This window comes from Plecotus auritus (assembly GCF_963455305.1).
Source record: "Plecotus auritus genome assembly, chromosome: 8".
Classification (NCBI taxonomy): domain Eukaryota; kingdom Metazoa; phylum Chordata; class Mammalia; order Chiroptera; family Vespertilionidae; genus Plecotus; species Plecotus auritus.
In genome coordinates, this window is record NC_137782.1 from 162,344,971 (window position 1) to 162,488,351 (window position 143,381).

A 143,381-nucleotide genomic window follows, 5' to 3' on the forward strand; every position below is an offset into this window, starting at 1 on the left:
TGGGGTGTCTTTTTCTTAACAATGCTGCCCTTTGTTTCCAAGTTTGTGGTGAGGGTCAAATGAGAATATACTGAAATGCTTTGTAAACTGTAAGGTGCCAAAGACAGTTTCATTATTTTTTTAAATTTCTTTATTGATTAAGGTATCACATATTTGTCCTCATCCCCCCATTCCCATCCCAAACCCCTCCCCATGCATGCCCCCACCCCCCTGTTGTCCGTGACCATTGGTTAGGCTTATATGCATGCATACAAGTCCTTCGGTTGATCTCTCCCCCTTACCCCCACCCTCCCCTGCCTTCCCTCTGAGGTTTGACAGTCTGATCGATGCTTCCCTGTCTCCGGGTCTGTTTTTGTTCATCAGTTTATGTTGTTCATTATTTCCCCCAGATGAGTGAGATCATGTAATACTAGAAATACGCTTATAAGAAGCGAAAATGAGACAAGCAATAATGGTTATGCTGGGAGGCAAATGAATCAGTCTGTAGTGAGTTTCTTTCTGGGCCAACAGTTCTTTAGAGTCCCAATTTCAATGTCAAACAGTTCCTTATGTGTACATGTCAGCGATTATGGTTGTTTTACAAAGCCCCTTGAATAACCACTGATGTGGGAAGGAAGTATTGAATGCCCATCCTTTAAACTGTTGTTTTTATCTCAGTTCTTACAAAAAGACTGAAAAGACACAGAATCTGCTTTAGTTGTCCTGTCTGTAAGACTGAGCTAATAGTAGGGTGTACCTCCCTGGGCTTTGTGGGAATCGATGAGTAATACAGACTTACTGCTAAAAACAATGCCTGGTATACAGTAAATACACAGGAAATACTGCTTCACTAAATACTTACTCTGTTATCTCTCCCAAAGTTCAATTTTCTTTAACACCAATGTATTTGATTTCTGGAAGTTCTATTTGATTCTTAGTTCTTTCATAAATCTGCTTTTTTTGGGGGGGGGGGAAATAATGCCTTATTCTTGTCTCATGTTTTAAATTCCTCATCTTTAATCTTTCTAAGCAAATGTATAGTCTGTCTTCAATCCTGTTATAAGAAAGACTGTTACGTAACATGTGGGTCTAATATTGCCATTTGGTTTGTCTACTGATTCTCATAGGGATTGTATCTTCATTTCTTTTTCTAATTAAAAAATTTGCCTGCTATTGAAACTCCACATATATTCTAGTAAAATAAATCATAGTCCCTTCCATTAATTTTTAAAATAATAGCTTATGAACTAGAGATGACTGAGTTCTTTAATTGAAACAGAGGAACTCATGGTGCCATCCTAGCCTTGTGAAGACAATGTCCTCTTTTTTCAGACTTTTATTTTGTATCATGGTTATCTGCAATTTGGCCCAGTTCACTGCTAGAATCATCTGCTTTATGCTTTGGAATTTCCCCTTCCCTGGACACTAGTTTTCATTTTGATGAATGTCCCATTATGCAATGAAAGTATAACTTGGGGCCAGTTACCTCTCCTCTGAGTCTTGGTTTTCTTCTCTGTAAAAAGGGGATGACAGCCCTGACCTCAGTGGATAGAGCATCGGCCTGTGGACTCAAGAGTCCCAGGTTCGATTCTGATCAAGGGCATGTACCTTGGTTGCAGGCACATCCCCAGTAGGGAGTGTGCAGGAGGCAGCTGATCGATGTTTCTAACTCTCTATCCCTCTCCCTTCCTCTCTGTGAAAAAGCAATAAAGTATATTTAAAAAAAGGGGGGGAATGACAATAGGAATGTAGAAATTTTAATTATTGTGCCCTATGATGCCTATCATAGTATAAGCCCTCTGTCAACTCTTATTGGTATTATTTTTCTTTGTACCAACTTTTTTTTTTTTAAAAATATGCTCTTTCTATATTTTTATATGTTTTTGTTGATCTCAGAGAGGAAGGGAGAGGGAGAAAGGGATAGAAACATTGATGAGAGTGAAACATCTATTGGCTGCCTTCTGCACATCCCATACTGGGAATCGAGCCCACAACCCTGGGCATGTGCCCTGACCGGGAATTGAACTGTGACCTCCTGGTTCATAGGTCAACACTCAATTGCTGAGCCATGCCAACCGGGCTGTACCAACCTTATCCCAATTGCATTTATAGTCCCAAATCAAATGCAGCCTGATATTACAACCTTTGTAACAACATAATCACTATTAACTCCTCACCCCTTCCATAGTGCCTCACTAATCCAACTCTCCCTGGCTTATCCATCCTCATTTTCTTTGGCTTTCTTGTGGTCTCCTAATCACACCACGCTCATTCATCTTTCCACTTAATGGAGTTTTCTCAGTCTCCACGAGCCCTTTCTTTTTGGCCTCTAACTAAATCATCTCTCCATCCTAAAGAGCACAAAGTTCCATGTCCTTTATGAAGGTTTCGGACCAAATTTAATCCATACAAATCTCTTTTGCATTGAAAAAAAGCCGCTATGGAGAGGAACATGGACTGTAGCTTTCTCAGGATTTGTTGGCTTTGTTTGTGGTGTGGCTGTGGGTGTCATCCAAATGAGACAGAACATTTTCCTACGGGGAAGGGACATGGCATAGGGTCAATGTGTGTATACTACCACTGGGTTCAAGTAGGTGCTCTCCTGTGTTTTTAAATTTTGGCTTTTCAGCATATATTTGGTGGGAATTTGGGGCCTGGTTTGTGTTCCTCCAGAGAGGTCTCTTTGTTTCTGTCAAGTGCTCCTTGGTCACCAGCCTGGGACCACTGTTTGTTGTTAATTTTTCAGCCCAGGGGCTCCTGGATTACTCAGGTAGTGTAAATTCCAACCCCAACCCAAGTGAGGGGGCTTGAGGTTAGGAATTCCGTGATTTCTTGAAATGGGAACTATCGGAGGAATGGAGACTTGAGGGCAAACCGGGGGGTGGGGGGTGGGGGGATGAACTCTTGGATTTAATGGTTCTCTTTGTGGCTACACTGTGGTAAGCCAGGAGCACAAGGTATGATGAGGCAGTTCTTTAGGATGTGTGTGACTTTGCCACTACGTTTTCCTTAGGAAGAAGTGGAACAGGTATGCTATCCCCATTGAACAAACAGAAATTGAAGCTAGGAGAACACTGGGACGGGACCTAGGTCCTCCGGGGACTCTACCCTGTTTTGCAAAAGTGATAAGATGATGGCCCTTCACGAGAGGAAGGCAGGCATTCTTCACCCATCCATTACTGCCTTGTTCCCACACCTGTCTCCAGACCTCTCCACTTCCCCTGCAGTCTGAACACTATCTCAACTCCCCACAGCAGAGAAAATAACTCATTTCCAGGTGTGCAGTATTTTAGAGCATTTTTACATGCATTTCTTGTTTTCCAGCAGTGCTGCGAGGCAGGCAAAATGGGTTCTCTGCGTCCACTTTTATAGACAAGGAATCTGAGAGACTGGGGCTCAGGCTGCTGATGGGGTTTGCTCTGTAGGCCATACATTCAAATGGTATCACTGGGGTTCTAACTCACATTCTTTGTCATCCCACACTATGTGATCGGAGATATACGGAGATATACTTAGAATGCAGATGATAATGGATTCATTTTGCTTGCTTTTTATTGAGGTGAAATTCACAGGACTTACAATTAACCGTTTTAAAGGGATTAAGTCAGTAGCATTTAGTGCATTCACAATGCTGCCCAACCACCACTCCTAGTTTCAAAACTCATCCCCTCCCTGAGTTTTTGTGCAAAATCAAAGGAATGATCTGGGAAAGACATCCAGCTCAGGGCCTTGCCTGGTAGGGGCCTGTGCTGTCAGACTCTCCAGCCCTCTCTCAGCAACCTGGTAATGTAGAAAGAGGAAATCATTCCGAAATGTAGTCCCTGGAGTAAACCAGGTTAAGGATATGTAAGGTGTTCATGTCCCAATCATTTAATTTTTTAAAATGGTATTTCAACATTGTCCTCTTTCAGGAAACTTTTGCCAAGGAACTCTTCCTAGTCTTGAGAGGAATCAGATGCGTTTACCCCTCATTGCCATAGCGCTGAATTGCACTGTCACAGAGCTTCTTGTCTCTTGAAGGAGTTTGTCTTCTTGGCCAAGAACCTCACAGCCTTGGAGGTACCACAATGCTCTATGTTGTCCTGGTACAAAACAGGTGCGTGGCAGCTATGTGTTGGACTGTAATGGATGGTGGCCAGCCAGCTCCCGAATTCTAGCCAGCACCTGGTGACCAAGGTGCTCCCCACACTCTAAGTAGTAGGTTTGGGGACTGAGGATCTGCTCCTCCAGTGCTGGCTGGAGCCCGATAGGGGTTGGTCTGGCTCGGGTCGGCCATCCCTTGGGCAGCACTGGCTGAGATGACATGAAAGGCTCTAGCTCCCACACCTGCATCACATGACAGATGGAAGACAAGAGCTTCAAGCAGGTTAACCCAAGAACAGAATGGCTTTGGCCTTCATTTAAATTTGCCAATTCCAGGACCATTGGTCCCAGGCCTCAGTAAGTCAGGACGGTCCTTTTGGCTTCTTACGTCACCAGGTGTGGAAGCAAGTGCGCTCTGTGGTGGCTGAGGTAGAGGGCTGGGGAGGAGTGTGTGGCTGGGGCTTCTAGGATGAGCATCCATGTGGCTGGTGGGCCTACAATCTCACAGTGTTCAGGCTTATTGGAGGATTTTCCTTCTGGCGGCTTCTCCTGGCTCTCCATGCCATCACCACGCCAACGCCAACTGCAAGGCCACCTCCTGCCGCCACTGGCACAGCCCAGGAGAGCACGTTGGGGCCTTCTTCAGCCTGGTTTTGGAGCAGCTGACTATTCCTCAGGGTGTGGAGGTAAGGGCTCTCCTGCGGAGGAGGAGAGGGTCAGGGTCTGGGGCCTCTGAAAACCATCCTGCTTCCCACCTTGGGCTCTTTGGGTCCCGTGCTGGAGATGCTACCACAGCCTTGCACATGTCCTCAGCTCATGGTCTGCAAAGTTCCTTCATCCCACTGTGCCCAAATCTTCCGGAGGAGGGTGTCCAAAGTGGTCAACACCCAGCTACAACCTCCTGTGTGTCTCACCAGCATCTCCTTCCTGTCAACCTCATTGTGAAAGATTGGGAACTGACAGGTGACCAATGAAAGTCTTGGGGGAGACCCCAACTCTTTCTTTTAGGCCACTATTGGACAACTATTCCCATCCTCCCATCCAGGGGTGCTGGGGGAGCAGAGAAGGTCAGTGTGGAAGGACAGCTGGTTCTGCAGTCGATTGAAGAACCAAAATGAGAGGGGCCGGGAGAGAAGGCGCTTGGGCCTGCCTCCCTGGGTCCCTTCCTCCCTTTCAGCGAACACTGAGTGCCTGTTGGGGGAGCCATGGCCGGGGGAGCTGTGCGAGTGCCTGAGGGCTAAGATATGACATCTCTCATTGCCCAGGTAGGAGATAAGACATGTTGAGAAGCGGTCACATCACAAAGGAGCCTTTCGGTGTCTTAGGAGCAGTGTAAACAGAAGAGAGGCCGAGGCAGGTGTGCAGGGACAGTAGCCCAGACAGGGCCTGGAGGAGGTGAAGATTTCCCATGGGCTGAGATGGGGGATGCGTCGCCACGGGAGCAGGTGGCAGGAGTGAAAGCACAGACGGCAATCGTGGGGCTCGTCTGGGAACTGCTCCATTTTCAGGAGCAGAGAGTGTCTAAGGCGACAGAACAGACAATGTCTAAGGTGCCTTTCTTCCATGGAAGGTTTCATGGAGGGAAGGGTTTCAAGTCGTCTTGACAATACTGGCAGACTGGTGTCTGGCAGTGATCATGGGATGGATGGAGTGGGGAGAGAGGAGAGCTGGGGAGCAAGTTCGGGACTTTGCCAGTGGTCCAGTAAAGGCAGTAAGGGCCTGGGAAAGGCAGACGTGGAAAGGGAGGAGGTGGAGTGCAGGCTCCCAGGACAGACTCGGTGTCTTATTTCTCTTTGCCTCCCAACCCCCCAGCCCTAGTGGCATGCCTGGCTTGGGAGAGCTCCTCCACCTTAAGACAGAGCATGACTCACACCCCTCAGGGTAGAGGGTGACTCAAGCTTCTGCCAGTCCTGCCTGCCTCCCCTGAGTGCCTCTTCCCACTTCAGTCAGGACCTCTTGCTTTCTCCTGCCCCTCACCCATGGCTGCCCCCACTCTGAGGAGCTGAAAGGTGTCTGGGGCAATGAGGAAAGGTGAGATGTGAGAATGGTGGCAGTGAATGAAGTGCAAGATGCCAAAGCCTCCCAGGGGATTTGTGTGTCTCCCGGTGGCTATATCACCCCCACCCCCACCCCAGACACCTGTCCCATGCTGGACAGGTGGGACCTTTACTCACAGGAGAGGGACACTTGAGTTTGGTTCGGCTGTAGGTGAAGTTGTTGGAGGTCGTCTTATGGCCCACTGGTTCCAGCTGATGAGAGAAAGGAAATCCTGATTCCTCTGAAGCTGGGAGACCACTCTGTCAGGAGGGGTCTCTCACACCAGACTCCTTCTCTTTCCCAAACTGAAACCAGCTATGAAGCAAGACCCACAGCAGATACCAGCAGCCCTGGGACCAGAGCTGGACCTGACTCTCACTCACAGAGTGACAGGCCCACCAGAGCAGGGTGGGCCCCTGAGTCTGTGTCCTGGGTTTACTGAGGCCCAAGAGAGACTGGCCGGTCTAGAGGCCACATTGAGTGGAAGTCAGGGCCCAGCACCTCCATTTCCTGTTTTGCTTGTGGGTGGCTATGATCGCAGACATTCTGCATTTTCAATTTATAAAATGGTCATCATCGTATTACCAACTTCTTTAAGTGTGTGGGGCTAGTCAACTTCAGGAAAACTTGGAAAACACATTGGTTACCATGACACCATTACTATACTTGGCTTGTCAACCTTAAGAAATTGGGTTTTCTCACTTGAGCATCTTTGTATGTTTTCTTCATAGACAAAAAGGTTTACTCACAACATTTCTGGGAGCAACTGTGGTTCAGAGAGGTTCTGCCGAATACTTTTGGCCCGGGACCCTCTGAGGATGAGCTGCAAGCTGTTGGACCTCTTCCTCCCAGCACCTTCGGTCAGCGGCCTGCCCCCTGACATGTAGCCAGTCCCAAGGATGAACACCTATTCAAACTGTCCTGAACTTCTGGCCTCCACCATCTGATAATCTGTCCCTGCCTATTCCTGACCTCAGCAGCTCCTGACTCCAGGTATTGCCTGTGAGGTAAGTGGAAGTACTCTGTGCCAGCTAATGACCACACCTGGCTCATGGTCTTGTTTTTGTTGTTGACTTAAAGCCTTTATACCTGTTCCTTAGCAACACAGAGGAGGAAGGGCTGCTCTGGTGCCCGCATGGTGACTGGACAGAGCACAGCAGAGTCATCCGCTGGGGTCCTGGCTCTGCTGATAATGGCCTGTATGATGCTAGGCTGGCTCCTGAACTGTCCCAAGGTTAGGGACAGGGCATTAAACCCTGTCCTGACAACTCCACATTCGGTTGTGAGCATCAAATGAGAAGATGAAATGAAAGCATGTGTGAGCAGGTGGTGACTTACACATGTAAGAGTATTATTTCTACTTAGCACTATTGTAACAGAACCACCTGGTGAGAGACGAATGCTGAAGGCCAGTTTGAATGATTCCCAATGATGTCCCAGGGACCCAGGAACCAAGTGGTGCAGAGGAAGGTAGTGATCATTTGGATTTGATGATTGTATGAGTTTCTCCCTTTTTACTGGTTCCCTGTTATCAGAGCACAAACTATTCTGTCTCCCATCATTTAACTGCCCTCCCCTCGATCCCACATCCCCTCCAGCGACCTTTGCCATTATTTCTCATATCCCTAGGGAGAGTTGTTTGTAATCACTGACTGTACTTCCTGGTCTCCCCTTTTCTCTGACACCCATTCCAATGGGTGTCCAGTCTCCTCTATTGGCTGAAGCTCTGTCAGAGTCACCAATGGCCTCTGCATTGCCAGGTCCAATGGTCACTTTTTTATTTGACTTTTCAGCATTTGTCAAAGTTGATGCCTCCCTTTCAAGCCACTCACTTCTCTGGCTCCCTGGAGATCACGCTCTCCTTGTTTCCTTCCTCCCTCCCTCTCTCTATCTTCCTCTGCTGCTGGTATCAAAGGTTGGAATGAATGTCCTAGGGCTTGGCAGTTGGTCCTATACTCTTTTCCACCCATTCTTTCTCTAGGGCTCTCAGTTAAACCAGTGGTTTTGAATACCACCTCTATGCTAATGACACCCACATTTCCGCCCCCTAAATCTCCATCCCTGACCAACTCTCTGAGCTCCAGACTCAGATATTTAACAGCTTACCTGATAACACCAGGTGAGTATCTGGAAGGCATCTCTAACTTACCACATCCAACAAAGAACTTGGAGTTTTCCCTCCCAAGCCTTCTTCCCTCTACCACCTCAACCATCCACTCAATTTCCTTAACCTCAAACTAAGATGTCATCCTTTATTCCTCTTTTTCCTCATCCATCAGTCAGTCTAAAACACTCTCTCCTCCTCCATGCTACCACCCTGGTTCCAGCCAGCTTCATCTCCACCTGGACTCCACCAGCCTCTTAACGGTCTTTCCAATTGCACTCTTGCTTCCTTCTAGTCCATCGCTACTCAACAGCCAGAGGGTAAATCGGTTCATATGGCTGGAGAGCCATCCAAGGACAAGGCCCTGCTCACCTCTCTGACCCTGCTCCCTCCCTCCAGTCACAGTGGCCTTTATGTTCCTCAGAAGCTTCAAGCTCATCCCTGACTCCAGGCCCGCACGGGTCCTACCTCCTCTGCCTGGAGCAGTCTGGCCCAGCCCTCTGCATGGATGGCAGCCTCTCTCAGTTCACAGGCCACTTCTTCAGTGAGGCCTTCTTCTCACCCACCATTACTCTCTGTCATAGTTCCCTGCTTTACTTTTTTTAAAGCCCTGAATGTGGTCAGAAATTACCTTGTTCATTTGTTTGTTATTTGTCTCTTTCCAACTAGACTGTAGGCTCCATGAGAACAGGGCCATTCTTTCTTTTTGATTGCTGCATCCCCAGCACGGGGAACAGTGCCCACCACATAGGGGTGCTCCAGAACTAGTGGTTGAGCGAGTGGGTGGGTGGAGTGGAGACTGCAGTGGAGAAGTGCAGGGGCAGGAGGCATGGGGCTGGCCACAGAAACGGGGCTGTTTTTCTAGAATCCATTTTTCTGAAGCCATATGCACGGATGAAGAGCCAAATGACAGGTCTGGGCCAGGGTACAGTGGGGTCGGGTGGGCCTCTAGACTGCTCTGGGGATTCAGAGAAGGCTTCCTGTGGGAGCTGGCACCTGAGTTGAGTGGTGAGGTGGGTAAGAAGCAGGTTGGAAGGGCAGTCCGGAGTAAGGGGTGAGTGACAGCAGACACACAGAGGCAGAGACAGCATGGGCGGCGCAGGAAATTTCACTCCTTATTAGGCTGCCAAGTGCAAATCAGAGGGTGGCGGAGCGGCTGCCAGATAGGTTGACTGGGGTCAGGTCCCAGGAGGCCTGGTGTTTGGTGCTAAGGGGCCAGGCCTCTTCTTTGGGGAGGGTGAGCCTTGGAAATTTGAAAGCAGGGTCAGATGTTCATTTCTGCAGACTACTGTGGTGAATAAATCTCAGGCAGTGGTTTGCAAACCCTGTATAATAATGCCACCTGGGGAGCTTTTAAAATATACTAAACCCAGGTGCCACCCAGACTAAGTCAGAATTTCTGGGGATGAGGCCCAGAAATTTTTCTTTTATTTTAAGCAAATTTTTCAATGAGGCTAACACACATGTAGAAACAAGTACAAATCATAAGCGAGCAGGAATTATTACCAGAACCCTGGGCCCCTCTGCCACCCTCTTCCAGTATAATTCACCCCCAATAAGACCATATATTAATTTGCTTGTTTTTGAAATATATGTATGTTGTTGAAGTTGGTTTCTCCTTAGTGTAAGGTATGCCATTGTATGAACGTGTCACAGTTTGTCCATTCTCTTGGTGGTGGACATGGGAACTATGAATAGCACTGCTGGGAAAAGTCTGCATGCAGCTGTGGTGGACCCATGCGTTCCTGTCTGATGGGCACATACCCAGGAGTGGAATTGTTGGGTCACAGGGAATCCATATGTTCCAAGTGGTTGCAGGCATATATTGTGTTTAAAGTTTCCAGATGATTCTACTCTACAGCCAGAGCTGAGAATTGCTGTTTTAAGAGCTTGTAAGCCTGGAGACAGTGATGCCATCATGAGGCTAGGTTATCACCCAACGCCTGGGGAGATGCACATAGTAGGTGAGGGGAGATTTCAACACTGCTGGCTAGGCATCAGAAAAAAATAAGGAAAAGCTTTATAAGAAGACAAAAGAATAAAAAGGAGGAGAAAAACATTCCCTGGTATTGCTAATATTTCTGGCTTTGCAAACGTTCCGAACGAAGCCTAAACTGTTAAGAGAGAAGGGGCAGGAGATGATGAGTCTAAAGTGTGTTTGCTGCACAGTAGGGTACCCTGAGATCACCGGCCAAAGCCTGCAGACACTATGTCATAGGACTCTAATTATGAGACATGAATTCACCGGGTACATATGAGCTTATCTGGTTGGGAGTGGAAAGGCCAGGTGGTGCTGTATCTAGAACACTAGACAACTAGACCTTTCTGATGGGCATATACCCAGGAGTGGAATTGTTGGGTCACCAGTAGGGTACCCTGGGATCACCGGCCAACCCCTGCTCTGCCACTAACTGGCTGTGTGATCCTGGGCAAATTGCTTCATGTCTCTGTGTTTTAGTTACAGAGCATTCTGGCCAGACCTCTAAGAGTCTGTTATTTATTTATGTCACTCTAGGGGTGAAATTCCAGTAAGAAAATAGTCTGAATAGTTGGTGTGATGCAATAGCTTTATATCTGAGATGGCTTTGGATGAAAACACTGGACTATATAATTATTTCCCAAAATTATATAGCAAAGGATAAGATATTCTTAGATGATTTTAGTCCAGTTTTACTTTGTTGTTTTTTTAATTTGAAGTATGGCTGGGACAATGATGGGAGGGGAGCCAAGGGCAGTCTTGTATCGTTATCTATATGGCTCCATGGCAGTGTGTACCTTTTGTTTTCAGATCTAAACCCCTCCCAGTTGCCTTTATGTATAAAAACTTCTCACCTGGGTGAATGGGGAGAACTACTGAGCTGCTTTGGAAGAGGCCAGAACTATATCCTTAATTCATGCAGAAAGAGACCAATGAGCCCTGTCATTTTTGAGTCATCAAGCCCCAGGAGACTCCTGGCATTAGGCAGGCTCAGAATGCCACCAGGAAATGCTGGGAAGGAAAGGCTAAGGGCTTAGAATTCTGGGCCCTTCTTGGAATCCCCTGAGATCTCAGGAGGATAAATGCATAGAAACCCATTTCGCGGGGGTGGGGGCGGGGGCGGGGGGTTAAAAGGAATGAAGTTGCATGACTCAGCTACTGAAAGACAACAGGACTTTTGATTCATTTCTTTCATAGATTTTTGTTTTAGACTGTACAAACTTGGATTAAAACAATTACCCTGTGGAGGTTGGGTGGGAAGGAACTAAAAGATGTTTTGGCTGAAATTCAGAGTCCTGGGCTGAGAGTATGATGAAAGATTTAGGAGTGGGTAGAATGTGATGTCAACAGAAGGAAAACAAAAGTGGAGGAAGGCTGAGTCTGCAATGAAGTAGGCCAAGGATAAAACCGGCTTACTTGCTGTTCCGAGGAGAAGAGATGGTGTAGCTAAGGGAAAAGTCAATATTGTGAGTCAGCCGAGTGAGATACTGGACCTATTGGGTGAGTTGACAGGTGTGGGAATATTTGCACAGTGGTGGTTGGCAGGGACACGGCGGGCCTAAACGGCAGTAAAAGGAGCAGGAGTGCAGTCTGTTTAGTCACCATGGGAGAAATGAGGGAACATGCACGTGGGGGTGGAGATTGGGTTACCCACTGAGATGAAAGCAAAAGAAGCCAGAGGACTGGCAAGGCGTTTCATTGCTCTGTGCAAATGGAGCTGGTTGTCCAGTGGTGAGTAGCCAGCTATACAGGGCAGAGGCAAGGCCAGGGGTTCCTGTGGCCCCTGGGCTGTATGTTCATTGTGTAAGGTCCCCTTTGCCACCTTAAGAAAGTATGGGAATAGGTGACAACCTGCGAAAACAGACCGGTGGCTCTTTTCTTTTTGCTGTTTAAAGAAATAAGAGTTGGGAATGTGTTGAGACTGGAGTGATGGGGCTGACATTTGTTGAATGTTAATTATCGTGCTGAGTGCTGTTTTCACATTACCTTCAATTTCTGAGATCTGTGTCATTTTCATTGTTTTTACAGATGATGATACAGATGGCCAGAGAGAGATCATTTGCCCAAGGTCACATGGTAAGGGGTTGAAACTGTGGTTTTTATCTAGTCTACCTGATTACAAAATCATCCCCCCACAGTACTAGGGCATTACTGATAGAATCATCTGATCTGTCAGGACAAATACGTGCGCTACCCTCCTGAGCTTTGGGGAGAAAGGTGCTCTGGCAGCCAGTAGGCTTTTGTTGTCGACATCCTGGGGTGGCCCTCATTGACAGGAGCACACTAGGACCCAGGCACTCACCATGTTGTTCCAGAGCGCAATGGCCATCTCGGCATGACCGCGTTCTGAGAAGTGGAAACAGTCTTCGGAGAAGAAGGTGAGGTCAGCTCCTCCTCTCTGTGACCAAAGGCAAGGGCATTATCTTCCTGGGACAAGGGCACTGCTACCCGCCCCCGCCCACCTAGCAGGCGACCTGGGTATTTCTCCTTTCAATATTCTTTCAACTCTGCTGATACATGGCTCAGATATTGATGAAGAAATTGCCCAATTTTTGAATTTTTATTTTTTAAACAGACATGAATTATAGCCACCCACAGTCCATCCTTTTCCTTGAGCATCCCTGCCCTAATGGTTGAAAAAGAATAACATATCTAGGAAGATTTCCATTCTATCCCAGTCCAGCAAATAGCAGGGCCAGGACTCAGGAGCTTGGTCAGTGTTGAGTTTCTCCTTTTCTTTCCAAATGAATCTAGGTTTTAATCATACTCAAAATAAAATAAAATAAAAATATAAAATTTAAAAAAGGGTAAAGGAGAAGCAGACAGAAAAGCCTACACAGATGAGAAAATACACCATCTAAGATATGGCCCCACACATGTGCCTCCTGGAAATGCCTGCAGCTTACCTCGTTCAGGGGGACGAGGGTGTTTTGGAAGAAAGGCTGCACGACCACCGTGAAGTCCTCACGCTGCAGGTACTGGTGCCAGTAGGAGAGCCTGGAGACACCGCTCTGAGGAAGAGGAGAGAGGCTGCTCAAGCCTCCGCCAGGACAGACAGGTTCTAGCCTTGGGCTGGTCATGATGGAGGCCAACCCACCCTAGGCAAAGGGGACTTAAAGGGGCTGCTCTAGGGTGCAGGCAGGAGTACCACCCAATTCTACTCTGAAGTTCCTGCAAGGCTGGGTCTGAGCTGCTGGCCAGACTACTTGGGCCAAAGGTCTCCCCTGTTCACACTGCATGAAGAAGTGAATTATCACATGGGCTCCAGTCCAATGCCAGCTCCCCCAAATGCTTGTGAACTTAGGGATGAGTGTCCATAGTTTTTTGGATTTAAAAACTATGGACTCTAAAAGAGATATATTGGATATGCTTATTCTTAAGGAGCTTATAATCCAACTGGGAAAATGAGACAAGATGTACAAAAAACATGAGCAGCAGGCAGGGTCAGTGAAGTGCAGGTTGCAGTTGATGTGGGGAGATATCTGAGGGTGAAGTTGCTCATGGGAAGCAGCTTAGAAGCGGTAAGACGACATGCCCTGTGCATGAGATGGGTAAGTTGCAGAAAAGCTCAGAGTGGCCATGTCAATGGAGGGGACAGTAAATTGGTTGGGGCTAAGCCTTATGTTCTTAAGAAGGGAGAAAGACCAACAGGCAGTAAATGCTCTCCTCCTCCTCAGGGTGGGGGGTGGCAGCCATCACATGACATCTACTCTGGGAGCCCAGTGCTGCTCAACTCTCAGGGCTGACCCGGGGCTGGGAGGTGGCACTTCTCTCAGCTTCCCTTCTGAGATTTCTCACTCATCCCCTCCCCACCGCCACCCCGCCCCAGCCTTGGTGTTCGATCCACCTGGATAAATATTTCAGGGACTGTGACCTGCCCTTAGGGAGCACTTGCTTTCAGGAAAGCCCAGCTGAACACACGACTTTGGATCCTTGCTCTGGAGTAAAGGTGCCTCTCACCTGGGGCAGGAAGAGAAGGGGTGCAGATCTACCTGAAAGTTCCAGTTCACCTTCTTCAGTTCTTGCATCTCTGGGGAGTTCTCCTGGAAGCGTCTGAAGCAAGTGCAGTTGCTCCTATAAGGCAAGGAGTCCTATGGAGAAGCTCCCTGGGGGCAGCCTGGCTCTGGGCCCCTGGGAGGATGATCCCCCACCCAGAGGAAGCTGCTGGCCACAGAGGCCTGGACCCTGTGCTGCCTCACATGGGAAGGTGATGACATCCAGGTGCCTCCACAACACAGCCTTGCTGACTCATGGACCCAGGTCACAGAACTGAACCTCAAGGTCCAGCAGGTACTTGTTGAGAGAGAAGGTGGAAGAGTTGGCACCTGATGCCTGGGTCTCCATGTAGAGAGGCTGCCCATTCCCCATGCCACCTGGTGCTCCATCCCAAGCTTGTGGCTTCTGTGGTTTGTCCAGAGAATGACCAGGTAGGGAGCGGGATGGAGTTGGGTGAAGACTGCCATGATGGCCCAGTCCCTCTCCTTTATGTTCCTGAGGCCTCCTGTCTCTATCTCCAGCTGCTTGGGACTCTCTCTCAGAGCTCCAGAGTGGGGAGTCTCTTGAGAAGCTAGGGTGGGTCAATCAGCTTGAGATGCCTTGACAAGGTGGAATGTAAGACCACCTTGCTGGAGGAGCCCGCCATACCCCCAGCTATTGACCACTTCACCTGGGGGGGCTAGGTTCCTATCAATAATGGGAACTAGCTTGTCATTTTCCCACCAAATCCATTTGACCCCAGATAGAACCCTTCAACCCTCTACAGAATCTCCTCCTCATAGCAAAACTCTGGGAGACCCTCTAGCCTCAGAAGATGGCAACTTCCTGCCAGGGTAACAGCTGAGCTTTAAATAAATTCTAGCCCTCAACAGAAATTCTCATCTTGCAGTGGCTTTCAAGGACAGTCATATGAAGGACATTATAAAACCTACTATTTCCTGAGAGCCTGCCACACTGGGGCCAAGTACTTGACATGCATTTCCTCTAGACTTCCCATCTACTTAGCAAGGAATTTTACAGGTGAGAAGTAGAAAACACAGAGAGGGTTAGGTGGTTTGGGCAAGCTCCCACAGGTCCTAAATGGCAGAGCCAGGATCTGAGGCCAGGTATAGCTCAGTGCCCGCTGCTGTCCTTCAAACACAGAGCAACTCGCTGGAGCTGGAGTTTGGAATCGTTGACAATTCAGGAGGCTTTACGGATCATTTGGTCTGTCTGTCTCCCTTTATAGAAAAGCAAACTGAGGTCCTGAGAAAGGAAGGGACATGTATATAGTAGGCATTCAATAATGTAGAAGCCTGTCCAAGTGATTTTGCAAGTCCCTGGCTAGTTGCCCGTTAGATAGGACTGTCTGCTCTGTGCAGTGGTCTCACTGTTGGCATGTGTGAGCCCTGCTCCCCAGGGTGCCCTCACCCTGGGACCGGGACCGTGTACTTACTGAGCTGCCAGTGGCATGTCACATTTCCCGCCTTGGCCCTGGTGTAGGCTGGTCAGCTCCATGACCTCCACCACATTGACAAAAGCCCTTGGAAGCTGTGGGATCAGAGGGGCGGGCTTCCTTAGTCCCCAAGCAGTTGGGGGCGGCGGGAATGGGGGAGGCAGGGCACTGATGACTACTGGAATGAGCCTAAGGGATCATCTACAAGCCAACTTCCCCCACCCCACTTTTACCAATAAAGAAACTGAGCCTCAGAGAGGAAATAAGATTTGTATTAATCTCACTGAATCTTCTCTATCGGCCCCACTTTCTACATTGAGAAACTGAGATCCAGAGAATTCCCATTGCTGGTAAGCCACACCATCTGCCTTCAAACAAGGCCAATGGGCTTCAGAGGCAAACTCTGTGCCACCAGCAATGCAGTCTGATCCAGTCAGAATGTCCCCGCAGAGGAGCCGGCGGCCGCCTCTCCCATGGCACCCGGTGTCCCGGTGCCTGCTCGCAGCGGGGCTCTGCTCAGCGTGCAGCTCCCCGAACAAACTTGCCTAGATGCACCCTGGGAGCAGCCCCAGGGAGTGAGCGGCAGGCAGGTTACCAGCAGGAAAGGGGACCCAGGACGTGCTGCTCTGTCCTACCTCATAGAGGATGTCCAGGGCCTGTTGGATGTGCTGAACGTATTCCCTGGCTGAGTGGGCCTCCTGTGAAGAAAGAAGGGGCTCTCCTCAGCCCCGGGCTCTCCTCAGAGGAGGAGAGTGGTCTGCTCCCAGCCGAGGGGGCCCAGGGCGCCCGGGATGGTGGCAGAGTGAGTGCAGAGGGGCTTTGATGGCACTGGACCGGCTAGAAGCCCAGCCCTCATTGCTTGCACAGGGTCTCTATTAGACACCATGAATCATCCCCACCTCACCCCGCTCCGTGGCATCTCAAACCCACAGGCAGCCCCTGGCAGTGCTGGGCCCGCCACTCCTCCACTCCCTTCCGTCACCGGCCTCATTCTTCTCCAACCATATGGCCATGCTGGCCCCAGGGGCTCCCCCTAACTCCTACGGTCCTTTTAGGGCTCCTCTGACCCATCTTCCGACTGGAGGCTGGTTAAGCCCCTCCCTAGTTAATCCTGTGGGCTGGCAGGCAGGTCCTTTTCACAAAAATACTCTCAGTATAAACCTGCTTACACAAGGGACAGGCATTCTGGGGCTAGTGGAGGCATTTTCCTGTCCTAAGTGCCCACAGGCGGCTCCGAGGTCACTTCTGGCTTCCGGGACCCCACTGAGTTTAAGATGCAATGACGTTTCAATGCCCCGGGGGCGGTGTCACTGCCTCCAGGGTCTGCGCAGCCGGGCAGTGATCAGAGGGGGGCCTGGAAGAGTGAGCCCTGTGTGTGGGGGGAGGAATTCTCATGCAGCCTCCGGTGGTGTCTCTCTGAGCCACAAGGAATGATGAATGCCTTCTCCCCCCGCCTGTGCCTGTCAAACATCCTACCATGACCTCTGAGTAATGGCAGCTGTCTTTTTCTGGCCAAATAAAATACAGGATGTCCTCAACTTAGAACAAGATGTATTCCAAAAGTTACAACTTCCCAAGGTTTGTAAGTCTGGACCCGTTTCCCCACAGAAACAATGTTAGGCACAGGGGTGGGTTCCCAGGCTGGCAGGCTGGGGTTGGTTAACTCATGATGTCCCTGAAGTGCAGCAAGCCTTCCTATCGGGACGGGCTCAGTTTCATCCAGCCCAGGTATAACATGGTTTCAGCTCCCCTGCACCCCTCCACCCCCACGAAAAACACCAACAAACAGGGCAGAGACTACAAGAAGGTGGGGGGTGGGTCTCGCAAGTTACCCACTGGCTCCCAGAAATCAGAGCGTGTGCATTACAGAGGCCACCCCATTAGCAGTACCCAGCATGGGTGCTTCTAGACTCTTCTGGAATCAGACCAATGAAGCTGGTCTCCGAGGGGCCTCCCGCAGTGGGAAATGCCAGGCCTCATGGGGCATGTATGAGCCAGGGCTGCCTGGGCGGACTCGTTGCCTGGAGAACAGGCAAGGTGACTCCCACGAGGGAGCTCAGGGCTCCGGGCACGATAACGCCACTGGTCAGCATCTCCCTCCCCTGGTCCCCGAGGGGCGGGTCAGGGGCCTACTGGATTCTCGCAGTAATGACACAAGTCGTTGCTCCCAATGAAGAGAGTGATCAGCTTCCAGTCTTTCTCCAGGTTGATTTCCTGAGGGGACAGAGATCCTAGGTTTAGCACTTGGTGGGGGGCACATTCAGGAGGTGCTTCCCTGGCCAGACAGCCTCCCAAGTGTCCCTCACTCTCTCTGTCTCACACTAGAGAGATGATGCCTCACCCTCACTATGATGCTGGAACAGGGGAGAGAGAGAGAGAGAGAGAGAGAGAGAGAGAGAGAGAGAGAGAGAGAGAGAGAGAGAGGTACACATGTATCTGCTCACACACTGCAGGAGACTATTTCCCTTTGAAATCCTCTTTAGAAAGCTGCAGTCCCATGTGCAGTGAAGCGCATTAAGGCCTTCTGAGGAGCCTGGGCAAAAGATGCAGCTGGAAGCAAAAACCCAGAGCTGCCCCTTGGGAGAGCTCTTCAAGTGTGGGAGCAGGGGGGTAGACCAGGTGTGGGAGCAGGGGGTAGACCAGGTGTGGGAGCAGGGGGTAGACCAGGTGTGGGAGCAGGGGGTAGATCAGGTGTGGGAGCAGTGGGTAGACCAGGTGTGGGAGCAAGGGGTGGATCAGCTGTGGGAGCAGGGGTTAAACCAGCTGTGGGAGCAGGGGGTAGACCAGGTGTGGGAGCAGGGGGTAGACCAGGTGTGGGAGCAGGGGGTAGACCAGGTGTGGGAGCAGGAGGTAGACCAGGTATGGGAGCAGGGGGTAGACCAGGTGTGGGAGCAGGGGGTAGACCAGCTGTGGGAGCAGGGGGTAGACCAGGTATGGGAGCAGGGGGTAGACCAGCTGTGGGAGCAGGGGGTAGACCAGGTATGGGAGCAGGGGGTAGACCAGCTGTGGGAGCAGGGGGTAGACCAGGTGTGGGAGCAGGGGGTAGACCAGGTGTGGGAGCAGGGGGGTAGACCAGGTGTGGGAGCAGGCGGTAGACCAGCTGAGGGAGCAGGGGGTAGACCAGGTGTGGGAGCAGGGGGTAGACCAGGTGTGGGAGCAGGGGGTAGACCAGCTGTGGGAGCAGGGGGTAGACCAGGTGTGGGAGCAGCGGGTAGACCAAGGTGGGGTCTGGAGAGGAGCCATATGGGGACTCAGAGGTTGGGTGGGGGCTGAGAGGCCCTCCAAGGAGCCGCTTTCCACTCAGACACCACCATAATAGGAGTCCCGCCAGGAGCTGGATTCCAAGGCATAAACACAGAGCATTAAAAAAGAAATTACTAGTGAGAAGGTTGCAAGGGGCTGGGATCGGGAAGGAGGAAGGACTGGAATGAGAAGCCTATTTTTAGAACCAGCATTTACATAATAGGGCTCTGCAGAGCCAGCTCCCTAAAGGGGGAAGCTGATGTTGGCCAACACCACAATCTCCAACTCTCCGCTCCATCTCTCCCTTCCGCTGCCCACCCTAGGGGTAGGGGGCAGGGCCTGCTTCTTGTGGCTCCTTTGGCCCCTCTTATGGACATGCCTGGAGCAGGAGCTGCAGTGGGACGTATGTAGGGGTCTCTTAGAGCCACTGACCCACCCCAGCTGGAGACCCGGGTTCTGTACTCACAGGGCTGTTTTTCATTCGCGCCACCAGGTCCCGGGCCTGGGCTGGCATGTCCCTAGGCAGGAGAAGAGAGGGATGGTTAGAGCGGGCCCAGGAGCAAGGGCTCAAGCTGCAGGAGTTTGGCCTAGCAAGGATGTGTTTCTGAAAGACTCACATGATGTTAAGTTTATTCCTTCAGAATGTATTGAAAGGCTTGATTCTTAAGAAATCTCAGCCGAGTAATAATCAAAGGTCTGCCATGACCTCGGAGCCACATGGACCCAGACCCTGCTGGAGGCTTGTCTGATCCCACCACCTCTTCCTGTCGGCCCGTCCTCCTGGCCACGTGAGGTGGCATCTGCTCAACCTCCCCAGCAGGGAAGCGCCCTTACAGTTCATCCAGTGCTTTCACTGCAAGCTGAGCCTGTTCACTTCTTAATCGGCTGCCCATTTTAAAAATAACCTTTTGTGTATTTGAAAAAAAGTCACAGCCCTAAATTATCCCTCAGCTTTCCCCTTCCAGGCTTCCCGACTCCTTTAGCCTTCACTTCTAAGCCCCACTCTCTGCCCTTTAATCCTTTTGTTTTTCTTCTCTTTCTACACCATTCTCCTTCTCCTCACTTTTCCCCTCCCAGCAAGACAGGCTGAGGAGACAAAAAAGGATAGGGTTCGTTCTCCCTTCACCCCCCAATGTCCACTATGAATAAGGCAATGAATACTCCAGATAAGAGACCTGCGTGTCAATAAAACGCTACTCAGCAATCAAGAGGAACGGACTACCGATACAAACAACAAGGATGTATCTCAAAATAATTTTGCTGGCTGAAAGGTTAGACAAGAAGGCATCCATAGTCTATGATTTCAGTTACATACAATTCTAGAAAATTGAGACTCATCTACAGCGACAGAAAGCAGGTCAGTGGTTGCCTGGAGTGTGGTAGGGACAGGAAGGGGCAAGAGGAAGAGATTACAAAGGGGCACAGGGAAACTTTTGGGGGTGATGGATGTGTTTACCATCTTGATTGCAGTGATGGTTTCACAGGCATATGCATATACAAAACATCAAACTGCAGACTTTTAATGACAGTGTACTGTATGTCAGTTAAACCTTTTTTATTTTTTTTTTTGAAGTATGTATATGAGAAATTATGTCAGCAAAGAGATACAGCCCATAGAGGCTTCCTTGGAAGAAGTCTTAGAAACAGTTGCTGGTACAGGATGGCCATTTAAAATCTCTGCATGCCCACAATGAGCTGGGCATGTGGCCGAGCAATCATGACACCTGCCCTGCCCTTGTGTCTCATTTACACATCCAGGGCCACACCCATGCAGTCCTGCTATTGGTGGGTACATCAGAAAGCTATAAAGGAAGCCTGACCTGGTTAAAGGTGACCACAGAAGTACCCATAACCTTTTATTTATTTATTTTTCTCCCCCAACTGCCCTCCCCTGCCAGCCTGATTGCCCCCAACTGCCCTCCCCTGCCGGCCATCTTGTGCTGACCATCTTGTCGGGGTGGCCATCTTGTGGCAGCCATCTTGTGATGACGTGGTACCCATAACCTTTTAATAGGTTCAAGATGTGATGAGGGGAACTCATGGGCGATAAGCTCACATGAGCCCTAGGGGAAGTCAGGAATGCCTACTTCCTCCTCTCCTCCCAGCCATGTTCTTCAGGCTCAGAGCAAGTCCCACCTTCCCTGTGAGCCTTCTCTCCGCTGAGCTCATTCATCCACACCTCCTCCATTTCCTTCTCCATCTCGGCACAAAGAGCCCTGCTCTCGGAGTTACAGGACCGGCATTCTCCTTTCAGCTCTGCTACCAACTTGTTGCATGAGCTCACTCAAGCTAGCCAACCCTGCCAGGGCTGAATTTTCCTCACCTTTTACAGGAAGAGGTTGGATGCATGATTTCTCGGGTCCCTTCTGCATCTGCACTGAGACTGCCTAGTCCTCACGCTACACTTTTCTATCCTCTTGGTTGTACTCCAAAGTATGAAATCATTTCAGTCTGCAATGTTGCCATATGCAACATTTCCCCCCAAAAGTTATGTGTTTGTTTCACTAGACAGTAAGCCCTTTGTAGGGAGGGAGTTCACCTTTTGACTTTTCTGTATCGTTTCGTAACCACCTTGGAGCAGAAGTAAAATAGAAAAGGCAGTGAGAAGTGAAGCAAGAAAGGGGTTAAAATGTCAACAGACTGAAGAATCACCTCCTGGTTAATGAAGCCTGGGCTGTAAATAATAATGAAACGACAATGATGATGACGGCAATGGTAATAATAATAATAGTCATAACAGCAGTTAGATGTCGACCCCACGAAGCCCAGATTTTTTTTGCAGAAAAATTAGTTCCTCCTGCTTATGACGTTGAGGAACTGACATGGCTTCCTGTGTCTCAGGGCCGAGCAGAGCCGAGCGTGGGGCCCTCCCGACTAGACTGAAAGGAAGGCTCCTGTAAACACAGTGAGTCAGGGCAGCGTCGTTTCCTTGGTGATCGGAGCGCAGCAATCCTGCTAAAAGCAAACACCCAGCACGTTCGGTGCAGAAAATCAATGAACTCTGCCAGGCATTTCAGCTTTAATTATCTGAATTATTGTCGACAACAGGAACCTGAGTGAAAACAAACAACTACCATGCTGTTCCCGGGCCGCACACCTCACTCCCTAATGTCAAAATAACAGCCTTTTCAGAATCCACCTGGAGGATCCGAGGCGAGGGGGAGAGAGGAAGGGGGCTGCCCATGGGGTCACGCACTGAGTCCCCGAGTCCCTGAGAAGTTCTCTGAACCCCTGCCGGGCAGGGAGCTGAAGGCCCGAGTCAGCCAGGTCTGATCCTGGGTCCTCTGATAACGTTCGCTGCTAAGCTTGGACCATTCGGGAAACTTTCTAAGCCTCAGTGTCCTCATGCTAGTGCCCATCTTGAAGGGTGTGAGATCACAGGAGATCACCCACGTGAGGGCCAGCTCAGGGCCAGGCACACAGAAGTGCTCCGTGCCTGGCAGCGATTACTACTCACCTGGGGCCAGGCTCCCAGGTCCTTGGCCTCCTCGCCTCCTCCACTTCCCCCCCTGACTTCCCAGCCCGCCCTCCTCTCTCCCTCCCGTGCCCACGTCTACTCACCGGGCACTGGCGCCTTCCACGGCCACGTTCAGTCCTGCCGTCTCCTCCTGGGTGCCGGTGGAGAACCCGAGGATGTGAGGATTGAACTTCTTGAGAATGTCTTTTAAGAGGGAGAAAGCAGGCAGCACAGGTGAGTGGGAGGTGGATGTGCAGCGTTGGGGCACAGGTGGGGGGCAGGGCGGTTTGGGGTCTTTCCGGGGCTGGAGGACTTCCCTCCTTGCAGATAACTCCTCTGCTGCTGCTCAGGGGAGGCCCCGGCCCCAGCGAGGGGCTGTTGTGGCCACAGTGATGGCACTTCTGCATGTTGCTACTTACTGGGCAGCGTGGTGTGGGTCTCCAAGACCCCATCCCCTCCAGCGCTGGGGAGAGAAACACATTTGTTCAAACCGCCCGGCCTGCTGTCCACAGGTCATCATATTTCTGCGTCAGAACCAGAGAGTCTGCCCCTGGTACGGGATTCCCATCACCCTTAGGACCAACGTGAGCACCAGGGCCTTTGCATCTCGGCACTGGGCCATGGAGCCTGCCTCTCTCCACAGGGCTGACAGGGAAACACCACTCATGGCCGCTGGGGGAGTGTCACCCAGAGAAATGAAGTGGGAACATCCTCACCTCCAGGACAGTCCCCGCCAGGACACCAGCTGGTCACTGGAGTTGCCGGGGCGGGCTCCCGCAGCTGTCTGCGAAAGGTAAAGAGAAAGCAGGTTGCAGCCAGGGGGGTGGAGGGGGGCAGGCTGGGGGGCACTGGGAAGGGCCCCTGTGCCCTCGTGTAGCAGCCGGGGCCTGGATGGAAATGTACCAGCTCTTCTCCAGGCCACGTAACCTCTGAGTCGTCCTGACTCCCCAATCCTCTACGTACAACCAGCAACCAAGTTCCAGAAGAACCAAGATCCTTCCTTCCCACACTCTCTAGCTCCCACCTCTTTCTTGTCGTTCCCTTTGCCATATTCTGAGGTGAGACGGTCATCTTCTCGCCGTGGACAACACAATGACCTCTGACCTGACACCACGGTCTCCAGCGCCTGCTCCCTTCTCACCAGCTGTCCAGCTGCTCTTCTGAGCTCACCTTGTCTTCACACTTCCCCTTGACCCTGACCTTTCAGTGGGTCTCCCTTACCCACAGGGTCAAAGCCAAACCCCTTTACCAGATTCCTGAGTTCACCATAACCTGGTTTCCACTTTCCTTCCTTCCTTCACCTTCTCCTTTCCTGTCCACACACATCTCCAGGTCTAAGCAAATTGATCTGAAACATGAGGGCCTTGGACCAGTGCTGAATTCATTCTCTAAGACCTTAGCCAGTTTTGTCTCCTTTATAAAACTTTCTCGAAATGCCCTATCTCAAAAAAGAGAGAGGGATTCCTCTTCAAATCTTATAAAAATAATGCATAGTCACCATAGCTAGTGAAATGATGCAAAGATTTTTAAAAATTAATAATCTACCCTACCTTATAATCTTGCCCCATCCCCTCCTCACCCCTGACCCACATACACACACCACCAAAGCTAATCATACCAAAATTAAAACACATTCACACACCTGGGGGGAATTTGTTTTTATAGAAATAAATACCTGGTTAAAAAAAAAGGGGGGGGCCTGTATGTCATCTATATGATTATGTAGCTTCTTCTGTGTACATTCCTTGTGTTCCCAGTTGAATAGGTTTCTTGAGGGCTACAGCTATGTCTCATTCTTCTCTCCCCTCAGAATTGCTAGCAGAGTGCACACAGCAGTAGCTAAGTAGTTGGCTAATAGGATTCACTTAGTGAAACTGTGCTATGTGCAGGAATTGGGCTCCCTCTGCCCCAAAGAACACATCTTCAAATGGGGTGAGGGGGCGCTGGGCAGGCGTGGGTAAGACCACCACTCTGTGAGTCCGGTAGATGGAGGTGAGTTTCCCCATATAGGCAGGCAGGTTTGGCTGAGTACCTTAGCAGAGACAAAATGCTTGGGGACAATGGGGCAAGGGGTATGTGTAGGTATATGGCTTCTCTCTGGGGAGGTGGTGTTTGAGCGAGACGGTGGAAGGGCAGAGGGCAGAGCATTATAGATTGCCTGGTGATGTCTTGTGGCTGCCTGGCTGTGTTTCAGCGCCCGCTAAACGCAGAGCCAGTGCGGAGGAAGAGTTGATTCCGCACAGGGCTTGGCGGGAGCCTGTGCCTGGCGCAGCTCAGTACTCACAGTTAGCGAGTCACCCAAGGCGGCCACCACTTTGATGTCTCCTGGTCGGAGCTCATGGACTAGGATAGACAGGCAAAAAAATGGATGGTCAGGAGGAGGTCTTTCTTTTAAAGCATAACCTTGACTAGCAGTCTGAGATTCTGCTGTAGTCCCGCAGGTCCCCACTACGCTATTTCCGCCTAGGACCCTAGGAACTTTGCCTCTTACATCCATTAGAGGAACCAAGGCACTGAAGGTAACGCCCTTGATGGCCTCGTCCATCCTGAGAGGAGCCAGGTTCCCACTGGAGTGGTCCAGGAAAGTCCCAGCTGCGGGGGTCATGAGTGTAGGCAGAGAGGACCCCAGTCCCTGACTGTCCCTACCTCACAGGGCAGGGAGGCCCGAGGGACTGCCTCTGGGACTAAGTGGGCCTGAGAAGTGTGATTTGTGGAGAGGCCCGGGCCTATTCGCGGGTTGCACCAGATCTAGGACTGCATTGTGTGGGAATCGGCGAGGCCCGCTCAAGGCTCCAGGATGTGCTTGCAGGGTCTCCCACCACCTGGACACTCAGCAAGGCCCTTGAGTGAAGTGGGAAATGACGTTCTCACTCACCCGAGGTGGGAACACTGTTGGACGGAGTCCACTCCATACACAGGAAGTCACTGCCCCAGTTCTAAATCAACAGGAGGAAAGACACAACGCCCAACACTCATTGTGCAGGGAAGTTAGCTTCGGACTGAGAACTAGCTAAGGAACGTTTGGTGGCCGCTAGAACTATTGTCACTGCAGGGGGTCATGTGAGGGAAGGATCTGTTAGTTGCAGATGGTCTGCGACAGAAATGAAAGAGGAGAAAATGGGTGTCTGCCCATCCCCATGCGCAAAACACATAATGGTGGGCTCGCACGCAACAGTCTTTCCTATCTCCACCATCTCCACTCTTAAGCGGAGCCAGCAGGCCTACCAAAGCAGGGGAGAAACAGCGCAGTCATTCACGCTACAGGGGGTCTCCCAGAGAACACATTTCTGGACGCCTAATAAGAGATTACAGCTGGGTTTTGGTATTGTTATTTAACATTAAGCTAATGGACACTAATTAGGATGCCAGAGCCGAAACAATAATTATAGTTAGAATATATTTAGAAAAAGAACATGACATTTTTACAATTGCAGAGTCCCTGGTTTCTGCATGTTTTTTTCCTGCACATGTGTATATCTTTTTGGATATTCAACTTAATAGCCAACCATTTCCTTGTATATGTAAAAATTAATACCTGTAACCTGGGCATACTTTTAGTCAAATTCCTTCTTTCTTCATCTCTCAAATACAGAGCACCTTGCCCTGGCCGGGTGGCTCAGTTGTTAGAGCATTGTTCAGATATGCCAAAGTTGTGGGTTTGATCTCTGGTCAGGGCACATACAAGAAGCAACCAATGAATGCATCAATAAGTGGAACAACAAATCTCTCCCTCTTCCTTCCTCTCCCTCTTCTTTCCTCCGCCCCCTCTCAAATCAATAATAATAATAATAATAAAAATACAGAGCACCTTTTCCAGGTATTGGAGGAAGGGATGGGTGGGGAGCAGAGGGCACAGAAATGACCAGTACCAGCAAGCTGGGGGAGAAACAGAATCTCCTCCCCAGAGGTGCAAACACCTGCATGTCCCCAAGATGGCCCGAGGGACAAGCCCAGTGCTGAGCGCACAGTAGGGCTCCACAAACAGGCACTGACTGGCTGGCTGATTCTCCACAGAGGTTTTGGAAGCTCATTTCTTCCATTTTAATCAGATGATGACAAAGACAAGCCTTCTTAAAACACTCTTCTCACCAGGGAGCAAAATGAAACTTCTTTTAAATATTATTTGCTTAATTCAGTTTATTCCAAGGAATTGCTCAATTCACCACACGCATGAATTCCTTCTTCTGTGTGGATGTTCTACTCAAGTCAAGAATGTGTTTGTTGTGCCTCTGACAAATATGGGGGGGGCATTTTTAAAAATGTTCTATAGCTGTGAGTACTTCAGAACTATCTCAGCCAACTGGTGAGCCAGAGACAAGTAGGTGCTGAACAAATTAAGAGACATAGTTGGGGTCTGTCACAGGGGAGAACCCCACACTGCAGTGTGCCCGATACCCTGGTGTCCTGTTAAATGCAGATGCCGGTTCAGTAGGACTGGGAGGGTGTCCAGGACTTTGCATTTCTAATGAGTTCCCAGGTAATAATGATGTTGCCTGTCTGTGGCTAACATAGCAAGCTATTGGAAAAACCACACCTTGTAGGCCTGGGTTTCGAACTCTTCTAGCAGCAGAAGCAAAGACACATAAGACAGAGGACAGGCCTGGTGTAGTCCAGGATCCTCTAGGCCAGTGGTCAGCAAACTCATAGCCAACAGAGCCAAATATCAATAGTACAATGATTGAAATTTCTTTTGAGAGCCAAATTTTTTAAACTTAAACTTCTTCTAATGCCACTTCTTCAAAATAGACTCGCCCAGGCCATGGTATTTTGTGGAAGAGCCACACTCAAGGGGCCAAAGAGCCGCATGTGGCTGGCGAGCCGCAGTTTGCCAACCACGGCTCTAGGCCATCATCTTTGGAGTAGTAATCCTTAAAACCGTGGGCCCTGAATCCTTGGGGTTCCTCAGAGCCAGTACCATTAACTGGAACCCAACCAGGCTCGGGACCCACCTAGATATGCATCAGCTTCCTGGTGGGCCCGGCCCCTTCTTTCCACTCGGCTTCCACCTCTCAGGAAGTCAGTGGCACATCATACCTATTGCCTCCCCTTCATCCTTTGAAAAGCTCAGTTGCCTAATCAGAAATGATGTTCGTACAAAGGTCAAAGAAAACTGATCCACGGGCACTTCCTCTTGTTGGCTGCTAATGTCAGGTAAGCTCCGAAGAACAGGTTAGGACAATGCTGGAACTGGGTGGTTCAGGCGAATTTTTTTTTTTTTTTTTTTTTTTACCATTTCAATTTTCAGTATGTGAGAAGGCCACATTTCTGCTTAAGCTAACACTCTGAGACCTGCATCCCACCCTGAGTCACTGGCAGGCGGAAATGGTTTGTCCCTGAGGGAGGCAGCCGTGCGTCAGGAGTTACCTCGATGGCGGGCTTGGTGGGGTATGTGTAGTTACTGTTCCGCAGGGTTCTCAGGAAAGGCTCATTCTGAGAGAGAAAAGAAACCACAAGGAGAGGTTATCTGACAATATCAGAGGTTGCTCAGGAAAGATAAGAACTAATAATCCTGTCCTCTAGATTTATTTAATGTGCGTTTTCTGCACTCAAATAGGAAGAACTGTGTAAACATAATTTTGTTCATTCCTTAGAGGGTTTTTCATATCATCTTTGGCAAGGGATAAAGGAAAGGCCTAAAAAAGGGTCATGTATGTTTTGTTCAGGGATCTAAGAACATCTCCCTAATCATCACAACGATCTGTTTTCTTTCCTTTGCAATTTCTCTGGCAAGAGATTCACATTATAGCAATTTTTTCTTTTATAAAAAGTGTTATGATTATCAATTTGCTTTTAATGTCTTCTTTCCCCCTCGTTTCAGAAGAAACAGGCTCTCCTCGGTTCTGGCCCTGCCACTGCCTCTCTTGCATCCCGATCCCATTCACACCATCATGTTCCTGCCGGGCATCAGCTCTGAGTTCGCAGCCCCTGGAAACCTCCATTTTACAGATGAGGAGCAACTGAGGCCCAGAGTGAGCAAGGGATCTGTTCCAGGCACAGAGCAAGGAGTGAGTGAGCACAGGGCCTGACCTGACGGGGCAGGCCCTGCTGACCAGGAATGGCCTGGTTCCATTCCTCACACTGTCAGGCCCTGTGTGGTCAGACACTGAGGGAGAGGAAAACAGGGACTCAGCAGACACCTTGAAGGACCCAATCTACATGCGCCAAAGCCCCAGCCCCCCCCACGGGCCCTGGCTCCCCGGGCTCCACACACGTCTCTCCTTCCTCCTGAGTGTCAGCGTTCCTGCTGACACATGGGCTGGAGGAGTACTCAGGGCCAAGGGCAGGAAGGGCGCCCCGGACCACCTGCAACAGTGCGAGGCAGAGAGGCCTTACGCGGGCGTCCCCACGGCTAACCTGGCTTGTCTCCGGCTCATGTTATTTACATCCTCCGAGCATTTGCCATCACGAGGGCAATCTGGGAGCATTCTATACATAACTGGCCCACTTTCGTTGTGCCCGCCTGTGTTCAGAGCACCGTGCTGAGTGCTAGGATGAGGGGAGGATAGAAGGTGTCCAACCCAGCCAGACAAAGAGCGTGAGAAGCTGCCAGGCGGCGGTGAAATGTCAAATAGTGTGCCATAGTGCCGTGATTGGGGAGGAATGGCCGTAAGATCTGGGGATGTACGGTTCTCAAAGACCAGACCAGCAGGGGTGGGTCTCTAGTTAACATGCTCCCCCCACTTCAAGGGAGCCCTGACTGGGCCTAGGGTCTGGGGCCTGGAGCTAGTCCCAGAGTGATAAGCACAGGAAGACCAGAGGGCAGAGGCGCACCCTGCTCTCCTGGAGGTGCTGAATGTCAAACTGGAGAGAGTGTCTGGTCATCTGCTCCAAGGGTTGGGAGAGGGGCCAGAGAGGGGCAACTGAGTCAAAGGGTCAGAGGTCAGGGAGACACTGGGATGCAGCAGGAAGTGAGGCCAGAGCAGGAACAATAAGATCAGGTCCAGGGCGGTGGCAGACGGGTGGCCAGGGCGCCCAGGGCTTGTTTTATTGACCAGACACAGCTGGTACGTGCATGAGTCAGAGTGGCTTACAGGCCTGGAGTTGAGCAGATGCCATGGAGGAGAGTCTATCGTCTGATCTGATTGGCTCTCTTAGGCTCTGTTGGTAACACCAGTGAGCAGAAGGTGAAGCCCATTCCATTCCAGCACAAGGAAGACTTTGCAAAGATGGTGTGGCCTGTCTGGGGGTGGGGGCAGAGCCAGGACAGCCACCTGATGTGAGTCAGCACCATGCGTCAGAGGCTTCAGGAAAAGGTCACATTCGTCTTGGCTGTGTCACCAGGTTTAAAGTTCCACCGTGAAGGAGTGGTGCTTCTGGCTCTGTCTGTGCTGCTCAGACCAAACCAGCGTGCACAGGCAGGTCTGGGCACCCCCCTGGAGAGGGGCCGTGCTCCAAGGAGGCATGCCTACCACGTGAGGCAGGGCTTGCGAGGCTGCTCTGCCGTAAACGGTTCAGGGAGCCGAGGAGAAGATCGGGGAAGGGTGGTAGGAGGGAGGAGGACATAGCAGCCATGACCTCTGACATCCCATCCCATCCCATCCCAAATGGGCTGGGTCATGACCTATGAGGCTAATTTCACAACCTGTTCATGGGTAGCCACTGCCCAGAGAGTACAGAAGTGTAATAGAGGCTGTGGTGATGCCTTGGGAGGATGTGGTAGAAGAATTCATTTATCCAACGGGAGTCACATCAACAGGACTCCAAGGCTGAGATCCTCAGGTTATAGAATTCTCTGTTGTTTTATGATGGGAGATAGGACCAGGTAACCTTTAACATGCAAAGTGCTAAGGATCTGAATGGGGGCGGGGGGGGGGGGGGAATGGAAGGCAGGGGCAGGTGGGAGGGGCACTGGGAAGACTCCTATCGGGTAGGGGTCCTGCCTGAGGTTCCATGCCTGTAGAATGGTGGAAACCACGACAGTGACAGAAATGGGAAAGCCCTAAGGAGCACAGAGTCTGGGAAGACAGATGTTTAGTTCCTATTTTAACACTTCACACTCACAAATGAGCCTTTGAATGAGAGCTTGTTGAGTTTGAGGTGATGGTGAGGTCAGGGCAGGATCAGGAGATTTAGAAGTCCAAAACATTCAGAAGGTAACAGTGTCCCCCAAGTGTCATTCAAAATAGAAACACCATCCAACAGTACACATAATGGAATCCAACAAACCGCCGCGTTTTCAAAAATAAAAGACTGGCTGTGATATCGCTGGAGGTGATTTTGGTTTCTCTTTCTCTGCCTCTCTCTGTGCATCTCTCTGGTCTCCCTGCTTAGCGGATACCCTGACCATTCCTTTACGCTGCCCTCTGAGTGACCTTGCAGCATAGAAAGGGGAAACAGCTCTCAGGTGTTAGACAGACAGAGGGGAGTTTGGGAAAGAAAGAAATGAAGACACAGACTGGGGAGTCTTGTGCAAAGGAATTTAACAGGAAGCCCTGGGAATGGACAAATCTCGGAGTGAGGGGATGGGGAGAGAGAGATGAGAGAATAGGGCTGAGAGGTGATTGGAGAATGTCCACATTTTCAAGGCTGGAAGAAGAGAAGAGGGTCATTAAAACAGACAAGCGCCTCGGCTGGATAGCTCAGTTGGTTAGTGTGCCATTCCCAAAAGCCAAGGTTGCGGGTTCGATCCCTGCTCAGGGCACATACAAGAATCAACCAATGAATACGTAAATAAATGTAACAAGTCAATCTCTCCCCCCCCCCCCGCCCATCTCTCTCTAAAAAAAAATTCAATAAATAAAAATTCTAAAAGAGATAAGAAGGAGCAACAACTAGAAAACAGAACCATGAGGTGCTTTCGCATCCAGGAACCTCATGGAGGAGAGGGTTAACCATCAAACGCTTAGGGAGAGCAAGATGAGTAAGAGCTTAAAAAGGATGGGGCTGGTCTTCAGCTGCTTTCTTCCAAGCCTGAGGAGCCACCGCCAGCTTCCTGAGTTAGGTGAGGAAGGCAGGAAGGGGACCATCGTCACAGTCCACAGAGTGGCTATTAAAAGTTGGCTGTGAAATCATTTGTCCAACCCGAAAGTCCATTAGAAATCCATGGAGTGTTAAGGGCCCCTCCTGGCTGCGCAGAATGCACTTGCAGTTGCCTGGGGCAGGGGAGAAGCAGGGAGGAGTCTGAGAAAGCTCCCCATTGCTCGCATCCCTCCCGGCTGGGTCCTGCCTGTCGCCTCTATGTTTAGACACGGCTAGCACTAAAATATGAGCTGCCTGGCCCTGTCAGCTCACCCTGAGATGCTGGTGGACTTTATATAGCTCCCAGGCACCCGGGAGGGAGCAGATGGGACCTGAGGAACACAGAATGCTACATTGCCTGGTGCGGTGGAATGGGGCTAGCTGACAGATGGAGCCTTTGGGAATGGGCCCCGGGGTTGCCTGGCAACCGCTTCTTCCAGGCTGGGCTTCTAGGGCTCCAGGAGGTTGGATTTGCTCTCCTCTGCTCACCAAGGCTCAGCCAGGCTCTGTCCAGGAGGAGGAGCAGAGCCCATCGTGGTGGAGCGGCACCCTGTCGGGGCTCCTTGCCGGGTCTGGGTGGGGCAGAGAGTGGCACAGGTCCCCTTGAGGCCCATGGTGACGCAGTGCCGAGGCTCCAACCTGGTACTTAATAAACGTTTGTGGGGAGGAAGAGCAACGACAGACTCTGGAATGGGCTGTTGTTACTTTTACTATTTAATGGAAGGTTGAATGGGCAGAGTGAACATCTGTGGCTGGTGCTCAGTGTGACCATAGGCGTGTAAAAATATTGAAACATTTACCTTTAGCACGGTTTATAGTCTCTGCTCTGAGTCCCCAAGGACCCCCACTACAGAGGTTGCCTGGCTCCTCCCCGAGGACCCCTTCGCCATGCTCAGGACTTAGCATTGAACCGTTTGCAGCTGGCACAGCACAGTCCTCTGGGCCTCCCCAGCCTTTGGGCCAGCAGCTGGCCTTTGAGTGCAGGCATCCACGCGCACTGGTTGTTACATCGTTGGACTATCTCCTTTGCTCCAACAACCAGACCCAGCAACCGAGCCCTCTTCTACCACTGCCCTCATTTCCGCATTCCTTCTTCCCATCACTCTTGTTCTCCTGACAAGGCTGATGGCACAGAGGCTGAGCCTGAGCTGCAGACTGGGGTGAGGAAGGTAGCAGACAGGGTGCAGGGGTCCCGGAAGGGCTGCCACCCTCTCTGGAGCCCTGGCAGACACATGGGGGAGCTGCAGGGCCATTTCCTGTCCTGCCTGGAGGGTGGGAGCCTGGTGATGCAGCCGACCCAGGAGGGAACCCAGCGTCCCAGATTGGGTCAGGCCCCTCTGCTTCTATTGCCACTGAGGGCTCTCGGGCCTCGGCCTTATTTGGTTAAAAAGTCATGAGACAGGGCCTAGTAGGGAGAGCTGAAGGCAGTGGGAACACAAACTTGCCCCTACCCTAGGCCCGAGATCAAGTTGAACAACCACGTACATTTCCTCCTTAAAAGGAGCTGAGTCCTCACCCGAGCCCTCACAAAGGCCACTGCGACGTGCCCTTCTCCACACAGCTCCCGGGCTGTCCTCTCGACCCTCTTTCTGCTGGAAACTCCCCGTTCAGGCTCTACAGCCACTAACCACAACTTCTGACCGGCTGGCTTCTCGCTCGGCCTCCACCTGCAGCCTGACTTTCCTATCTGCCTCACGTGCCGCCGCTAAAAGGAGCCTTCTTGTCATCCTTCTGGCTTCCTGACTCCCCTGCTCAAGAATCCACCTTCCCCACCCTCATCCTCAACCCAAAGACATAAGTGCTTCTCCCCTTTCCATTCTCATCGACTTCCTTCCATCCTCCAAAGTCCATCTGCTTCCAGTTGACGGGCAAGATGGGCAAGGAGGAAGCTGGGGAGGGGCATGAAGGGGGAAGGGCGAGGTCAGAGCTCTGGGCTTCTGGAGAGCAATGCAGCGGCTCCTCCCTCATTACCTGTGTGGGGCAGGAGAGGGGTATATCTGCTGTCAGGTCCAGGGTATCCGTTTTCCTTCCCAGGGGTTCAAGCTGATTGGGGAAGGAGAGAGAGACACAGGTGTACTCATTTGTTTACACGGAAATGAACATCTCCCTGCCCTGGGAAAGCTCCCAACTCGATGTAAGGGGCTTTGGCTTCCACTCCTGGCTCTGCCACTTGCCAGCTGTGTGATATTGGGCACGTCTCTTAGGTTCTCTAGGATTCGGCTTCCTCATACATTCATAATGTAGCAGGGCTGTTGAGAAGCCTCAATGAGGCAACATGGCGTAAACTGCCTAGCCAGGTGCCTGGCACATAGAAGATGGTGAATATACGTGAGGGTTCTGCTTTGCATTCATGTAAAGAGTCTCATCAGCACAGAGGAGAGGGTGTGGTTAATCCTGGGATCATAAGGACTCTGTATTTTCAAGTCCAAAGACGTGTACAGATGTGCCAGCCACTGCTCCTCTGTACCTTGCTGGCCAAGGGAGGCCGAGAACTAGCTCCATTCTATGGGGGCTGGTGCTTTGCTCTAGACTAGGACCCCAGAGAAACAGGGACCCCTCACTTTACCATATTGGCCCAAAGGGCTCTGGAGAGCTGGGAGTGGAATTTCTGACTTGGATGGATGCAGTCGGGGGCGAAGAAAGACATATCCAAGCGCCCATCCTGGAGGAGAGAAATAGACTTCCTCAAGATCCTGTTGGTGCTGAGGGTGGAGAGGGAGCCACAGCTGACTGGCCTCACCCCCGGGATTGACCCCTCAACACCCTTCTCACCTGGGGGTGCTCCGAGCCACTGGGCAGGGCCTGATCACCTCAAGAGGGAGATCAGAGCAATCCCACAGATCAATAGCCTTGGGTGACCCCAAACCCCATCGTCCTTCTGGCCCCACAATTTCCTTATTTAACAAAAAAGGTGTCCTATTTGTTTTTAGGCACATTGGTGTGATGCCCTAGCCCTGTGGTCGGCAAACTGCGGCACGTGAGCCACATGCGGCTCTTTGTCCCCTTGAGTGTGGCTCTTCCACAAAATACCACGGCCTGGACGAGTCTATTTTGAAGAAGTGGCATTAGAAGAAGTTTAAGTTTAAAAAATTTGGCTCTCAAAAGAAATTTCAATCGTTGTACTGTTGATATTTGGCTCTGTTGACTAATGCGTTTGCTGACCACTGCTCTAGCCCGTGCCATGCTTGGGGGCATGAGATCTAGTCCCTAAGGAAGTCTTGGCCAGCCAGATGGGAAAAGCTACTTCCCAGCCATTGACCAGATGGTCCCGGTGGACTTGGTGGGGAGAATGGACCCACCCTCGGGGCAGGCGTGGGCAAAGCCAGTACCAGGGCAGTGTGCCACCTTCCTCTTTCTTGAGGCACTCAAGGTTGCTCAAAGCTCCCTCCAGTCAGGTGAGGCCCTTAGGATGGACACTCAGGTGGGCAGAAGCAAGTCCCCACCCGGGTCCACTCACAGCTCTTGTGCTCAGAGTGGGAGTGTCATGTGCAAAGCAAGCAGGGGTGGAACCTGAATGCCCAGAGCCCTCCTTTGTGACTACAGTGCCATGCGTATGTGGCAGAAAGGGAGTATTCTGGAGCTGGACATGTTCAAATCTTGACTCTGTGTCGTGTATTTCCTATATGATTTCAGGTAGGCTGCTTCACATCTCTGAGCCTCCGCTATATGGGGATAATAAAACTCACCTCAAAAGGTACTTGTGGCAAGCACAGTGCCTGGCACATAGTAGATGCTCAATAAAATGGAGGCTGCTTTCCCACCTCAGGCTGGTTCTGAGAATGCAGCTCAGCTGTTCCAGGAGGCTGCACTCACCAGACCTGCACCTGGAGAGCTGCCCGTGTCTTTCCCACTTCATTTACTCTCTCGTGGAAGCACGTGGCATTTCTGCCTTGACTTTCCTCTTCCCTCCGGGAGCCCCATTGGGAAGGGCAGGGACATACCTCCAGGATGGGGAGCCTGGTGTTGTGGAAGAAGGGCTGCAGCACCACAGAGAAGTCGTCCCGTGTGTCATAGCGGCCTGACTCCACCAGCTCAAGCATGCTGCTCTGGGGACACACCCATGGGTGCCTTCAGCACAGGCCCCAGGTGGCCCAAGAGCCCACTGGGGCAAGGGTGGGAGTGGTGGGCAGAGCTCCACCTCCCTGGGGAATGGGGGTGGTGGTGCTGACTCAGTCCTTCCCTTGAGCTGAGCAGGCAAACACACTTGATTGCAAAGCTCTTTCCAGAGAATTGGAAACAGGTTGGGTCATCTTTTTGTTCTGCTTTTAAGTGAACGGCAAGCTCTGAAGGGCCAGGCAGAACGTTCCACAAGGAATAGAAACCCGGGAAGAGTCTCCAAAGAGCCCCCAGGCTGGGGACCTGCAACCTCTCCACCTGTTGAGGAGGTGAGGGGGCAGCTGGGCCCCCGGGTACAGGGGAGGGGAAGGGTATCCATGAGGTATCCAAGGCTTTTGTTCTCCTCAGGCCAAGCGTTGGGCCATGGGGCTTGGCCACCTAGACTCCCTTGAACCCACTCCAACCAGGTGCCTGAGATGCCTCAGCCAGGCGGGGGTGAGGGGGTGGGGGTGGGAGGGGCAGAGGAAGGGGCCTAGATGGTGAAGTCCTCCCTCAAACCCTGAACAGCTCTTCCCTCCCCTGGGTGCCTCCCTCCCCTCGGGGGCTCTGGGCAGGTGTGTTCATTGCGTGGGGGAAGAGCACACTAAATGGTGCCCTTCTTGTCTCACCTGGTAGGCTCTGGTGATGGCTTCCAGCCTGGCCAGCTCCAGGGAGCTCTCCCGAGGGGTCAGCACGCAGTTACACAAAACGCTGCACAGAAAGCGGGGCAGGAGGGCCCGGAGCCGGAGCTCTGGTCAGGGGCTGGTTCCGCTGCTCCGGCCGCTCATTGAGCCCGGGCTTAGGGGCACCCGTGCCTGAGGCTCTGACGCACGTGCTGAGGGGCGGGTTTCAGGCCTGACACGGGTCCTAAGGATGCATGGACGAGCTCCCTCTCGTATTAACAGAGCACAGGTAGTGCGCTGCAGGCGCTGGGCCAGAAGCAAATTACACCGAAAGAATGAATTTAGGCAATGAAAGTGCAATGTTTAATTTTTATGAATAAAATAAACATGCATCCTTTGGTATTGGGCTTGCCATGCTCAGGCGCTCAGAAACCTCCTTAGTTGGCACTAGTGCCCAGTGTGTCGTTTATTTTGTTATGAATTATTTCATGCCCATAAAATGCACTGTATGTTATCAGCCCAGATGGCGTGGCTCAGTGGTTGAGTGTTGACCTATAAACCAGGAGGTCATGGTTCGATTCCCGGTCAGGGCACATGCCTGGGCTGTGGGCTCCCTCCCCAGTGGGTAGGGGAGGGGGTCATGCAGGAGGCAGCTGATCAATGATTCTCTCTCATCATTGATGTCTCTATCTCCCTCTCCCTCTCCCTTCCTCTCTGAAATCAATTTTTTTAAAAAGAGAGATACTATCTCTGAAGCACTCAGGACAGTGCCTAGTTCACAGTAAGTTCTGTCCAAGTATTTGTTACATAAATAAGTGAACATATAAGGTATCTTCTGCTTCAGTTTTACCATCCCATGCTGTCCCCCCACAGGCTGGGGCATTCTGTCTCTCAAGCACTAGCCTTTGTCCCAGCTGGCCTCTTCCCTGGGGTTCCCCCCATCACAGACACCCTGCTGACACCCTGAGGTTGGATAAGGGGTGAATCATGGCTCTAACCTCTCAAAAAGGGGTGGTCCTGGCACAAGGCCTCTTTTACAGACTTGGGCACATGAACAGACCAAGTCACAAAGACCCAAAGGAGTTACCGCTGCATGAGGCAGACCAGGGGTGAGCGCTCCTGCAGCTGAGGGCAGCCAGCACCTGCCTACCTGGCCTGCTGCACTGGACACTTGTCTGGGTTTCCCAGGAACACCTGCCGCATGACACTGGGGCTCATGAAGTCCACAAGGTTGACCAGGGCCCTGGGCACCTGAGGACAAGGCCAGGGGTAAGAGGGGGGCTCCAGGGGCTCCTCCCTCCAGCTGCCGAGTGGAGTTTGGGGAAGCACCGACACTGGGCTTTCACCAGGATCCTGCCGGCCGTGCGCCACAGGGCTGCAGTGTGAAGGGCAGCCCCTGGGATGGGATGAGGTGCAGACCCAAGTCTAAATGCTGCGGGTTCAGCTCCGTTCAACCATCAGTTAGTGAACCCAAACCTGTTAGCTTTAAGTTTAGTGGGATAGGTACCCTGTTTGCCAGACATTAGCCCTTGACCATTTCTCTCTGCCCAACCTGGACTAACTCTGCTGAGCAGGCCCGGACTCAGCCACCCAGAGACCTGCCTGGTGGTCGGAGTGGCTCGTGGGGGTGGGGACAGAGCACATTGCTGGGCACTGGACAAGGGAAGGGCTTGCTCTGGACACATGTGTGGCCCAGAATGCAGTGCCCAGCCTGGGAGTCACCCAGCTGCTGCCCCCAGGGAATGTCCCAGGTACGGGTTGGGGGGACAATTAGCGCCCACACTGCCTTCCCTTGTCAAGCCGGAGATCCTTCTGGGCTGATTCCAAATGCAATGAGGCTTCCCTGTGCGCAGGCCCCAACCTCTGGAAAGGGAAGGAGCCTTCACCTTCTTTCCCCCATCCACCTTTGCCCCCTCCGTGCCTGAGCTGTGCCACCCACCTCTCTGTGCAGGGTGTCCAAGGCATTGCGGAGATGGTCAAAAAAGTTGGCTGCAGAATAGAGATTCTGGGAAGAGACAGGAGGGAGAGGAGGAGCTGGTTAAGAGGAGAGGGCAGGGGGGAGGTGAAGGCCCCCCTCGGCTCCAGACCCAAGGACTTGTTCTCCTTCTGGCCTCCAGCTGTCACCAGCTCATCGTCGAATCTGAGATGAGCAGCCACTGTTATCAAAGATGGGCCAGCAGAAGACTGGAACCTTCAGCCAGAGCTTGCGTTCAGGCGCAGAAATAGAGAGTCCTCCTTCAAACTGCTTGGGGGTTCCAGTCTTTTTCTTTCGGAATTCTCGGGAATTGTAAGAGGGGCGGGGTAGAAGCACCATCGATCTGCCACCTGCTACCCTCACACTACCTGGGACATGGAGGAGGAGCCAGAAACCTGAGGGTCCTGGCGTGTGGAGTGTGCCCATGCACACACACATAGGTGTGGTTGTGCAATCCGAGGGTTGATTCTAGGGGTCGTCCTCAAAGAGGAGCTCCCAAGCCCACAGGTCGAAGTCAGGAGCCATGAGCAGGCCCGGCCCCCGTTACCGAATCTGTGCAGAAGTCACATAAGTCACTGCCTCCAATCAGCACCGTGATGACCTTCCAGTCCTCATGGAAATTTACTCTCTGCACAGAGGGAGGAACATGCTTGATGAGTTCCAACAAGCAAATCCAAACACCACAGCGCTAAGACTTCCTTGTCCACTTGAAATAATAAAATCAGAATCGCAGAGCTGAAAGGATTTTAGGGGTTTATTTATAGATCACAGAATCTTAGCATCAGGAGGGACGTTCAAGGGCATGGTGATCAGCAACAAACCTCTCCCCATTGACACGATCTCTTCTGAAGGGTGGCCCTTGTTGGATGCCTCTAGTGACGGGGTAGGGCGGGGGGCTCGCTGTTCTCATAGCACACAAGTCCATTTGGGGACTTTTGTGGGTTAGGACATTAGTGTTTAAAAGTAACCATAAATCGGACTCACGTGATCATCTTTCATCCGCTGCACCAGAGTCTGGACTTGGCTTGTAAGTTCCCTGAAAAGGAGAGGAAATCGGTCCTGTTCAGGAACAGTGCCTGGGTTTTCCCTCCTAAAGGGCCTGTCCTGGAGGTTCCCAGGGCAGGAGCCCCACTGTGTGAGCTGGCAGAGACCCTGCAGCTCAGGGACAGGAGCTCCTTGCCTGTTCTGGAGAGTTATTACAACAAATAACCCTTTGAAAAGCCCACTGAGTGTTTGTCCGAAAGCTGTAGTCAAAGGAACTGCCAATTATAGTTGTTACTCATCATCTCCCTTCTAGAACCACTCGTGCAAAGCGCCTTTTAGGGTTCCATTCTAGGGCTCAATGTGCCGCCTCTGAAGGACTGGCTTAGCTCCTGAACTTGACCCAGGAGCGTTGGCATGCTTCCTCTTTCTGCCCGGCTGCCGGGAAGCTCACAGTGTGATGCTCGGGCACAGGAACCCTAAAAATGCTCCTACTGACCGAGTGGTTTCCTCTCCCCCAGTGGCTGTGGTTTTTCTCTTAAATATATGCTATTTTAAAAAATAAACGTATCTAAGTGCTTTCAGAAATAGAAGGAGAATAAATATACACTGCACACGTGCGTGGGTTTGTGATTTACGAAAGGACTGGGTCCTGGGCATCCCGAGCTCCCACTAGTTCAGGGCCCTGGTGGAATGGATCCACAGCCTGGTGATCTCCTGGGACCAGACGGTGGGCCCGTCTGCCCCTGCTCCCATTACCCAGGCTCAGGAAACAGGTCTGGGCTGTGCCCATCAACCAGAGGGCATGGGCGTCAGTAAGAAGATGACAGTGTGACAAAAGTGCAGCCGATGGGGCCGAAACAAGGGAACCCAGGCTGCTGGGACCCCTGGGACCGCCTTGGGAGATCGGCCTGGGAGGCTGAGCACTTCTGCTTCTGCTGCCTCCAGCTTCTCAGTGGCACTTCTGTCAGCTCCGCAGCGGGCTAGTGACAGGCCGTGACTTGTTGCCCCGAGGCCTCCGAGGAAGGAGGCTCTGGCTTGCCCATCCATTTGCTTGGCCCCCCTTTGGGGGAACTGCCACTGGTCAGGCTTTGGAGAGAGTGAGCCTCTCCAGCGCCATCACGCCATGGGGAGTTTAAAAAGTTGGCTAAGGCTGGTCAGTTAGTTCAATGATGGGAACAGGCTGCACATGAGTAAGGTCAGAAGGTCAGCCCTCGGGGCATGGGACCTGCCCAAGCTCCAGCCTCTCTGGGAGTCACAGGGCGGCCAGGGAAGGGAGCACTGAGAGCCTCTCAAATCACTGCTGCACTTGCATAAATGCCCCCTTTGCACACTCAGGGCAGCATTACCCTGAAAGGGGGTGCCTCCCACAGGCCCCCTCCCCAAATGCGTACTCAGCCTTCGCGCCGGGAACAGCCTGATTGAGGAACGCGTTGGTGTCGTTGGCCTTGCCCGTGCCCAGGGCGTAGCCTGTGAGATACCTGTTAAACTTCCGAAGGATATCTGCAAGAAGAGGGGGAGAACGGGACACGGAGCTTAGGATGGAAGGCCAGGGATCTCCTCTGGTCTAGAGTCGCCAAAGTGGGCTGCGCTACCACTCTCATGCAGCCCGGGGCGGTAACAGGATGGGCCAAGACAGCAAGGGCCTCCCAGCTCGCTCGCTCTTTTTCTTTTCTTTACAATTCACAGAGAATTGTTCAGAGAATCCTCACTGTCTCATCTGATTGTCTCCTCACACTCTGGGCCAGCTGAAGAAACGGAGGCTCAGAATGTTTGGTGACTTGCCCTTGGTTACCTGGCAAACACACAGAAAGGACAGGGCTTGACCCCAGGTCTCTGGGCTCCAAATACAGTGTTTATTCCACCCCCTTAAGCCGCCTGTCCACATTCCTCTCCTCTCATTTCTTCCTTTCTTTGTTTCTTTGTTTATTTCTCTCTCTCTCTCTCTCTCTCTTTTTTTACAGAATATTAATTCAGTGTTTGGTTATCCATAGATTATCTCCATTTAAAATTGAATACACGCCTCACGTATACAGCCTTTTTCTGTCCCAGGTGCTTTGAAGCAACAGAGGCATTAGTTAGGAATGCAGAAGGCAGAGCTGAGAAAGGAGCAATGGCTACAGCGTCATTGCTGTTCTGGAGAGGGCTCTGTTAGATCAGGCAGGTTAGTGGAGTTCCAAATTATGTGTCTAAAAATGATCACAATTCATTTATATTGGCCAGAGAATGACCCCTACCCAGACAGGACTCTTAGAGTATTTAGTTGTCAACAAGCCCCTCCTCCCAGGTCAATAGCAGTCAAAAGAAGGCGCCATTTCCTCCTTTCTTAGCTGAGAAGCATCTCAAGAAACCCGAGGGTCAGATGTCAGGAGTGGACAGACTCAAGCCCCTGGTGGTTACTTACTCGGCAAGGTGGTCACGGTCTCCAGGGAGCCGTCTCCTCCTGAACTGCAGGGAGTAAGCCAGTGAGATCACATCAGTACATAGGTTTTTTGTTTATTTGTATCTTTTTAGCATCCATGCCATCAGATGTGCCAGACCCACCCGTCTCTTTGTGTTTGAGGGATTCTGAGAAAATCTGAATTCCCCAATGGGTTGGTTACCCCCAAATCCAGGATTTGAAGGCAAAAGAGAGCTGTTTCTTTTCTCCAACAAATCAAGAGGGAGAGAACTTAGCTGAGTATCTATGTGTCCAGCCAGGAACTCGACTCGCTGCATTAAGTTATCTCACATCTCCCCAAGCTTTTGAGGTCGATGCCACTATTTCCATTTTACAGAATAGGAAGCTGAGGTTCCCTAACTTTCTAATGGCTACTAAAACCCATAAAGGTAACAAAAACCAGCTTGAGCTGGAAACCTTTAGAAAATAGATAAACTCCTTTCTGTCTAGTGGGGAGGTCAATCTCACAGCCTTTCTACCCCAGTCTAATTTCATCTAATCTAATAGTTTTCTGGCCTTCAATCTAACCCTAAGACACAGTCAAAATTTCCTTTCCTTTCCTGAATTAAAATTGAATATATGTGGGGAGGAGAGAAGTATACCTATTTTAACAAAGTCCAGTGGTCAGATGCACTGCAATTACTGTTATTCCCCCCCCCCCTGCATTTCCCTCCTCAATCCCAGCCTTAGCCAGTGGTCAGAAAACTGCGGCTCGCGAGCACATGTGGCTCGCGAGCCGTGGTTTGCCGCTCTGTAGACTAATGAGTTTGCCGACCACTAGGATAGGGGCTTAATCACAAGGAACAACAACAGCCTGTAATTATTGGAATCCAGAGTCTAGGTCAGTGGTCGGCAAATTCAGTCAATAGAGCGGCAAACCGCGGCTCGCGAGTCACATGTGGTCTAGACCCGTGGTTGCAGTTTGCCGACCACGGGTCTAGACCAATAGATCATGAAAACACAGTGTTTAGCATCCAGCCCACTAGGACAGGCTTCCGAAGCACAGGCCATGAATCAAAGTCATGGCTGTTCTTTACTCAAGGAATGCTTGGCGTGAAGTTGACTCTCTCATACCAGGGTGGTCAAGGGCTTACTTAAGCCAAATGCTCAGCAGCCCGTGGTCGTGGAGAGAGAGCAGCCCTGCCCTACCACCCTCACTCAGGCCTTTCTCTCCCACCTCCCCAAAAATGCCTGAACCTCACTTGGCCGGTGGGTGGGCATTTGTATGAGCTTCTGATTCTTTTCCAGTTCTGCACCAAGCTGCTGCTTTAGCTGCTTCTGATCCTCCTTTTTTTGCACTAAAAGCACTAAATCAGAATACTCCACATTTGCAAGAAAATGATAAATCATGCACCTTCTCTAATCACTGTGTTCTCACTCTGCTTCTTTTCCTCCTTCAGTAAACATGGAAACATAAACATAGAGACACACGTAAACACACAGGTCAAGGACTTTCTACTAGAAAAGGTATCTTTGTCCTAAAATAAGTGTTCTAGCTGATCAAGACCAATAGGCTACGGAATCTCTCTCTCTCTGAGGCCATTTCAGAGTGAACATTTCCAGGAGAAAAGAGAGAATTATACGAATAAACATGGAACGGGAAGTTTAAGCCCTCATTTTGATCAGAACGATGTGAAACATGAAAGAAAACGTTTCCATATGAGCAGCGAGTCTACAGGAGAACTGCAGACTCATGTAACTGGTATTACACCATGAGCTCAATGTTACACCATGAGCTCAGCGGCTGGGCTTGCTCCTCTGCTGCCAGCACGGTGCAGGGAAACGCAGAGTGCATGCTCAGTAACTCTGGCCGAAGGAGTTTCAGTAATGTGAGGCTGAACTCATTAACAAGACAAAGAAATGCATTTTCTGGTAAGTAAATTTTATTTCGGTCCTTTGAATGGTGTCCAACAAGCAAACTGAATGCAACAAAAGAAAAGGCAATGCTCTAAAGTCCTCTGGCCTGCCACACTGTTAACCTATGATTCTCACAGGTCAAGGGGCCTTGGAAATATTCTCAGCCAAACCTCCTGCTCACGGCCACCCACCTGCCAAGAATTCGGAGTCCACGTTTCCCCTGTCCAACTCCATGAGGCCCACTCTGTCCACTTTCCTTAGAGGAAGCGGCTCGAATTATATTTTTAATTTTCCTAGGATCATTCACTGTCTAGTATTTCCAATCTGGGAGCATTATTGACTTCAGAAAAATTGCTTTTCTCAGATTAGTCTAGTACAGAGATTTTTAACTTTTATTCACCTCATGCCACACATAAGCTAATTACTAAAATTCTTCGGCACACCAAAAAATATATTATAATTTTGGCCGATCTGACAAAAAATAGGTATACATTCGATTCATTCACAGCAATGACTGACAGTCTAAGGGAAAGAAGTCAGTGCCCCTGACGGAATAGTCAGGTATTGCATGTTTTAAAATTTCTGTGGCACACCAGTTAAAAATCGCTGGGCTAGTATGTGGACCGTTTCCAGGGATGCTAATAGGTATACAAACAAAGCAAGCATTCTGGGATTAAGGGAAGCACTGGACTAAATAGATACAATTTTTAAAAATTTTCTTCATTGTAGATCATCTCAGAGCCTTTAATATGCTAACATGCATGTGAATTCCCCAGAGGAAGGATATAGTAGGTGATGTTTCCCCAAAAACACAAAGAATTTTGCCCTCTTCAGGAACATGGCTGGGGCTGGTGTTCCCTGGAACACACTTTGGGGAACAGTCTATATAGTCCACCATTTGTCAAGCTGTCTCTCAGACTCTGACCCAGAGCTTCATCTTTAACACCTGGGGATCTTGGGGCAGGTATTTGAAACATTTAGAAGAAACAAAACGTTTAAAGGACTAGCAGCCATTGAAGAGATGGGGCCTTGGAATGAGTTCTCCAAGACAAACATGAGTTCCTACTGGACCTCACCTGCAGGAAGAACCAGCACAATGGCCACATGTTCCTCTCACTGCAGAGAGGAACGTTTAGCAGATGGCCTGTGTGTATCTGACTCTCAGAACCTGTCCAGTCGAACTGTTTGTAAAATGGGGCAGATCACCTCCCTTCCCCGACTGCAAGCCAGGTCCAGCGACGCCATCACCCGGGGGCTGGCGCATCTATTTTCTGTTTCCCACACCGTGATGTGAGGCCAGGGCCTTCGCTGGCTAAGACTAAATGCAGCTGCCACAGCCTCAGACTTTTTCCAGGTTGGAATAAGCTCGGCTTCGTTCCTCTCCCTCCGGTGTTTCTGTTCCTCGCAGCCTCAGTAACATTTGGGGCACAGGGGTCCGGAGGGGAGGCTCGGTTTGGCTCCGAGGCAGCCTGCTAGTGACCACTTACCTGGCTGAGACATGTGGAAACCTAGGGGACGTCAGGGCTGGGAGGCGATTCCCTCAGCTCTCAGGGTGATGGCCTCATGCTACCCACGCCCTGGATCCTCTCTGCGGGTGGCTACAGGCTGAGTGAGGACACCTCTCTCCCCTGGCAAACCTGTCGCTCTGAGACTGTCCTCAGGGACGACCAGAGAACTGTCACAATCCTGATCACCCGTGTTCCCTCTCCCTCTCTCGGAAGGAACGAATCATTGGAATTCACTGCGAAGGAATGGGAGGAGGCAAGCGCATCGCCGAGCCACCCAGCTTCTCGTTAGCACGCTGCCCTCTTGTGGCTGGCTTTGTTCTAGTTGTTCTGAATCCTGAGCTCATCGCCAATGACTGTGAAGCGTGCTTCGATGCGAACTTTATTAGGCAAGAAACTTAAGAATACCCACATCTAACCACTCCCCTACTACCTTGAGCTTTTCTACTTCTGTGGCTGGAAAGTCCTCTCTCATCCTTTCCGCTGACCTAATGGCTAATCTGCCAAGACATGACTGGGGTCCCGTCTTCTCTGGGAAGCCAGGTTGGTATTCCCCTTCTGCATCCCTGTGGCACTTGGCCACCTTTTATTCCTACAGGGCACTTGCCGAATGAGCACACGCATTTGTCTGTGCTCCCCGTACATGCCCCTCATTCCACGTGTGTTGGCTGCGATGTTGTCTTGGTTATTTCCTCCCGAGGCGTATTGCATTGTGGAGTTTTCTGAATAGGTGTGTACATACACGTAAAGGCAGAGGTGCGACTACAGACGGACACGAATGGATACATATAGACAGTAAACAGAGACGTGGTGCACATATACACGCAAACAGGAGGGTGAAGACTCAGAGAGCTGGTGTTTTTCAGGTGCATTTCATGTTGGATTTGCTGACCCAGGAGTCTGATAACGACCCTGGTTTGCTTTTTCTGCACAATTTAAAAAAAAAAAGAAAAAGAAAAAGAAAGGTCACCAACAGTCAAAGATCTCTCTACTCACCACATGGTCACATTTGGCAGACATACATAGAGGTTTTTCTTCTGAAAACCCCTTCCAGACCTGGTCCCAGCTCTTTGGTATTTATGCATTTAATGGGGGAGACAGACCCCCACCCAATCTCTGGGAGTGAACATGGGATGGGAGGGGGTCAAGGGTTAACATTACCTATATGACAGCCCCCGATACTGAGTGGTGACATCAGGAAGGTCATCTGGTTTGGAGCCAATTCCATTGCCAGCCTTAGGAAACACACAAAAATCCACAGGGAAGTCAGCAAGGGAGAGTGCGGAGGCTGCGGGTGTGCAGGTGGTTCCCAGCACGCGCATCGCACATGAGCAGAGCGCTGGATGGGAGTCAGAAACCCTGGGCTCGAGGCCTGCAAACCGCAACTGCCTCCTCCCTGCACGGAGGGCCTGGCTTGCTTATGTCACAGGGCTCTTTTCATGACCAAATGGGATCAGAGTTGTAAAAACGGTTTGGAAGACTCTGAAGTGCTTTACAAACGTGAGACAGTTATGTCATTACTACCAGCGTCCTGCTCCGGAGTTCTACCTAAGCTTGAGGAAGAGGTCACAGATCTGGGCGGGCTGCCGTGGGCAGATTTCTCATGAACTTGATGCTTCTCTCCTTCCCCGCTGGGACCTTCTGTAAGGCAACCCATGGCTTTAGAAGAGCTGCCTGGCCGCGGCCCTCTGGGATGGTAGCGCCCTACCTCTCTGAACTTAGGAGCAGCCCTTCAGCCACAGCTCTGGAGTCGCTGCTGCTGTCCTTGCCGTGCAAAGAGGACAGGGTCTGAGCTGCATCATCCAAAGGGGAAGCGCGCCCACACGGGGAGGTGTAGAAGAGGGTTTGAGTCAAATGGCATTTTTGCAATGGTTAAAAAAGTGTAATTAGGTGTCTGAAACCTCCACTATCTGAGAGAATTCAGTTCACTCCTGAAAAAGACCTCCCTTTGCACACCTGAGTGAGAAAGGGGCTACGAAACAAGCCATTGCCATGTTCTTAGATGGACAAGGCCGGAGTAGAGAGGGGGACACGGCAGGGGTCGGGAGCGCAGGCCCTGGCGTTGGCACTGGCACCGGGAGCTGACGCAGCCACCCCCACGCCCCCCGGGGCCCGAGTCCTTACAGTCAGAGAGTCCCCCAGAGCAGCCACAACGCGGATGTCTGCAGGTCTCAGGGCATGCACTGCGGAGACAAGTGGACACCTTGAGTCTGCGGGAAGGAAGCTGCTCAGTGCTTCTTTAAGCAAGATCGGGCACGCCAGCGCAGGGCGCCTGGGCCTCGTGGGACTGAGGGTCCATGCGGCCTGGAGGCAGGGGTTATGTAAGGACAGACTTTCCCCATAAGGACACAATAAAGGAATCCTGGACCTATGGGAGGGAGAGGTTCAGGGAGAGAGGAAGAAAAGGGAATGGAAGGAAGGAAGGGAGGAAGGAAGGAAGGGAGTAGGATGGGGGGCAGGGGGGAGGGGGGAGGGGGGAGGGAGAGAGGGAGAGAAGGCACGTTGGGATCCCACCACTGTGGTGCCCGCTGTCATGCGGAATACCAGCTGTGACCCCAGTGCACAACCAGATGGGCTCTGCGCCATCTGAGATGCAGTTCCGGGCCTGACGCCCAGCCCATTTGGAGCTGGTTCTGGATTTCCAACAACAACTGAGAAATAATCGGATCAGGCCTTCCTGTGCCCCCAGTGCCTTCTAAAGCTGCAGGCGACAGGGATCGCAGAGCCTGGAGCCCCAGGACAACTCATAGAGCTGGGTCACTCTTGGGACTCCCTCGGCACCCCACGCCCCACCTCTGGGCCTCAGTGAGGTCAGACCACTGGGCTAGGCCACTGGATGGGAGGTCACATGGCTCCTCCCTGTGCTCCCTTTAAGGGGCCGACATGGAAGGGCAGCGAACAGTTCCTGGCCTGACACCTTGGGGCCTGCCAGGTGAGACATCTCACAGGGCAGAGGGAGACAAATCAGGGACTTGTCCCAGGCGACCGCCCAGACAGGAAGCGGGCACTGAGTTACATGTGAAAAATGTTGTCAGAACATTCACCGGCTCCTGCGACCTTGTGGGGAGCCGTGGGTCCTGGTGTACCGCTGAGGGCTCACCTGAGGTGGGCGGTGAGTCCGAAGGGGTTCTGTCGCCGCACAGCAGCTGGCTCCCATGACCCTAAGGGCACAGAATGAATCTCAGCGGTGAAAGGACCTGAGCGTCAGACCCTCAGAGAGCTTTAACAAACACAGACTCCTGTCCCCTTGCCCCCCGGGGAGGAGCCTAGAAGGGCATTTGAAGAAGGTTCCCTAGGTGATTCTGAACATCAGCCACTCCTGGGATCTGCTAACCTAGTGCGGACCCCTCCACCAACTAATGCAAGAATCGGAGCATCAGCAAAATGACCCCACCCACCCCACCCCCGATCCTGCTTCCAAAGCAGCTTTATGGGGAGGATGGGATCTTCACCTATGTCTTTGCTGATGCTGTGATTTGACAGGCTGGGCCCATTGATGGAGCTTACCCCGCCCTGCACCCCGCCTAAGGTGCAGGTGGACGGACTTTATAAGAGTGTAAACCCCTTGTTCTCACCCACCCTGTTGGGCCAGTCCCAGCTCAGGGGCCGCCCCATGCATTGGCTGGTGAGATGAAAGAAAGCAACAGGCAGATACCTGCACGCTGTTCTTGTAGGTGCTCAGAAACGGCGAGTCCTGTGAGAAGAGGGGGGTGAGCAACCGTGGTGAATCCGGCATGCTTCCTGCTCGCCCACTCTCAAGCAGTGCTGACCTCGGCATAAACACTTAAACACCTTTGGCCTCCCCGCTCCACGCTGTGAGCCCCTCCCTGCCAGGCAGACCCTGGAGCTCCTTCCCAGGATGCACTGGGGCCCTCTTTGCAGCCCTGACCCAACCTGAACTCACAGGAACTATTAGAATAAACCCTGCAGTGGCTCCTAGGAACGACCCGGTCTGCTCTTCACCTCCCACCCAGCTGGCTGGGCAGCTGTGTCACCTCTTTCTCAACCCTGCCCCTCCCAACAGAGCACCACTTTCTTCTAATACAAGCCCTGTCTCTGCTCCCTAGGCCCCCTTGCCACCCCCTGCCATTCCTACCCTGCAGTAGCCTGGGCTCCTTCCTGCCCAGGCAAGACAAGTCAGGCTCTCTGAGGTCCTGCCTCACGCAAGCCAGCTCAGTGGGACCCACTGGGAATTCAGAGGAGCTCACAGAGGCGAGGGAGCAGCTGCCGAGGCCCAAGAATCTCCCAACAACATGAGCATGGGGGCCTGATCTACATTGCCTTCCTGGCTAATGTCTGCGTCCCAGCTCCAGCTTCCAAATGACCACCCCACCCCCATCCCAGCAGATGTTATTCTGGTCTCAGTTCCTCACTCTTCCCATCGTGCCGTGGAGACAGTGGCCACATGGCGATGGAGTGTCTTTCTGTCCCATCCTGCCCTTGACTTTCTCCCCACCCCCTTGCCTTCCCAATGAGAGCTGGGTGGTGATGCCATGTTCCTTTTTCTGCCTGGAAAGAGCTGCTCGTAGCCCAGGCCTGTGCTAGGGCTCGCAGTGCCAGGAAGAGATGGAGGAGTCCTCTAGGGCCTCCTGGCCACAGGGCTGTCGTCCATCCCAGTCCAACCAGAGAGGGCACTGGGATGTGTGAGTAGGCGAACAGAGCTGTGGTGTACAATGAACTGAGAAACCTTAATGCGACTTTAAAAGTCTGGAAAAGATGGAGCCGTTGCAAGGATGTGCTTTTACTGTACCTTGTTCGGACATGTGATATTGATCTTGCTTTCAAAATCATGCCATCTTGCCTTCTGGCCAACAGGTTCCAGCTAAACCAAGAAGCAGGAAGGCGGGGAGTGAGAAAGAGGTGGTAAGAATGGAAAGGTCAGGCCGTGGGTCAGGGCTGGAGAAGGCAGGGAGGGACAAAGAAATGGATCTACTATCGGTGCTGTGCCGGGACTCACACAGCCTGAGTTATGGGCCTCTGAGGTCCCGCAAAAGCTTTCTGGAGTCTTTTTCTTAGCAGAGGAGGGACATTTTTTCCCGAACTCGGTCATCTTACCATATTGTTCCAGAGAGCACTGCCCGAGTGGGCATGAGACTTCTTGCTGAAGTGGAAACAGTCCGGAGCGAAGAAAGAGCTGTCCGGCAGCCCCTCCTGGGCACAGGGCAGAGAAGAGGGGCTGTGTTAAGAGACGTCGGGGAACACAGATAATGCTCAGACACAGCTGGGCACTACCCATGCCTCCCATTTCTCCATGGTGCGTGCTTTCTTTACCGGGGTCTTTGGCAGTTCCACTCTTTCGAAGAACGGCTGCACAACCACCGTAAAATCTTCCCTCGTGTCATATCGCCCACCCTCAACCAGCTGGTGCGTCCGCTCCTGCAGGAGGCAAACGGGACGGGGTCAGGGCTTGCTGCATCTGCTCCGTCTTTGTGCAACCTTCTTCTCCACCACAGAATGAAGCAGAGTCTGGACTTGGAGTGAAATCAATCTGCAGCCAAATCTCAACTGATCAGGAGTCCACTGGTATTTTTCAGATCAGCCTTTATCTCAACCCCTGTCCTCAGCCTCTGCTGCCATTGCATACATTTGACCTTGGAATGTAGGGGAAAACCTAAGTCATTCAGCTTGATCCTCTTGTAAAGCTCTTGGTTAAAATTTGGGGAGTGGGCCCGGCTGGTGTGGCTCAGGGGTTGTCAACCTATGAGACAGGAGGTCACAGTTCAATTGCTGGTCAGGGCACATGCCCGGGTTGTGGGCTCAATCCCCAGTGTGGGGTGTACAGGAGGCAGCTGATCAATGATTCTCTCTCATCACTGATGTTTCTATACCTCTCTCCCTTTCCCTTCCTCTCTGCAATCGATAAAAAAAAATATTTTAAAATTTGGGGAGGGGTACATATTTGATTAAATGACTTGTTGGGATATTCCTTACATTTACTTTATTTCTGTCCTACATTTGTTCAGAAAATCCAAGGTGAGTCCACGCCATTTAATGCCTATTTATATAGCATGGTGTGTGTGAGCACACGGCTCCCGTGCCTGCATACCCCTGTGAGCCGCTCGGGTCTATCCAGGAAGGTAATGAAGCTGTTCCTCTCACAGCTCCCACTTGGGCTCAGTTCCAGGAGGACCAATTAACCCAGTTCTGGCTCCTGCTCCTGCCAGACTGCCGTCTCACCGCTTGCCAGGTGCTCACCATTCGGGGCCAAAACCCTGGCTGCAGAGGGAGGTCAGGTTTACAAACCTGAGAACATTAGTGTGGTCACTTCTAATATTTTTTTTTATCGATTGCAGAGAGGAAGGGAAAGGGAGAGAGGTATAGAAGACACCATGCACTTTCTTTGTCCAGGGACAGCCAGAAAGAGAGCCCCTGTACGGGGGATGCCTCAAGTGTGACCTCCCAGGGGAGTCTCCTGGATACAAGCAGAGCCGCGAGTAAGGCAGAGGGTGCGGTGCCACTAGCTAGCTGGTGGATTTCTGCAAGATGCTTTCCTTCTCTAGACCTCTATTTCCTCATCTGTAAGTGGACGGTGTTTGGCAAGACTTGGACCATCACTTAAGTCCTTTCCAGTGCTACTGGTTACTCCATGGATCAACCACAATGGCTCACAGTGGCACAATGCATTTTGAGAAATGAAAGAAACCGTGTCTAGAATGCCTGGCGCCTGGTGGCACTAATAGCAATGATTGTCTCCAGGGAGAGTGACGGGAACCCATTGCTTTTGCTGGAAGTAGGGAGGGAAAGGGTCCTGAGAGAGGGCCTGATGGCCTCAGGTGGCTGAGCTGTGAGTTCCTCCAGGACACTAAGTTAGAGTCTCAGTGGTAGCAAGATCAGGCCTGGAACAGCTGGCTAATCTAGAAAGGTCGGAGAAGGCAATTTTGGTGAATTGTTCTTCTTTTTGTCTACCCAGCATCTGAACCCACTTTCTCTCTCTCTCTCTTTTTAAATATATATTTTTATTGATTTCAGAGAGAAAGGGAGAGAGAGATAGAAAAATCAATGATGAGAGAGAATCATTGATCAGCCACCTCCTGCACGCCCCCCTACTGGGGATGGAGCCTGCAACCTGGGCGTGTGCCCTGACAGGAATTGAACCATGACCTCCTGGTTCATAGGGTGACGCTCAACCACTGAGCCACATTGGTTGGGCTGAACCCACTTTCAATGTCTGAGAAACTCCTCTGTTAGAGAGCAGCCTGCCGCTCACTGTAGAAGGTGAGAAAGGCAAATGCTGGCTTTCTCAATGCCCCTCACAACTAGGCAAGGGCACGTGCCGAGGGTCCCCAATGGGCACTCCCGTCTCAGGCGTGGGGTTGGAAACCAGTGGCGGAAAGATGGAGGCACACAGACTCCATCCTGCAGAGGGCAGCACCTGATCCAGTGGTGTCCATGGTGTCTCCCTGGACTAGTTCTTTGGCCTAATTTTGATTCTTAGGGCTTGGTCCCTAAAATTCCATGATTCTGGTGGCCTGGCCTCCAACCCTACCTTTCTAGCTCTTTCTGATATTTGGATGAAATAATAAATCTGATTAAATTAACCAGAATGGCACAAGCTTTTATTGCTTGAACCCAAGAACCCCACCTGGAACAGGTTTGCTCTCATGGCCATAATCTCCGCTGCCTTCCCTCTCCTGGTGTCAGCCTTGGAGACACAGGCGCCTGCTCACAGAGAAGGCGGTGCAGCGGGCAGTCACCCAGAGGGCTGGGCGATGGCGTCAGAGCCTGATAGAGATTCATTCTCCTGAGCCCTGACACCCCTGCCAGGTGTGGCTCTCCTGAAAGGGTCTGCAGAGAAGTGGTTCTACTCTAAGGAGTCCTTGGACTTGAAGGATGAACCCACTCTGGACGCTGTTTGCAGGCCACTCTCCACAGGCTGGGAGTGACTGGACAATTAATTTGGGGGGAAAGACAAAATAGAGTCAAGGGAGTCAGCTGCTCTGGTCAAAGCTTTGATGGAGAAAGGCCTGACATGAACGACCCACAGGATGTCTGGAGACCACCTGCTGACTTTCTTTCTCCTCGTGCTCCCCAATAACACTCGTTCCCCTAGGAGGGGAGGACACAGGGAAAGCATGTTCTCTCACGGAATCCTCCAGACTCCATTGGGTGGAGAGTTTCCCACCGGGAGTCAGAGGCTCCTACCCATTCCGCATAGACAACTGGAAATAACAGACTTGGTGATGTGTGTTCGTGGCTTGACTCTATAGCTGCTAAGATAAATGGAACAACAGTCCCCCCGCCTTGCAGGATATCTTTAAATATGCAAACTGGTCAGAGGTAACCTCACACCCAGTTGGGGTCACAATAATTTTGGCACATTCTCTTTTCAACATGAGCAACCAAATCCACGGCAGCTCTGTGCAGCTCAGAGCCCTGGCCCGCCTCACCTGATACTTCTTATTCACTTCGATGAGGGAGGCGAGCTCTGTTGAGTTATCATCATACTTCAGGACACAGGGACACAGATTCCTGCAGAGCAAACAGAAGAGGTGCCCCACCCCACCAAATCACCATCTGAGTGCACGATGCAGAAATGCTGGCCTGAGATTCCCCATCTGTTCAACTTGGAGGTATCAGGAGCCTGTGCTAACGGACTGGCTAACCTGTCCACTGTACCAGATGAAACTGAGACAGTCTCCCAGACCTGGATTTGCTCGTGAAGATGAGACAGTCACTTCTGAGATCTGCAGGAGTGATTTTTACGGAGCGGAGTTGCCTCATGACTGCCTGAGGACAGTGCAGCGCAGGTAAGGCACACCTCCTTTTAAATAATAATAGTGATACCGATAATAATAATGGCTAATGCATATTGAATACCTACTGTGCCAGGAGTCTTCTGGCTATTAACCTGTTCAAGTCTCTTTAGCTACTCTAGAAGTTGTATTATCATTACCCCCATTTTATAGTTGAAAAAACTGAGGCTCAGTGTGGTGATTTTCTCAAGTCACATGGATGTAAAGGGTAGGAGCTAGGACTTGAATTCCAGTCTGTCTGGTCTGAACCTGAGCTCTTAATTCCTGGTTAAACTGCTTCTGTGCAGCCTGTAGCTCTGATCTGGGCTTTGAGTCCAGGGGATAAGATGATAATAGTGTGGATAGCTCAGTCTAGACTCAGCACCCCCCGCTGAGACAGAACAGCAGAGAAGGCAGCGCACTGGAGAGGTGGCAGGACAAGGTGACCTTGAACCTGTCTAACCCACAGTCGGTGACTTGGCCATCAGATTTGAAAACAAACCTGGCAAATGCCTGCTCTGAACCTTTAGCTTTAATTGTCTGAAAACCCTGCCGTGATTGGCAAGAGACTCTTGGGTGAGCTGCTCTGAAATGGAATGAAAACACTGAACCCCACGTGGTCCAGGGACTGGTGAAAGTGGGAGCCAGCGGATGCGTCAGCAGCTGAAAATAGCACGCCTGACACCGGCTGTATTAATAGGCATGTGTCATCCAGCAGCCGCCCTCCTGCTCTCAGTACCCTCAGGCCTCCTGGGGGGGACCTGCGCAGTCTGGGCCCCCAGGTGAGGTTTGGCATGGATCTTCAGGGGACCAGCCAAGTACCCCTTCATTTCAATGAGCAAATCTGGCCCTTGTGAATTATTCATTCAGCCATTCAGCCAACAGCCGCTGAGCCCTGTGTTGTGCTAGCAGTGACTCAGACATAGAGTTCAGGGCTGTGGGGGAGAGGCACATGAATAATTACCATGTGATATGCTTGGGGGGGGGTACAGAGCTGGGGGCAGTGGGGGGATGGGCAGAGCCACCATGACCTCAGCTGATGGTCCAGAGGAGGCCTTGTGCTTGGGTTAGAAGGACATCTTGTTCCTGAGGGTCATGCAGACGTGTGCTACCAGAGAGGGCACCCCCTCTGTTTGGCTTCCTAGGACCAGGGCGTCTGTTCTCCGGGGAAGACTCTGTCCTCTGGACCCTCTTGGTTCTGATTTGAGCACCCGCTCTTCCATCGAGTGACAACAGCCCTACATTTGTGAGCACCCAGCCCGGAGCACCATGCCAGACAGAGATGGGCCCCTGGGAGGGCGGAGCTCTGCATACACTTAAAAGTAGTCTCTCACAGAGCCCAATGAGCCTGGCCCACACAGACCCCTCCATGCCTCACACTCAACGCTTCCCTCCCTGGAGGATGGAGGATGTCCTGAGCTGCCATGACAGCAGAAGCATGCTGGGTTGCAAAAGCATATTCCCAGGGTAGCTGAGCTCTCTACTGGGGTCATAAAAGTCTCCTCCATTAGACTTTGTCGGGTTAGAAAATGGGGCGGTCCTGGCACTCCTCACACTCTGCCCTTGGCTTTCCTAACTCATCAGAGTCACTTTCTGCTCAGGGTGCTGTGGCCCTTTCAGGAGCAGGAGCAGGAGCTTACCTGAGGATCAGCCTTGGGCAGTGGACTTTCTTCTCATAGTACAGCTCCCTCAGGCTGACGATCTGCAGCACCTTTACCAGGTTGACAAACGCCCGAGGGACCTGAGCAAAGGCAAGACCAGTCCCTGAGAGGCTGAAGGCTGGGCAGTCCCCCTGTGGGCTGTCAGGTCCATGGCCTTCCATCTGGCCCCATCCACTTCCTGCATCCCCGCCTCTCCCTCCTCCTCCCCATAGACACCCATGTGTTCAGGCTGCTGGGACCAGGATGGACAGCATGGTCATGCTGGTCTCTGGGTAAAGGCACCCGGAAAAGGCACCTCAGCCAGAAGCCAGAGCCACCTCCAGGTTAGTCTGAGGCCCAAGGAGAACTGTGGTTTAGCTGCTCAGATGCCCTGTGACCCGGCCCCGGTACCTCAGCGTGGAGAATGTCCAGAGCCTTCCCAATGTTGTCTGTGAAGTTCTGGGGGGAATAGTGGGCCTGCAGGAAAAGGAAACATCTAAGACCATTCGTCACCCAATCTCTATGCAGTCCAGGGCGGCTTCTTCTCTTGGGTCCCCACCTTCCTATATTTCAGCCAGAATGGGCAACACTGAAACATAGGAGGCCCCCAGCCTCTATGCCAGCCCTACAGCCCTCAGGCTTATCATGGCTATGACCCCTTTCTTCTACACGGGAAGCACCTGCTCTCCTGCATGGAGTGATGGAAAGCTCTAGATCCACTTCCTATCAACTCGATGCAGGGCCTTAGCTAAGTAAGGCACAGCCCATCTCTGGGTCCCTCCAAAATGGGGTGTTGAAGCAGAGGACCTCTAAGAGCTCCTGCAGCTTGAACATCCTTTGGTCCTCTGCCTTGACCTCTTCTGCTTAGGCAGGGGTGGGGAAGGTCTGGTCCGAGGGCCATATAAGGCCCGAGAAATCATTTGGTCTGGCCCTGCCAAGGCATTAGGGATGAGTTAATTAAATGTTTGACCAAATATAGCAGGCCAGTTTTTAAGTTGCTAATTTTGTATGGCCTGCCAATGATGTTATAAATATCCAGATGGCTCTTGGCAGATGGCTCTTGGTTCCCTCATGTGCCAGGGAACCCACAGCCCAACCAAATCACTCAAGGCGATAGTGGAGGGGAAGAGGGTGCTGTGAACCCCTCTCCCAAGCATAAACATACTTGAATGGTTATCTTTCTTGATTTCGATGTGGTTCTTAAACTTTTTTAAAGCAGTGGCATCCTTTCCGAATGAAGTTTAACCAAAAGCCTTGCTCTACCAAACTAATCAAAGTTGCGGCGAAGTGGTGGAGGGCCCATGATTCCACCTCCCCACCGGCCCAGAGCCCCAGGGCTCTGCTGTGGGCCCCTTACATCATAGCTTGAAAACCCCAGACCCCGGTGACTTTGATGCCAGGAAAGGAGGGGCCTGGGGAGCAGGGTCGCCCCTTAGGGCCACAGCAAGACTCACCACTTACTAAATTTTGCTCAGTGGGGCCCTTTTCTGCCTGACAAATGTCCTAGCCTTCAGTGCCAGCTGGGAAGTCTCCTATTCTGTGTAAACTCTGACATCCCTCCCACCCCATGCCAAATTCCCAAATTCCCAGGGCAATTCTGCCTTCAGTGTATCACCAGAACCACACATGGGGTTTTCTCATCGTGTTATGGTGAATTGCCTGTGTCTTCCTCCCCTGACGGTGTGAGTTTCTTGAGGACAGAGCCTGTTTTCACTCGTCTGCTTAGCTCCTAGTACCGTGCCTGGCATATAATACGTGCCCGGCAAACGATACTAGAAATAAAACAAAAAAAGTCTGTTTATCAGAAAACACTGTAAACAAAGCTAAATGGAAGACAACAAATAGGCAATGTATTTGAAAAAGGGTTAGTAGACTTGATATAAGGGGGTTTTGTAAATCAATAAAGAAGGATAAATGCCTTAATAGAAAATGGCCAAAAGGCATAATATAGAATTTATCGAAAGGAGAGATTCAAACAAAGGAAATAAAAAAGTATTCCTACCTAGAAAGTAAATAAATGCAAAATTTGAAAATGGTACAATTTTTTTCATTGATCAGATTAGCAGTTATTAAATAACATACATTGCCAGTTGGAATGGGGAGAAATAGGCATAATTGGTATAAACATTTTGGGAGCCATTTGGCAACATGTACACAAAGCTTTAAAAATGTGCAGGGTCACCCCAAAATGAGATAGATGGACAGACATATGTTAACGTAGCACAATATTAACAACCGTAAAGTCTCTGTGGTGGGCATACGGGCTTACTGCACCAGCCTTTCAGCTTCTCAATACGTTTGGAAATTTTCATAATAAAACATGGGGGGAAATATACATATCTTTTTGCTTAGAGAGCTTACTACTCAGAATATATACCAGGAAATAGTTGTGGATGTACATCAAGGTGGTTGTTTATCCTGGTGTTATTTATAATAGGCCTAATTAGAAGTAATGTAAGCTAAGTACCCAATTATGGCCAATCTATATAATGGGCTACTATATAGCAACTAAGAGTTAAACATTGATATAGGAATATCTTCCCAAAGTGTTGCTATTGAAAAAAAGCAAGTTACAAAACAATATTTTCAGGTTGATACCAGTTTTAGAAAATAAGAAAGCATTTTCTCCATATTTACAGAAAATGCTAGACACATATCAAAATGTTAACAACGGCATTATTGGGTGTTGTAAATATGTCACAGAGAACATTATTTTCTCTGTACTTTGATATGTTTTCTGTGTGTATTACTTGCACACACACACAAAAACCCCTATTTAAAGTCAGCTGAATTGAGTGTAGAAGAGGCGTGCCCAGATAGGCAGACATCACCAGGTAGATTTGGGCTTAACACAAAGAAACACCGTAAAGCAATTTACACCGACTCAGAAAATTAGTTAGGGCTACCTTACAAGTTAAAAAGCTGCCCATCACTGGAAATGTTCAACAACTGGATTCTGCAAAAGGCATTTTTGTTGTGGGTGGAGACTGGTCAGGATGGCTTTGGGGTTTCTTCCAGCTCGAGAATCTGGGATTCCAGGAAGAAGCTCCTAACCCACAGGGCAGCCGCCTGGCTCCTGGGTTTCCCATCAGCCCAGAATGACTGGGCTCTGAACTTTGCCCAAGTGCCTGCATTAGGAAATCAACTTTCCCATACAAGTGACAGCACAAAGGCGGAGAAGCGAGGTAGCTCAGCCTCGGAGAAAGGAGCAGACTTAGGAAGAGATGCCAGGTTTTTGGGAACACTGGAATGTTATCTTAGTTTCTAGAACGATAGGATCAGGCTTCCTCCACAGAAACCTAATCAGGATTGATCTCATCCTGCTGAAATCTCGTCCTGGAGGTAAATGCCCTCTCGGTCTTGGGGTTATTCCTAGGTTGGATCCATGCCAGACCACAAGCCCCAAGTCCCAAGCACTGCTCCAGGAACCTGGGATGGAAATCCGTCCCTGGGGGTGGGGGGTGTCTTGAGTTAAGGGCCTGGGACCTACCAGATCATTGCAGAAATCACAGAGGTCATTGCCTCCTATAAACAGGGTTATAATCTTCCAATCTTCCTGAAAATTTATCTTCTGAAATGAATAGAAAACAAACAAGTAAATGCCTTACCCCAGAGTCAAATCAAGGAAAATGCAAAGTGCTGAACACTGTCAGGGATGAGTCCTCACACACCACGGGGTTTAGAGGACACTGATGTTTCCTGTTCTTTGGGTTTGGGGTCCTGAGGTCATAGGTCACAGGTCGTAGGTGCTAAATCATTGGTTTGTTTTTTTTTCAAAAGGTGGACTTTCTGGACTTCCACATGGCCCTGTCCTCCCCCTAAGCTGACTCTCTCTGTCTCCATGGATTTCTCCCGCCCAATCCCTGTTCTGGGGAGTCTGACCTCAAGTGGCCCCAGGTGGCTCCTCCCCGAGACTTACCGTGTCATTCTTCATCAGGTCCACCAGCCTCCTGGCCTGAACAGGTAAATCCCTGCGGGCAGACCCAGGAAGAAGTCATGTGAGGAGCTGGGACTGTGAAGCTGGGCTGGGAGAGGACTTAGCAGAGGACAGGAATAAAATAAACAGCAGGAAAGTTGGTCTGAAGATGGGGGTGGGGCGTCATGTCTACGGATGAGCGGAACACTCCATGGGTGAGGCAGTGACCGCTGGAGGACTTGTTTCCTGACTGGCACTTTGGATTACACACCTTCTCTCCCCAGCCATGCTCACTCAGGGCAAACGGAGGCTGCATGTAAGTGTTTGGTGTCATGCATGGCTCTTGCCGTGACCTCAGCCTCAAAGGGCCCTCACCCTCAAGGTGACATAGCTGAGCCAGACACACCTGGGTTTGACATTTAGTTACCTCTTGCTAACTGTGGGAATGTGATTTATGTACCTAGTTAAAAAAAAAACAACAAAAAAAAAACACACCAAAAACCTGCAAACATGGAGATAAATCCCCAATCTTAGAAGGTCATTGGGAGCAGTAAGTGAGATGGTCAAAGCCGCCCCGTGGAGGAAGAGCCCTTACGAGTGCCAGGCAGCATGGGTTTGAGTGCTGGTGCCACCACTGGCCAGCTCGGAGACCTTGGCCAGTACTTACCCTTGCCCACCCTCAGTTCTCTCCTTTGTAAGACAGGGATGGGAAGCGACTCTTCACAGAGTCGCTGGGCAGATTAAATACGGTGCCCATAAAGAACTCAGAACAGCACATGGTGAGCGTCCATATTATAAAGAATCCACTGAAATATTTGTACCATCATCATCACCATTATCACCAATAAAGTCCCTGGCACAGTGCCTAGCAGGAAACATGAGCTGTCTTCCTCCTCTCAGCTACTAGCCCAACTGGCCTGGTCTTAGTCACTATCGACTAGGTACCAGTCAGCCTGGGTAGGAATTCTGGGTAAGCCACGCAAACTCTTTGAGGCCCAATTTCCTCATCTGTACGTCTGAAGTTATCAGATGTGGGGCCAGAGTTTGGGGTGATTCACTGACCTCTCTGAGCCTCAGTATCATCATTAAGAAAACATGGGTACCTATCTGACCCTGAGCTTTGTCCAACTCACAGTTACTGCACGGAACACAAGGGATAACAGAAACAGAGGCACTGTGCAACTTGTGCCCTGCTGTATGGGTGTAAGGGGTGATTTTCAAACCTGGGGTAGCCCTGCAAGGCGCAAAGCCACCCGGCCATGTCATCGAGTTGCTGCATCTGTCCAGGCCACCGGGCCTCTTTGTGCTCCCACTTCCGTGATATGGGGATAATTATCTCTAACGCTTCCCTGCAACTCGGGATGTGCTTGGGCAAATGGATTACTTGCACGAAAGAGCCCCGAGGCCTCTGGGAAAGCGGGGAAGAAATCACACTCCATTTGGGTTACTCCTGTGGCTAAGGTTTCATTCTAGGGTGCCTTCCTGACATAGGCATGTAAAGTCCAGAGCCTGACAAGCATGTCTGAGGAAGGGACGGAGAAGAGGGCAAGAAAGATTAATAAAATAATGAAAACGGAATCTTAGAGAGAACCCTCCTCTGGTCACTGTCTTATGTGGACATGAGATTCACAGAGGAGAAAAGGAATTTGCTCAAAGCATATACCTGGCATCAGGGTCAACTGTGACGAGTCCCTGGGGTGGAGTTGGAGGTAGACTAGCCGCTCTCTGTGTCCCGCAGCAAGGGATACCCCAAGAGAGCCCATCTCGTCCAGTCTTTGACCCTTAGACCCTCCCCCTGGACCAGCCTCCCCAGCTGTCCTATATCCCAGTCTAGGCCACGCCCCCACCTAGGTCCCCAGAAGACCTTGCATTCACCCCCAGGCTCCCCTGCTCACTGGGCTCGGGCTCCGGCCACAGCCTGGTTTAGGAAGGCTCCGGGGCTGTTTTCTTTCCCAGTGCCAACAGAAAAGCCCTTCAGGGACGGGTTGAATTCCCGGAGGATGTCTGGAAACACAGGAAGAGACATGCTCAGGAGACCCCCCAAGCAATGTTCAAATCCCTCTAGCGCCAGCGGTATTCAGGGCCAAACAGAGCCTGGGCGGTACACCCAGCTACTTAGTGAATTATTGTTGAATAAATGTGAGTCTAAGTAGTGCTCCTCTCATGCACTCCCCCCTCCCCCAAATATATAACTTCATTGAGATAATGCACACACCATTTTAAAGTATACAGTTCAATAGCTTTAGTATATTCATACAGTTGTGCATCCATTACCACAATCAACCTTAGACCATTTTCATCACCCCAAAGTGAAACGCTCCATTCCCTCCAGTCACTCTCCATTCCCTCCAACCCATGGCGGCCATTAATCTATTTTCTCTATATACAAATGTCCTTATTTTGGACATTTCATATAAAGGGAATCATACAATACAATAGGTCTTTTGTGGCTGGCTTCTTTCATTTAGTATAATGTTTTCAATGTTCACCCACGATATAGCAGGTGTCAACACTTCATTCCTTTCTATGGCCAAATAATATTCCATTGTACAGATAGGGCACATTTTACTTGTTCATTCATCAGCTGAAGAACACCTGGATATTTCCACCTTTTTGGCTATTACAAATAATGCAGCCGTAAACGTTTAGGTACAAGTTTTGCCTGGGTTTTTCTTGGGTATATACTTAGGAGTAGAATTGCTGGATATCTGTTTAATCTTTTGAAAAACGTACAGAGCTTTTTTCCAATGACGCTGTACCATCTTATGTTCCATTTGCATCTTATGAGGGTTTCAATGTCTGCACATCCTCACTAATACTTATTATTATTTGCTGCATTTTTATTATAGCCATTCTAGTGGATGTGAAATGGTGTGGTGTGATTTGCATTGACAGTCACTGATATCGAGTATCTTTTCAGATGCTTATTAGCCACCTGTATATCTTTTTTTGAGAAATGTCGATTCAAATCCTTTGCCCATTTTTAAAAATTGTGGTAAAATAAACATAAAATTTACCATCTTACCCATTTTTAAGTGTACAGTTCAATAATATTAAAAACATCCGCCCTGACCGGTTTGGCTCAGTGGATAGAGCGTCGGACTGCGGACTGAGGGGTCCCAGGTTCGATTCCGGTCAAGGGCATGTACTTTGGTTGCGGGCACATCCCTGATGTGGCGTGTGCAGGAGGCAGCTGATCGATGTTTCTCTCTCATCGATTCTGACTCTCTATCCTTCTCCCTTCCTCTCTGTAAAAAACAAATTAAAAAAAAAAAAAAAAAAAAAAAAAAAAAAAAAAAAACGTCCATGGTGTTGCCTTTGCCCATTTTTAATCGGGTTGTCTTTTTATTGCCGAGTTATAAGACTTCTTTATATTTTCTAGACACAGTTTCTTACCAAATATATAACTTGCAAATATTTTCTCCCACTCTTTGGGTTGTCTTTTACTTTCTTTGGGTTGACTTTTTCCTTTGAAACACAAATGTGTTTAATTTTTGTCCAATATATTTCTTTTTTGTCACTTGTGCTTTTGGTGCCATACCGAAAAAGGCTTTGTTTAAACTAGAGTCATGAACATTTGCTCCTCTATCTTCCTCTATGAGTTAGTTGTAGCTCTTACATTTACGTCTGTATTTCATTTTGAGTTGATTTTTGTTATGGTGTGAGGTAGGGGTCTAACTTCATCCTTTGCATGCAGCTGTCCAGTTGTCCCAGTACCATTTATTGAAAGGACTATTTTTCCCCCATTGACTGGTCTTCGCCTGGGCTAAGTGTGTAAGGAGAGTCCACCTGAGGGGTGACATAGTCTCAATCCTTTGTAAGTCACTTTGGTGAAAGCTCTTGGGCCTGTGGATTTTCAATTATGTTATCCATGATAACAGCATGGGAATCAGAGAGCCCAGCCAGCTAACGTATAGGCTGGGCCAGCTCATAGCCAGTCAATCACACTTACAAAAGCAACCCAAACCATCTCCTAGCAATAGGGAGGTTATTTATAGCTCTTGTGTGTAGATCTAGAAATAAAGAAGACAGGGAGTCCTTGTGCCATAGAACTGTACCTACTTAAATTCAACAGGATTTATAAATAACAAAAACAGATAACAAATGTGAAGCACACTCCGCTCTGCCTATGCGGAGATTAAGCAATCCCTATCACCAAATTCTTAGTGACTTAGAGCTCAAATAACTTCCTGGCTTCTAAAGACAGATTACAAAGGGCTCTGTTATAAGAAGAGTAAATGAGAACAGGACTGATGGAATTCCTCTCAGGTATAATTATGAGCTACAGAGTTTAAGGGGGAAATTCATTTTTAACATTTACTGCAGGTATCTTTAAGAATAAGCACGGTGATGTGCACACACAACGGGGATAAAAAGATGAGTAAGACAAGGTTTTCAGAGACTCTAGTCAGGCTGTAACACATCACTGCAAGCAGGTTGTGGGTGAAATAATTTAAAGAAAACTTCAAGCTCCAAATGCGCCTGTGTTCGCATAGCCTGAGAGAGGTAACTTCTTTATTACCGCTGCAATACGCGTTTCCTAAAGCGGCTCACGGGAATTCAATGTCTGCATGTGGTGCCTAATGCCGCCCAGGCCTAGATCCATGCCTGGCAGAAAGGTGCTCTGCTCCTTTGATAGGCAGAGTAGAGATGGGTTTCCTTTCCTTCTTTCTCGAATCATTTCTTAATAATGACTTGCACTAAGATTTGGCCTGAGATCTCTTTTTCTCTCTTGTTCTCTTCCTTGGACAAATACAATTTCTCAAAAGAAAAGAAAAACCACCTCCCAGCTTTTATCACTCTCAAGAAGCAAAGCAGGGCGGCCACATCAGTGAAGCAGCGCCCCCTGCCGAATGCGACTGCCTCCTGCCGCCCGGTCCCCCGCTAAGCCCGCGGCCGCCACTAGGGGGCGCGGAAGACACGCGCAGGGTGACTGCAAGCCCGCCCTAAACCCCTGAGGGAGCGAGTACTCACTGGCCAGGGTGCTGATGCTGCTGATGTTCCCATCTCCGCCCACGCTGTGTTGTGGGAATACAAAAAGGAAATGAAGGTTGAAAAAGCCAGTGACGCCAAAACACGCCAGACGCTACCAAGACAGAGCTTCCACCTTTTGAGAAACACCCTGGGGGCTTGGAGCCTGTCTTTCATTTATGATTTCAGTAAAAAAACCTTGAAAAACAAACCAGAATACAGCAATGCCTCTCCCCTCTCCCCACACACCTGAACATCTAAACAAGAAACGGTCATGGCTGACGTTGTAGATTTTAACTTTGAATGTTGACACTGGGGCAGGGATCTAAGTGGACCCCCTTCTCCCCAACTCCAGTCCTGCCCCTCTGGCCACTGGCTGGGCATTGCTATTATTACTGAAAACACAGTGAAAGGTTTGCCCTTGACGTTCTCTTCCCCTTGGGTTTGGGCAAACCCATTTTCCATGGGTGTCTGAATCTAGAGAGCAACCAGCTTCCAAGCACTTCTAAAATTCTGGGGAAATAAAAGTTTCTAGGCATGAAAACATGCAACATTCCAGAGTTTATTGGATTCCCTGCTTTCCATAGCCCTTCTTTCTCTGCCAATACACCTGGGAACATTTAAAAGGCTCTTAAAGTGGGTGGGGTTTAACGAGCGACGTTGCCAGGGATTCAACACCAGCTGGTGCCAGGGAGGCCAGATTCCAGGCTGAGGAACCCCCAGATCTGTGCTCTCCTGGGTTCAAGGCACAGAGGTCAGGCCCTGCTCATCAGATTTGATAACAGCCAGGGCAGGAACAAGCCTGCGGGAAGCAATGGGCAATGGAGGAAGCTGCCATGCCAGGTGTCAACAAGCATCGACTCTACTTCTTGCCCTTTTACCACTTGGCTGTGTGATCTTGGACAGGTTACTTGTCTTCTCTGAGCTTTGCTTCCTCACCTGTCCACTGAAAACCCTTTAATAAGGATGCCAGCTACCATTTATACCTACTTTGTGCCAGGCACGGTGCTGGGGAGCTTCAGTTCTCTCTAATCCTTGTGACAGTGCTCACGCAGTATTATTATCCCCACATCAAAGATGAGGAGACGAGCTCAGAGAGGTTAAGTAACTTGCCCAAAGTTGCACAGAGCTGGGCAGCCAGGGTTCCAGACACACTCTGGTTCCAAAGACCACTGTCTCCTTCTGGGATTCATTCCCACAGGGAGAAATGGAAGCTAGAGAAGCTTTCCCACCCCAAACGTTTATGTAGTGTCTCCCCCAGACTCCTCCTGGTCCCAGGTCCCGCTTTGGGAAATGCAGTGGTTGAATTAAACCCCGAAGTTTCTCATGAAAAGTACGAGGTGGCTCATCCCTCTGCTGGAGGAGTGGTTTTCTACGATGCCCAGGGGTCCTCCCGGCCCTGCCAGGAGGGGTCCTCAGGGCCTGCCACACCCTCACTCACCTCCAGGACAGGCCTCGATACTGCGTCAAGACATCCAAGACGTCCCCAGGCTTAGACCCGGCCCCGTTGCCTGCCTGAAGGGACGACAAGGCGATGAGTTTCCCTGTCCACCGGCCAGAGGCCCGCACCTTGCTCTGCCCGGGACCTGGGCGCTCTCTCGAACCCAGAGTCCGGACAGCTCCTGTCTCAGAGCCGAGCGGTAGCTCCTGCTGGGACCCCTGGCCGTGCACCGCACCCTGAGCAGCCGTGCCCGGACCGAGCCAGGTGCCACTCATCTAGCCAGGTGCTTGAGGATGAGGCCGCATGTCCATTTTCCAAAAGGACACGTATCGGGGCCCTGTTTTCCTCATTTAAAAAAAGTTGTGAAATCTGGCGTAAAGGAAGCGTATCACAATTCTTTTCTATCGCTGTCCCTCACCCAGACGGCTGACAAGGTGGCCATCAAATGAAAGGCCGTGTACCTACCCCTCGGCTGACGAAAGAGCAGGGTCTTTTAAAACCACCATCTGGACCCTCTCTGCAGGCGTACGTCCCTCGCCTAAAGCTGCTGTTTCTGAGCAAGGCCATGCCCAAGGGCACAGCGAAGGCCTCTCCAGCAGCCTGGGGAGGAGGGCGGGCCTCCAGGAGAGCCCCCCGCCCCCCGAGTGATCCCTGCTCTGGTGCCCAATTCCTCTGCCACTGCAGGTATGTCACCCTCAGTGCGGCCTCCCCAGGGAATCCTGAGCAGGCTGGGATTCCTGATGATTCCTTATTCCCAGAGCATCTTCAAGGAGCCACGGGGCAGGTGGTGGCGGGGGGAGGGAGGTGACATCAGGCCACACGTGGCCGGTGGAGGTGGGGTAAGCAGTGCTGAGAACCAGCCTGCCCATCCTTCCTGAGGGCTATTAGCATAGGCCACTGGGGTGAAGGGCCACTGAGGGGTCAGGAGGAGGCGGCTGCAGTACCGGGATGGGGTCCGGCCCCGTCCAGCACTCACAAGCCGAGTGACCGGGGACACTGACGGCCTCACCCAGCGTTGCTGTCTTCATCGGTTGAGTTTAAGGAGAGTCGGACTTCAGGGGATTTTGTGGAAGAGATCGAGTGAGATAATATCACTGGGAACGGGCCACAGACAGGGAAGATGCCCGCTGGCCTTTGGGGGACACTCGGCTGGACCAGCCGCTGGCCGCGCGGTAATGAGCTGCTATTGAATGGAAGCTTCTGTTGGGGAACCTCTGGGACCCCCCACGCAGGCTCTCGGAGAACCTGCACTGGAATAGCTCTTTGTAGGGCCTGGGTGTCACGGGGAGAGGCTGCAAAGAGGGGCCTCTCTCCCACTGACCCTTTTCCTCACCCCCAGGCCCCCCATCAGCACTGCTCCTATCTCATCATCCCTCTGCCCCTCCCTCAGCGTTGCCACATGGAAAGACAAGCCCCAGGTCTCTGAGGGACGGCTACTTTGCAGGTGGGGGACCTGGTCCAGTTCTGCTGCTCGACCTGGGCTGGGTCACTTCCGCCCCAGATGCTCCCTCTGGGATCCCCCCACTTCCTGCTCTCTCCTTCGTCCCAGTGTAGGGAGAAGAATGGTGAGTGGAGGTGGGAAAACCAGATGGGCAAGGAATGCCGGGTTCCAGGGAGCGCGGGGATGTAGAGGGACGATCGGGACCCGATATGGCAACACTTAAGAGCCAGGAGTGAGGCTTTCTCTCCAGGTCGCCCCGTGACCCCAGGCCAGGCCCTCCCTGCTCCTTCCCCTTCCCTCCACAGTCAGGGTAACTTACCGTGAGGGAGTCGCCCAGGGCTGCGATCACCTTGATGTCCGCGGGCTTCAGCCTGTGAACTGAGAACCAAGTGGGAGTGAATGGAGGATTGGGGTTCCTGTCTCCCAGGAAAATGGAGCGCAAGTCTGTTTTCCATAGCAGTTCAGCTTGGACAGAGATAGTCAGAGCCCGTCCTTGCCAGGAGGGTCAGCAACAGCAGGCGTGAGCCTGACTGCCGGGTCCTCCCTGGGGCACCTGAACACAGGGCTCGGGGCTGGAGGTGGCCCAGCTTGCAGGGGGGAGTCTGCTGGCTTTTGAGGAAACCTGAGGCCACAGGTGAGCATCATCCTCAGGGCATGAAGTGGCCCCGGCCATTGGGACGAGGGAAGGAACTCTGGTGGACACACGGCCAACACGGAATGTATTCTAGGATCTGGTCATATTCGGGGTAAAGTCTCCTATCATTCTGCTAAAAATATTAGCTCAGCTTCTCTACAGTGAAGAGGGGAAATGCTTTCATACCACTATTTTCTAAAACCAAGATGAGATTCTTATAACATAAAATCAACCATTTTAGAGTCAACAATTCAGTGGCATTTAGTGCTACTTTCACAGTGTTGCTCAACCACCACCTCTATCGAGTTCCAAAACATTTTACCCTCAAAGGAGATCTGTGCCCATTAGCAGTCACTCCCCATCGCTCCCTCCCCCCAGCTCCTGGCAACCACTAACCTGCTTCCTGTCTCTGGATTTGCCTCTTCTGGACATTTCCTACAAATGGCATCATACGATATGCGGCCATGTGTGTCTGGTTCTCCCACTTTGCATAATGTTTTCAAAGTTTGCCCATGTTATAGCATGTGTCAGTGCTTCATTCCTTTTCATGGCTGAATAATATTTTATTGCATGGACATACCATATTTTGTTTGTCCATCTGCCCATCATTTGAAGGACATTTGGGTTTGTTTTTACCTTCTGGTGATTGTAAACAGTGCTGCTCTGAACATTCATGTACAAGGGTCTATTTGAAAGCCTGTTTTCCATTATTTTGGATATATATCTAGGAGTGGAATTGGTGGGTTATATGATACTATGTTCAGTTTTCTGAGTAACCACCAAACTGGTTTCTACAGCCTGACTCTATGTTTTATCTCATGAGCTGCACATACTGTGCTGTGGCTAAGCCTCTATCTACACACATGGCAGACTTATCAACACCAAGCCGTGGCTGGGTGCCCTGGGACTACACAGTGATCAGAAAAGTTAGGTGGCCTCAAGAACCTCAAAGGCGAAGGAGGAAATGGGAAACAGCCATAGTTACAATAACTGGTAGGTTGGTAAACACTCTGAGAGGTATGAAGCAATAGGAAGTGCTGGAGCTGAGGAGTGATTGACCCCTAGGGGTGGGATGGGTGGTTCTGAGCAGGCTTCTTGGAGAAGGTGGTGTTTGAACTGAGCCTTAGGACGTTATGAGATGAGATTGAGGGAGAGCCAGGCAGGTGTGGAAAGCATAAAGGATGGATGTGATGCCTATGAAGAACAGATAGTTGTACGGTTTGGTTAAGTGATGGGTATAGAAGACTAACAAAAATAATGTTGAAAAGTAGATTAGGGCCACAAGCCTTTGATGCCCGGTAAACATGAATTTTGCTATACAGGGTTCATATGGAAAGTACGATAATATGTAATAACACAAGAATAAATTCTGTGTTTTGCACACTCACACCTGTAGACATACTTTTGCCCCACCCCGTATACAGAATAACTTGCATGGGTATACCTGCACTATATTTACCTACCCCTTCACCTTATACATGTAGGAATGCGAGTCCAAGTGCATTTTGGGGACCACACCTAAGATTTTTTCTGCCATATGTAGCTCTGTCCTCTCAAATCACAAGCTCACCTCCTTCTACCCCCAATATCTCCCATTCCCCTAGAGTGCCTTGTCCCACAATCACGCTGACTTTGCCATAGCTCCACATTCCTCTTAGATGTGCCTCACTTGTCCCTAGTGGTGCAAGGCTGAGCTACATTGTCAAATAGCCTTCAGGCCTTCAGAGAAGTCTAACAACATTTGTACCAGGGAGGGGACCACTCCCCAAGGGAAGAAGCCCATCATTTCAGCAGCCATTGCTTAAAATGGATGAACAGAAACTTGTATGCAAGGAGGCTTTCTCGACACCTCTTCTTTGGCAGGTCACTTAATAAACACACAGTGACACCCAGATAAGAGATGCTTTTGACACAGCTGGACTACACAGAGCCCACTTCACTCATCAACATCCCAATTGTGTCATTATGCCTGTGGAGGAAGCTGCATTAACACTCGGTATACCCATGTCTTGTTTCCTTCCATGGAGACATCTTGTCTACCTGACGTCCGTGCTGTCTGCAGATGGGGAACTGCCACACCCCCTGAGGAATTGCTCTCATGGGAAAGTACAAGTCCCTGCCTCTTCCCACGACAGCATGCAAACGAACACATACACCGTTGTGAATGTGCGTATGCAGAATATATAGGTTCATGGTCCTCAAATGTGAGCACGCATCAACCATCTGGAGAGCTTGTTAAAACACAGATGGTTGGTCCCCACCCTCAGAGTCTCTGATTTAGTAGGTCTGCGGTGTGCCCAAGGATATGTGGTTAGAAGAACAATATCAAATCACAAAGCCAGCTGCACACATTAGCGGGGCTGAGCCTAAGAACTTGAAAACGACCAAAGAAATCAGAAGGTTGATTTTAACTCCTGTTGATGAGAGTTAATCACCATATTCTTGTTGCCATAATGGGTAATACAGTGAATTCTGTGAACACTCTAAAGTGAAAAGGTTTGGGGAAACCTTTGGGGTGACACATGTGAATGAAATGGATATATTTGCATAAAAATCACATTATAATTTGATAAAGAGGCAGCTGAAACCGACCATTCCTATCTCCAAAATTTATAGCAGACAGAAAATACACATACACATGCATGCATACATATGTGTATATATACACGTGTAGACAGATTAATTTATGTGTGATAGGGGAGGGGGTTTCTCCTGTTGGTCATCCTAAAGGATTTCCTGTAAGAGATAAGAAACCAAATGAGCCCTAGATGGGAGGAGTTTGACTTATCTGGGATTTTATTAAGATAGAGTCCAACACTTATCATTGGTTTAATATCTGCAGACCTTGATTTGAGCTTCGTTAATAGCATCATGTATGACAGAGACACAGCCTGGAAGCACAGCAAGCACTTTAGCAATTGCTCTCCTTGGGAAAAGAACTATTTAGAGATAAGATTATGTTTGTGTGGCTGATTAGCTAAGCATTATCTGGTACAAACTGTGCAGCACCTTGGAAGGAATTGATAAACACATCATTAACTCATCAAGATTTCTTCAGAGGGGACCTCTTATCAGAAGGCCATCTGAATGATGAGGAAATACGATGAAGAGCAAGGAAAGGGTAGGCAAGAGTAGAGAACTGGGGAAACTACCCTCTTTACATGAAGAGTTACACCCAGGAGAAAGGCTTGGCACTTTGTTTTATCTTGTCAAACCCAACAACTTAACCAAGTGGGGCCATTCTGAAACACAAACTTTCTCTTCGTTGTTAGCTAGGGCTGCCCAACCCATAAGCTCTCTGATTTTAGGGACTTAGGTAAAGACTTCTTCAATGGTGGTAAACTGCTGGAACAAGAGGGGATCCTTGTTTTCTGCCTTTGAAGTGCTTCAGTGTGAGTTTATACAAAACATGTGCCTTGCACATAGCAGGAGCTTAAGAAAAATGTTAAGGTCAATGACAGGCTAAGTAAGAGGCTCTGTGTCAGGAATCTGACAGCTCTCCAAGTCTAAAATGATGGAAACTACAGGGAAGAGAAACACTTATTCATCCAGATGTTAATGTGTGCTAATGTGTGCTTGGGGTGAGTTTGAACTTGCCTAGCAGGCTGGTCCCCCCCAGGCACAAGCAGGCTGTTACTCCCTATGGGGCATCATGACTGCCTGGTCACAGGCTGGATTAAGTTGCAAGACCCATCGCAGAGGGTGGCTAAACAAACAGCTTCAGGGTCTCTACTGGACATTGAAGTGCTGGTCCACATGGAAGTGAAAGCCTTAGGGATCACTCAGTGCTGTGCCCTGGGGCATTTTTCATACCAGCTTTTGAGTACAGGCAGTCCTCGGGTTACGTTATGTCGCCATCTCCCATTTATTTATATAAAAAAAAAGTTCCGTCATTTCGACATATGTACATATGTGCTTTATGTTTTTTATTATTTACTTACCACAAGTAAAGGTCAGGAATTGTTATCTTTCTTTTAAATTTTTTTACTGTTTCACTTCATTACTGCTGTGTAAGTGCTCCATTGAGTGATGTAGGTGCTTATGTAGGTGGGTCTGACTTACGGCGAAAATGGCGTTACGTCGCGCCATAGGAACGGATCTCGGACGTAACCCAAGGACCTACTGTAGCTCATTTTAGCCAAAATGGGTAAAATAAACAATATAAGGTACTTAGAAAGGAATCAATGGCTTAAATGAATGAACGGTTCTGAATCATACTGTTGGTGACAGTGGCATATAATGAGCTTTGTGGATCCCCATTTTCAAATACACTAAGTTGTTTTTTTTTTTAACTTTATTTTTATTGATTTCAGAGAGGAAGAGAGTGGGAGAGAGAGAGAAACAATCAATGATGAGAGAGAATCATTGAAGGGCCGCCTCCTGCACACCCCACACTGGGGATCAAGCCCACAACCCGGGCATGTGCCCTGAATGGGAATCGAACTGCGACCTCCTGGTTCATAGGTTGTCACTCAACCACTGATCCATGCCAGCTTGGCCAAATATTATAAGTTTTCTCCCTGCACAGAATTCACAGCTTGACTTTAACTTCAGAAGACAGCCAATGAGCCATGTCCCTCTGGTTCCTTATCATTGCCACTCTTTTGTTTGCAAAATGCGACTCCTTTTCTCACTGGGAAAACCTTAAGTCAGCTACCAGGCCCCAACACTTTTTCTCTCAGTTATTCCAACTATGTTAGGGACAGGGCCGTGGAATAATGTAAAATGATGTAAGTGTTAATAAAGTTGTGAAGCCCTCAGGAGATAGTGCCTAGCAAACTGCACATGTGAACGGACTGGGAGGAGAAAATCAGAGGCTTGCATTCATTCATTCCTTTATCCATCCATCCGTTGGCTACCAAATTCCAATTGGTTATAAAAATTACATCAACCCTATACATCCCACCCAAAGCCCATAGATCAGTGGAAGAGGTTTATCACCTGTGGGCTCCCGTGGAATGAGCGTGAGGCTGCCAGGAGCTCTGCCTGGCCTGTTGATGAAAGCGGTATCCTATTTTGAACCATCACTTTTGGTTAGCTAGGTGTTATCTCTGGGTTGGGTTGAAAGAAAAAACAGAAAAGGGGCTAAAAAAGCTTTCTGAAAATAACTCTGAAGGCAAAACAGTTATTTTATAAGAAAAATGGTTTGAACGGGAGATACTTTGGTCTAGTAGGTTTGAAGGTCTTTTTCCATTCTGAGAAGTTGTTGATTTGCTGAATTAGAAATACTCAATAATTCAGATTAGTTCAGCAAACATGTATGGGTCCTTACCAGGTGCTGAGTCATTGGGGATATAAAAATAAGATGACCTGTTATAAGTATGTATCAGATACCTTCACCTTGATTAGGAATTGCAAACATGATCTCTAGAAAAGTGAATGACCTCACCAGAAAGATGATAATTATCAAGGGAAAATAATAATGTGGCCCTGTGCTAAGTCCATTTGCCTACTCCATTTTAAGTCACACACATGCTTAAAATGTCCAGTCATAGGTCATGCACAGCAATGAAGTGTGTTTTTCATTATGGTCCAGTTAGCGGTGGTCATTTGCCTAAATAACACTTTCCAGGTGGGACTCAGACATGAGGCCAAGCACTGATCTGTGAGTGCTGCCCCCCGCCGACCCACCTCCCCAACCCTCGCTGCCTGGGGAGTGTTTCCGCCCCATGTCCGCTTGGTTAGAGCAAGCCAGCCTAAACCTGCCCATCTGTTTATCCAAACAGCCCCTATTACCAGCGTATCTCAGATCTCAAGGTCCTGAGATGTCTGGCACTTACATGTTCAAGTGCCAATGAACACCAATCTCCGGGGTCAGGGCATGAGGAAGAGGTTCAGATTTTATGTGGCTTTTAGATGCTGAGATATGCGCTCATGGATTGGTTGGTTATCACTGTCATGACAGGAGCGTAATCTAGGCAGATTGCAAAACACTTTGTAGATCATTCTTGCAGAGTGATAAGATTAATGAGAGGACAGATAGCATTTCACTGTAAAGACTATGGCTATTAAAACATGGATATTCCTCCTCTCCTCTCCTCTCTCTATACATAGACACATAAATATATACATGCACCTTTGAGGTTTTGCTATAGGAGGGCCTACATATGAAGCTAATAACTTATTTCTGCTGCTAAAAATCCTGCTAATAAACTAACCAAGAGGAGTGGGTTGTCACCAACTGTGTGGTGGGAAAGTCAAAGACTAAAAGCAAGTGTGAGAGTGAGTGTGTGTGTGTGTGTGTGTGTGTGTGTGTGTGTGTGAGAGAGAGAGAGAGAGAGAGAGAGAGAGAGAGAGAGAAAATGTAACTCAACCACCTATTCCCTTATTCTGCATTATAGAACAAGAGCCAGTTATACACCAAAGTTTGGGGGAGATTTGGCTTAATTAGAGTGCATAGGGCTGAGACATGTGTGGGAGGTAGGCTGACAGCCAGGGCATATATTTGTTCTACTAACACTCAGCAAAAGGAGGCAACCTGACTGCAAAGATCTACATCCCTGAGAGATTCCTGCTAGACACTGCGGCCTCTCCAGACTTAATTGTCTACCCTGCAGGGCACGCAGGAGGCACTCAACAAGCATCTCAACAATGAATGAACAAGTGAACAAGTCAATGAACCAATGAGTCACCCTCCAGGACCCCATCTCACTGCTGCAGAAATGTTCCTGGGCTGATGTTTGGAGTTGCCTGGGTCACCATATACCCCTCCAACCCCCCACCTGTGAGTTCCCATGGTCACACACACAGCCATCACTCCCAGACTGGCAGGCCTGGAGCAGAAGGCTCAGCCCTTAGGCAGCCCCTCTGTGGCAAGGTCTCTGCCTAGAACATTCCATGACTTTCGTTTTCATATCCAACAACATTTTGGAAATATCAGCAGCAAAAATAGCATATTTCTAAGACAGCTTTCCTATTCTTTGTGGGGTTTTAGTGTGTGTCCTGCACGTTGCTCTGACAGGGAGTGTGGACTGGTTACTTCTCTTTCTGCTTCCAGGTAGATTTGCTTTTTGGAGAGCAAATCACCTCATCAAGGCTTGAAGGCAGGGACAATGACATGAGCTCTCTCTTTGCGGAATATGGCCCGGCACGCGGTTAATGCTTAATAAATGCTTTCTGATTGTATCATATCACATCACATCAGAACATATCCTATCTTATCACATCATACCATATCATATCTTGTTTCAGTTAAAGAATAATCAAACACAGGCATGAACTTACAAATATACAGGCATACTTCAGAGATATTGCGAGTTTGGGTCCAGGCCACCACAATAAAGGGAGTGTCGCAATAAAGTGAGTCATCATCTCTTTTGCTGGTGGAGGGTATTGCCTTCAATTTGTAACAAATGCAACATCTGTGAAGCGCAATAAAACAAGGTGTGCCTGCACATGCAGAGCTATTTCTATTGTCCTTGAAAAACCTCCTGGGTGTACCTCAGGTTGTGTGCAAAGCCCTTGTGACCCTACGGGTGCTCTTACTCTGATGAGTCCAGGCCTCACACGAGCTTACAAATCACTTGATTCAAGTGTGTACCTGAGGTGGGAATCTTGTCGGAGGGATCCATGGCAGGGCACCTGATTTTCGTTCCATCTCTCACCTGAAATGAGACAGAGAAATAGGAGAAATGGGACATGTTGAAATTGGGTGAGGAGCGGGGTCTCTAAAATTGGAAAATATTACTTAATATAGCAACCCAACCATCTTTTAAGATTTCTTCCTCTCATTCAACACTCAGATTCAGGTGCCCACAACATCCTCTCCGAATGCTTCCAAACCTGTCCCTTCTTCTCTGGTCCCTCTGCCTCAGCCTATGTCCAGGCCTGTTTCTTCTTGCCTGGACCATTGCAGTATTCATAGCATCACCACCTCAGGCCCCTGTCTTCCTTCCCAGATTCTCGGGGGGCCTCTCTCTCTCTCAACAATACAATCAGGCCACTCCCCTGCCCAAATTCTCAGAGAAAACAGGGCTTTTTAAAAGTCTGTTTTGGGTATTGCCATAGCCCCAAAGCTGAGAACAGTACACAGTAGATGCTCATAAATATTTGTTGGCTGAATAGTAAATACATTTCTACTCTGTATTAATATCAACATAAAGTCCATCCTTCTTAGCATGGCCTACGCAGTCCCTAGTCATTCAAAACCCTAAGAATTGACCCAACACTCTGGACTCTCCATGGCCTCCATCTCTTTGCCCAAGCTCTTACCTCTACTCTCTCTTTTCCTTTCTTTCCCTCCATTTCCCCACATTCCCATCTGCCTGGTTCAACCTCAGTCATCCTTCAGGGCTGAGGTTGTGGGGACTCTTGGGAAGTCTTCTTCACTTCTCTCCTGCCTCAGTTAGTTGCTCCCTGAAAGCTCCACGGAAACTTTGATTACAGAACGTCTTCCCTTGTGCAATAATCCTGCTTGGCTCCGCTAGACTGAGTTCCTTAGGACCAGCAAGTATTTTATTGATGTTTTTGCCTCCCGTGCCTGGTATGCATCCTTCCACCCACCCACCCATTTAGTCATTCAACAAATAATGATTAGGAACCTGCTCTGAGTCCCTGCCCTCACCGACCTTGAGTCCTAGAGGCACAGAGCAGGTAGGTAATCAATAACTGTAACCTGCAGGAATGTATCACTCCCTATCATCAGATGAAAACAATGGCAGCATGTACACGGAAATCGTAGCATGCTGATCCTATCACACATGCTTTATACTTATTATTCGTTATGATTTCAAAACAACTTCAGGAGGTAGGGCTATGACTTTCACCACTTTCCATAACAAAATAAACAAGGCACAGAGAAGTTCACTAGCTCGTCCAGTGACACAGAGCGTGTAAGTGGAAAAGCCTGGCTTGGAACCCAGAGCCAGTTCTCTGCCCTCAGATTGTCCGCATTGCTGTGGTGACAGTTACAAGGTGCAGGTCAAGTTGATGCTCAAGAGAGTCTTCCACATTGTGTTTCTCAGGCTTTGTGGGGCAGGCCCTGGCCATCAGCACTGCCTCCACCACCAGGAGTAACCCTCTCCCTCTTTTATACAATAAGGAGGCAGGGATGGCGCGAGGCCGAATTTGATGTAACCCGTATCAGTCCCCAGTCCCCAGAGAATGTGGACATCAGCCTACAAGTGTCTCAGTTCCTCAGAGCAGTGCAGGTGCCCTATCTAATCTGACAGAGAGGATCAGAGTCACGAGATAAGCAATAAGCAGGACATGAGTAAGTGTGAGGTGGCCCTTGAGGTAGGAGCCAATGTCAGAGGCCTTTTGGTCTCCACACGGTTTGGTTGCAGATTTTACTATATTTCTCGGTCTTTCCTGTTGATTTTCTCTTCTGATGAAGGCCTCAGATGGATTTAAACTGATGAACAAAATAGAAACAGAGGCATGGATACAGGGAACAGACTGACAGCTGTCAGAGGGAGGTGGTTGGGGACTGGATGAAAGAAGGTGAAGAGATTAAGCAAACAACACACACACACACACACACACACACACACACACACACATTAGAGTACTGGTGCACGAAATTCATGCACGGGGGTGTGTGTCCCTCAGCCCAGCCTGCACCCTCTCCAATCTGGGAAATCCCTCTCACAATCCAGGACTGCTGGCTCCCAACTGCTCGCCTGCCTGCCTTCCTGATCACCCCTAACCACTTCTGCCTGCCAGCCTGATCACCCCCTAACCACCCCCTGCCAGCCTGATTGATGCTTAACTGCTCCCCTGCCAGCCTGATTGCCCCTAACTGCCCTCCCCTGCAGGCCTGGTCCCCCCCAACTGCCCTCCCCTGCAGGCCTGGTCTCCCCTCAACTGCTCTCCCCTGCAGGCCTGGTCTCCCCTCAACTGCTCTTCCCTGCAGGCCTGGGTACCCCCCCCCCAACTGCCCTTCCCTGTAGGCCTGGTTGCCCCCAACTTCCCTCCTCTGCCGGCCTGGTCACCCCTAACTGCCCTCCCCTGAAGGCTTGATCACCCCCACTGCCCTCCCTTGCAGGCCTGCTCCCTCCCAACTGCCCTCCCCTGCTGGCCATCTTGTGGTGGCCATCTTGTGTCCACATGGGGACAGCCATCTTTGACCACATGGGGGCAGCCATCTTGTGTGTTAGAGTGATGGTCAATTTGCATATTACTCTTTTATTAGATAGGATATATCACACAGACATAGACAACAGTGTGGGAATAGCCAGAGGGAAAGAAGGTAGGGGCAGGTGGAGGTGGCCTAGGAGGGAGAAATGGGGCCGGAGAGAGACTTTGCTTGGGGTGATGGGCACACCATACAGCGTGCATATGATGTTTTGTTAAGTTGTATACTTGAATGCTGAAACCTGTATGGCTTTGTGAACCAATGTCACTCCAATAAACAAACAAACAAACAAACAAAAAAGAAGCTGCAGAATTGTTATTCTCTTAATTGCATTTTCTTAATCCTCAGAGATTGGGCTTCCAGGCTAGTCCTCAGTATTTGGCTCAAATAAACACTCATAAAAGCTTTCTGTTAAAAACAAAGGGGCTTGTCCTAGATTGGGGAAGGGCCTGAAGAGCCTTGTGTTACAGCAGGACAGACTGGGGCAGGCAGTGCCGACACCCAACCCCCCCCCCCCCCCCGGGGAGTTGCAGGATGCTGGCTGCCAGGCTGCTCTCGAGGCGGAGATGGAGGGGAGACCTCCTTCAAGCACCAAGGAGACAGCCACACCCCTGATCCATCACCCACCCAGCCTGCTTTTGGGGTTCCAGGACGTTTCCACAGGCTCAGCCAGCGGTACGGCCCCTGGTTCATTTGCATGAGTGTCAACCACAGAAAACCTCTCCATACCTCAAGCTTCTCATTGGGCTTTGGCAACCTGGACAGGTAGTTGCTGTTTTTATAGGTGAACAGATATGGCTTTTCCTGCAGAGAAAAGTAATGCATTGTGACCAGGACTCAGAAATCTGTACCCTTTAATCATCAGGCTGTTTCACCCAGCAATGCCTTTGGCCAGCTTGGAACATTCACACCATCACTTCAATGGAAGCCATTCTCCGGCTTTTCCTCTCTGTGCTGCCTATGAGTTCCCTGAAGGAGCCCATTCATGCTTTAAAATTTCCCATTTGCAACAGTTGGCATCTCTGGCTCTCTACCTGTAGCCCATGCTACCAGCAAAGTACGTATGTTTCCATGAAAGAAGAACTTAGTTGTAAGTGTCCTGGCAGCCAAAGCAAAGAGGGAAACAGGGTGAATTATACTGTTCTTATGGCCTCGCACCAAAAACTTACCACTTCATCCAGAAAGCCAAAACCTTGACTACCATTATATGACAAAAGGAATTCTACTCATTTCTGGTATTTCCCCATCCAATTACTCAGCAACATTAGCTACATGCCTATTACATATTTGGCACATGGTTAAGAAACCCATCTTCACATTTGGGACACGTGGGGCCAGGTGAGATATGGCCTTGCCCCTATGCCCTCCCGCTGTGTGGAAGGGGCCATAACACTACTAAAACAGCTCAATTCTGCCACAATGGCTACATTCTGTAAACCTTACGTGTGCCAAGTATGCAAAGCTGTGACGGGACGCGGAACAGACCCACAACGCGAAAGCAGCCAATGCCTCAGCCAGGTGAGACCCCATTTCACAGCAAAGCCCAGTTGGTGGCCCCATCTCTCTCCTGATTCAGTGAGAGGTTTCCTCTCTCCCCAGGCCTGGCCTACCTGAGAGGGACACTTCATGGGCCAGCTCTCATCTGCACTGAGCAGCTCATCTTTCTGTCCTGCGGGCTCCATCTAGGAAAGAAGGCGATCTTTAGAACAGAAGGTAATGCTCAGGCGGCGGCAGCATTCCAGGTGCCACCGAGAAAGACTCGTCCGTCCAGTGTTTCTCCGAGTTGACCCTGGATGCAGTATCACGTCACCTGGGAACATGTGAGAAATGCAAGTGCCCCCCCCAACCCACCCCAGACTTATGGAGTCAGAAACCCTGGGGTGGGGTCCAGCTCTCTGCATTCTAGCATGTCCTTTGGGGGATTCTGATGCACGCTCAAGCTGAGCCCACTGCAAGCGAGGAGTCACTGACTCCTGGCCCACCCCTCCTGAGATCACAGGAGAAGCTGAGCACTGGGGAGGCTGGGCCAGGACAAGGACACCGGGGTCCTTGATCCAACCCAATGGCTCTCGGCTTCCTATGTCTATTGATTCGGGAATGGGTGATGGTGGCATCAGCTCTGACACAGGCAGCTACTTAAATGATAACCAAAGCCCAACAACCAGACGAAGTGTGCACGGTGTACCCGCAGGTACAAGCCTTAAAGGGAAGAGAATGAAGGCTGCTGAAGAACTCCATGTGGGAGCAGTATTTCACAGTTCCCTTTGTTATTTTTAAATGCCCTGGCTGTTAGCCTACCTCTCACACATGTCTCATTATACATCCATAAGCACCTAAAGAAAAACGCAGTGGCTTTGAGAGCGCACGGGTTTTCTGCTGTAGGCACCATCTTCTACTTCGGGAGGACCTACTTCCTGCAGGTGCTAGGCTCCTGTGATACCATAGGCCCTCGCCTTCCCAAGGACCCTGACAGGGGACACAGGGACAGGAGGCTACAGCACTGAGCATCCTGCCTGGCTCAGTCACAGCTCTGCCAGCCTCCATGCGGCTTTTGGAGTCTTTGGCAATATCTTATCCCAGGATCTGTGCCCACTAAGCAAGAAGCAGGAGGAGAACGTGACTCTTCTCGGGGCTGGCTCTTCACCCAAAAGGGCAGAGTCCGATAAGAGGGTGTAATTAACCTATTGGAAAAGGAGTGGCCACCCTTCCGCTGGAGGAGGAACTGAGGTCCCTTCTTCCAGTTTTATTCTGAGGGGAGGACCCCCCACAGGGGTCAACCTGCTCCGAAAGTGAGTGTCCAGTGGGCCCGGGGTGGTGGCCAGGTGTCCACCTGGCCTGCTTTCTTCTCTCCAATCTTTCAAAAATTTAATCAATAACAGAGTCTGGAAAGGAACATGGGAAGAGCCACATCTTCATAATTCCAGCAGAATGAATATAGCAGAGTCACCAAAAAACAGCCAAAAGACACCCTGGGGAAACCCCTCCCTCTTCGCTGACCTGGGGCAGGAACCCTGAGGACTCTCAGTGGGAAATGCCTGGTTTGAAGAGAACGGGCAACTGCCCACTCAGGAAAGCCCCCTCCTCTCCTCCGGCCCTGGTGACATCCTCTGTCACACTGAGCGTTGAGACCTTCTTCCCCCCTGTGCTCCTCTCATCCTCGTCCTCGCCTCCCCTGCAAGGAGTTATAGGAGACGTGTGTGCCTGTTTGAATGGACAGGACATCCCCTGGGCTCAGTAAAGGCATTGCCACTGCTGCCACCACCACCGATGATACTCAGTGGCAGGATGAAGGGAGACGGAAGGAGAGGGGGTCCTTCCTCCCTGTCTGCTCTCTCCAGCTTCTCTCTGTCTGGCCTTCAAAGGGCTTCCTTTGTTCCCAGGGCCTCCTCGTCCTGTTTCCTGTCCTATCAGACCAGCTTCTACTGCCTCTCGATATGCATTTGGCTTTTGTGTTTCTCCAGGCCCTTCGCTCACAAAGGCCTTAGCCTGGGAATGCCCGCCTGCCCTCCTCTGCCACATCCCACAAAGCCAGCCCAAACCCCACCGCCGTGGGGCTCTCCTGACCGCTTGCCCTGTCACTTTGGGGTGCCCAGTCCACCTCCCTGCTGGCTGAGTTCAAGTCTACTCTTGTTCCTCTGAGTTGCCTGACCCTTCCAACTACACCCTGGGCTGGGTGATGGCAAAGACCGTTTGGTGTGTCTTTGTATCCGCCTTGGAGCCAGCACAGGGAACACAGTAGGTTCTCTCTCGTTGCCTGGGAGACAGGTGACGTGGGAGGGGAAGGAGGTAGTTTGGGCTGAGCTGGAATAGTCGGCCCTTCTGTCCAGAGAGAGGGCGGCGGGAGGGCGGCCCTGCAGGAGGGGGCAGGTTCGCTTCCTCTGCCTCCACAGGAGATGGGCAGCAAGTGGTTCCCTTGGAGATATTCCACCCAAGGGTAAGGCCCACTAACCAAGAAAGCAAATGCGTTCTTTAAGGAGAGTGTGACTCCATTGACAAGGGCTGGTCCTGCCCCCGCCCGCTCGTTGCTGGCTATTGCACAGCTGCTGGTGGTACTCAGCAGAGCACTTAGTAGAAAAGATGGAGAAAACATGTTCTAATCCAAGGAAGAAGAAAACCAAGTTCCTGTCACTGGAATTCTAAAAATAAGGCAGCTTGGATGGGGAAAAAAATAAATGGCAAAATCAGGTGTCTGTCTGGTACCAAGGCTCAAAGTTTTGACATTCCATCCCACCCACTGACGAGCCCAGGCAGCCCTGGGGGGCCTGGGAGGTGGGGAAACCAGGCACAGTTACGTGAGGAGCCCCAACACGTGTCCAATATGCACTGTGGGCCAGGAATGAGCTACACACTCGCCAGGTCCTGGGCCAGTGTTAGTATCTGGGTTTTGCAGAAAGGGAGGGGAGACCCTCAATTCACACGACCTGTGAGAGACGGCATTAGGATTCGACCCAGGTCTCTATCGCTCGAAAGTCCATGCTCAGCTCAGGTGCCACCCTGGGCTGTGAAATCACGTGCTGGTGCTAAAATGTCACATGATGGAAAGCTGGCCTGGATCGCTGTGTGAGATGTTCCCTAGGCCCCACTGCAAGTGCATCTCCACACACTCCCAGGACGTCCCGGCCTCTGGGAAGGGCAGGGCTGAAGATGCCCAGAGAGCCCTGAACACTGCCAGGGCTGTGCCCCCGCTCTGGGAAAAGGCAGTGAAACTCCCGGGTGGGCAGAGCTGGCTGTGCCCACATGTGGGAAGGATCCCTGGTGGCCTGGCATCATTGTTCTGGGACCCCCTAGCATCCCGCAGCCCCTCCATCAGAGCAGTGGACAGGGTGGGTGTGGTGGTGGAGGCCCTGCCCCTCCTTAGGCCAATCCCCAGCCCCCGGAACCCCTCACAACTCACCATGATGTTCCAGAGATTCAAGGCGAGGGTGGTGGGATCCTGGTGTGGCCGCTTCCCCTGAAAGAGAACCATAGAGAACCCCTGTGTCCCAAGGATGGGAGGGCTTGCCACGCACTTGAAGCTGTCCCTGGCAGAGATGGGGTGGCCCTGCTCTGTCCAGACTCCTCCTCTCAACCTCTCCACATCAGCAATGGCAGCCCCATGGGACCACTGTCAGGGGTCAGGCATGGAGGTGAGGGCCTGCAGGAGCAGGTCAAACCCTCACCATCACGGGGTTCTCCACACCTGAGCCAAACAGCAGGAGCAGCATGACAGGAAGTGATTCCTGTGTGGTCTGAGTGGGAGGTGGGATGGGAACTAATATACCTCCTCCTTTTTTTAAAAAAAAAATATTTTTATTGATTTCAGAGAGGAAGGGAGAGGGAGAGAGAGATAGAAACATCAATGATGAGAGAGAATCATTGATCGGCTGCCTCCCGCATGCCCCACACTGGGGATCGAGCCCACCATGCCAGCCAGGCCCTCCTCCTTCTTTTAAACCATTATTTAAACATTGTTTAAGCCTGGCCGGTGTGGCTCTGTGGTTGAGCATTGACCTATGACCCAGGAGGTCACAGTTCGATTCCCAGTCAGGGCACATGCCTGGGTTGCATGTCTGGGTTTAAGTCCTGGGGTGGTGAGGGGGGGGGGCACAACTCCAACAGGCAGGAGCCAGAAGCCTGGAGGGGGTACTGTCCCAGACACACAGTAGGTCAGAGAGACCCTACTGAACACGTGCGGACCCACCCCATGCTCATGGTCTGGGCACCCCACTTGGGCAAGGGGTATTTGCCCAGTGACCTGGGGGCAGTAGGGTCAACTCAAACTACCCTTCCTTCCAGGGGTGGAGGTAGAGAGCCTGCAGCGGGAGGAGGGTGCCCTGTGCCCTAAAATTCTACCCTAGGGTCACATAGCCAAGCGGGACTGAGGGCTCCCTGAGCTCCTCACACGTGTTTACTCATGCCTCCACCCTAGAGGGCGGGAACAGCAACAGTGGCCCCGACTTCACAGATGGGGAGCCGGGCAGAGTTCCGACAACTTGCCCAGGTCACACAGCTGGCCCGTGTCAGAGCCGGGAGCCTTCAGCTCAAGTCCATGCTCTGTGCCCCTGGCCACTCTGCCTCCAGGAGTCTGCCTCAGGGGCTCTCCAATCCCGTGGGGAAGTCACCCAGCAAGTATAAGGGAATATTGCAGCATTCCCCCCGGAGAGCGCCTGTCCTGAGCTCAGTGGGTCCCACCTGGGCGGGAGAGGAAGAGGGAGAGGAAGGGGGTGCGGGCCAGGCTGTTCATTGTCCCCCTCACGCACCAAGTGTGGGGACAGGGCCTCCTCGTAGAAGAAGGGCTGGAACACCACCGAGAAGGACTCCTGCTTGTTGTACCTGCTGGAGGCCAGGAGACTGTCCCAGCTTTCCTGGAGGAGAGAGCAGAGAGTGTGCGCCACAGCGAGGCCCCGCCCGCCCTGCCCGCCCCGCCTGCCCCGCTGGCCCCGCCTCGGCTCCCACCAGGAGCTCTCAGCAGCCCTCGGCCACGAGCGCACACCACGCGCTTTCTGAGCTCATCCCAGAGACAGATCCGAACTATATTCCCTGGGAGCTCAAGGAGGAGGGGCAGCCGGGCACGCAGCGAGGGTGCCATGCTCTGCTCAAGGGCTAGTTCGGTAGAGGGACGTGCCATTAACTATACAAAACATGGCGCCTCTGGAGAGAAGGGCCACAAGGCTTCATGCATAACTTTGCTTAAACCAAAGTCCTCGTGTGAACATGTCAATAGGAAGTGCGTTTGAGCTGTTTGCTGACAGGCTTGGTGGCCTCCACTGAGCCATCCTCACCCGCTGGGGGTCTCGTCTCTAAAGCACCCCACACCTTCGGGGCCTCTGAGTCGCCCTGGGCTGCGGGCTGGGTACGGGCCCAGCCTGGGCATAGCCAGCTCAGCAGCCAAGTGCAGTGGTAGGTACACTGGGTGAGAACGACCCAGTCCTTTCTGGATGAATCTGCCCAGTCCTTCACTAGCTAAGGAACCGCCGCTGCCAGTATCGTCCCCACTTTACATGAGGAAAAATCAAGTCACACCCGGAGTGAACCGAGAGCAGCTCTCTGGTTCCTGACTCTGTGGGAGAAGGGGGGACTTACACCCTAAGCGTCCCTGCCACCCCTGTTCTCCTCCATGACCTGCCCCTGTGAGCCACCAGCCTCCCCGAGGGGGCTCACCTGATAGTACCACTGTGCCACAACCCGGGACAGCTTCGACGTGTCCTCCGAGCACCTGCAGGGCTCCGCTGCGAGGCTGCAGGGAAAAGAAGCCAGAATGAAGCTCGGATGCAGCGGGGCCCGGCCGCCTGTGGGGGAGTGAGAGGGCCGGGGCCCGGCTGCCCGTGGAGGGGTCAGAGGGCCGGGGCCTGGCCGCCCGTGGAGGGGTCAGAGGGCCGGGGCCCGGCCGCCTGTGGGGGAGTGAGAGGGCCGGGGCCTGGCCGCCTGTGGGGGAGTGAGAGGGCCGGGGCCCGGCCGCCCGTGGAGGGGTCAGAGGGCCGGGGCCTGGCCGCCTGTGGAGGGGTCAGAGGGCCGGGGCCTGGCCGCCTGTGGAGGGGTCAGAGGGCCGGGGCCTGGCCGCCTGTGGAGGGGTCAGAGGGCCGGGGCTCGGCCGCCCGTGGAGGGGTCAGAGGGCCGGGGCCTGGCCGCCTGTGGAGGGGTCAGAGGGCTGGGGCCTGGCCGCCCGTGGAGGGGTCAGAGGGCCGGGGCCCGGCCGCCTGTGGAGGGGTCAGAGGGCCGTGGAGGGGTCAGAGGGCTGGGGCCCGGCCGCCCGTGGAGGGGTCAGAGGGCCAGGGCCCAGCCACCCGTGGAGGGGTCAGAGGGCCAGGGCCCGGCCGCCTGTGGGGGAGTGAGAGGGCTGGGGCCTGGCGCTGCTTGGGGAGTGGGAAGGAGAAGCTGGGGTCTCAGGGGTGCACTGTGATCTGACTCCCTACCGTCCCTCCATTGGGCGGGGAAGGGAGGAAGGGAGGTGGAGACATGCCCCCCTCACTCCATCTCCGGATGCACCGCCCTCCCTGCCTCCTCACCACAGACCCACCTCCACGTCTCCCTCCCGACTCCCTGTCCTTCCTCTTCAACTCCTCTCTCGCCAGGACCGTCCTCTCCTCTCCATCGCCCCCACCCCCAGCTGTCCCTACCCTGACTCCGGCCCGTGAACTTCTTTTCTGAGTACAAAGCCAGAAATCTCAGGATCTGGGGTCAAGGAGTTTAAATTCTATGACAAATTTCAGAACCACATGCCAATCAAATTCTGTGAAGATAAAATACATTTAGGCTAAATTTTCTTTCTTTCCAGTCTCTAGAAGTATCACTTCTTGGCTTATGGATGTTTTCCCAAACCTGCTTTTTAAACTCTCAGGTCACTCTGGTGGGGGCAGGCCATCTGACTACATCGCCCAGACCAGTGGTCGGCAAACTGCGGCTCGCGAGCCACATGCGGCTCTTTGGCCCCTTGAGTGTGGCTCTTCCACAAAATACCATGTGTGGGCGTGCACGTACAGTGCGATTGAAACTTTGTGGCCCATGCGCAGAAGTCGGTTTTCGGCCTGGGTGAGTCTATTTTGAAGAAGTGGCGTTAGAAGAAGTTTAAGTTTAAAAAATTTGGCTCTCCAAAGACATTTCAATCGTTGTGCTGTTGACATTTGGCTCTGTTGACTAATGAGTTTGCCGACCACTGGCCCAGACTGACTGGTTCCTGCACATGCGGCTCCACCTCTCTGGGCCTCCGTCCTTTAAATCTCCTTCAGGGGATCAGTGTGTGGTGACATGCCCCGCCTAGTTCCTGGCACATGGCAGCCCCTCCACAGATGCTGGTCCCATTCCACTCCCTTTTTTTTACCTGAACTGGGTCCCCTGGTGCCGCGGAGAGCCGCCCGCAGCCTCAGAGAGGTCCACCAGGTTCACAAATGCTCTGGGGACCTAAGAGGAAAGTGGATGGGGTGGTGGGGAAAGATGCGAAGTCATCGTCGCTGCCCAGGGTCTTCCCTGGAGCCCTTGGTGTGAGCCCATTTGAGGGTCTGGCTAGCGTGGTGGGCCTCTTTGGGAGAAGTTTGGTTGGGGTTGGTCCAAAGCTGCCAGCCCTGCTGGTGATGCAGAGACGTGGCATTCACCACCCTCAAGGCGGGCAGGGCACCGTCCCACCAGGTGTCAGCGAGGAAGCAGGACTGGACCGCGCTGGTGACGGGACTCCGGACCCTCCGCCACAGGGAAGCAGCCTCCCAGGAGTCAGACCCGCAGAGCTTGCTCATCACGGTCCCTCCACAGAGGGAAGCCCTGGAGGGTCTCAGGGACCCTCCCGCCAGCACTACCCGGCACTGTTCAGGGGAGAGCGGGGTCACTGAGCCCCAGGGAGGGGCTGTGCGCTCTCCTCTTCCTGCCCAGAAGTCTGCTGGAAATATCTTTTGCAAGAGTGGAGGGCCTAAACCTGACCCAGGTTTTTATTCCAAGTCTCCTCCAGACCCTTCCCCTCATCTTGCTTTCCCTCCTGGGAGGTCTGCCACTAGCTTTCTCTCAACCCATGGAGGCAGTTTGAGTACCCAGAACCTTCCCTGCCAGCCCTCAGCCCTCCGAAGGGCAGCGCCCTCTCTTCTGCAGAAGGCAGACACCAGGCAGCTCGGGGGCGTGGTCCATGGAGGGGGGACGCCTTGAGCCTCACCTCCCGCAGCAGGTAGTCCAGCATCCTGGTCAGCTTGCCCATGCTGCCTGTCACGTGCCTGAGCTGGGAGAGGAGACACGTGCTGAGTGTGGGTGGGGACAGGGAACATGGGGCCGAGGATGCCTAGACTCAGGCCCCCCTGTCCCTTCCCCTCCCCACCCTTCCCTCTCAGCTGAGATGACAGTGACCAAGGCCCTACAAGACACCCATTTCCCACAAACAAATAGTAGAGTTTCCAGAGCTCCCGAGGGTTTTTGTCCATTCTGACTTTCCCTACCCATCATCCACTAGGACAAAATCAAACGCCCCCGAATGAGAAGTTCCACGTCAGGAAAGGGCAAGCTCAAGGTCAAGGAAACGCTACAGCTCACATCGTGGGGTGGGAGATGGGAGACAGGACTTACTCCCAAGGGGCGAACACAATTACCCTTGGATTTAAGGTCCCAGATGGGCCTCAAAACTTCCACATGGCATTCTTTTATCAGACCTCTCCCTGCCACATCTGCCCGGAGTAAGAGTAAGAAAAGGCTCCTGTCACCAGGTATTTAAAGACACCCTTTCCCACTAATGCCCTGCAGGGGATGGAAGTAAATAAACAAATGAGAGCACTCCAAAAATAGATCCTGGTTTACCTCTTCAGGGTCAAAAAACCACAAGACAAACAAACAAAAAAATAAAACACACCAAGTAAAAATAAACTTTACTAGACAGACTGCTAAGCCGCCTGTATATCAGCTGTCCCCTGAAGGAAGACAAGGAAGGCCCAGGAGCTGTTCTGTTTCCTGGGGGAACACAGGCGGTGATGCTGGAGACAGCTGTCAATCACCCGTGCTGTGACCGCACTGGGACTCTCTCCCCACCCAAGTCCCTGTGCAGGCAGAGGCCTCAGGCGAGAGGTTGGCCTCCAGAAGCCAGTTGAGCCCACTCTGTGGCCGTAGCCAGCAATAAAGCCTGCTGTCTCATTTTCTTCAGGCGGCGTGAGTCTTTCTCTGAACATGACGGTAAGCATCTCACTTTTCCTTCTGCAGAGCCTTGGGAATTCTGTGTGGAGAGGCCCTCGCTGCCCACACTCAGGGCATCGAGCTTCCACAGGGAAACTCGGGGGTCCCTGCGTGTCTCCCCACCAAGGTGCTTATTCACGGCTGCAGAGCGAATGGGGCTCACCAGTCCCTCGGGTGCTGGATGCTTGTCTCCTGGGCACCAGCTGTCCCTGTTCCTTAGTGGAACACAGTAAACTCTTACAGACATGCCCCTCATCTGTAAGGTCACACATAATAAACTCCTCCTTGAACCCAAAGTCAGGAAAAAGCTTATTTTTCCAAATGAAAGGACACATTTTTATTTGTATCTTTTGCTTTCACAGTCAGAAAAATGCTTCAGTCAAAAGGTATAAACACTTTTAGGTTTCCTGAAGCCTCCTGCCACCGTACCCTCCCAATGCCGACACCTGCTTCTAAAGGCCTTTGCAACAAATAAATGATAGATTTCTTGCAGTGTCATTGGCTTTGAGTTTTTTCTTCTTCATGTTTTTCCTTCTTTTAACTGATTTTCCCCCCATCTTACTTATTAACAAAACTAGACTTTAACTAGAGAGCAGTAAAGAGTCCAGACCATGTAAGCGTCTGTTTCACTGCAATGGGCTAGGCCAGTGGTCGGCAAACTTGCGGCTCGTGAGCCACATGCGGCTCTTTGGCCCCTTGAGTGTGGCTCTTCCACAAAATACCACGGCCTGGGAGAGTCTATTTTGAAGAAGTGGCATTAGAAGAAATTTAAGTTTAAAAAAATTTGGCTCTCAAAAGAAATTTCAATCGTTGTACTGTTGATATTTGGCTCAGTTGACTAATGAGTTTGCCGACCACTGTCCTAGATAGTCACCTACAGAAATAATAAATGAAGTCACATATTTCATGTCCTGCATCCAGGAATGCTAAAGAGCCTGGAGAATGGTCTACAGGCATTAACAGTAGGCTTCTCATTACTACTAGAGTTCATGGGGAACTACAGTTCAAGAGGTGATGACAAGAGTACACATCCTGCTTTATTTCCTAAATTCAGTACTTAAATGACATCCGAGTTAAGAGAGGCAAAACAATTTTTAACTAGGGGGCTGATTTTTCTCAATTGTATAATGATCATTGACTCAGCTTATCTATAACTCAATTTCCTTTACCTGATATCAAAAATGGTAAAATACCTTTCCCTATATATGGTTCCTTGAATCCTTAGGTATCCATCCATCCATCCATCCACCCATCCATCCATCCATCCATCCAAACCCTGAAATACTAGTAGGTGCCATCAGGCCCAGCCCAGGTGCAGACCAGGCAGGTTTAGTTCATTCACTCTGCCCCCACCCTGGCACTTGCAATCCCTCTGACGCCCAGTCTGTGGTTTACCTGTTGGGTGGAGGGACACAGGTGACACTGGTTTGCGTTACTGAAGAACACGTTGATTAGCTTCCAGTCATTTTGAAAGTCAAGTTGCTGAAGAAAAAGGCAACATCATCAAAAAGCAATAGTGGTAAGACCTGATACCAAAAGGGCTTTCTTTTCATATCTTTCAATTTCACATACCCACCCCCATAAAATCATAATTATATTTCTTTTTTCAAAAAGAGAATTATATGGTGGGAAACTCAAATTGTGTAACTGATTTAGAAGGCAATTTGGCAAAATATAGTTAAAAGATTTTTAAAGGCATACCCTTTGATTCAACAATTCCATTTCCCAAAACATATTGTAAGGAAATAAGAATACATGAAAGATTTAGCAGCAACGGTGAAGACTTGTTTATAACAGTAAAAAACTGGAAACAACATAAATGTCTAATATAGGGGATTGCTGCGCAAATTGTCAAATACTCATAAGATGAAACACTGTGTAGCCCTAGCTGGTTTGGCTCAGTGGATAGAGTGTCGGCCTGAGGACTGAAGGGTCCCGGGTTCGATTCCGGTCAAGGTCACATGCCTGGATTGTGGGCTCAATCCCCAAACATCATTGACGTTTGTATCTCTCTCTCCCTCTCCCTCCCTTTCTGAAATCAATAAAAATATATTAAAAAAAAAAGATGTGTAGCTACTAAAATGGTGTTGGAAAATGTAATTATTGTCATGGAAAATACCACACTTAAGAAAGCAGTTATAAAAGTATCTACATGGAGTAACATCCTAGTTTTATAAACTGTACACATGTGCTTGGAATAAATGCACCTGGAAAAAATACGGGAGGGGATGTACACTGAGTTGTCAACAGCAGTGATCTCGGTTACTATTCTTCTTGTTTATCTGCGTTTTCTCATTTTTTGGTAATAAACATGTGTCACTTGCATAACAAAAAAAATAAACATTTGCTTTGCTCTTTAAGAGGCGGCATGATGCCGTTGAAGAGCGCAAGACTGTGACTCAGCAGCTTTAGATTTTCCCTCTAACTAGCTGTGTGAACTTGGACAGGGCACGGGAATTCCTTGGACTTCAGTTTCCTCATCTGTGAAATTACGGGGTTGGATTCAAGACCTCCCAGCTATTTTCCAGAATGCTGGGTTCACTCCAGAAATCCTAGGATTCCCTTGCTATCCCTTGGATTCCCGGCGTATCTCCGGCATCTGCCCTGAGCCTGTAACCTGCCACGGCCTGGCTCTCATGCCTGCGCTCTTTAGTGAATGCACTGCCCACCGAGACAGCGGCTGCCCTTGGCTCCAGCCGTCCAGGCTCAGCGCTTGGGTAGAGCCAGGTGGGCACCAGGGCCCCGGCAGGTGTGTTACAGGGGCCTCCACCTCAGAATTAAAACGAACATGGTAATTAACAAGAATAACAATCGCCACTTCCATGACAATGACAGCGGCAGGCACATCCAACACCTCATTTAATCTTCCTCAATCCTGTGCTACTGCCTCTTAGGATGCCCATTTCATAAACTGGAAAACGGAGGCTCAGAGAGGTTGAGCGCCTTAACCAACTTCATACAGCGAATGGGTGGAGAATTCAGGATCCCCACTTGACCGGGTCTCCCTCAGGAACCCACGCTCTCAACCACCTCCCTGAGTGAGAAGTCGTGTAGTCCATCAGGAAGGCAGGACCACTGTGCAGGGGAGCAGTGGCCCTGTGCTTTGACGGCCGCCAGGAAGAGCACGTTCAGAGGGCCCAGGCCTCCCTGTTTGCTGAGTTCAGGGCCCCGTGGCCCAGGGCCTCGGCTGCCTGGCGCGTCTGGTCTGACGGCCTCGCACAGACACGGGCAGCCCCAGGCACAGAGCCAGATGGGTTCTTACCTGGTTCTTTTTCATGCTCCTCACCAGTTCCTTTGCCTGAATCCACAAGTCTCTGCACAGAGGGAGGTGAGCGGAGAGGAAACCAGTTCCATATCACTTTGTGCAGGGCTGGAAGCTGGCCCCTTGCCCCCGCCCAGGAGCCAGTCTCCGAGTCCAAGGCTACACTGCACCAGCCCTGGTTCTGGAGGGCAGACCGTGTCCCGATTTTTAAAATTAGGCCCATCAGGCAGACTTAAATCGGTGCCGGAGATGCACTGTGGCTCTGACTTAACACAGACCTTTATTTTTAACCCCTTTGACTTTGCCAGGTGCCCCCTCCCCCAATGCCCCTACCGAGGAGAGAGCCAGGAAAGGAACTTACTCAGCACCAATGTGGGGTATCACTCTCCTCCCAAGGGTGCACATGGGGCTCAGAACAGAGGGATTGAAGTGTTTGATGATGTCTGAAAGGACTAAAGAAAGGGAGGGCTGGTCTGAGGGTTGTGGCTCTGACAGCTGCAGGTCACCTGTAGGGACTGTCCCCTCTGGAGTGAGGTGCCCAGGGTCACCGACCCTCTTCCAAACCATGACCTTCACACCGGCCTTGGGTCGTGAAGTCAACCTCATGGCAGGCCCCCGGAAGCGGGAGCAAATGGAGCTAAAAATGAACATCTGTCCAGCGCTAGGCCAGGCTCAGTACTCAGCATCTTATATGAGGAAAGGGGAGACAGGCCGAGAAGCTAACGCACCCGAGGTCCCCAGGCTGAGAGAAGCTGGGTGGCATGGACCCCGGGAAAGTGCGCAGGACAGGGACCTGGGCAGGCTGCCCCCGGCCCCTCTCTCCTGAGAGTGACAGCAGGTGGGAAAGCTCTGGGGAGCGGAGATCGGAGATCGTGTCCCAGAGCTGACAGCCAGAGGGCCGCTAAAAATAGCACTGCCGGGAGCAGTTATGTGGTGTCTTGCTCCCGGGAGAGAAGAGGGCAGAGCGGGGAGAGTGTCATGGTATGGAGATGCCCCCACACACTTCTCCCGGGTCTTCCTCTCTTTCTGCCCCCACCCAGAAGTGCCGGGGGCTTCGTGGGAGCAGAAGGGCTCCAAAGGGCTCCCGCTGAAGGAGCCGGCACTGTGCAGGCAGCAGACAGGGAAGGGGTCGGGGTGGGAAGCTGGGCTGGAGGCAGGACACTGGTCACTCAGCCTTGTCGGCTTGGCAGCCACCAAGGTCACGTGTGGCTCAGTCTTCTTCATCCTCAACCCAAACTCATGAGCATCCTTTTCTAAGCCCTGAGCAGCTTGCAGAAGGAGCCCATTCTCACATGTGGTGAGAAAATGGAAAGCTCTGTGGCCAGTGGAAGACTACATGTGTGTTGAGTGTGTGCATGTGTGTGTGAGAGAGAGTATGTGTGTGAGTGTGTGGTGCGGGGGCGGGAGGGGGCACTTTTCCTCCCAGGCATCAGGACAGCTGTGAGGGTGAGAGACCTATCTGGCGCTCGGTCTTTGAAAGAGAATTGCTTCCCAGCTAGAGGTGTTTGTGTTGTGTGGCTTCTTTGTGCTCAAACAGTTCCGTGGATCTTTTCACAGACACCTGCCTGTCGTTGTGTTTTCCTTCTGCGGTGCACCTGTCCGTCCTCTCTGTCCTCTGCCTCTCTCTGGGTTCTCAGGCTGCGGGGCTGGACCCCCTTGTTCACAGGGACCCTGCCATGTACTGACTATGGAACCTGGAGAAAGCCCCGGCCCACCCCGCCCATCCTCAGTTTCCCTCTCTGCACCCTGGCTGTGCTGGGCGAGGGCATGGCCAGACTTGAAGAGCTCTGCGCTCCGGGGCTGAGGGAGGGTGGGCTGAGCTTGGCCCACTGCATGGCTCTGGATATCCCCAGCGCTTTCTCCTCGGAAGACCTGGCGCCCCTGTGCTGGCTCAGCACCCCCGCACCCCCAAACATACACACACACACACACACACACACACACACACACACACACACACGTGCTGAGCTTCCAGGACCTGCCCTCCACCCCGCCCGCCCGCCCTGCCCTGCGTGTAGGCTGGGTCCACTGGCAGCTCCGGGGAGTCCTACCTCTGAGGACGCTCAGGGGCCAGATCTGTCCTCACTGCCCTGCCTTGTGTGGCACCTCCGGCCCGGTGAGACTCCTGGCCACGCTGCTTAAGTAGGGGCCGCCAGGACTTTGCACCAGGCGGGCAATCAAGCACAGCCCCTGTGTTTGCGCTTCAGGATCTAAACTATACCTTATCTTCCCAGACACCACAAATACACCACCCCATTTCTTTTTTCCTGCCATGTCAGGGTAAACAGGGCCAAACCTAGGAGGGCTGTGACAGTCCCCCAGTCTGTCGGGGCCTCTGCTTTCGGAACCTCTGACCCTTTCCAAGGGACTCTCCCGCCACTTTGGCCACCAATATCCCCTCACCTGTCAGTCAATCCTGGAGGGTGAGCACCAGGTCTCCACCTGCCCTGCTAGAGGGCAAGGCTGAAGGCAGGCCCAGTGCCTCCCTCACCCCGTCCTTTGCAGGGAGCCTAGTCACTCCCAGGCCCATGGGGACTCTCCTGGCTGCACTGGCAGGGCACCGGCCACCTCACTGCCATTGCTCTCAGGAGGTCAGCTCAGCAGAGGGCACGCACTGCGTCCGAGCCGCCTCGCCCTAATTGTGAGGGAGCAGTGGTTTCCTTGTCACCGATTCTAACATCCCACGAGCTAGTTCAGCTGGCGTTAAGGGACTTGAGGTTTCAGGATGACTTTTAATAGAGTCACAAGGGGCGTCTGATGTTAAATGAAAAAACAGGTTACAGAGAGCATATCATCAGCACATTCATATGTAAAGTAGCCCAAATGTTAACAATGATTATCTCCAGATGGTGGGATATAGTTGATTTTCATTTTTTTCTGAATCCAATTGATATATTTATAGCTACGGAGTTATTGCAAAATGAAAGAGGCTGAAAATTAGACCAGGCCCTCTCCTTTGGTGAGGGGTGGGCAGTTCCTGCAGATGAAGTGCTATTGGTCCAGTTCTGGGGGCTGGTGTGTGGGGGTGGGGGAAGGCTCAGGACTCCAGCCCAGCCACCCCAACCCTTCTCCCATGTCCTCTAACCCACCAAAGCTTCCTGGTGTCTGTTTGCTCAGAGACCCTCAGACACGTTTCTCACGCCCTCCTTTCAGGGTGACTGTCCTCCCCCCTTCTCCTCAGACTCCACAACAAAGTGGCCAATAGGGTACATTCTCTTCATTTACGAAAATGTGCTGTGTCGGGAGGGATGGGACAAGCTGGGATCTGGCCCTGAATGCCCAGGACTCACCTGTCACCACTCCCATGCACGCCTGCTGTGGCCTCTTCCCAAACCTGCAAGCAGAAGCAAACATGCACGTGTCAGACTGGATGTGTCACCTGCCAGCAACCCCCTTGGCCTCTGGGGTCTGTCTCCTGACAAGCTTTCGCTCAGCCTGGCTCTGCTTCTTTGATTGTCCTTCCTGGAGTTGGAGACACAGCTCAGATGGCAACGGAGTCACCCAAATGGGGTCCACAGCTCCGTCTGGGCCCTTCTCCCCACATCCCCAGCTGGAAGGGGCTGCGGACACCGGGGAAGAATGAGACAGACCCTGGCCCACCCTGCACGCGGCCCCTGAGCAGAGCAGGGCGCCTGGATGGTGGAGGGAAGCGAGAATCCCGCGTGTGGCCTTCCTGCTTTTCCTCCAGGGGATTCACAGGCATGGGGAGTGTGGACCGGGAGGCAGGAGACTGGGGTCTCCTAAGGGACACCTCTCCGAAGGGAGCCGGAGCGAGGCCTTTCCTCCCTGGCCCCGAAGAGCAGAGCAGGCCCTCTGAGGCTCGCCCCGCTCCACTGCTCTGTGATTCCAACATAGTTACCATGGCTGCTTCTTCGCACCGGCCGTCCCCGGGTCTAGGAGCTGGAAAAGATAGCAGGTGTCAATCCAGCCGGGAAGGCAGCCCAGCCTGTCCTCCGGAGGCCCCAGCTGCCCGTCAGACAGCCCCTCCCACCAACTAAAAGGGAACCACGATCCAGAGGAAGGTCACATCACCCAGGCCAGTTTTTCAGGGAGGAAGAGTGGCAGGCTCCCTCCACAGCACGTGGGGCAGAACCCAGAGAAATAGAAGGTGCATGCATGTGTGTGCACCTGTGTACTGTATGTGCAGTGTGTGTGCATGTGCATGCATGCATGTGTACATACGTGCACTTTGCACATGTGTGTGCTTGTACATGTGTATAGTGTGTGCATGTGTGTGCTGTGTGTGTACCTCTCCTGAGGCAGAGGAATAGGAGCTGTGAATGGGGTCTTCAATATTTTACACTATATGCATGTGCTGTGGTTGATTTGTTCTTATATTAAACATGAACCACAGTGTTAGTTTGAAAATGATTTTTACATTTACAAATCTGGTATTTAAAGTTCTATGAGGAAAAGGGAGTTCAGAGCAATTAACAAACAAGTGCTGGTTCCTGTCACAGGTGAGTGTTTGTGCGTTGGTTACAGAAAGCCCCGGGAACTCAAAGCAAAAGTGTCCACATTATGGGCTTTTCCCATGTTATATTCACTGTCTTACTTTCCCAGGCCTGACTTTTTATGCACCAGGCTCAGCTCACAACAGCCAGCTCTCCGGGCAGACAGGTTTTATTCTGCAGGTGGAGGTGCCCGTCAGTGTCATGATAATGATTCTGGGGCTGGGACACCATCCTGGACTGAAGCTGTATTCTGGGCCTCAGGCTCACAGAAGGAGAAAGGATGCCCTGAGTGACAGGCAGGAGCTGGGAGTCTGAATAATTCATGAATACGGAGCCTTGCAGAGCTGGGGCCAAAGACTGGAAGTCGTTGATTGGCTTGACTTCGGAAGCCTGACTCGGAGTGATTTTCCTGCAGTGAATTTCCTGCCCAAAGTGGAAGACTAGGAGTCCTCCAGCGAGTGTCACACATTCTGGGCTCTGGAATGCAAGCATCAGCATGCAGGGCACACGGCTCAGCAAAGTCAGTGCACTACCCATGACATGAAACCTCTTTTCTCACTATCTTCCCTCTCCCAACTCTCCCAGCAGTAAACCTCCACCTTCACCCCGGTCCACACACACACATACACACACACACACATACACACACACACACGTCACGCGTGCAGCTTTGCCACCACCGGCACAGCTAGAGGAAAACGAGGACAGGGACTCTGTTTGCTGATTTCATTGGGTCTGTGCTCAGTTTCTAAGTGAAGTCTCATACTTTGCACACAGCTGCCCCCGTGCACGGGGGAGTGGGCTGGGGCCTGCAGCAAGGGGGAGAGGCTGAGGCTGTAGGGAGCACAGCCTGCAGCAGGGTCAGGGGAGGGACACTGGAAGACACACAGTGGGCAGAGGTGGGCGGAAGACACTGGAGGGACAGGAATGTCCTGGTTCCGGTGCGGGAAGTATAGCAGGGCCCTGGGGCAGAGCAGAGAACACCTGCTCAGTGGTCTGTCTGTCAATGTGGGGGTCACTGGCCTTGGAGCTGGAGGTGGGCAGCAGGGCAGTGGGCTTTTCCTAAGGGCAGGGGGACTGTGGAAAGCCAGGGTGGGGAAACCCATTGGCATTCACTCTGCCCTCCAACCTATTCTCTCCAGATGTCTCGTTCTCTGTGCTCCTTCCTCTCTCTCCATCTTTCTCTCCTTTCTCCCTCTGACCACGAAAAATACACCACTTAAAATGTGTTAGCAAGGATGGATATATTTTTTTTAATTTACCAAACAGATAGGATGTTTTTTCTTTATGTCACGAATAGAAAGCTTAAGAGATTATTTTTTTAAAATTCTGTGTAATCTTCACCTTAATTTATCAATGGGGTTCATTTACCAATGAGAAACTCCAAAAGTTTCCTCACCCGAACATAAAGGGAGACACTCTTTTAATTTAAAAAAAAAAAAAAAAGACTCAGAGCTCCCTAGGTTTTAGGATTTCCCCACTTTAGAGAATAATCTCTCTACCAAAAGGAAACATTCTGCCTGGTTACCACGAACTCATTCCGAGGGTTCATTGAAATCATGCATTGATTTCTTTTCTACCTATACTCCTTATATAACAATCCAATCCCTGTCTCCCACCTCCATCCCCTTGAAATACTCACAGTTTCCACATTGCCAATGGCTGCCACGAATTTAATATCAGAAGGTCTCAGAGAGTGGACTGCAACGACAAGAACCCAGGGGAGAGGGTCGGGTCTACATTCCCCACAATGTGGGCCAAGGATGCTAAATGGAAGGGGCAGGCCCCTGTCCTACAGTCTGAGGACAGCTGTGAAAGCTGGGCCACGAGAGTGGAGAGCTGAGGACCAGGCGGCGGCTGGGAGCCCTAGGAACCTGCTCCAAACAGGCTCACTCCTCTCTGGAGGCCACACTGTTAACCGAACTCAGGATCTCCAAAAGGTATCCCACGGAAGGTCACTGTGGGCCTCGTTTTCCCTCTCACCTATCGCATGGCTCTGTTTCTGGACCACCATTAATAAGAGGGCAAAGCATTAAAATGAAAGCCACTTGGGTACACAAAGGATCACACTGGTTTGAAGATTGCCAGAGAACAGCACTCAAAGCCTATGAACAGACGTAAACATTGGATGCAGGCTGTATGTGAATGGTACACCAGCAAGCCTCCTTGACCATCTGGGCTACCAGCATTTCTAGAATTCAGTCTCCCTAGAAACCCCTTTCATCTAATGGGCTCCCCAAGAAGCCATTTCCTAAGAAATGCATTGATTTCTTTCCTACCTACATTTTTTGTATAACAGTTCCCATAACATTGTCTGTGGGCTCTCCTGGAAGCTGCCCTCATCAGCCAAGCCACTGTGGGGTCCTGTTGGTTTTATCTCTGACTGGTGTGCCAGTCTGTGTCCCACAGTAGAAATAAATGAGGGGGAAGGAGAAGGTGTGAGGGACTAGGGATGGGAAAGAGGAAAGACTTGAATCACCAAGGAACAAGAGAAGTAGGGCTGGAGCCTCTGTTGGCCACACCAGAGTCATGGCTCAGGGGTCACATACCTGACTCAGAAGGCACATTGGGTCCTGACTTCTTTAGGTCGCATGCAAATGGAAAACTCTTCAGGCTTTGCAACTGAAATCAAACATCAGAAACATCAACTGCCTTGAATGGAAATACTGCAGGTCCGGAAAGCCTGATGTAGAAATGAGCATGTACTTGTTCTATCTAGATCCAAAGTCCAGAAGCAACAACTGTCCCCATTCAGGTCTTACTAATCCCATGCCGTTCACCTAGTATGAGGGGACATGTGTTTTTGACAACAATTTTAGCAGGTGGAAGGTAAGGGTGCCTCCAAAAAGTGGGATGGAGAAGGAGGGAGCATAAAAATCAATTCTTGGGATGATGACAAAGTTCTTGAGGTGGACAGTAATGATGGTTGCGCAACAATGTGAAATGTACCTAATGCCGCTGAATGATACATTCAATATGATTAAAATGGTAAATTTTATGTTATGTACTGTTTACCACAATAAAAAAGAAATAAATTAAGAAGAGACCCACTGTGCCTAGACGAAAATATTTTTGAAAATACATCTATGATATATTTATTTGTATTATATACTTTCATCTAATTTGATTATTTACACAAAAGCAGGTAGTTGGGGCACTATGTTTATATGCTGCTGGAATCTGGGTAAACTTGAAACTGGAGACTTGAGTCTTCACCAGATTGGTGTGTCCTGAGCCCAGAGGGCTGCTGAGAGCAGAGGAGGGGCTGGGTGGCCAGTGCTCAGGTCCTCAAGGCCACTCAGGCCTCCTCAGCTGCTCACAGGAGTCCAGAGCATCTGCTTCTGTGAATCACATGAATGGCTTTGGAAAGGGAGATCATATGTTTTCTCTCCAGAAATGAAAGTGGCAGAGGAAATACCGCAGGTCCTTAAATAAAGTCATTTCACTCAACTTCTAACAGGGATGAGACGCCATAGAAACATAACTCTTGTCTATAGCAATTAGCCTCTGGTAAAACCGGTTTCATTACAGGTCATTTCACCGCAGTTACAAGAACCTATCAACGGTGTTAAGTGAGGACTCACTGTACTCCAACAGGGGGAAACTGAGTTCCTTGGCCACATCTCTCACTATCACAAGACACAAGTTAATTCCTCTTGAATTACCGATTGCAGTAAGAGATAAAGCATTTACTCTCAGCTCTTATCTTGTGGATATGCTGGGAAGACCTAACCCAGATGCCTTCAGATAACTCACAGCATCTGCCTCAAGGTTCATAGAGATAACAGCCCATTTATAACTCGTCCTGGACACTTCTGGGAACCACCCACTCAGTCTGCAGGACTGATGAGCCCCAAATTCCAGAAGATACAGTCATGCTGCCCTTGTCCTGCCTGGCAGCCAGGCTATCCCTGGGGGCAGCAGCTGATCCGGCTCATTCCCTCAAGGAAGGGACCTGCCAACTTGCATCAAGCCTTGGATTTATGACCGGTCAGTGTGGCTCAGTGGTTGAGCATCAACCTGTGAACCAGGAGGTCATGGTTCTACTCCCATCAAGGCACATACTGGGGTTGCAGGCTCGATCCCCAAGTGTAGGGTGTATAGGAGGCAACCGATCAATGATTCTCTCTCATCATTGATGCTTCTCTCTCTCTCTCCCTTCCTCTCTGAAATAAATACAGATATATTAAAAAAAAAATGCCCTACCTGGTTTGACTCAGTGGATAGAATATCAGCCTGCAGACTGAAGGGTCCCAGGTTTGACTTCAGTCAAAGACACATGCCTGGTTTGCGGGCTCAATCCGCAGAAGGGGGCATGCAGGAGGCAGCCGATCTGTGATTCTCTCTTATCTTTGATATTTCTATGTCTCTCTCCCTCTCCCTTCATCTCTGAAATCAATAAAAATATATTTTTAAAAAGACTTGGATTTACCCACTGGAAGAGACCCCTTCATCCCTCAAAGGGGACAGAGCCCTTACCTCTGGCCATAGCTGCTCTTCCAATGTATTCTCTCCAGGGAAGGAATGGGCCTGGGTGGTCCCTAAAATAAAGCAAAAATAGTTCGGGTTATTTAGCTGGAATTAACTCCCACCCAGATTTGTACATTGCCTGCCCTTCCTCCCAGCCCTAGCTGTGTGCCCAGCTCAGTAACATCCCTGTGTTAGGAAAGTCTAGATTCCATTCCTCCAACTATCACCTCCATTGTTTGGGACACTCTACTTCCATGAATGCAGCCGATTAGAGCAGAATCCCCAGGTTGAAAAGGACCCGGAGACAGGGAAGCATCGATCAGACTGTCAAACCTCAGAGGGAAGGTAGGGAAGAGTGGGGGTAAGGGGGAGAGATCAACCAAAGGACTTGTATGCATGCATATAAGCCTAACCAGTGGTCACAGACAACAGGGGGGTGGAGGCATGCGTGGGGAGGGGTTTGGGATGGGAATGGGGGATGAGGACAAATACATAATACCTTAATCAATAAAGAAATTAAAAAAATAAATAAAAATAAAAATGTATACTTTGCATTCCAAAAAGAAAAGCAAAAGAGTTATCTGAGAGGGGTCAGCAATGACCCATACCGTGCACAGCCACATCACGGCAGATTCCTTTACTGGTTCCTTAGCAAAAGGCAGAACTCTCGAGGAAGATCATGTTGGACAAATGCTGCTGTTGTTTGGGGAGCCAGGACAAAGCAGGGGGGTGAAGGCCATTCTGGAATAGTCTCACCAGTGACGTGAGCTTAGAGGAGCTCCTCATGGGATTCCCAGCAGCCACGACTGTACATAATGGCTGGGCAGGGGCTGTCTCGAGGGGTCTTGCTGAATGCAGGTGAAGGGGAGAAAAGTCAGGTAGGGAGATGGCAAAGACACTATCCATCCCAGCTTACTGTGGGGCAGTCTTTTAAACATTTTTCTTTTTTAGTTTTAAAAAATAGACCCCTCTACGTGTACAAATTAATGTGTTTTCCCATAAAGCATTGACCTTTTAAATATACAAATAATAGTACAGTACAATTAACAGCCCTCTAAATATAGGAACAAAAACAACAAAAAATCACCCACAGTGCCACTACCCCTACAACCAAAAGTGATGTCATGTGTGGACACTCTCATGTCCGATCAGGCACACTTTTCATTCAGTTGTAGTCAATGTGGATGCAATTTTGTATCCTGCAAGGTCCCTTTAATAAGCATTTTTCATGTTGTTACATAATCACGATGCATTTATGATACTGATGTGACTCAGAGATCCTGGTGCCTTGCTTCCTCTGACTTCTCCCACCCAGTTCCCTGCTCTGGACACCATGTAAGGTCCTGCAATGTAAGGTCATATCATGTGACCCCAAAGGGCATTGGGCAATGCCAGGGGGAGTCTGACTTGGGGGACAGGGCTCAATTTCTTTCCACCCCAGCCTTCTGCAGCTTTACTTTTTGACCCTGAAAAGAAATTATCTGGAGTTTGATGAGGAGCAAGAGTGTACTTCCATTTCCTGTCCACGGGGAGGTCGGGCACTGATTTCTATGCTGGAGCTCCTAACAGGAATGATGGCTGTTGCCTGCCCTCAGATTTCAGTGACCCTTTAGAAATTCCCAGAAGAAGGCTTCTGGGCAAAAAGAGCCACGTGATGGGAAGGTGCCAAGGTGTGGGCAAGCACAGAGCCCTGGGGAAGGCCGAGCACAGGGCTTGTAACTGGAGGGGAGGGCGAGTGGAGGCGGGTGGATGAGGCTTCCCAGACAGACAGCAGAGGGGCTGTGGATCTGCAAATGCCAGGCTATTCCATGCAACAGCAAGCCAGGACCGGTCTTTGAAGAGAGGAGTGCTAAGGTGTCGTGCATGATCATCACCTGGCGCAGTGAGGCAGGTGAATTAGCAGGGCAGAGACTTGGGAGTATTTTGGTAACAGTCTTTTTAAGCCAGGATAATAATCTGCGTGGTAGCCAATACTTACATGAAATAATTCACTGAACCTAACAACCCTATGAGCTAAATACTATTAATCCCCCTTTAGTGATAAGGGCCCAGCAAGGTTAAGCAGCATTTTATTTATTTATTTATTTTTAATATATTTTATTGATTTTTTACAGAGAGGAAAGGAGAGGATAGAGAGTTAGAAACATCGATGAGAGAGAAACATCGATCAGCTGCCTCCTGCACACCCCCCACTGGGGATGTGCCTGCAACCAAGGTACATGCCCTTGACTGGAATCGAACCTGGGACCCTTCAGTCCGCAGGCCGATGCTCTATCCACCGAGCCAAACCAGTCAGGGCTTAAGCAGCATTTTAAAGGTGACACAGCAAATGATGATGGCACGATTGAAAATGGGCGTCTGGTTCATGGGCCATGCTCATCACCAATGAGCTAAGTCCCTGTCCAACTTGAGACCAGAGCTCAGCAAACTTCCCCTGTCAAAAGCCAGATAGTCAGTGTTTTAGGTTTTGCAGAACGTACGGTCTCTTTCACAATCACTCAGCTCTGCTGTTGCAGTGTAAGAGCAGCCACAGACAATATGTAAACAAATTAACTTTATTTATAAAGAGTAAAAATTTGAATTGCATAAAATTTTCATGTGTCATGAAATATTCTTTTTAAAATTGTCCCCCGCTACATAAAAAGTAAAAGCCTTTGTGAATATCACCAAACTGGTTTTGAAGTCTAATCGCCAACAGAGAGCGGAAGGAGAAGAACAGTCAGAGGACTGACACTACGAAACCGCAAGATGTCGTCTCCGGCCGCAGGAATCGAGAGAGTGTGATATTGGCAAAGGAAGAGACAACTAGACCCCTGGAACAGACTGGAGAGCCCACAAAACCCACATGAACACAGTGAACTTGTCCTCGACAGAAGAACAAAAGCAATACAATGGAGAAAGGATGTCTGTTCAGCAAATGGTGCTGGAACAACTAGACATCCACGTGGAAAAAGAAATGAATCTAAAAATGTCAACACCATTCTCGGCTCACAGGTCCTATAAAAACAGGCGGAAGGCTGACTCGGGTGCACGGGCCATTGTTTGCCAACCGGTGCGTGATCTAGGCTGCGACAGAAAGTGGTCATCAAGGTGAATGGGAGGGTGGCATCTCATTGGCCGTAGCCCTTAGCCCCAAGGACCCCAGGGAAACCTGGGATTGGCCTCTAGATTACCAGGCTGCTGCTGCCACCACACTTCTGCCCTGGGCTTTGCCAGGACCTTCACAGACAGAGGATCACAGACGCCAGTAGCCAACTGTCCCCTGGTCTGAGACATGTCCCATTCAGCACCTCTCATCCTCCAGGCTCCTCAAAGAAAGCCATTGGTCCCCTGATGTATGTAGCTGTTTTCTTATAAAAAAGGGTTTTATGATAGCGAGCTTACTCAGAACTCTATACAAATTTTAAATGAAATAACACAAGCAGAAGACCTAGCCCACTGCCTATGCGATGTATATATTGAAACAGGTTAATTTTGGTAAAGGGTGCTATTGCTTTACCATCAAAACATCCAGGGAGACAGATGTGGTTATTAGTACACTTTTATAACAGCAAAAGTGAAAAATTATTTTAGAGGGGCAGGGCTGGGTTGAGAGATCCTGTCTGCTGACTCTAGTTCTAAAAGGTTTTAAAGGGGCTCAAAGAGGCTATTTTTGAAGACAGTTGACGGATCCCATTTTTTTCCTGCAACTATTCTGAACTATGCTGGGCCTTATTTCTTTCCTCTGCAGACATTCTATTATGCATTTCCATATTGAGGAGCAGGGAGGGAGAAAAGGAGGGGAGAGGGGTAGAGAGAGATAGCGGGAGAGATAGAGAAAGAGAAGCTGTTGCGAGTCATAAATGCAGCAAGAATTTGAGGGGTCAAGAGCCAAAGAAAAGTAAAGAGAGTAAGCCCAACAGTTGATGCTGTTTTTACCCTTGAAGCATTTGCCAAATCACAGGCCATAGATATCAGCAGGTAGGAGGCTGATGTGCTGTGAAGCTTCAGGCAGTTCCATGGAGGTGGGGAAATACTTGAGTTCCATGCCAGTCAGGAGGAGGGGCTGTAGTAAATGTCTCGGGCTTTCAGCTGGGACTCAAAGAGCTAGAGTAGGAGCAGGGATGCACTTGAAACAGACCAGCCTCCAAAAAGACTAAAGCCAGGCTTTCTTGTTTGTTTCAGTTGTTGTTGTTTTTTAGTTTTCAATTATACTTTACATTCAGTATTATTCTATATTAGTCTCAGGTGTACAGCATAGCGGTTAGAAAATCATGTACTTTACAGAGTGGTCCCCCCAATGTTCCAAGTACCCACCTGGCCCCATATATAGTTATTATGACATTATTGTCTATACCAGGTATTTTCTAGTCTGTCATTTACATCTCTGTGATTATTCTGTGACTACCGATTTGTACTTCTTAATCCCTTCCCCTTTTTACTCAGCCCCCAAGCCCCCACCCCTCTGGAAACCATCAGTCTGTTCTCTGTATCTATGACTCTGTTTCTATTTTGTTTGTTTGTTTTGTTCTTTAGATTCCACATATAAGTGAAATGATATGGTATTTGTCTGACTTATTTCAGTTAGCAAAATACCCTCTGGGTCCATCCATGCCTTCGCAACAGGTAAGATTCCATTGTGTATATTTGTCACAGTCTGGTTCCAGATTAGATTAAGGTGATCTGCCTCTATCTAAACACCTGCCAAAAGCAAAAGTAAAGCCTTGATGGAAAAAGATAGCAACACCCAGAACTTGAAATTATCTTTCTGCTTTTTCATATACAATGCCTATCGTTTAATAATAAAAACATTTCCCAGGAGACAACACACAATAAACAGAAACCAAGAGAGAAAAACAAAACAAACAACAGAAAGTGAAAAGTGGTGGACTAATGGGGGAATAAATGGGTAATGTCTGCAGCTTTCTTAGCCTGATGTTTTGTTCCCTGTTTGGGATTAGAGGTGAACTGATCAGATATTTAACAGGGAAACCCCAGCAATGAGAACTGAAATATGCTCTCACATATTCGGGGCTGACTAGAAATCTATGTATGTGGTAAAGAAACCTGCAAGAGCCCTATGTACAAGTAAAGGAATGAGAATTGGCTGCAACTTTGTGTTTATTTTCCAATCTACTCACAGACCAATAAACAGAACCTTACAAATGCCGGGTGCCTGAGCATGACCTCTGTCCAACCATTGGCTGATCACGAAGCCATGTAGACCCAGGCCTGAGCCCCTAGGATTCCAGGTTAAAAAAAAATAATAATAAACACAATAAATAATAAACTGAGCAAAGGAGACATCAGTGGCAGGATAGGTGAGGGAGACCAATTCCACAGTTTAAGTCCAGACAAGTTCCTAAGAACTAAACCAACGACTCCCAGAAAAACAAAGCTGAATCCAGAATTGCTTAATTTTATCGAATACGTCCAGTTATCAACCAAAAGTTGCTAGAAATGCCTCAAACCTGAAAAGTTAGGCTTGTGCTCAGGAAAAAGAGCAATGAATGGAAACTGGCTCTGAGTAGGCTCAGTGTTAGATTTTGCAGGCAAAGTCTTCACGGCAGCTATGGGTTGAAAAGAATTTAAAAAATTATGTTCAAAGAATTACAGAAAAACATGTAGACTAAAGACTCAATAAATAGAAGAGATAGAAGAGACATATATCTTCTTTTACATATATTTACATAGCTATAATATATACTTATAATCAATTCCAGAGCTGAGAAGTATAATAACTGAAGGATTTACTAGATGGGCTCAGCAACAGACTTAAGATGGCAGAAAAAAGAACCTGTAAATGTAAAGATAGACCAATAGAAAGCACATTTCTGAAAAAGATAGAGGGGAAAATAAACAAAGCCTCAGAGGTCTGTGCATACTATCAAGCATACAAACATACAGGTAATGGTTTCTAGAAGAATCAGAGAGAGAAAGAGGCAGAAAAAGATTTGAAGAGGTAATGACTGAAAACTTCTCACATTTGATGAAAAATATTGAGCCATACATAGAAGAAGCTGTATAAAAACAAAACCGTAGGTAGGAAAATCACAAAGAAAATTTTACCAAGACATATCAACTATAATAAATGATATGTCTAGGCATAGTTCTAAAGACAAGGGAAAAAAATCTTGAAAATAGCAGAAGAAAAGCAACTTTTTGAATACATGAGACCAACATGATGATTAATGGCTGACTCATCATCAGAAACAATGGAGGCCAGACGACAGTGGAATGACACATTCAAAATGCTAAGAGGAAAATGGTTCTAGAGGAATAAAGAAAAGAAAGACTAAATATGAAGGGAAATACAAAATAATATTGACTGTAAAAAACAACAACACACAAACAAACAAAAACAGAAGCCAGAAAACTATGGCCCATAGGGTCAACTCTGTCCACAGCCTATTCTTGTATGGTTCTCTAGATAAGAATTGCTTTTACATATTTAAAAGGTTTGGGGGAGAGGAGGGGAAGATGGAAAGAAGAAGAATATGTGATAGAGACCATATACAATCCACAAAACCTAAAATATTTACCATTTGGCCCTTTACAGAAAAAGCTTGCCAACACCAATATAAATAAATAAAAATAATATAGTGTGGAGTTTAAAATATATGTAACATTGCTGTATGAGCAGATTTGGTTGGAGTAAATGGAGTTACACTGATATTAGACTTTAATAACAAGGATGCATGTTGTAATCTTAAATGCCAAAATAACAAAAAAATGTATAATTAGTGAGCTATTAATGTTGGGTAGGGTGGTGGAAACTGAAGCAAAGAAGAAGAAGAAGGAGGAGGAGGAGGAGGAGGAGGAGGAAGAAGGGGAGGAAGGAGAAGAAGAAGGAGGAGAAAGAGAGAGAAAAGATCATAGAACAGGTAGGACACACTGAAAGTATTAAATAGATCAATTGGGAAAATAAAAAAAAAAGATGCTAAGGGGAGGTGTCTGACACATGGTAAAGATGGCAGTAATTGCTAGTTACAATTATTATAATTCAGTGTCAGAGAGATGGTTAGCATAGACCTGTGGTCGGCAAACTGCAGCTCTCGAGCCACATGTGGCTCTTTGGCCCCTTGAGTGTGGCTCTTCCACAAAATACCACGGCCTGGGTGAGTCTATTTTGAAGAAGTGGCGTTAGAAGAAGTTTAAGTTTAAAAAATTTGGCTCTCAAAAGAAATTTCAGTTGTTCTACTGTTGATATTTGGCTCTGTTGACTAATGAGTTTGCCGACCACTGGCATAGACCATTTTTCAGACCCTTTCTAGCTCCATATTCTGGGTTTTCCTCATAGAACTATATAGTTCACGTTTTCAACTTGAAGATCTTGATCATCCATGATAACTGACTGCCCTAGGGTGTCACAAAGAGGCTCCACCTGGAATCAATGTTAATGTCTAGACCTGAAGACCCACATGGAAACTGTGGACCCTTTGGTTCTGTCTGTCCCCACTGAATCCTGGAATGGCATGGGCCCTCTCTCTGGTTCTCTGCTTTCCACCAGGTAAATGGGAAGAACGTTTCTTGCCTATTCCCGCAGCGCTCTCAGGCACTGTGGGAAAAATTGTCAAAGCACCTGTGACATGATTGAACCCAATCCAGAAATCCCAAGGGAATTTTTCCTTTTTGGAAGGCTGTTTTAGCCCAAGCTCATGGATCTATGAAAAGCTTAGAGCTCTCAAAAACAAAACAAACAAACAAAAAAACTCACCTCCATAAGGTCAGTAAGGGAAAAAAACATGTACTTTTCCACCCTGATGAAAATGAAAGAGAAAGACGTCTGTGCACACTGTACGAGACAGGCTTGGCTAAGATCAATCACCCTCGGTGGATACAGCCACCACGGAGGGCCCGGAGCTGACAAAGGGCCCTTAGAGCATGGGGCCTTGGCTCCCAGAAGTCATACCCAATTCTCCTTCAGGGAAGTACCTTCTGGAGCAGTGATTCCCAACACATCGCCTGCTGCATAGCCCCACAACACAGAGATGCAGATTGGACTGGTCCTGCCATTTTGTGACCTTGATCAAGGGTTCCTCTCTCTGAACTTGGACTTCCTCATCTAGAAAGTGGGGGTGAGATTGGCTTCCCTTCCTTCCTCATGGGGTTGTCATAAGGATCAAAGAAGAAGAAAGTGCTGTGAACGAGAGGGCTGTACACATGCGAGGGGTGAATGGTCTCTCTGGATGAAAGGGAGGTGCTTGCCCCGGGCAGTGGGGAGGACGGTCAAGGCCAACACATGTGGCCTTAAGTCCACTCTTCAGTGTACATTACATTCTTGGGCTCTTTGAAAGTGTATAATGTCCTCACAGCAACCCTAAAGAGTAGGTAAATAGGATCCTGTGGGCATGTTTTACAAGCTCAGAGAGGCTAGGTGACTTCCACCAGCTCACACAGACTGAGGGCAGGGCAGGCCTTGCACGCACACACACACACACACACACACACACACGCACGCACGCACACACACACCCCGCACCCACTAAGCAGCGAGCTGGGAAGGGGAGGGTCCAAGTCAGCCAGTGTTTGTCCCCTGTGCTCTTTTGGACTGGAAGCTGCCGGGCCTTCACTGTCATTCCCACTCGCACCCAGGGCCTGTGGGCTGCTGCTGGCCACCTGTGAGCAGGCACATGACTGTCTATGGGAGCCGAGTCAGAAGCCATGAGTCACGCCTGGCTGCTGCTCCAACACGAGAATTCCCAGTGCTCCGGGGAACACGGGATGTTAGCTTGGGGAGTCACATGCCAAAGTCAGTGGAAGGTGACACGGAGGGCCAGAGAACCTTTCTGGGGTAGCTAGTCTGACCTCTGCATGTTTGTCTTAGAATTCTGGAATGGCCGAGGTGGGCAGATCTTTGAGGTCATCTTATTTAATACCTCTGGACACTAAAACCCAGAGAGGTTAGCAAACTTGCCAGAGACCATTCAGCAAGTTACTAAAAGGGTTCTGTGTGGAGCTCGAGTCTCTTTAACCTACTCCGGTATGCTTTCCCCGACACCAGGGCCTTTTTACAAGGTTATAAAAAGGCTTATTAGTATGGATGTTGTTCTGTAACCCGAGTTCCCAGCATATGGGAATTTATTCTGTGGCCAATAGGATTTACACCGTCACAGTCCCTAGGTAGACACAACCTCTAGTCTGATGAGATTATAAGAAGCATTAGAGATGATGTGGACAGTGCCAAGCCACCAATCTCTAAATACTTCATGTCTTGTGCTGACGACCACAGGGAGACACCACCACCCATTACAGATCCCATTCCAACCAGAGACCAGTGCACCCTCATGTTTCATCTACTCATGTCACCCAAGATCCCACAAGCACAGCCCGTGCCCCTAGACCGGCAAGGAGGCTCTAGGGAACACCCTAACAGGAGAGAACCTACTCGAAGTTGACATGAGTTTTGCTGTTGACTGACTTTATGACCTCAGACAGGAATGCTTTGCTTTTCAACTGTATTTTCCCCAACTTCCTCCCGGGGACAATTGGGGCAGACCCAGAATCAGAAGGAATACCCTGAAGAAGGGGGTCCCGTGGTGAAAGTGAACAGGTGGTGCCTGGGCAGCAGCCTGGGGCCCCAACTCCTCCTACACTAATATCCTCCGTGACCCCTCCCAGCGGCAGCCACCAAGGGCCAGAACGTTAAGGGGGACAGACAAGAGACCATCAAAGCTGGGGGTGGGGCGTGATGATGATTAGTGAGCTCCAACCAGAAGGGATTCTTAGGGAACTGTGTGCCCCCTCAGGAAGCTCTCCTCCCGGAGGCGACTGGGAATTTCTGGTGGGAAGAAAGGAGCAGTTTCTCACCGCCATGCCCGGGCCTTCCCAGAGCCCAGCACACTCACTGTTGTGCTCTCCAGAGCTGGGCATACTGGTTCACCAGTGTGCTGTCTCTTTCGACTCGTGACCTTTTACGTCTGAAGCCAACAGTCACATCTTGCCCCAAATGCCACTTGCATTAGGCTACTTCCTGCTGAAGAACCTTTAATAGCCCCCCACTTCCGCTGTAGCAAATTCAAATTCTAGAGTGCTGGGTGACATGGGGCCCGTCACTTTACCTCTTCAGGGTTCCATTTTTGTAAATGTGAAAGAAAAGATTTGGATTAAATCGTTTCAGAAGTCTCTTCAAGCCGAAAGACATCGTGATCATCTCTATTGTTCTCCTTGTCTTGGCATTTCAAAATTCCCAACACCAACCCTGCACTCCAGACCAGGCCTGCTCCCTGCTCCTCACGCCCATGTGTTGGGCCCCCACTTTGCCTTTGGCGGTGCTGCTCCCCACACTTGCATGTCCTCCTTGTTCCTCTGTGTTTATTTAATCCCACTCAGCCTTCAGCGCTCAATCGAGTTTCACCTCCCACATGAAACTTCCCCAGCCCACATTCATCTCTCAGTTCTCTGAATCCTGGTGTTTTCATTACAGCTACTTGCACCTATTTTGGTACTTAATTCTGCCCCAGTGATTTTATGCAGATCAGCTCTCTCTCCCCAGAGGGGTCCTTACATTTGGTTTATGATCTACCAGCCAGGCTCAGCCTAACTCCTGTTCTTAGAAGAGTGCTCAGACAGTTGACTGACAGCAGCAAAAACGCAGCTTGATGAAAATGATTGACAATAAAGTCCTAAAAATTTACAAGGTACAGATGACATCTCAGGCAGGCAGGACTCCTGAGCCTCCAGAGAAGATCCCCATACCTGGGTGGGGATGCCACTAACTAGGTATATGACCCAAGCAAGTCCCCACCCATCTCTTATCAAAAACTGGAAGGACTTGGGCCACCGGAAGTTCTCTGAGATTGCTTCCAACTCTTATTTGGCATGACCGTATTTCCAGAAGGCTGGGCTAGCAATTTCCAGGAAGGAGGAAGGACTCTGAGCCCTTATAAAACGAACATTGACTAGCTTCACTTGTGCTGATGACAGAAGAGATACTTCTTCCCCACGTTTGGCTTTGCGTTATGTGCCTGGCACAGGGGCATTACCAAGGCATGACAACCCCCTGGAGAGCTTCTGACCATTTCCAGGAAAACGAAATTCAGGTGAAAGTTGTCTTTTCTTAGAAACAGTGGTTTTTTGCTAACTTGCTTTTGCCAATTGCAGTTTTGAGTTAATGATGTTTCAGTTTTATAAACCTAAACTTTCAGAGCAGGAATCTGTTTTCCTTGTCGAGGTTAAAGCTTAAGTAAAGCCCAATTGCGATTCTTTCTTCCCTGGGGCTGGACTGTAATGCAGGGTGGTGGTCAAGGGTCCCAGCTCTAGACTCTGACTCAGGACTAAATTCTGACTCCTGTGCTTATTAGCTGGATGACCTTGGGCAAGTTATTTAATTTCTGAGACTCAGTTTTCTCATCTGTAAAATGGGGATAATAGTACGTCCCTCTTAAAGGGAAGCTGTTACATATGCATAGTGCTTAATGTGGAGCTTGGCTGTTCTAAAGATCACACCATGAGCTTAGTTTGAAGTGATCCTCAAATGGTAATGTCCCCAGTGCCTAATAGAATGACACATATATAGTCCCTGGACACAGACATTTTTATCCTAGGCCTCAAAGAATCTCACAAATATTTTTTTTAAAGAGTTTGAGCAGCTCACAACAAAACAAAACAAAACAAAACAAAATCAAGCACAGAAAGAAATAAGGCATCCAGGAACATTGACTAAAACAAAAATTAGCAGAAAAAAAAATAGGGCAGAATCAGATCAAAGACTTTGGATACTGAAATTATTAGACAAATATTCTAAAACCATGTTTAGAAAAAGATACACTTGAGGGTATTTGTAGGAACACAAAATCATTTTAAAAAATAATATTGCAAACTTAGTAAATAACTAAATGTAAATTAAATTTGGAAAGTAAAGTCAATTTTAAAAATCTTGAATGATCTTGAGATCTTCAGGTTTCACAGCAAATTGGACACAACTGAAAGAATGAACAAACAGGGACACGTGTCATAATAAATTACTCAGCATACAGCACAGAAAGGCAAAACGGTGCTAAAGTTGGAAGAGAAGCTAGAAGACATGGCATGTAAAGTTAGGAAACCAAACAAACATTTCAGGATACATTGCTAAGTGGAAAAAAATCAAGATGCAGAAAATGTATATAGTAGGTTATCTTTGTGCAAAAATGAAAAAGATAAGAATATATTTGTAAAAAGAAACATTGATTAGAAAATACTGAAATTGGTTATCTACAGGGGTGGGTGGGAATAGAATGGAAAGGCTAGGGAAGGGGAGGGGACTTCTCTTAGGTTATCTGTTCACATAGTTTTGATTTTTTAACCAAGTTAATATTATATATATATATATATATATATATATATATATATATATATATTAAAATAAAGTAAAAATCAACAAGAATGGGAGAAACCTTATAAATGAATACAAACAGAGACAAACTTAACTATATGTCAAACAGAGAACATAACCACACCAAAAAAAGAAGAAAAAAAAAGTTAACCCATGTGATTGTGAACAAAGTGTTTTGATTAGACACCCTGAGTGGGATATGTGTAGTCTAAGACAAAGAACTTCATTTGGTAGTGGTGGTGCTATTGCTGTAATAATTCTAATATTATGATGTATGTATCTTAGGATTTGGCAAGTGAATAAATTTATTGATGTTTATAACACTGGCTACACCAACAAATCTGGAATGGGGGAAGGAGACAAAAGAGTGGTTCTAACTAAAATTAGAGATGACTGTATGAATTATTTTTTCTTAGCTCTGTCCACTGAGAGGGCTGAGACATAATGACTTTCCAGCAGCAATGAACACCCCTAGGACCCAGATCTTGGTTTCTAAACAAAATCTCCTACCAATTGGAACCTTGAAGAAATGGCTAACTGCATGGTTGAGACAGAAAAAATACAAGATTAGCTTGAAGTAGCTTGTTCCATTAAGTTAAAAAAAAGTGCTTAAAAAATTTATGGGGCCCTAGCTGGTTTGGCTCAGCGGTTGGAGCACTGGCCTATGGACTGAAGGGTCTCGAATTCGTTTCCAGTCAAGGGCAGGTTGCAGGTTCCATCCCCAACCCGAGTCCGGGCGTATGTGGGAGGCAACCAATCAATGTGTCTCTCTTTCATCAATGTTTCTCTCTCTTTGTTTCTCCCCCTCTCTTCCACTCTGTCTAAAAATCAGTGGAAAAAATATCCTCGGGTGAGGATTAACAAAAGAAAAAAAAAATGCTGGGGACACAGGAATCAATTTATAGGAGCTCTCATCAGCCAAATCTGTAATAACTTGTGTAGACAGCACCTGGGAAGGCACATGAGCATTCTTTAATTATTGTCAGCTGAACCCAGTAGTGGTTGGCAAAGCCACGCCCTGGGAACACACCTTGCCAAAAGGGCAAGGGTGTTGTCAGCTTGACCTTCATTTCAGCCCATGGTGTGGGGAAGTGGTTTTGATATCTAAATCCAGCCTAGCACCAAGAATGCTCAGGGCCTACTCAAGAATGCAAATAATCTCCTTTTGTCTTGACCTCTTGGTGAAACTTCCTGATATTTGGGATATAAAATAAACTCGCTGGATTGGCTCTGGGTCCTTGTCCCTGTCTCTCCATCAGAAGAGGACGGTGGTCCCACCTGGTCCCAGCGTTTTCCTTCTGTCTCTGTGTCTTGTCTCTTTCTTTTATTTCTCAATCCCCAGCTGACCCTACTCAGGAACTGGACCCACTCTCTAGCCATGCTGGACGCGGAAAGAGAGAAATACCTACAAACTTGAGCATCAAAATATATAATGACAGGACTGACTTATAACACACTGATTTAGAAAAGAATCTATATGTCCATTGTATATTAAAAAGATGAAACATACAAGGAGTGGGGAAGAGAATCTCTCTTTTTTTTTTTTTTTTTTTTGCCCGAAGCGAGAATCTCTTTTTTTATGGAGGAATTGCAACTAACAAAATTAGAAGAGGTAATAGACATTTTAAAGTCACCAATTTACACTTATGGTAATAATTCAGGCAAGAACCATCAGTGGAGGCTAAATACCATTGGGTATAAGAACAGGACAGGGTATCACAGCATCTCCCTGCAGATAACATAAGTCACATGGGGGAAGGCACCTTACAAGGGAGAAACCTGGCAGACACCACCATAAACAAATGATCAAATTTAACATCACCAATTAGGGCAGTGATCGGCAAACTGCGGCTCATGAGCCGAGGTTTGCCATTCTGTTGACTAATGAGTTTGCTGACCACTGATTAGGGTATTTACCAACATCAGGTGTATCCTCTAATGTGGCACAGCTAGGAGGCAACATTATCTATGTTGCATTTCTGCCCTAGAGTTTATTCTGATTCTAGCAATCCAGAAATTATTTGGACAAATCCAAATTGAAGTGCACATGACAAAAGCCAGCCTAAATGTTCAGTGACACAAAACAAAAAAGCCTAACGAAATGTCCTAGATTGAAAGAGATTAAAGAGGCAGGACAAGTAAATGCAATGTGTGATCTTTGGTGAATCTAATAATCAGTGACTGATAAGTCAACTAATTTAACTCACCACATAGCAGATTAAAGAAATAAATCATACAATCATCGTAATACGTGCAGAAAAATATTCGATAAAATTTGACATCCACTTATGATCTTTTAAAAACGGTTAGAAAATTAGGAATAAAATAGGGCTTTCTGGGTTTCATAAAGAGTTATCTACAGAACAGTCAGTAGTGAACACCGTACTTTCTGACAAAACATTAAACACTTTTTTAAAAAAACTTGGGAATAAGATAAGAATATCTCCAACCACCACTTTTGTGAAAAATTGTCATGGAGGTACCCGCCAGCACAGTAAGGCAGAAGCTAGAAAAGGTACAGAGATTACAAAGAGCAACATAACTGTCCTGATTGGCAGGATGTGTCTATAGAAAATCCAAAAGAATATACAGGTAACATTAAACTTTGTTTAACTGGGTTCAAAATCAATATATAAAAATCAATTTTATTTCTAGACACCAATAGCAAACATTTTCTCAATAAAAATTTGAAACTCTGTTTACCATACAACAAAAGGCATATGCCTAAGACACATATGCAAGGCCTGAACAGAGAAAACGATAAACTTTGAGAGGCATTAAAGATCTAAGTACATGCTCAGGGTTTGGAAAACTCAATAGTGTGAAGATCTCTATTTCCCCCAACTCGGTTCATAGATTTCAAAGCAATTTTTATCAATATCCAAACAGGGTTTTCGTTTGTTTGGTGGAAATTGACACATGGATAGTAAAATTTGTATGAAAGTTTAGGGCCAAGTCACTCCTTAAAAAGAAGGAAAAATAACCCTCGCCAGTTTTGCTCAATGGATGCAGGGGTCCTCAAACTACGGCCCGCGGGCCACATGTGGCCCGCCGAGGACATTTATCCAGCCCACCGGGTGCTGCTGCCTGTCCTGCTTAGCAGCCGACTCGTCCCGGGCCCGCAGTGCGCATAGGAATTTGTTCATAGTTTTTTTTTTAAACTATAGTCCGGCCCTCCAACGGTCTGAGGGACAGTGAACTGGCCCCCTGTTTAAAAAGTTTGAGGACCCCTGGAGTGTCAGACCAAGAACTGAAGGGTCCGAGGTTTGATTCTGGTCAAGGGCACGTACCTTGGTTGCAGGTTCCCTGGCCCTGGTTGGGGTGCGCACAGGAGGCAACGAATCAATGTGTGTGTCTCTCTCTCTGTCTCTCTCTCTCCCTTCTACTCTCTCTAAAAATCAATGGAAACATACCCTCGAGTGAGGATAAACAACAACAATAAAACAAATAAAGAAGGAAAAATAGACTTGTTTTTCCGAATAGTAAAACTTACTATAAAGCTATAGGATTAAGACAATGTGCTGTTGGCACAGAAATAGACCAATGACCTAGTAAAGCAAAACAGAGTTTGAAACGTGCAGGCACATGGGAATCTTTTATATATGAACAGAGGCGGCTGGTTAGAGCTGTGAGCACACAACTGCTCAGTAAATGGTGCTGAGACAACTAGGCACCTGCACGCAAAATACGATATATTATTGGGGTTGTCTCTCCCCCGAGTCACAAAAGTCAATTCAGATGCATTAAAGACCCGAAAGAGAAAATCAATTCATAACGTTTTTAGAAGGAAATACAGGATAGCTTCATGACTGTGAGGCAGAAGAGGATTCTCCAATAAGAAGCAGAGAGCACAAACCATAAAGGAAAAGATGAAATCCTTTGGAAACAGAGAGACCGAATATACAAGCAAAGGCCAGACCACAGCTGACAACGGAACTCCGAGCGCCCACACATGTGCAGCAGCCTCGCCCAGAAGCCCGACCGCCACGCTCAGCAGTCAGCCTAGGTGGTCGGGACTTGGCCCATGACTGCAGCTTCCCTACTTTTTTTTTTTTTTTTTTTAATATATTTTATTGGTTTTTTACAGAGAGGAAGGGAGAGGGATAGAGAGCCAGAAACATTGATGCGAGAGAAACATCAATCAGCTGCCTCCTGCACACCACCCCCTCATGGGGGATGTGCCCGAAATCAAGGTACATGCCCTTGACCGGAATCGAACCCGGGACCCCTGAGTCCGCAGGCTGACGCTCTATCCACTGAGCCAAACCAGCCAGGGCAGCTTCCCTACTTTTGTCCCTGCTTCCTACTCAGGCCCAACCTGAGGAAGCCAGATATGTTCCCCAAAGGAATCAATCACCTAAGAGCCGCCAGCCTCCAACCAGAGCACCCTGCGGCCTCCCCCTCCTCACTGTCAAGCTCTCCCACGCCCCTGCCTGCCTTGGAGTCTGCCCCACACCAGTGACAGTGGCTGACCCCTTGCTATAGCCACCTCTGAATAAATAGCTTCCATTTGTTCTCATTTGGGTGGTTTTCATTCCCCTCCCTATCCCCCGCCCCCAATTAAGGAATTTGCTCATCTAAAGTTCCCTAAAGAGAGTGGAAGTTGAACTTCAGAGTATACAATATCTGCTGTATTTACAACAACAAACAGCAAGTGCACAGCATGTACAAAAACTCCTAAAAACCAACGAAAAAGGGACAAACCCATACAAAAATGGGAGACACGCTTGAACAGGTACTTTATGAAAGAAGAATTCAAATGGGCAACAAACAGTTTTTTAAAAAGCACTGCAGCCTCATTAGCAATTAGGGAATGTGATCACCTGTGCAATAAGTACAGCAGGCATTGCACTCCCACCTCACACCCCACCCACCTTGCACCCCCACCTCACACCCCATCCACCTTGCACCCCCACCTCACACCCCACCCACCTTGCACCCCTACCTCACACCCCACCCACCTTGCACCCCCACCTCACACCCCACCCACCTTGCACCCCTATCTCACACCCCACCCACCTTGCACCCCTACCTCACACCCCACCCACCTTGCACCCCTACCTCACACCCCACCCACCTTGCACCCCTACTTCACACCCCACCCACCTTGCACCCCCACCTCACACCCCACCCACCTTGCACCCCCACCTCAGTGCTCCCCACCTTGCACCCCCCCCCCCACCTTGCACACACAGCCCCAGACTCAGAGGGCGGCTGACTAGTCCAAGGTGAGCAGCAGGACCGGCACTTGCACCCAGCCAGGCCAGGCTGCTGTCCCATGCCGCCTCCTTCTTTCCTCTGTGGCCTCCAGGCAAGGGCTTTCACTCTGGGCCCAGGCCTCTCATCTGGAGGCCTAACATGGCATCTTTAAAGCCTCCTCAGTTTAAAAGATTCTGTCTTTTTAAACAAGGGGAGGAGGGGAGAGCCAGGGGTCAGGTGACAAAGGGCACAGAGGGACTGTGGCAGAGGCACAACCTTCTCCTAACCCTTGGCGTCAGGAGAAACCCAAGCCCTGCCTGGTAGCCCACTCTTTCCATCAGGGCCAACAGCACTAAAGAATGTGGGCAATCCTTTAGGATTTATCAACCTGAAACCTGCCTTCCTCTGTCCTTGCAGCAAAAACAAAAACCATAAATAGGATGATAAAAATGTGCTTATCATTAGCAGTGGCCTTTCCATGTTACGGATGAGAAAAAAAATCAAGGTTCAGAGAAGGAACACTTGCCCTAGGCCGCGCAGCACAGAGAATGAGAACCCAGGTCTTTGTGACCCTACACCAGTGGTCGGCAAACTCATTAGTCAACAGAGCCAAATGTCAACAGTACAACGATTGAAATTTCTTTTGAAAACCGACTTCTGTGCATGGGCCACGAAGTTTCAATCGCACTGTACGTGCGCGCCTGCACGTGGTATTTTGTGGCAGAGCCACCCTCAAGGGGCCAAAGAGCCACATGTGGCTCGCGAGCCGCAGTTTGCCGACCACTGCCCTACACCATGTCCCATCTCACCTGCCTCTGGTCCCAGCCCTGGGCACTTCACCGCAGCTCTCCAGCCTGCTTGGGCCCAAACTGTGCATTTTGTGCTAATGAAAAGGACACATTCCTCTCCCAAGCTCCATGTCTCAGCAATGCGGGCCACCAGCAGGGCCATCGCAGACTTACCTGGCCCCAGAAGCAGGAGCAGCCCCAGCAGGAAAGTGTGTGGCCATGGCCCCATGCCGGAATCCTCCAGGTGTCACGGGTCTGGGATGAATCCTTTCCGCTGATGGATGAGCTGTCACTCCTCCTTTTATGCGCCTCTGTCTCTGTTATCTGATAATACGCCTGTCATAAATTTTACTGTGTTCACCTTTGAAAGGGGGTAGTGGCGGCTGTAAATGACAAATATTAACATTTAGGCAGAAGATATCTCAGGGCAGATGGGTCAAAGATAGGTATGGGTTCCCAGGATGATGGGTGCCCAGAAATTGCCACTGTTGGCATTGGTCTCCACCATGCAGAGAGGGTGGTTTCTGTTGTCCCTCATCCCCTAAGCATGGGTGGCCGGGAGTGTTGGCCTGACGTGCATACCACACATCTATTGTCTGCATGTTCCATTGAGAGATACAAGCCAGAGGTGAGCCATGGCACTCATTGGGCAGAATCAGCAGTTTCCTGTGGGCAAACTCAGTGGGAATGCTGGCCTGGGTCTAAACTGGACAGGCAGGGCTGAGATGTAAAGCCTGGGCGACAAAATACTCTTGAGGGTGAGAATTAAATTTCCCCCGCAGATATCAAGGAACAAATGCTTTGGTTAACATGAGCAAATATATTTAAATCACCCATGCATGTGGCTACCCTTACGGCAGCAAGGCCAAGAGCCTGACTCCTGAGATCTAGCTGGGAGTCTGGAGCTGGTTCTATTACCCAACCTCAGATCTTGATCTGCCGACATGTTTCTCATGTGCTTAAAATCACAGTGATAGCTTGGTTATCTTGAATATAAAGTGAACACTAAGTAGGCGGCTCTTTGTTCCTCACTCCTGATATTAAGATGTTGTTTTCTTTTCTTATCTGCTCAGAAACATGTGGCTTGTGGGTGACCACGGACTGAGCCACAACAAATGCTCAGCTGCAGAGCAGCACAGAGGTCTCAGGACACAGCAGGAGTGTGTGGACACTGATACAACTAGCCCACTGGCCACCAGGTGGTCCTAGAGCCTGGCAGAGAGCAGGACACAGAGAAGGAAGAAGAAAATATCCCCAACGCGAGGTCTGCAGGGGCCAGTTGGGCATAGGTGCTCCTGAACACCTGACACTTACCTTCAGTAAACTGCCCACAAACTCCACAAGAGACCCAGAGCTACTGTCCTGCTAGAAAAAGGTCAGGAGTCCAGCTCTATGCCCCCAGCAGCTCTGAGGACATCCCTGAATCTGCTTGGACTGAATGAGCATTCACAGGTCTCCATTCATGCTTTGGCCAGTTGGAGGTGAGGTGGGAGGCATGATGGGAAATAGGCAGAAAGAGCTTGGGTCTACAAGCCATGCATTTGCTTCTGTCTCTTCCTACTTTTCTGTATGATCGCCAGGCCCCACTGAGCTGGCACACACACCAACCTAATCTCCTTTACATTTAGAAAAATGACTGTGAAACATTTTTAACCTTTGTGAGGCATTTTGAAATGTCCTCTTAGTTTTAGAAATATTTGAGTCCTCTCAATACATCAAGAAATCCTCAACTGAGCCCAGCCAGGGTGGTTCAACGGTTGAGCGTTGATCCATGAATCAAGAGGTCACTGGTTGGATTCCCGGTCAGGGCACATGCCTGGATTGAAGGCTTGATCCCCAGTAGGGGGTGTGCAGGAGGCAGTCGATCAATGTTTCTCTCTCATTGATGTTTCTATTGCTACTTTCCCCTTTCTCTAAATAAAAAATACATAAAAGAAATCCTCAACTGGGAGGCAGTGGGGAAATAACATTTCTTGGGCACTCCATGAGGCACAGCAGTGGGCTCTTTACATGTGTTAGTTTAATTAGCACCTACTTATTATGTGATCTCTTAGCAGCTGTGAAAACAAGAGGGAAAGCACTGGTCAAAAGCCAGAGACAAGCTCCATTACTTATTTGTAAATTTTTGTTTTCTGATTTTTGCTATTGAAATGTCCTAAAAGGACATGTCTTAGAAAAGGGAAGATGCTCCATTTCAGTTTTCAGCCTCAATCAGCACATGTTCCTGTTGGGAAAAGCACAGGCCCATAAATTTAAATCATTTAGAAATGGTAGTCCATGCCTCCGCTGAGTGCCGTTGTCCAACAATCCACAAGGGGGTGCTAGACCAAGCATGTGGATTAAAGCAGAGCTGGCCTTAAGAGTATTTTCTTTTTTTTTTTTTTTTAATTATTTTTGTTTAATCTTTTTTTTTTAAATATATTTTATTGATTTTTTACAGAGAGGAAGGGAGACGGATAGAGAGTTAGAAACATCGATGAGAGAGAAACATCGATCAGCTGCCTCCTGCACACCTCCTACTGGGGATGTGCCCGCAACCAAGGTACATGCCCTTGACCGGAATCGAACCCGGGACCCTTCAGTCCGCAGGCCGACGCTCTATCCACTGAGCCAAACCGGTCAGGGCAAGAGTATTTTCAAACTGGGGGTTACCTACAACCCATTATTATCCCATGAATTTAATTTGGTGAATGATCAGCCCACTTAAAAAATTAAATAGAATATAAAATATCCAAGGGCATTGCATTTGGTAAGGGTAAATAATGTTTTGGGAAATTTTGTTTCAGCTACATGGGGTGATGCAATATATATTTCTTAATATTGATCATGGTGAAAAAAAAAAAAAAGTAAGAAAGAAAACCACTACCTCAGAGAGTAGTAGATCAGATCCACAAAGAAATCCCTGGACTTTGAAAGAAAACACGTTTGTTTCCCTCTGTTTGAAAGATGTAGCTATACCAAATTCCCCTGTGTTAGGAGCTATAAACAATGCTTGCAGTTAGCTCTGGGCCTGGGAAGAGTGTATAAATCAAACTTTGTACACACAGCCACATCAAAGTTACAACTAAACTGCAGAATAACCATCATTCAGAACTGCTTGAGCCAAGCTGCAATGAAAGCCACATGGAGACTTGTAGAAGGGGTGGAGACAGGGATGGCTGGTTCCATTCCCACACGTGACAGATAAAAATTGGGAGGGATATCTGGGATGAGGAGGTCCCCCCTGAGGAGTGAGGGGTCCCAGTCCCACACCAGGACCCCCTGCCCAGAGTTCCAGTGCTGGGAAGAGAAATCCTCATAACTTCCAGCTGTAAAAAAACAGTGGGGATTGAGGCTGAGGGAGACAGAGGCTTCTAGAGTCCCAAGCAGTTCCTCTTAAAGGGCCCATGAACAGACTAACTCGAACTCACTCGCTCTGAGTTCCAGCTCGGGAGCAGCAATCTGAAAGGCACCTAAGACATATGGGGAGGAACTGAACTGTCCAGCATCAGCGCAAGATCTGGGGGTGGGGAGCAGCTTTCTCTGAGACAGAAGTGCTGGCAGAAGCCATTGTTCCTTTTCTGAGGACCTCCCTCACCTCCCCCCACCCCCCCCCCACACACAGTACCAGCGGGCAGGTACCATATCTAAGACTCCATCAACCTGACTCATACTATTTGCCCCACCCTGGTGATTCCCTGAGGCCCTGCCCCACCCAACCTTCCAGCCCAACCAAGCTGTTTCCAGTGAAAAAGAGACAAAATGAAGAAGGAACCAGTGATGTATGTTTATTAAAAAAAAAACCACAAAAAACAAATTTCAAATATCACAGAAAAAAAAGAGAAAAGAAAGAACAATGGGGCAGATCGCAGTAGACACACACTCCACCAGACCTGGCCTTCTGGTTCTTGCTAGCAGCTAGCACACTGCCTGTAGTAGCAGGAATTCATTCAACATGGGAATGTAAATCAATAAATATATGAAAGGCAGGATAAAAGGGAGGAGACCAAGGCTAACATAAAAAGATCAGCTCAGCAGAACAGAATAGCAAAGACAAAAGGAATACAAATCCTGTTTTATGATAGAAAACTAAGGAAAGAGGAGAGGCAGGTTAGCCCAATACCATGAAGTAATGGGAGAAAACATTGGAGAAGCAACACTGAGCTTCACAGCTCCTGGCTCTTCCCCAAGAAAAAAAGAGCCAGAAAAACACCATTATCCATCCACGCAGTGGTCCTCAATCCTGACTGCATATTGGAATCGCCTAGATTTCCATAGGCTTTTAGGACAAATGCCTGTGCCTGGGCTTCACCCTCAGACATTCTGAGTTAACTGGTCTGGGTGGAACTTGGGCACCGGTCCTTTGGAAAGTTCCCTGATGGGTCCTTATGTGCAGCCAGGGCTGAGGGCCGCGGGTCCAGTGGAGCCAGCCCTTCCCAGTGCCCAGGGCCTGCATCTCCATCCTGGAAAAGGGGGGTCCCAGGGAGACAGGCCAGCCGGCATGGCCAGTAGGCACTGGCACACAGGAGCAGCTCTTTCATGGATCTTTCAGACCTGAGACTGCACGTGGCAGGGCCCACGGAATGCTCTGGGCAGACAAGTGGTGTGAGAGTATGCTGCCCACCGAGGGATCCTGAGGAACTTCTGCTCTGTGGCTAAACATCCCCTTACCTCAATTCCCTTTGCGTCCTGTCTGTGAGAGCTGTGACCTGTTCTTCAAACCCAAAGGGAATAACCAGTCTCCCAGTCTTTCCCAGGAACCTCACATGCTTCAGGCCTTGCTGCATCATGTGCTAACACTCATGCCTCCCCGGCTGCATTCAGAGCAGACCACCTGCCCTGGAAGGCTTCTCCCGGAGTAGAGGGTCCAGAGAAGGAAGAGCCTTCCTACTACAGCTGGGACATCCCTCCATCCATGCTGCAGCTCCAGAATGGGCCCTGGGCCATTGGCTGTGGGGCAGGGGACTGCTGTGGCGTGGTGTCACCAGCTGGGCTGATCCATGCACATTCACTCATACTGTAACATTCTGAACACACACTGCACATAGTGTCATTAGCTTTAGCAATGAGGATGATGCACGCATGCATTTGCTTTGTCAGCTCCCTGGGCAGGCCTACTACTTATCTCTAAAGGCACCACCTAAGGCGAGGGCTGTGGGGGTGGGTGGGGAGAGGGGAGGGCTGGCCTTCTGTCCCAAGGCCCTGATGCAGATGGGCCTGCTGAGCTGGGCAAGGTCAAGAGGGCAGATCTGATCTGAGCTCCAGCCACCAGGAGGGCCAGGCTGGACGGGGCGCAGCGCTGAGGAGCTTTGTCCCTCGGGTTCTGATGCCCGGGTGTGCCTGTGTGCTCTGCCTCCGGGCACTGCTGGCTCAGGTAGCTCAGCCTCTGGTTGCTTTCTTCCTTGGACTCAGGAAGGGCCTTTTCCTAACTGGAGCGTTAGCAGCCAGAAAAGAAAACCTGAGGAAAAGAACTTCTCAAATTCCATACTTCCTCCATTCTGACCCATGCACACTAGCCCATACTACAACATGCCTGGAGACAGACTGTCTTTTAGCCACAGAAATGTTTAGAAACTTGCCCCAGATCACACAGAGAGCAGGCGGTGAAGGCGTATTTTTGCTCCAAAGGCCAGTTCTCTTAACCCAAGACACGATCCTTCCTTTACTTCTGTTCATTTCAGTCTGTTTCTTAATGGACCCTCAGAGGCCCCCAAGGACACACATGACTAGGAACATGTAGGGACGTGCACCTTAATCGCAGGCTCCAGAGAGCAGCTGGCATCTGGGCCTGGTTCTGTGGGATCCCGGATGGCTCCTTCCCCTTCCCACTCACTTTCATCTTTGCTTCTGGGAGCTACCTCAAGCCAAGTTTGCTATCGTTCCTCTTTGTTGACATTGAGATCCATGTTTTCATAACTAGAGTGAGGCTCCAAGCTCATGAGTTTTATCATCTCTTATCTGGTTTCCTGTACCAACCCCTACAGGTGGGCTGCCAAATCCCACACCCATCCCAGGGGGTGACCTTGTGAAATATTCCTACTTCCTGTCTCCACCCCCACCCCTCAGTGTGGCTTCTGGTCCCATCACTCTACCAGGAATGCTTTCAGGGCAACATTTGGACAATAAGGTCCTCGGACCTCATCTTATTTGACATCTCAGCAGCATTTGACAGGTGACCTCTACCCTATTCTCAGAACACCCTGCCCTTGCCTTCATGCTGCTGGTCCCCTGGCTTCTTCTCTACATGTTCCTTCTCAGCCTCTATTGCCAGCTGCACCTCTGCTGCTGGAGCTCCTCAGGACTCTGGCCTGACCTTCCATTCCCTCCATTTCTCAAGGTGATCTCTCACAACCCCATGGCTTCATTTAAAATCTGTGCGTCAATGGTTCCTACATTTCAATTTTCAGCCAGCCCTCCCTTCTAGCCCTCAAACCCCATAAACTCATGCATTGACTCAACGTCTCCTCTTGGATTCTTCATAGGCACCTCACACTCAAGGAGTTGAGAACTGAAGTTAGGATCTCCCCCCACTCACTTGCACCCCAACAGGAAATGGCAACCGTGGTTATGGACAGACCCAGGAATGACTCTTGAAAACTCCCTCTCCTCAGCCCAAACATATCCTCAATTACTGAGGCCCATCAATTCTATGTTCTAAACCACCTCATGAAACCACTCTCCATTCTCCGTCCTCACCGCCCCACCTGGGCCCAGGCCGCTATCTCAGCTCCCAGAATGGCTGCAATAGCTGCTCCCCTGTTCACTCCTGCTGGTTCCAATCCATTTTTATTTTTACATGTCAGCGTAAATTATCTTTTCAGGGTGAAAACCCAACGTCACACCTTTGTATAAAACCCTTCAACAGCTTCCTACTGCCTGTGGACAAAGTCCAGCCATCTAGGTATGGATTATAAGGCTCTGCATGTCCTCCCCTCCAGCCTCAAGCCCCCTTCTCCCCTTCTTCTCTGACCCCAGCCCACTGGGCTCCTTTCACTTCCTTGAACATGTCATGCTTTTTGCCACCTCAGAGCCTTTACACATGCTATCCCCTCTGCCTGGAACTCTCAGGCCACAGCAACCCCCTTCCTACCTCTTGGCCTCACTAACTCTCCAGGTAGACTTAGTTAAAATATTTTATAATTATGAAATGCTTGCTCTTGCCCAGTCATTGCTCCTTGCCTTCTGTGCTTCTCCTCCAATACTCAGCACACTTGTAATTGCTTGTTCAAAGTCTATCCTGTCTGTCTGGCCATGAGCAAGGACCAAGTGGCTCACTGCTGTGTCCCCAGCACTTAGCACAGGGCCCGACATGAGCAGGTGCTCAGCAATTACTAGCTGGATGAAAATACCCAGCCTCGTTCCAGTCACTCCCCGGGGGCTCCTGGTGAACAGAATCAAGATGAATGTCTTCGCCCTCACTGTAGCTCCATTACATCACTTACTACATCTTGTCAGGTATCAAAAACTGTTCAGTTGGAGTTGTCTCCTTGGCTGGAAAGGGTATGGCGCATGCTTCATTCATCTTTGTTACTCTTTAACACAGTGGCTTTGCACCAGCAGGAAAATGTGTCCCAAGAATTGCACTCTTGGGACCAAGAACAACATATCGCTGCCCAAAGGAAGGGGGAGCCCTGTGTGGCCTCGGCCTGGCCCAGATATCCTCCTACATCCCCCAGAGTCAAGGCATCTCTTAAAATAGTTCTCCTCGGGAAACAGGGAAGCCTGAAACTTTCCCACTCTTGTGAATTATGGCTAGTGAGCCCATCGAGGACTGCCAAGTGTACCTGAAGGTCAATCTGAGTCTCCCGTTTCTAAAAATCCTCCCTAATAGAATGCTTGCCAATCATAGAATGTCAGTATTTCCTCTTTTTTTTTTTTCTTCTATAAAACATACTCTTTTTTTGAGACACCTCTGAACCCCAGCTGAAATGACAGCAATGATATACAGTTCCCTTGTGGCTGCAAGTTTATAAATAAAAAGCCTTGGCTAATTTTGTCTCAGGTTTCGCTTGATTTTTTGACTGTAATCTTTGGTGCCATGACTCAGATCCAGCCTGCCCTGCTTGTCACTGTGGACCTTGCTTCTTGCCCAGGTGTGATGTCCACCAAGGCCCCTTGAACCTCACTGCCCAGGAAGCTTGTCCACCTCGACCAGTAATTCTCTTTGCTTTGTCCGGTGTCCTTAGTGCTTTGTCATGAGGAAGAGGGTCCTGTAAGCTGGCTGTATGAGTCAACCTCACAGAGTGGAGAGTAGGCAGTTCTCACCAGACCAGCACCCTCTGAGGACAAGCTTTGCTGTGAGTCACCAATAAAACCGGATGCAAGTGTCCTTCCATCCTGGCTATTCGTCCTGAGAGCTGTGTTTCGGCTCAGAGAGAACACATTCCCTCTCTCTAAGTTCCATCTGCCAGGAACTCAGACCATTGGGTCTGTGCTCAGAGGTCACTGACCATTAGGCCAAGGACCCAAGATACAAGGTCAAGAGCACCTTCCACTGACTGTGACTTCCCACTGAGTGTAATCAGGAGTCGTCTCAGTCTGACTCGTGTCCCCTCTGGGAAAGCAGGCCCTTTCTGGGGCCCCATTACCCATGATAACTCCTATCCTTCTCTAAATGGCAGAACTGCGCCAAGAATGATTGGGGCCTTCAGTGGACACTTTGGGACCTTATCTAGAACTGCTCATTTGAGAGGTGCCTTAGAACACAATGGGATACAATTCCTCGGGCCTCATGAGCAGCATTTTTTTTTATTGGAACTCTGATGTTTCTAGACAGAATTCCAGCTCTTCGAAGAATTTTTTGGCCAAGGCTAAACAAGAAACTTGATGACTTAAAGTGTAAAAATGATCTGGGATAAAACTGGCTCCCTCATTAAACTCCCACCCTCTTCACCAAACCCTCTTTTCCACTTTTGCTTGGATCTGACCCCAATACCTCCACCCTCTCCCTCTTCTTTCCCCTCGTTTGGATCCGTGGCCTTTTCCTAACAAGCCCCTACACTCCGAATCACTGGTTTCCTTTACAAAGACACCTCTTTTGAGAATCACATGTGTGTTGCACCAGAGTTTAAACCCTGTTCTCAGCACAATTAAGAGCTATTGTCCAAGATTTCCCCAAACCCTGACAAGACAGACACCTCTTTATTGAAAAATCCAGACTCTCCCAGGGGCCTATGATCCAGGCCTGCCAGATCTCTGCCAACTAATTCACATGTTGGTAGGAAGATCAAATCCTAAATTATCAATGAAAAAGGCAGAATAGACTAACCCAGGGTCAGACTTCAGGGACCCCAGCATGCATGCCAAACCAACAGGCTTCAAGAGAGCCCAGGAAACAGGTCAGAATTTACTAACAGTGAATTCTGGGACCTTCCCTGTAAAAGTGATTAGAATCAAGATAATGAGAAGACAAGCCCAAATAAGGAGACAATATTTTTAAAAGTGATATCTGATATAGGACTGTTGTCCAAAATAAGCAAAGAACTCTTAAAACTCAACAAGAATATGCACAACCTGATTTTAAAAATGGGCAAAAGACCTGAACAGACACCTCCCCAAAGAAGATACAGACATGGCAAATAAGCATATGAGAAGATGCTCCACATCATATGTTATTAGGGAACTACAAATTAAAACAAGATGCACTACACACCTATTAGAATGGCTAACATCCAAGACACTGACAACACCAAATGCTAGTGAGGCTGTGAAGCAACAGGAGTTCTCATTCATTGCCAGTAGGAATGAAAAATGGCACAGCCAGTTTGGAAGACAGCGTGGCAGTTCCTTATAAAACTAAACATGCTAGTACTATACCCAAAAGAGATGAAAACATGCCCCCACAAAAACCTGCACACAGATGTTTATAGCAGCTTCATTCATAATTACCCAAACTTGGAAGCAACCAAGATGTCCTTCAGTAGGTGGACAGATAAACTGTGGTACATCCAGACAATGAAATATTCAGTGCTAAAAAGAAATGAGTGATCAAGTCCTGAAAAGACATGGAGGAACCTAAAATGCACATTGCTAAGTGAAAGAAGCCAAACCGAAAAGGTTATATACTGTTTTATTCTAACTATATGACATTCTAGAACAGGCAAAACTATGGATATAATTAAAAGATCAGGGGTTAGAATGGAGGGACCGATGAACAGGTAGAGTACAGAGGATTTCTAGGGCAGTGAATCGTGGTGGATACATGACATTATAGTGTTATATTTTGACATTTCTCAAAACCCACAGGATGTACACTACCAAACGTAAACCCTAATGTAAACTGTGGACATTGGGTGATAATGACATGTCAGTGGAGGTTCACTGATTTAATTTTATATTTTTTTATTGATTTCAGAGAGGAAGGGAGAGGGATAGAGTGATAGAAACATCCGTGATGAGAGAGAATCATTGATCGGCTGCCTCCTGCACACACACCCCCACTAAGGACTGAGCCCACAACCCGGGCATGTGCCCTGATGGGGAATTGAACAGTGACCTCCTGGTTCATAGGTTGATGCTCAACCATTGAGCCACCATGGCTGGGCAGGTTCACTGATTTTAAAAATGTACCTTCTGGTGCAGGATGTTGACAGTGGGGAGTGGGGGAGGGGTCCTGAGCTATATAAGTATTCTCTCAATTTTGCTGTGGACCTAAAACTGCTCGAAATAAAGTCGATTAAAAAACTAAATAACAAAAAGTTGATTGAATCTTTAGTAGATATTTATTTTTATTGATGTTGGTGATTATTTTCTCTGTATTTTTTAAAAATCTTTATTGTTGAAAGTATTACATATGTCCCTTTTTTCTCCCATTGACCCCTTATGCTTGCCGCTACCCTCCCCCTCTGGCCCCCACCCCAGGCCTCTACCACCCTATTGCTTGTCTATGGATTATGCATATATGCATACAAGTTCTGTGGACATTTTTAAAAATATGTTTTTATTGATATTTTTTAGAAAGAGAGGAAGGGAGAGAGACAGAAACATTGATGAGAGAGAAACATCGATTGGGTCAGCTGCCTCCTGCATGGCCCCCACTGGGATCAAGCCTATAACCCAGGCCGGTGCCCTGACTGGGAATTGACCTCTTGGTACATGAGTCGATGCTCAACCACTGAGCCACTCCGGCCAGGCAAAATTGATTGGCTCTTGATTCAGTCTTATAAGCAGAGAAAAAAGGAATCAAAAGGAGATTTTACGGACAGACTAGAGATTACCTTCCAAGAAAATTCAGGAGTCAGTCTCAAAGGTGTCCGCTCATCTCACTTTCTAAGTGGGTTAAACCTAAAATCAGGTAACCTCTGGTGGAAAACGTTGAAAGGACCTCGAAACAGAAACAGTATAAAACTCAAAATAACCACATGATTTCACAGATAAAACAACTGGTGGTCCTAATTCTAATTGGTTCCCTATGGATGAACACGCCTATAAATATGGTAAACAGAAGGGACAATGAAAAACAAAAGACTGTGCCAACACTACCCTATCTTGTTAGGCGGACCCCCTTCCTGATATCTGATGCAGTTCCTCGAGGCAGGCCTCCTCCCTGGATCTGCCCTGAATTCCTGCAGCTTGGCTCAGCTGGCCTGATTGGAAACTGTGCCTCCCCTTGGAGGTCCCGGGGCCAACTGTTGCCTAAATCATGGCTGAGACAGGAGCTCCTGCTTCGGAGCTGAACAAGCCCTGCCAACCCCGTGCCCCTGGGCCCCTCCAGTGGCCCTGCTGGTCCTGGGGAGCCATTCTGTTTTGCACCTGGGCTCTCAGGCACACTCTGCACACCAACCTCAGCCCCGCTAAGTTAGTTGGCTGAAAGTCAGTATGGAAACAGGGTGGTCAAAACGGACATTAGAACTAAAGAAAGCTCAGAGGATCTAGTCTTCTGCTCAAAATACCATCGGGAAACAGCAACGTGGGTGTCATCTGGGAGCGTGTTAGAGGTGGAACCGCAGGCTCTCCTGGGTCAGGAAGTGCAGTTTAAGGAGGTTTCGGGTGTTTTGTGGGCACTTTAGAGTTAGAGAAGCCCTGGTCTCAAACCTTGCTACATGTCAGAGCTGCCTGGGGAGCTTTAAAAACAGACCAATAGAATCAGAACCTCTAGGAGATGGGGGCGGGCACTGTTTTTGTTTACTTTTTTGTTTGTTTTTTAATTTAGTGTTTCCCAGGTGATTCAGACGAGTAACCAAGGTTGAGAACCTCTGGCACCCCAACTTGTTTGTTTCAGACAAGGGGAAACAGAGGCCCAGAGAGGGGAAGAGGACTCAAACCTGGGCTCCTGATGGGTGACCCAGGCCTTCCGCTCCCCTTCCCTCCCCCCCTCCCCCCCCCCCCACCCCCCGCCACCTGTGTCCCTTCTCATTACCAAGTGAGCCTCATGGGTCCCTCTTGAGTACTGAGACTTTCCAACATAGATTCCTGCAACGTTGCAGTTCTTTTAAACAACGTGCCTATTATTTGAAATATTAGAAACTCTTTAATTACCCTTCAACAGGGGAGTGGCTAAGTAAGCTGTGGTAGAATACCATACTAGACAGTAATAAAAAAAAAATGGGGTGGGTCCGCACCTAGAAACAAAACCTTTTCAGGGTATAATGTTGAGTGAAGAAACAAAGACGCCCAATGATGAGAGACCCTTAAAAAAAAAAGAATAAGTAAACAAAACACACACACACACAAAAACAACTAATAAAAGACTACATGTATTCTATGGAAAGCTACATATATATGCGCGCGCGCGTGTGTGTGTGTGTGTGTGTGTGTGTGTGTGTGTGTGTGTGTGTGTAGGGGGTCACACACCTTACCATTACTTAAGGCTGATGGTCAAAGGGCTCATTAGTTTCATCATTAAAGTTTTATTTACTTTTTCACATGGAGAATATATTTTAACACTGCTCAGTGTAACTTGAAATCATTTTTAAGTGGGAAAACAATTGGGACCTTCTAGATGCTTTACTGATTAACTTAGATTGACACCCAAATTCTGCTTCTTGCCCTCTGAGTCCCTTGCATTTGGGAGCTTCAGTTTTTCCATCCCCTCTCTAAAATGGGAATAATAACCCCCAGGGTTGAAGAAAGAATCAACAAAATGAAATGAGACACTTTGCCCCCACCCCGACCCCATGCTGTGTAAATATCAGGTTAACATCCTCTCCTTGGCTTCCATCCATGTCTCTCCCAGCCCAACCTCTATTTGTGCCTCCCCTGCTCTGGTTTCTCTCCCTGGACTTGCCTTCCTCTCCTGCCCCAACTTTTTAACACATGACATTGGAGGACACAAGTGAGTCTTCCTTTTGTCTTGGCATTTAGGCAGAGCCCCCAAAGGCCAAAAACCTAAATCAGGGTGCTGGCCAACTTCTGCTGTTTTGAGTAAGAGTCTGAGAAATCAATTGTGCCACCATCAGCTCCTCAGGAGACAGAAGAGGCACATGGCCAGCCTCTCTCTGAAGGGAAGTTATCTGTGGGCTGTATAGGGCCCCTGCTTCTGCTGAAGGTAGGAGGTCTCATAGAATTTGACAGATGTCCCCGGGAGTTTGAGGAGCATAAGAAGTGGTTTCTGACCCCTGAAAAGCCTCCTTGTGAGAGGGTACCTTGGGAGGGCCTGACCGTCCACGGTGTTGGAAAATCTCACTTTTCCTGTGTGTCTCCTTTATGCTCACACTACTGTCACGCAATACTTCTGACACCGGATGTGTGGGGTTCACACAATTCTGCAACACTCGCTGGGTGTCCTACTGAGACAGGCCAGTAAGCCAGGACAAGGGAATAGAAGAACTGAGGCAGACAGCTGAACAAACTGGCCGAGCAATTTACAGCCAGATACAGAAGGTCTCACCCTAGAGATAACATCTAGGCCTCGGCAGCATTTCAGCTCCAGGCCCAGAAAAACAGCAAAACCAGGTGGGTGATGCCAGGACCAGCTGCAATGACCAATGACTCCCTGCCCTGGCACTGAGCAGTCAGTGGAGTGTGACCCTGAAAGGACACATCTGGAAAATTAATACTTTTGCTGAAACCCTCCCCTGAGAGCTCCCCTAAGATTCCCACCTGCAAGAGAGAGATAAAAATCCCCAAGACAAAGGACCCTATGCACGCTCCCTCCCGGAAGTATGCCTGTGCCTTCCCTTTCCTTTTTTTTTTTTGCCCCACATGCACCCATCTCCTAAACTCTAAGGGGCCCCATAAGACTTGCAACCAGGGGAGCAATGGGCAGTGGCAGCTCATCCGAGGCTCACCCCCTGAACCTGTCTCCAAGACCTCCTTTCCTTTGACTTCTCAGTGAGCTAAAGCAGCCTCACCTTGGCTCATTCCTTTCCCATAACAATATTGGAACCAAAGCAGCCATGCCTAGGTCTCTCCTGTGGCTTCTTCTATGCTAAGCCCTTACTTGGGTCACTGTCCCCAGTTGTAACACTCATGCCCTCAAAGGCACCTGGACTGGGATTGTGAAATCTTTCCTGCGCGAAGTCAAGAGCTTACACACTACCGGCCCTAGGCAGACCCACTCAGGGCTATGCACCCTGTCCAGTAACACTACAATTCAACTCAGTTCTGACGAGGTCTACCTGGAGATAGCGTCCAATCCCCTAGGTCCGTGGTCGGCAAACTGCGGCTCGCGAGCCACATGCGGCTCTTTGGCCTCTTGAGTGTGGCTCTTCCACAAAATACCACAGCTTGGGCGAGTCTATTTTGAAGAAGTGGCGTTAGAAGAAGTTTACGTTTAAAAAATTTGGCTCTCAAAAGAAATTTCTATCGTTGTACTGTTGATATTTGGCTCTGTTGACTAATGAGTTTGCCGACCTAGGTTAACAGCTCAGTCCCACAAGACTGCCCCCCTCCCATACACACAGACTTTAGACACCAATTGCAAGTCCAGGTTGTCACTAGTGCTTCTGATCAATCTGCTATAAGTCAGAGATTCTCATGACTCCATCCTGGTTTGATTAATTTGCTAATGTGGCCCACAGAACTCAAGAAAACAGCTCACTTACTCTTTACCAGTTAATTATAAAAGTATATGGCTCAGCAGCAGCCAGGTGGAAGAGATGTGCAGGGCAAGGCATGAGGGAAGGGACACAGAGCTCTCACCCTCTTTCCAGGCGCACCGCTCTCCCACCACGTGTTCACCATCCCAGGTTCCAAAGCCCATCCTTTTGGGTTTTATGGAGCCTTTATTACCCAGGCATGATTGAGTAAACCACTGGCCAATGGTGACTGAACTCAATCTCCAGCCCCTCTCCCTCCCCAGATGTGAAGGGGGTGAAACAGGAATGGGGTCTCAGATGGAAAGTTCCAACCCTCTGATCATGTGGTTGGCAACCTTAGGTGCAGCCTTTGGAGACTTACGGGCTTTCCAAAATCCACCTCATTAACATAACAAAAGGCAACATGGCCCTTCTTATCGCTTAGAAATTCCAAGGATTTGAAGAACACTGTGCCTGGAACCTGGACAAAGACCAAATATACATTTCTTTTTAGAAATCAAATATCACACAGGATTTGGTGGAGCAGGGATGGGGTGGGGGGAGGGCAGATACAGACCCCTGAAGAGGATGCTGAAGGACCAAGTGAGGACTGGTGGAGCCAGGGGGATCCGCGAGGCTGGAGGCCCGGCCTGTGTCAGAGAACCCAGTCAAAGAACCTCAGGGATCCGAGAGGCTCCAGCCGGACCCCAATCCCCCATCAGAGAATCTAGCTTTGCAGTCTGCCTACCTGAGGGCACAATGCCACACACGGATGTGAAAAGCCAAGCTCTCCCTCCCCTTTCTTGCCCAAGCTTTCCACCCATGGCAGCCTAGCTCTCCCCGAATGGGAAAGGCAGGTGGAGAGAGAAGAGAATGGGCTATTTTCCTCTGACCCCACCGCTTCCCCAGCCTGAGTGGGGGAAACCTGTTCAGTGGCACAGAGCTTCAATATCCTAAGGAGCGAGGTATTTTATTCCATGAGAGGACCAGAAAAGGATATGCTTTCTGCAGGGAAGAATGGATCCAAAGAAAGGTTTGCAGGGGCTGAGAGAGAACAAAGGTGCTTTCTGCTTGGGCCATGTGTCCAGGACGTTCAGCAAAGTGGCCACCTGGGTTTTACCCACTTCCCTGGGTTGGTAGCCACGCTGTGCTTCCAGGCACGCAGCGCCTCCTCCGGGGTCAAGCCTGGGGCTTCCCTTTCTCGTTTGGTTTCAGGCTGCAGCCCGGCTTCCTGATCTGCAATTTTCCTGCCCCTTTTGAAGATTTCAAAACTCAGGTGTCATGAAAGCTCTTCACCAGTGCCTTCCCTGTGAGCCGTGAGGGCCCCACTGGGAGGAGCCCAGCCAGCCGGAGGGCCCCTGCCAGGGCAGCACCTGCTAACATGTTGCTTCCCCAGTGGGGGCTTGGAGAGACCCTGCCCTAGCCATGCTGAGCACAGCCCCAAGGGGGGCCCTCACTGCCCTAGCCCCTCACAGCTTCTTCAGGTAAGACCCCACCTGCTGGAAGGCTCCAAGGCTCCCTGTAATTGCCCCAGTAAACAGGGGTCTTGACCCAGCATGTGACCGAGTCTCCAATGTGTAACAATGACTTAAAGAGAACATAAGGGCCACCCACCCAGTGATAAAGTCTCAAACTGGACTCTCCTGCCTTTCTCATATTGCCAGGAAACAAAGCAATTTCCTCCCCCCACCCCGCCCCCAATTCAAGGCCAAGTCCCTTGTCATTCTCTTTTATCTTTCCCTGTGACCATCACCCCCAGGCCCTCTCGGCCCCTGCCTACTGCCTCCGCTGCTGGGCCCAGGTGCTCACACCTTACCCAGCACAGGGACAGCACACATTGGCCCCAGAGCTTGGTGAGCAGAAGCCAGGAGCATCATCCCTGAGAGAGGCCTAAGCACTGACACATACTTCCTGAGCTACTCTTGTGTGCCAGGTGAGGTCCCTGACCTCATGGCACGTATATTCCAGGCAGGTAGAAAGAGAAGCATTAACTGGTTTCACAAATGAATGTAAAATGACAGTATGGAAACATGCGGCCAGGGGGCCTCCCCCCGGGCTCATTTCAAGGCTCTGAAATCAGCGGAATTACATAAGGGAGAGGCCAAGGTGGCCACAATGCAGCGTGAAGGGCGGCTAAGGCAGGAGAGGTAGGCAGAGGCCATTCAAGGCCTTGCTGACATCGGGGTCTTTATGCTAAGAGAAACAAGAAGCCAAAAAAGGGTCTTAAGAGGGGAAGTGATAGGACCTGCTTATTGTTTTAAAATTGACTGGTGGCTGTGTGGTGGGGAATGGCCGGTGGAGAGACAATGAAGGAAGCTGGGAGCCCCACCAGGAGACGAGGAGGCTTAAGGCAGGCCGGCGTGGTGGAGATGGAGAGAAGTGGAAAAGAGATGTTTAGAAAGATGGGCTCTGTGTGAGAGGGGCGGGAGGAAGATGCCTTGATGTCTGGCCTGTGCACAGGCAGGGGAGCAGTTTCGCGTGCTGAGTAGGGACCCCTGGGCAGGGTTGGGGTTTTCTTGGAAGAATGTTGAGGGAAGTCAGACATTCAGGTTTGGATATATTGAGCATGAGGTGCCTTTAGGACAGGTGCTCGAGAGATGCCAGAGAGAAGGCATCTATCAATTCAAGAGAGAATTCTGAGCCTGAGATGTGCGGGAGTCAGACGTGGCCTTTCCAGGCGAGTCTGCCTAGGGAAGGAGGGTAGAGGGTGGAAAGAGGAAAAGCCAGTGGCTGCAGGTTTGTGTCATGGAGAGAAGAACATTTCCAAACTGAGGGTGCTGCTGAGAAGTTAAGGATCTGAGGCCTGGAAAACTGGGTTTTAGCAAAGGGGGGGTCATTGCTGATCTTAGTGGTGTGTCTCAGTCTCAGCTCAGCTCCGTGCCCCTGGGCGCCTGTGTCCACCTGGGACTTCCGCTTGCCCCTCAGTGGAGAAGGAGGGTGGGATCACCACCAAGGTCCCTCCCAGTTGAGCATCATTCCAGAGAACCATCATGGAGGAGGCAGGCTTTAGCAACTCCCTGGCCTTCCTCCTGCATGCATCTCATCACATCCTCTGAGTATGTCTTGGGGTCACACTCCTAGAGTGGGTAGAAGGGAATTCTCACTCATTCAACCTTCTGTTAGCCAATTGTAGGTGTTAGTGTGGGAGACAGAAAAGAAATAAGACACGATCCCTACCATCAAAGGCCTTATCCGCTCTTTGGGGCAATAAGATGAACATACTTGAAAAATAAAATCTAGAGAGACAGTTAAGTAAAGGAAAGCCACCAAAGGGTAAACCCCTGAGGAAAGCTGCTTGGGATAGGCCCGTGGTCGGCAAACTGCGGCTCACGAGCCACATGCGGCTCTTTGGCCCCTTGAGTGTGGCTCTTCCACAAAATACCATGGCCTGGGCGAGTCTATTTTGAAGAAGTGGCATTAGAAGAAGTTTAAGTTTAAAAAATTTGGCTCTCAAAAGAAATTTCAGTCGTTGTACTGTTGATATCTGGCTCTGTTGACTAATGAGTTTGCCGACCACTGGGATAGGCAAAGCTTGAGCCAGGTCTAAAAACAGGGATTGGAGGAGCTTGATCAGAGGCGTCAGGTCAGCCATGAGCTGACAGATAAGGGGTTGGCCTGCACATCTGGCCGTGGAGTGGGCATGGCTGCTTCAGTCTGGGTCTAGGGCACAGACCCTAGCCCAACGCATAGCGAGTGCCACAGTTCCAATGGCACATGGGACAAGCAAAAGCAGGCATCATCCTGTAGGAACCGTTCCCTGACCAAGACGCAGACTCACAGCGCAGCACAGCCAGGCTGGGTCTGTGGAAAATATCTGAGTACAGCAGTGTGATGGCTCTTACCAGGCCTGTCCGTCCTTCGTCCCCCCCAACCAAGTCAACAGAGGGTCATGTCTCACCTTGTGCATTCACAAGCTCCTTTCTTCTTCTCGCTCTCCACCCCAGGTGGTGGGTGCTGCTGGGCTCTTCCCTGAGGTCTGCCCGCTGCACCTTCAGCCCAGGTGACAAGCATCTCTAGGTGGCTCATCTCTAAGAAACTCCACTGCCCACACGAGGGAGGCAACTCCTCCCCTTTTCCTCCTGCCTCCAGCCCATCTCTCCAGCATGTCCTCCTTCCTCACCCTCTGGGTTTGTTCTTCCCTTTTCTGTCATCACGTCTTCTTTTCATCACTGGGCCTCTTCCCTTCACCAGTGAGTGGTGTGGCCTCTGGAAGGGGCACAAGGCCCTGGCCCTTGAGGCCTTTCACGATAGGCCCAAAGCCTTCCTTCTGGCCTCACCCTAAGGTTCCCTTTGCGCTAACCACACACTTCTAGAACCACACTGCCTCCCCATCTTTGCTCAGGCTGTACCTTCAGCCCCCCATGCCTTCCTGTTGTTTTCATCTGACACGTTCCTTCCCACCCTCCAGATTCATCTCAAATCCCATCTGTCTCATGTGGCAGCCAAGCCAAATGCATGAGTATGCCCTTCGGAGTCTGACATCTGACCGTAACCTGGCAGCTGTGTGTCCCTGGGCAAGTTACTTCATGTCTTCTGAGCCTGTTTCCCAATCTATAAAAGAAAGGGGCGATCCATACCTTAGGGAGGTGAGGATTAAATGAAATTAGGTGTATTCAGTACTCAGCCTGGCACCTGGGTCCTGGCAGCGACTCAGGAATGCTTGCTACAGGAGACTGTTTCCAGCCCCTCCCACCAGCAGTGATCTCGCCCTCCTCTGAAGCTCCAGAACACTTCTGGTCTCTGTCAGCACAAATTGGCCATCTATTGTGGGCAGCAGACTCCTCGGATGCAGGAGCTCCTTTTGTACCCCTTTGGATATTACAGGACAGATATTTGTTGAATGGAAATAGAAATTGTTGACAGATCTGTAATGACCCATCCTGGGGAGAACAAACACCTCCCTGAGCCTGGAGATGCCCCAGGGCCAGCAGAAGCCAGCATCTGCTTTCTGACGCCACCAGCTCACCATCTGGTCTCACACCTCATCTCAGTGCATCAGACCACTTTAGCCACTTCCCGGTTCCTCCTGTCTGTCCAGCACAATGATGCTGGGCAGGAATGGGCCTGGCTGAGCAGAAAGGACCCCTAACAATGGCCAAAGAAGCAGCTGTGCCCCGATGGATCCTGCCTCACCAGCTTGGCCACTCAGCATGGCCTCATCTCTTTGCACTGTGCAAATGGAATGCCACACTCAGGGAGTTCCTTCCCCAAGTCCCAGTGTTCTTTCCATTCATTTGACCTCAGATGGAGGCACCTCCACCCATTAGAGATGTTAGCACTGATGGTCCCCAATGAGCAGGTGGCAAGCTCCGGAGGAAGTTCAGGGCCAACAAAAAACTGCACAGTCAAACTCTGCTGACTAAGAAATATGTAAGGAGGACGAGCCTATACTATCCTGTCACACCCTTATTCACCCCAGGACAGTAAGTGCCTATTTACAGATGCCCATACAACTCAACACAAAGAGAATACGTCCAGGGTAGTGAAGACGTGTCTCTCCTTACTCTGGGGTGGGAGACCAAAATCATTTGGACGCATTAGAGATCTGTCAGCAATTAGGGGGTCATGCAGCAGAGAGACCGGGCGAGCTCCTCCAAGGGACTGGACTTTACTAGTAAGGTGAGTGGGGGATGAGTTCATCATTAGGCCAGCAGCCTCCCTGGCCTGGAGAATTCTCTAGAACCCCAAGATAAATTTTAATCTGTGCCCCTGAAAAACCACTTTGCCATTTCCCCTACTCCTCTTGGTGTTCCTCCTCTAACTAGGCTTGGTGACACCCTATATCTTCTCCTGTAACAGCACTTATCCCCAGTCTTTGGCTGACCACAGGTCTGTCTAATGCTGGCACAGAGCTCCTTGAGGCATCTGTCTCTCTATAGCCCCAATTGCCAGTACATACTGGCACATAGTAGCTGCTCAAGAAAAATGTGTTGAATAGAATGAAACCATGAATTAAAAGGTAGATTAAGACCTAGACGTTAAACTCCTCCCATTGGAGTAAGGAAGCAATAAGATGAAGGCTCCTTTTTCTATCTGAGAGTCTCCGTTCTATCTATCTTCCAGGCTCCAAACCTCCGCCATCCGACTCCCTCTTCTTGCCCTTCACCCCACAAAGCCCTTCCTGACAACCCAGGTGCCAGGGACCATTTTCCTCTCCGAACCTCCAAGCTCTGGCTGCCTGGTCCCTTCACCTGGTATGTGATTTGTCCTGTTTTGGCTCCTAATTATTTTTGAGCTTGATTCCCTCTTCCTGGAAGCAGCACAGGGTGTGGCTCCAAGTCAGCATTTTGTAAATTAGTAAAATGCCTGAGTGAACTGCTGAGTGGCTTCACTTCCTAGGGATATTCCCCATTATGACACAGCTCCACACACATCTGGGGGCCCCGTGAACCTTTCATGTCTTCTCCAGGGCATACTTGCTATGGCATGTGGCACATGGGGGTGTGTCCTAGACACGCCCTTCAATGTGCAGAGGACACTCTGGCCCTTCCCATCCCCCCACCTTCTGGGTGCCTTCTGCTCCCACTCATTCCTAGTGTAGAAAGACCTCAGGGCTACGGAGTGGGAGCCGATGTCATTCCAGCTTGGGTCCTGACTTGCTGAGAGGGCTGGCTCTGTCTGTTCCAGCTTTCTGTGCCTCCTCTTTTTCTTCTTCCTCCCTTGACTGTCACCATGGGGCACAGGCTTCAGCCTGGCATATAGTAGGTGTTCTCTATGATCCTCTTTGCTTTTCCTCATGGGTGCCACATAGCTGCCCCATCTCCAAGCGTCCTACTTTTACACAACGATATCCAAAGATAGGAAGGAATAGCAGCTTTTTGTGTGTATCTTTCTGCTCTTGTCAGAGGAAATCTTTCCCAGAGGTCTCCAGCCAACTCCTCCTCAGGTCTACGAGGTAGAACTAGGTCACCTCCTCACCACTCCTAAACCAAGCATTGGCAAAGGAGAGGGGATTACCTTGAGTGGCCTAAACCAAGCATGACTCACCTCCTAGGGCTGGTACCACCTTCCTTGAGCATATTATTGATCAATAGCTAAACGAAATTGAGATTCTACTCTCCAGATAGAGAGGAGGAATGGCTGTTGGCGAGGCAGCCAACCATCAACACTAAGAGCTCAGGCCAGAGCAGGCTTCATCCAACTGGAAGAACAATAAGCGCTGCTCAGTGGAGTGCCAGGCAATTCATTTTACGTGAAAGATGCGTTTTGAAAACCTGCACATTTTAAAGCTCACGTCAGTGAAAACCAGTCCCGACAAAGCGTGGTAGTAGTTTCTGTTTACTAGCCAAACCCGGTTTACAGTTCACTTGGCCTGCTGGGTTTCAACTGAGCAATTTGTGAAGAATTTTTAAAACTTTTGGGGAGCCCTGGCTGGTTTTGCTCAGTGGATAGAGAGTCGACCTGTGGACTAAAGGGTCTCAGGTTCAATTCCGGTCAAGGGCACATGCCCGGGTTGTGGGCTTGATCCCCAGTAGGGGGCATGCAGGAGGCAGCCAATCAATGACTCTCTAAAATCAATAAAAATATATTTTAAAAAAACTTTTGGGGATTTGCATTATTTCATGGAGGCTTTACTAACATTTTAATTAATATTTATTTTATTTAAAATTTTTTTATTGATTTTAGAGTGGAAGGGAGAGAGAGATAGGAACATCAATGATGAGAATCATTGATCGGCTGCCTCCTGCAGGCCCCACACTGAGGACTGAGCCCACAACCCAGGCATGTGCCCTGACCGGGAATCGAACCACAACCTCTGGGTTCACAGGTCAATGCTCAACCACTGAGCTACACCAGCTAGGCTATTAATATTTTAAAATAAAATATCTTTAAAATTTTATTAATATGTTATGCAAATTTTCTACTTTGTTAAAATACGATACTATCTCTAAGATGAGTTGCCCAGGCCAGCTGTGAAGTATGTGAGGGGGGCGGGAGGTGAGGGGCAGTTATGGTTTGTTTTCCCAAGGCACTGGGAGGATTATCTGGACTAGAGGGGCCAGTGACCCACTGGCAAGACTTCAGGCATATTACTCCCTGCCTCAGTTTACCTGATTTGACCAGCTAGCTGGCTGAAAGGCCCCTCTCTTGCTCTAAAAGTCTATGATTCTGTGGATCCATAATGCATCTAAAATGTTATGATTAGCATAAACATTGCATGTTTTATATCTGAAAGCACACACAGCGTTTTTAGGTTCACTGCTTTGCAAAGAGATTAAGCAAACAGTCACTGGGAAGGAGAGTTTGAAGTCAGGAAGAAGCCAGAGGCCAAGCAAAGCCCGCTGTTCTCCTCTTCCAACAAGCAGGGATGTTCCTGCCCCTGGAGAAGGGGTGGGGGGTGGGGGGTGGGACTAGATTCCGTTCAAAGCCTTCCTCCACACGGTACTGCAGCCTCCAGTGCTCTCTCCTGCCCTCCCAGAAAGTGTGAGTGTGAGACTCGGGCAGGCTCCCTCTGGCTGCTCAGAAAGCCGCCGTTTTCCTGAACTTGGCCCTGGCAGCAGTGACTTGAGAACTGTTTGGAGGCTGGAGTAGAAGATTGGTGGGCAGTGAGCAGGCTCCACCCAGCTCCAGCCCCCAGAACAGAGGTCCCAAAGCTGGACTGAGGGTCACAGGGGTTTGGTACAGCCTGGACGCTGTGGCTTCACACCATATTTTGAAACATTTTTGAATTAGTTGGTATCTTCAAATGAGATAATCCTATCTAATAAAAGAGTAATATGCAGATTGACCATCACTCCAACACACAAGATGGCTGCCCCCATGTGGTCAAAGATCCTGCCCCCATGTGGACACAAGATGGCCACCACAAGATGGCCAGCAGGGGAGGGCAGTTGGGAGGGACCAGGCCTGCAAGGGAGGGCAGTTGGGGGTGATCAAGCCTTCTGGGGAGGGCAGTTAGGGGTGACCAAGCTGGCAGAGGAGGGAAGTTGGGGGCAACCAGGCCTGCAGGGAAAAGCAGTTGGGAGGGACCCAGGCCTGCAGGGGGGAGCAATTGGGGGGGACCAGGCCTGCAGGGGAGGGCAGTTAGAGGTGACCAGGCCTGCAGGGGAGGGCAGTTGGGGGGGACCCAGGCCTGCAGGGGAGAGCAGTTGGGGGAAAACAGGCTGGCAGGGGAGCAGTTAGGCATCAATCAGGCTGGCAGGGGAGTGGTTAGGGGGTGATCAGGCTGGCAGGCAGAAGCAGTTAGGGGCAATCAGGAAGGCAGGCAGGAGAGCAGTTTGGAGCCAGCAGTCCTGGATTGTGAGAGGGATCTCCGACTGCCCGGACAGTTGGACATCCCTCGAGGGGTCCCAGATTGGAGAGGGTGCAGACTGGGCTGAGGGACACACACCCCAGTGCACGAATTTCGTGCACCGGGCCTCTAGTTCTATATATAAATACTTCATATTCTTGGCTTCGTTTGGAAAGTGGATGATCTTAAAACTTGAGGACCCACATTCCTGCATGGTAGTAACTGGCTTGAGCTGAGTGACTGCTTCCTCCCTCACATGGAGTATGTGCTGCCCAAGTTCATCACAGCCCCACCACTCCCTCGGTCTCCCTGCAGCTGCCTGCACCTGAGATAGCAGGTGCACCGCTGGGCATCGAGCTCCTCCTGGGTGGGCTTCCACACTCCTGCAGCCCGATTCCTTCCAGGATGCCAGCTCGTTAATTTCCCAGCATTCCTCCCACGCCTCCTTTATTTGGGCTTGCAGTCCTCTCTCTGCTCTGATGTTAGTTATTAATGATCTTGGGCAGCATTATTAGCCACCAAGCACTCAGGTCAC

The 143,381-nt window shown here is 49.8% G+C and overlaps 1 protein-coding gene across 1 annotated transcript; it reads right to left on the reverse strand.

The window, feature by feature from the left end:
• Positions 1 to 3,507: 3,507 nt before the first annotated feature.
• On the reverse strand, positions 3,508 to 118,907 carry PLB1 (phospholipase B1; the record flags this gene model as incomplete). The annotated part of the gene is made up of 58 exons (XM_080684244.1): positions 3,508 to 4,760; positions 6,237 to 6,311; positions 12,484 to 12,579; positions 13,088 to 13,192; positions 14,174 to 14,255; positions 15,613 to 15,707; positions 16,248 to 16,310; positions 17,746 to 17,826; positions 19,322 to 19,373; positions 22,417 to 22,516; positions 22,732 to 22,775; positions 23,029 to 23,096; positions 24,597 to 24,655; positions 25,188 to 25,248; positions 27,677 to 27,742; positions 33,242 to 33,313; positions 33,837 to 33,932; positions 35,212 to 35,316; positions 35,995 to 36,076; positions 37,139 to 37,239; positions 37,928 to 37,993; positions 38,511 to 38,591; positions 38,948 to 38,999; positions 40,339 to 40,447; positions 41,349 to 41,392; positions 45,908 to 45,981; positions 46,871 to 46,929; positions 47,847 to 47,907; positions 48,402 to 48,440; positions 49,497 to 49,568; positions 49,802 to 49,897; positions 50,018 to 50,122; positions 53,134 to 53,215; positions 55,119 to 55,219; positions 55,530 to 55,595; positions 58,609 to 58,689; positions 59,038 to 59,089; positions 60,930 to 61,038; positions 64,009 to 64,052; positions 65,447 to 65,520; positions 67,207 to 67,265; positions 75,062 to 75,125; positions 78,326 to 78,400; positions 79,207 to 79,278; positions 82,491 to 82,547; positions 83,836 to 83,940; positions 84,737 to 84,812; positions 86,394 to 86,473; positions 87,210 to 87,272; positions 89,606 to 89,692; positions 91,473 to 91,524; positions 91,834 to 91,924; positions 94,763 to 94,806; positions 95,332 to 95,372; positions 97,569 to 97,627; positions 98,476 to 98,548; positions 100,406 to 100,467; positions 118,853 to 118,907. The coding sequence occupies 58 exons, from the start codon at positions 118,905 to 118,907 to the stop codon at positions 4,557 to 4,559; spliced, it is 4,389 nt and encodes a 1,462-aa protein (XP_080540370.1). The 3' UTR covers positions 3,508 to 4,556.
• Between the last annotated feature and the right edge of the window lie 24,474 nt (positions 118,908 to 143,381).